Below are 127,501 nucleotides of genomic sequence, written 5' to 3' on the forward strand. Positions count from 1 at the left end.
CACATTTGCTGGCTGCTGGACTTTATTCTCTTCCTCTTCATTCAATAAATCTAACCTTAAAGTGAAAGAACAGTCAGGGGCTGCTGGCAGCAAAGGGACATGCGTGGGGAGGAGTGGAGCTGGCTTCAGACTGAGCTGAGCTGCAGCTGCCGAGGCCGCTTTGGGCACACGCGGGAATCAGCCGCCCTCCAGGGTGGCCAGACAGATGCCATGCCAAGAGAGGTGCAGCCTCTGCTCCCCTGGGCTGGACCCCCGGCGCAGGGCTCCCCTGGGCTGGCCAGAGCTTCGGTGGGGGAGAGAGGAGGAGAGCTGCGCGTGGGGGCAAAAGGCACCTGCGCCCACTGACGCTGGCGAGCGGGCACCACCTCTGGGCCACGCGTCTTTGCAGGCTGTGGCAGTGACCCTGCACACTTACCCCGTGGCAGGGTTGGACCCTGCACGAAAATCACCCTGGGACTCTGCCAGGATAACGCCACGTGTTTTCCCTTTGGCCTCAGCACTAGGCCTGCTGCATGGCACAGCTTGGTTTAAAGGTTAAAGCTGAGGACCAACATGGGATGGATGCACTAATGTCACACTTAAGCATAAGATCTTAGAAGGGAAAACATCTGCATCTGTTTCATGTGAGCTCAAGCCTTTGGTTTTCTCTCTACAAGTTTGTTCCAGTGCAAATGCTGACCAGGAATAGGAAAGAGAAACTGGATAAGTCAGGCAAGACAGACAGAGGAGGAAGTTCTGCTAAACACATGCTCCAGATGCTTCCAGCCATCATTTTTCCCTTATGTGCTTCATTTACAGGCAGATCTCAAGTAAGACACACTGGCACCACCTTCTACTCTTCTGAAGTCAAATGTGTCTTTTTTTCCCTTAGAGACAGTTCAGAGCATCTGTCCCTTTGACCACCATATGTAAGGGATGCCTTATAATAGTATATAACGTCTGTATCTATAAAACATAATATATGCCTATGTCTATCCTCCCTCCTCATTTTCTTCCCCTTTCTCTTGATTTTCCATGCACAACAGTTAACAGCACAAACAGCAAAGTGTTTCCCTTTTCAAGTTTGAGTAATGCAGAAAAGTAAGTTTAACAAACCAAAACGAAGGTCCAACTTGCCCAATATCCTGTTTCCCACAAAGAGAGAGGGAAGACGCGTGGAGAAAAGCACAAAACCAGGGTGAGCATGCAGCGATGCTTCCTGAGACCTTGCCCTCAACCTCCAACAACCTGCAGGTCAGAGACAGAGTGAGACCAAGATGCCAAGCACGCCCTTGGCAAAAAAAAAAAAAAATAATAAAATGAAGAGCAAGGAGACACAAGCAGGCTAGCAGTAGCAAAGCACGCTGTTCCCTTTTAAAGAGTTAAAAAAATTTAGAATTACCCTCCAAAACCGGTGTGGTTTAACTTCCGAAGCAGCAGGTTTCTCTAATATTTTAAAATAACTTTTCTCACTGCAGGTCTTCCTAGAGGCACAGCTGCCATGACTTCGGGTTCTCCATTCAGGCACCCCCAGCTTACCCGAGGGGGGCATCAGCAGGGCTGTGCCCCAGCCCCGAGACACCTGAAGCTCTGCTGCTTCTCAGCCCCGTCCCGCCCTGCCCCACGCACCTTCTTCCAGGGTCTCCTGTCACTTCTGTCCCCGCCACCCAGAAATGCCAAGAGCCCTCTGGCCCGTGGGAAGGGTTGCTAGAGAAAATATTGAATGTAAGGATGTTCTTCTGCTCAGTGGAGGGAGTTCACGAGTGCAAAAAAACCCAAATGTTCTCAGCTTGCTGCAAAATCATGAGGGCACTGAGGGGAGCGGAGGAGTCTTGCCTCCTGGACAGCGCCCGCTCCATTGCTGGATTTTGAAATGAATCAATATAGAAAACAAGTCCGACAGCCAGATGTCTGCTTTCATCTGGCTGCACTGGAACTGGAATAAAGCCCACAAAATCCCCACCAAAACACTTTCTTTGAAAGCTCTTTGTTAATGGCTTTCTAGCTGCAGGGAACGCAGGCAGCAAGAGTGGAAGCCTGATGATGCCATCTAAAGGCCGCTTGAATTTTCACCTTTCTAAGGCTGTGTTTGACTCAGACTCTCAACCACAATTTCAGAGTGTGAGCTTGTCTTTGCCCTCCATTTCTCATCAGGTTTTGTTTTGTTTGCTTATATGAGCTGATCAAACTTGACCGAAGCTTTCCATGCTGTGCACTGGTCCAAGTAAAAACTGCTGGGGTGTGTTTGCCCGTACTGCCAGCACCTGTGAGATGTAAAGCTCACGTAACCAAATACTTCCAAAGGACAAGGCTGTAGGAAAAGACAAGTTTCTCCCCGTGACATTCTGGCAATCTTTCCTCTCAGAAACCTAAACCGCTGCTGGCTTCGCAACTGAGATTAGAAATTGTGGCAAAGGGCTGAGCAATCTTTGCATCAGGGGTGGGCTTTCCACTGTGCCTCTAAGAGCCTGTGCAAGTTTGGCCAGTCTGCAAGTCTCTAAACACGGGAGTTTATACAGGCTCTGTAAAAGCATATATACAGCTAAAATGTCAGAAGCACCCACCTCCAGCCAGCGCCCTCCCAGCCTTCCTCGCTGGGCTGCTCGCGCTGTTTGGGCCATACGCACGGCAATGCCCAGAGACAGGCTGCGCTCCAGGCGCCTGCATGCACACTGCCAGGCAGCTTCTAATTAGTGCTTTTCAATGAGTCCTTCACCTCATTTAACATGCTGGATCCCTGAAAGAATAAACACCAACCCACGCAGCAACCCTGTGGGTGCGGGGATGCATTTCCCCACCAGTTTGCGGGAAGGGAGAGGAGGAACATCAGCGCTCACTTCAGAAGTTTCCATCAGACCCACGTGCCCAGCCTGGGACACAGTGGCCCTTTCTCCCTGTCCTTGGCTACTCAACAGTACATGTGAGAAGTTTCCACAGGGTAAAACTGAAAACAGTTCTGCAAAGTGGACATCTGGAAAATAGAAAACCCTCATCTACTGAGCAGCAGAGAAAACAGCAATGTGTGCGATGTGCTCAACAGCGTACAATAGCTCAATTGGCGAGGCAGGAAAATACTGGTCAAAATGGCCTATTACAGCCTCCAGCACAACATTCTGTCTCCTTGTAGCATCTCAAGTCTGATCTAAATAAAGTATACCTCTCTCTGCAATTTCTGCAAATCAAGCAACATCTGGTTTGCTGTGTAACACTCACCTACAGAACAGGCGAGAGTCTGTAAAAGCAGTGGAGACGTGACCACTCGGACCACAACACAGATTTCAGTATGGCCATACATAGACAAAAGCAGGGTAGAAAGATGCACAACTTCATAAATCCTTTGGTTTGCTTTATAAGGGTCTTGGGCGGTAGCTTGTGTGTAATTCCTCATAGCATACACCGCTGCTGCTTATCTGTATTACCCCTTCTTGGGTTAAGCATCCTAATGGTAATAATTACTTCCTATCAGGTCAACGATCCGTTCTGAAGCTTGTCCTTCCAAGGCCTCCTACTTCCCAAGACTTAAGCCTTAACATACGTTACGCCTGTTGTGAAAATCTACTTTATTTCCGTGCTTTGGCTTGCAGAATCTCAGATCCTTCTTGTAACACTGTAAGTGAAAGAGTAAGACGTAAGTGGAAATGAAGGGTCTGTTGCAGTTCGTAGACTCTTGGGAATAAAGAGAATTTGAAGAAGAAAACTACAGACGCACTTAGCTTCAGAGTGTAAGCTCCTCCGTGTTGATACAGTATCTACTTTCACGTTAGTGCAGCACTAAGCAGACTGTAGATGCTCTGGGAGACAAACAATCGTAGAGAGAGTTTTTTGAAACTTGGTGAAGATTTATTTAAAATGTTAAATCAAAATTATCCTCCCACATGGGGACCGAGTTCATGAAACTGTCACCAGACCTAGAGGGCTGGATTTTGACGTTCTTATAAACAGAAACAAAGCGCTGATTTGCGGAAGGACAATGAAAACAAACATTTGTCAAAGTCCTTAAGGACATTTCACGGAGTTGATACAGCTATGAAAACATAACACTACAACTTCTGCTGCCTTAGAGACTCTGAGGTATACCATATGCTGGCAGGGCATGACACTGATGTTTTCAAATAACTTTGCATTAAAAGCCTGCCCTACAAAAAATCCCTTTGTTTTCATTAATAAACCAACGACCAACAAAAAAAATGGTAATTTCCACAAGTTATTTCCCTGCTCTGTACTTACACAGCACTTAAACCACCCGAGTCCTCTGTCTCAGGCCGTCATACACAACCCCATGCTGCAGAGCAGAAGATACAGACCGGGAAGATGGGAAAGCATGCCTCGGGAGAGGAAAGCTGCAGCACGAACTCAACGAGGGCTCAAAAAAACTGCCTGACAATGCTGGTTTTTACCATGGGCCTGTCCTTTCTCATCTCTAGGATCTACGACAAAGAAAACAACTGTTCTCTAATAAGATCAGACTTTTCTTGCACAGCTTTCAGAACAAGCACAGGCAAGAAGCCATCTTCAGAATAAATTCTTGAGAAGCAATGTGCGTAATCAAAGCATCTTTTCTAAAAGTGAGAGATGTAAGAGCACTGTATACAAACAAAAGGCCGCTATACAAAATCCATCTATTTAAAATACTGTTTATTTGTGATTTAACATTAATTAGCATTACATCTATGAGCAATTGCAGATAACATTTATATATTTTCCACAGGACACAAGAGTTGGCTGGCTCATTCTTTATGCCAAAGCAAGTAAATAGAGGCATTAGCAAAAGGTGCAAATAGTTCACGGTTGCATTTTAAAAAATATTTATGCACATTGCATTCATTTAGATATATTTTTAAAAAAGTTATGAAAAGCGTAGTTCACAGGTTACTGTTTCTACATATGTTGTAATACAACACAAACAATGTAGAACACAAAAAACAAAGTAAGCAACTGAAAGTTTCCACTATGATTAAAAACACTGATTCCAGTATTTAGTGATAGCTAGAAAATTGTTTCCAGGATCCATTCCAACATTGCATTATCACACTTACACAGTCAAAGCTAACCAGCCCCCAAACATGCTATAATCAACATTTTTGCATGCCAAACCACTCTCCAGCCATATTTAACAATTATATATTGATAATATTTCAACCGGCAATTTGGGAATCACATGGATCTTTAAAATGTACTTCCTATCGCGATGACTGATTTACAGACAATTTGACACAGCGAAGAAAACCCTATGTTAATTTCTATGTTTAGTTTGTATTTACAATACAGTAAAAGTACTAAAATGACAATATCAGTAAAAATGAGTAAGTGACAGTACCAACCTTACCCATGGCACTAGGCTCTGATTTGCTCTGGGTTCATCCAAAGGACAACACAGATTCACGAGACCCTTTTACAATTCAAATGAAAGTGAAGAAAAACCCAAAGTGTTGCACTCTGTATGAATCCATACAAATTATTTAAAACGTCTAATATGGAAATGTCACTTTGCTGATTTAATAAAAATATCCCACAATCCATATCATATATGTAAAAAAAATAATCACCAAACTTTTACTTTCTTTGTCTCCTCCTGTTTTCTTACTATTTCACTTTCCCTTTTAACAGTTTTGTTTCCTTCATTTGGTTATGTTAAGAGATTATTTTTCTTCATTCATTAGCAATACCATGAGAGAAAAAAACACAACCCACAAGTAATTTTTAAACATGAATCCAGTTCAATTTTATATGCTTTTATCCTTTGATTTCTAAGTCCCTGGATTCCTGAATTATATTTAAGTATACTCTAAACCAAGCATTCTTAAATACACTCTACTATTAAATGCTTGGTTCACATGCTTATAATACCTTTATACTGAATGGTATACAAACATTTGAACATATAAAATCATCTTTTTGTTTTGCCAGTTAAACTAAATTATCAATGTTAAGTGTATAAAATCCCCCTTCTCGAAAAATAAGGGTTTTCCCTCCCCAACTGATAGAATAAAAAAGAAGTCTTCAAAAATTATATTTCACTAAAATGAAATATTTGGCAAAAAAGTTATTGAAGAATGGAATTCTTTAAACATTTTGTATAATTCCAAATAAACTTTCTCTTACACAGTTTTCCCCCTAATATTATGTGCCAGTGTATAATATTTCTATATGATCTAATCTTAAAAAAGATTTAAAGGTGTGCTGTTAATATATACCCACTCAAACAGGGGTGTGGAAACATAAAATATATGGTCGAAATCGCAATACAAAAATGTATGATCTGGTTACCGAATGAGACAGCAGTTTTAAAAAGTCATATGATTATTCAACAGTAACTTTAATAAAGACTTTAACTGTACTGAAAATTTTAAGGTCTGCAAAATACTGCAAGCAGAACTTGCTGCTGCATACTGTGATGGTATTTGATCTTGCTTGCTATGATGGCAATTGAGCACCTGCCAGTGTAGTTCTACAAGAAACTAATGAATGTTTCCAACCCTCACAGCAATTTTGGACACAGTTAAGTGAGAGGTGAATTAATTTTCAATTAAACATGAAAGCTTTTTTTTTTTTTTTTTTGTTCGTTTGGTTGGGTTTTTTTAAAGCAAAACCTCTTCCAGTTCCTTTTTGTTTAGGCTAAAAGTCCAGTTACCGCACACCCCTAACACTACGCTGTTAATGGTCAACTTAAACATTTAAAATGTGCAATGTCTCCTCATAACAGAACTGCACTTATGCTTCTACTTTCTCCTTCTTTTTGCTCTTTTTCAGGAAAGATGGGGTGCGGAATTTCTTCTTCTTCTTTGATGGGGATTTGGAAGGTGACCCTTCAGGAGACAGGGTCTCTTCTATCTTTTCAGAGCTTTTAATTGTAATCTCTACGCTCTCCACAGTACTAGTGGTTAACTGACTGACCCTCTTGGTGAGATCTTCTTCCACGTCATGTGCATCTTCCTTGCCATTCACCACCACAACTGGCAACTCCACAGATATTAGGTTGGCATTCTGGGTGTAGAGATCTTCATGATTTTCTGAAAGAACAGACCACTTTGAAATTATTTATATATGCTATCATGCAAAGAAAAAAGCACCGAAACAGTCTGCGGGTTTGGACTGTGAACCAAAGAATGAATCCTGAAGTGCTTAGATGTGTTTTTTTCCCCCCTCTTCATCTACACTCTTACTTTTGCAAGCAGACAATACTGTGCAAATGTTATTAAAGGAAAACGGGCTGAAGAAGCTCTTCCAGGTACATACACAGCTCAAGCTGTACACAGTATATACAAACACAGTCTACACAGCATACACATGTACAGTCTCAAGCACATTCAGAATTACGCTTTACTGCAAGAGACTAATTTGTGAAAATGCAGCTATTCCATACAGAAGTCTTTGGAGAACTAGCCTTTCAAAATGCCTTCTCAGACTTTGCTAGAAAAGTCTTAAACACTTTCAGTAAAATAAAAATACACTATCTATTTCCTCCACCTTATTAATATCTAAATTTCAGTATGCCCTGTGTTGTTCTTTGTGAGAATCAGGTGTTAGAAAACAATGGGAAACCAGTGTTCTGGACAGATTCCCACCCAGACCTGGTAAAAGAGGGCTCTTTTTGGCTCAGATGACTTCATGCAAGTGTAAGAATGCAGCAGAAGACTGGATGACTCAGATTATCAGAGTCATTGGCATTGTACAGAAATTGCATGGAATACCTTCTAATTTTTCTGGGACATTTTGCGGGGATTGAGTTTGTGACTGAATTTGTGACACAGATGAACCGTCATCTGAGAATAATTCCTGTTCAGCATCTGCAGGACAAGATTTGAATTAGTAGCCATGCACAAGTAAAAAATCAAGCAAGAATGTCAGTGCTAGTGCTACAAGATTTACAGCTCTGCTAGCATTGCGTTGCTCATGCTGACATCAGGAAATTACAATACACAGTAAACTCTATAGAATTAGGTATTTACACATTTTATCTGCTAACAGTCATTATATATTAGTTCTTTAATAGCAAGCATTAAAAAGGGTGGCAGGGTTGCATTCCAAGTCGCATGCCCCATGGTGGTATCTAGCCATGGATCACACAGTTTGCTGTTATGGTAAGCTATTATGCTATGCCCTGGATGTGATATATAGCAAAATTGTTCTATTACACATTAGTGAGGAAGAATGTACAGTAAGTGTTATTGGTGAAAAAAATACTAAAAAATCAACCCTGAATTAGTAATTCCCTGTGGAACAGCAGTATTGGAAGAAGATGTAAAAATACACGAGTCTTGCACATTGGGAGTATAGAAGAAAATTAAAGAGGCCAACAACAAACACCTCTGTAAACTTTTGCTCAGCTGGGCACAGACCTGAGCAAACTTTGATATCAGCTTTGAAGAGGAGGTTGGACTAAGATGACCTTCATGGGCTCTTTCAACACAAGTTATTCTAGGATTCTGACAAAAAGTCATTATAGTAAAGTGAGTTTTTGTCAACCCCGTTTCTGTGCAAACCTTCCATTGCTTTAATTTTAGCACAAACCAGGGTAAAAAAACCCTCCAACAAACAAACAAAAACAAACTAAATATTCTACTCTCTCAAAGAATGATTAGTTCTAAAGTAGTTGCCAACAGTACATGCTAATAATTAACATATATACGTTTTTAACAGTACATGTTTTCAAACTAAAAGTGAGATCATTATTAAAGTGTAACCCCCAACATTTAAAAATGCAACACTGACCTTCCAACCCTTGCTGCTTGCGCTCAATTGTTCTCTTGTACTCTTCCAGTTCCTTTTCTGTGAGATGGCTGAACGGGTTGGGTGGTGCCGGTGGCGCGTGCTCATCATCTTCAAATTGCATTGGCTGGAAAAGAGAAAACCACAACATTTAAGAGTTAAAAAAAAAAAAAAAGAAAAAGCAGCAAGCAAGACATACATGTTTAATGTCCAAAGTTTGGTGACACCAGGTTGGCAGGGAACACAGAAAACCACAGATGCATTCAGAGGAGAATTACCCCATTTAGAGGCATTCACATAGTGATGAATACTGACTACTGAGCTGTAAATCACCATCCTTTTGCAGCAGCACAATCATTATTTGAGAGGGTTTTTTTGTATCAAGGGGCAGCTTCAGAATACAGACCTGTCTCAAGAGCTTACACTTCAGGGACTAATACACTTCTCAGAGAAGTGAAAGTCCTTTAACAACAGGATTCAAAAATAAGGTTTCCTACGTTTTCTGCAAATGCCCAAGTTCTAGGAATTTCTTTTTGTAGGAAAGTAACTGTGCTCACGCTCCAGTTTAGGAATCTAACTGGAAGAGCCATAGGAGGGATGGATCTTACAACAACAAAATTAAAATAACTCTCATGTTGAAAGAAAACGTGTTTGGAAAATACCCTTTTTGCCTGAAATAAATAAGCAAATTCAGTGTTATCTCAAAAGAATACTGGAAACCAAAATGAGGAAATACGTGTACTATCCCATGGATGGCTGGAAACTCTTAGAACTACAGAATTCCAATTACAATTCATCACAGTTTGTTAGATAAAGTTATTAGGAATATCTGTATTGTTTGGAAGTAAGTATATTCTATTCAAGAAAAGATTAGCGTGGACAGGTAAGAAACAGGAAACCTCCCTCCCTCTCTCCCAAGAAGAATCTTGTTTCTAATGAAAGTTGCCTTCTACATGGTCACATCCCACCTCTTAAATTCAGTTATTTCTGGGCCTCAATGGTTTCCTTTAGTAGTGGCTCCACACATTGATGAAAAGATTATTTTTGGCACCATGCACTGCAAAGTTCATCCTCTCTAGCTTCAGTGATCTTAGACAGGGGTCCTACTCCATTAATACGAATGGCAGGCAAACTTACCACGCATATCTCCATTTAAAACTAACATTTTAAACCTCTGAAATGAAACATGAATAAAATGTATCACATGTCCAAAATCTGGCATTAACATAATCAGTTCTAACAAAGCATTTAAAAAGAAAATGGCCCAAACTGATGTTTGAAATACAGACAGCCAAATAACCCAAATATGTACATCAATTAATTATGTCCTACTCACCGGGCTCGGCTTTTTATCCACAACAATCCCAGCGAGCAGCTGAGACTGTGGTCCTGCTGTCTTTAGGTCATATCGGTTTTGCTCCCTTATCTATATAGAGAAAATAAACCAGATTAGAATCAGGTATTTATCTTTAACAGATCCTGTGCCCATCGGCTTTGCAAAGCCGGTAGCACAGGCAGTAGTGAATGGCTGGAGGATCAAGCTGTATGCTGCCGCACCTGAAAATTAAGAACTCTCTTTCTACCTCTGAGTACGCTGCATATGCTGTTCAGCCCTCTGAGTACTCCCAAATATCCACCCTCGTCCCAGCCCCTGACCTTCATGCAAGCCACTATTTAGAAATAAGCTTCAAGGAACAGTATGTCTCTGAACCGGTCCTCTCCAGCCCATAAATCATAGAATCATTTAGGCTGGAAAAGACCTTTGAGATCATCTAATTCAACTGTGAACCCAGGACTCCCAAGTCCATCACTAAACCATGCCTCTGAGCACCACGTCTACGCATGTTTTGGACACCTCCAGGGATGGTGATTCCACCAACCCCCTGGACAGCCTGTTCCAATGCTTGACCACCCTTTCTGTGAAGAAATTTCACCCAATATCCAATGACACGTGTTAAGCTAGTGGAGAGATCTCTGTGGTCACAAAGGTTGGTAAAGTTTTTCTTTCCGTGAATAGCTCACTATTTGCCACAAACCAACAGTCCTAGCTTCACATTGTCAGTGAGTAAGAGATTGACTGATCAGATATAAATACAAATAAAGATCATATAAAAAAATGTATACAGCAGAAAAATAAGAATAAACTGTCTAATAAGACAGCAACATGCATGGATCATTGTCTGGGACTTGTATTACTAATCTTTAAATGATTAGAAGGAGCCTTTCCAGTTCTAAGGAAGGGAGTTGCTCCTTTCTAACTCCAGTTCAGTCCCCACGGATGCTGATACAATGCTTTCCAAGAAAGAAAAAGAAAAAAAGTAATCAAACGGAAAGTGTCCTGAATATCTGTTAATACAGTTATACCTCGGGTGGAGTATTTGGTCAGTCTGATAGTCAGCGTCTTATGTGCTGGAAGGGAAAAGCAGTGAGATATTTGTGTTTACAGAGAGGTCCAACAATAATCTCTCTCTTTTTTTTTTTACTGCCACTAGGAAGTGGATTGGACCATAGAAACTCCAGCTTAATAAGGGCTAGGCAAATTAATACGAAACAGAGTGAGATTACAGCCCGAGATCGACTCATGCTGTAGATGACACACAGCAATTCAGTTCATCTTGACACCTAATTATCCACTAAAAATAATGCTAAATTGCAGAAACTACCACTTCTAATCTATCATTTCCACAGTTAATACTCATCCTTCATCAAACTACTGCATTCAAAATGTATATATATAGTGTACGTATCTACAGATTTCACATGTATCATACATTTAAATACATGGGGTTTAGTGAAAAATCACATACAATGTAAAAAACTTCTCAGCAAAATCAGAACATTTGAAAATGTTATGTTACTGCTGTATTGAATCATTACTTGAACATATAATTTTATTTGGAAATGTTACCATTTTAATTTCATTACACTTCTTTTACCTTATTTCTCTTTTCCAATACTTCATTTGGGTTTGTATTTAGAGGAACAAATTGGTTTGGATCTTCAATTTTGATTGGCGTTCCTCCACTAGTCTTGGAGGAGTCATCAGCTTTCATCCACTTAAAGGGAAAAAAACCAAAAAACAAAAAGCTAAAAATTCCAGCATGATGGAGAGGAACAATTCTCAGCGTTGCCCTACTGTTAAAGAAGAGATATAAGGAAAGGACTTTCTGACTTTATTGTCAATTCCACATGACACCCACAAAATAATCTGACTTCTTACAGGTTTGAGTGTTTGCCCAAGAGGATTTAAGTTGCCTTGAACATGTATCATCGAGACTACTTTTTTGTAAACACTGAAATACATTCCTGAGGAATGCAGTACCGTGTACTAATGAAGTTATATTTAGAAAGGATCACCCGTCCTAGTAACTCGCAGATACATCCACCAGCTCCAGATACTTTGTTCACCAACCAAAGCAACCAACTTTCACCGCTGCTAACCACACATTTTGTCTATAGGTTTTTTTTCTTTAAATCAGTTACTGAGGGTGTTTCTCCCAAATTAAGTTTCAAAACTCGCTAGCCTGCCAGCAGGAGGAGCTGATGCTTTTACAGTTGTACTATGCAACTGGGAGTAGCCTGATGGCAAATAGCATGCTTCTCTGCTCCTTAATCCCGCAAGAGCCACACTCCTCAGACTGGAAACACAGTGGAAGCTTCTTGGTGAGCTGAAGGAGGAGAAATCTCGGTCATCATTGTAACTAGTAGTATGAACAGACCCTTCAAAGTCTGTTTTCAGTAGGCTCACAAACAGTAAAGGGGCAGTTAGAGATGAATTAGAGATTGTGCCTCCCCCATCTAGAGAAGAGAACAACCACTGGGTGATTTAAAACCTCACTATGGTGGATAATTAATAGCACAAAAAGATGTAATAGAAAAACTTTTCCACTTCAGGAATCAGAAGAGCTAGTAACAAAAGGGAAATCATTGTTCAATTTTGTCACAAACACTTACTCTTCCAAACAGTTAACCCCCACTCCCCTTTCCCAGAGGCGGCCCTTAGGACTAAGGGCATTTGGTCTCCCCAGAGTCTCTTTGTCTGCTTTTATTTGGTTGATAAACTTACTTGCTATTCTTGTTAAAGATTTCTTCATACAAACTGTGCGTAATTTACTTTCAAGTAGTGCAAAAACTAAGTAACTGCCTAAAATATCTACCTACCGTAATCTTAGTCCTGGGACTGGTTTCCCCGTTCCAGGACTCCTCAGGCACATTAACTTTCAAGTATGTGTTTGGCGAGTTCAGCCATCTTGTCTTTTCCCTCTGTTGCCTCTGCGCCAGGAATTTCAGGGGGGAAAGCGGGACTGTATCATCTTCAAAGGAAAAGGCAGTCACAGTGGCTGGGATCTCAACGTCACTCTTATGTCTGGGTTTTTCTCTGACTAATGGTTGCCTATAGGCATAGCCAGTTCTGTATCCCTATGGAGGAGGGGAAAAAAAAATTTTTTTAAAATAAAAGTAATAGATAAAATCAGGAAAAGGTATCCAAAGAAGTCATGGGAGTTTTGTGCTGCCCTATACGCATTGAACAGGTCCACTGAGCTCTTCAGAGAATGGGCTAGTGTTGCTGTCCATCATTCATTCATACTGTTAACCGTCAAGAGACCCATTTAAAATACAGGACGGTAGCAGCTGGACAGGACCTCGCTCACCCTTCACCCTCCTGCCACCTTCCTTCAGTGTGTGAACACCAAATGACTCCCTGCCCAGGCTATGACCTAGGTAGGGTTCATGATGACGTTTATCTGTCTTGGGCAACGGCACAGCCTAGTTCACAACAGTCCCCCACTCCTCACTCTATTTGTACTGAAGGCTGTTGCATAATTCATTATGCAGAGAAACAGGCATTTCAAACAAATAATAAACTATAATCTTACCTCCTAATATTAGAGTTAATAACAAAATACAGAGGGAATCTGCCATGTCTATTTACTAGGTGGCGATTCAAATATGTTTTTACTGTTAAGTTACTATAAAGAGCAAATATGCTTGTGAGATGGGTCAGACAAAATTTAAGTTCAAGACATAAATTCTTACCAAGACAGAATACTACTGTCAGATACAGTGACTTAATAAAAACCAAACCAAGCAGAAGCAACTTCATATACAATAAAAATTATTCCACCTTAATTTGCAAACTCACAAAGAAACCACAAAAAATAATTTGCTTTGCAGAAGCTAATCCTACACTCAAAAGTTTACAGAGACTACGTGGTCAACACCATCAACATGCTCTCACCAGGTTGTCCAGCATCCGCATGAGCGCTTCAAATTCTTGCTCCCCAACTTTCCATTTTTGTTGTGAAGCCATATTAACTCCACCTCCTCCAGTTGCTGCCACAGCGTGTGTGGAAGGCTTGAACTTCTGCAGGTCCAGTAGTAGGAGATTGTCTATCCCACCTGCTCCAGCTAATGCATGAACCTAGAGACATCAATGAGCGTATTTCATTTGTGGAAAAGCTTTTGGATCGTTTCCTTTTCTGAATTCACAGGAGAAACATACTTAAACACCAGCTGCAGTTATTTCTCAGGCTAGTTTTCTACTGTGCAAAAATGTATTAAAATATATAGCAAGTGATTCTTATGGAAAGGATGACAGTATCTGCTAACAATTGCACTTCACAAGTAGACTCAAATACTAACTTTCAGAGTACCTTAGAAAGGTCTTTCTGCATCACAAGACTAAAAGTTTTCATTTTTATATCCATTTCAAAACAAGCGAGTGATCAAACTCAAACAGCAGGGCAACGGAGGAAAGGAGTGGGAGACTGCCATTTGCACCTCCAAATGCCTGCTTGGGAGGAAAGGATCACTGGAGAACAAGAAAGAGCAAAGTGAAGTTTCTGGGGATGGGCTTAAAGAGTTATGGAAGGTGAGGACACTTTCAGTGGTCTCTCTTCACAGGTTATAGATAACATCTAGATACCGAACTAGGTAGGCAGACAAAATGGAAACAACTGATTTTGGGTCTCAAGTTATTTTTAAATACAATACCCTCTACCATTGCTCCAAAGACCTTGTGTTTATTTGGTTTTCCAAAGCCTTGTTATCACAGGGAGAAGCTTCTTTTCTTGTCAAAACATTCAGCTTTGATAATGAGCTGGATGTTGAGAGATCTTAAGTCACACTTTCATACGCAGTGAGTACCACCGAATCTATTACCCACCAGATTCTCTGCATGAAGCTCACCTGCCCACAGCATGGAACAAAACCTGTATCCTTCAGAGTGTAACACCACCAATACTTATTCTAGGAAGAGTGATACAGTATTTGTGCTGTTCCTTCTATATTTTCCTGGTTATTCCAATTTCTCTGACTTTGACCTGGCATACGATTACTGGATTTCACAACCCCGGACGTTTTGTACTATGAGAGATCTTCCCATCTGGGATGTAATCTATAACTCTGCAGCATAAATGTTTGAAATGAAATAGAGATAAATTCTCTCTCACCTGTGTTTCACAAGCCAGTTGCACATTGAAAATATAGTGGAATGCTTCTTCCAGTGTCTCTCCTAATGCTACCACACCATGGTTTCTCAAGACTAATACCTAGTAAATGAAGACACTAATGTTAAATGGTAGAAACTGGCGCAGTACATGAAAATTGTTTATGAAGGGCGTGAATGAGGTTGAATACCTTGCAACTGGGTCCAAGAACTTTCTGAAGCTGAATTCTCTCTTCCTGTTCATCAAGAGATCCCTGGTAGTTGTAATAAGCAACATCTCCAAGAATCAGAGCTTCCTGTGATATGGGAAGGATGCCACACTTCATAGATGAAACCTGTTTCAAGAAAATGAAGTACTGATAACTAGGAAAAAAGTGAAACTCTTAAAACCCACATCTCAACCACCCAAACCTTAGTAGGATATAATTTGTATCTTTGTTAGAAGAGACACAAACTCTCCATAGTGGAAGCTTAGAAACAATACCTTTCTTTAATTCTTCCCTAGTGTAATTTGCAAGGGGGTGACAGAGCTGCTGCTATCCAACCTAGGGACAGATTCATTACAGGAAAAGACAAATTATCCCAACTAAGTTAATTTTATCCATGTTTAGTGCTCAGCATAAGCCTTCTTAATGGTTTTTCCTTCTTTCCCACATTTATAACTTCAAAAAGCTAGTATAAAAGAAGTTATTTTTTTTTGTCTGTAGTCAAGGAATGCATATATATGCATTTATATATAAAATAATATAAATGTATCTATTTATCTCATACTATGTTTTTCAAGTCTCCTTATATTTTGATCATTGTTATACAGACAATTTTAAACTTACTTACATGTTAGCCGTGACTTTTTAATAGCGAGGAAAATCCACATTGAACATAACTACTAATTAAGCCATTAAAATGGAGTTGCATAATGCAAATTATGATGTATACAGCATGTTAGATGGTCTAAGATGCTTTACATGAAGCCCGTGTAAACTATGTAATTTACAGTCTCCCCAGCCTGAGTAATATTGTACCTGAGCATCAGTTTATTCCTATCCATTTCACTGTGGTGGCCCAGTTCTCTTTCTCTGGGTATTTGATAACCTCTCACCTTTCTTTACCAGCGTAGAGTCAATTTTAAAAACAAAATTAAAACTGCCACAAGCAGTAATTCAGATTCAGAAGTGTGCTCTATGTTCATAAGGTAAATCTGTTTTGCTTTACTCTTCATGCTAGAAAGAAGACTTACAGCTGCTGTTGCAGGGGTATGTATGTGTATTACACATCTGACATCAGGGCGTGTGGAGTAGATGGCCACATGTGGGCTGAATCCTGCATTGTCAATACTTAGAGTTGTACTTCCCTGGTCAACTACATCTCCTAGGATGTTTACTTTGACCTGGAAAAGTCAAACAAAGGGACAATATTAAAAAAGTTTGCGACAACTGCCATTACCTGCAAACTACCTTCCCTTTCATACTCGGTACCAAATTTCCCCACCAGATATTTAGGGCTCAGAGCATGACAAAAAGGAGAGCAGCCGTGAATCTGTGCATCAATAAACCATTGTGCTGTCCAAGCCCTTGATAGCTGTTGGAAGTCCAGCCATGGAAGAAGTGAAGATAAGACACGGACACAACATATATTCCTTTTTGGTCTAGCTGACTTTTTCTTCTTTCTAACTTTCACAGATTAATTTTGTTAACATGTCCTACATTTTAAATATGAAGAAAATTCAGCCTCTGAGAAATTTCCAATAAGAAAATTAAATGCATACGGAATTTTCAATTTCATGGGAACATTAAAATAATAATTTCAGGATCAACAAAAAACAACAGCAGGGTCATATCAGGTCTTGTTCTCAGGTTTCTATTTTGGTTCTGTGATTGCTGGTGTAATGCTATCAGTCTCAGTCTGCTACCCCTTTTCAACTGGAGGTAGTTTCTTTACAGATACATACTGACACGAAGAACATATGGCAGGTTCTGCATCAAAAGATGCATGATTTAACAGCCACCATTGCCTAAATGCCAATCTGTAACTTCACCCAGCTCCTTTGTTGGGCCTGGGGAAGATTATTCAACTTTATTTCCCCACTTACAAAGGTAAGAGCTGATTCTACTAACACTACTCCTACAGAGTCATTTCGTATGTATTACCATATTGTCAGGTTATAAAAGGTTGCTGTTACACTGAGGCTATTTGATGAGCTTCATCAGACAGGAAAACAAAACGTTGCTGCTCCACATTGAAGCTGAAGACAAAGCAACAGAAAGCAAAGCTAAACCCCAAAAGAACTGCTGAAGACAAAGGATTCTAGTATCTAAATAGTTAATCAGCTTTTCATTTGGTGGGTAAACATTAAAACAGAAACAGCAGCATGATTATAGTTTAGAAGTCCATTTTAGCAGCCACAAAAGTCTTTTAGAAAACAGGTTGAGCCTTGCTGGTTATTACAGCAGGTGAATCACATACCAAATTAGAAGCTGAAGCTTCAGAAAAGGACAGACCTCTTGGAATGATTAGAATATGGTCATGTTCTTTGCTTACTCTTACCTGCAAAGGAGGAAGAAAATGGATTACTGATCTATTTTTAAATTTATATTATTCGGGGGGAAATTAATTTGAACGAACAGGCAAGGTTCCAAATAAAAATATTTCTTCTCTAAAATACTTACTGTGATATAGGCATTTGGCAAATGTGCCCACCCAAACAAGTCAGCCAATCTGTATAAACTGGCCAACTTGCAACGAGTAAGTTTTTCTCCTTTAACAAATGAGGAAGTATCTATCCCAGGTAGATCGTTGATGGGTGTAATCATTCCATGGCCTGAAAAACATGGACAGAAAAAGATGATGGCCAGTCAGACAATTAGATAACTTCTAGCTGTGCCATAATCTTGAAGCAGCGTATTTAAATTGTTAGCATAGCAGTACCTGCAATTATTAGGCTGGGACTAATTATTAGGCTGCACTGCTGGGATTTTAAAGGTCTGAAACCTCTGTTACTTTAAGACAGTAGGAACCATACCCCAAATTTAGGTCTTCATCTCTTTTTCAAACATGAGAGAGGTGAAATAAAGGTTTCCTTTGAAGTACCACTCAGATTTTGAGCTCTCTCTTGACTCACGATCCTATACAGGACTCTGCTTTAAGACATTGGCCACTAATGAAGGATTTTCACACATTACTTTGAAAATTACAGAAGAACACATTCCTGCTAGACTTCTGACATCGGTATAACTAATTTGAAGAGATGTCTCAGTCTTAGCACTTGAATTTAGTCTTAATGAAGAAACTGGGATTAGTGCAAGAGTTCTCAAATCCTTAGAAGATATCATCTCTTAACAGAGAAATCACAAAGATCAATTTTTCTTTGATTTGTGATGACACAAATATTCCCATCTCCCCTTCACAAATGCATGACAACCCTTTGAAAGCCTTTGCTTACAGGGAAAGTCACAACCAGAAGAGGTAATAGTTATTTTGGTTTTCAACAAAAAAAAAGTATGTACTTTGAGATCAGTCGCCCTGTTCTCATTCCTGGGCAAACATAGCACAGACAACAGCCGGACCCACAGTCTCACTAACCAACCAGAGACACAGAGATGAGGTTATTTGAGCTTTCTGTTGTTCTCTTCCACATCTTTTGTTAAATGAACTCTGAAGCACCATTTTGGGACCAATTCTCAAAAGACGCTGAATGCTGACAGCTGCCACTGTACTTCAGGCTTGTAAGCTCCCATATGATGTCCACCCACAGAACTTAAATCGACTTTAACGTTTCAGTGCTTCATGACTTGGAAAGAAGAACTTGGGCGTTAACTAAAAGATCCTAGCAACATCTTTATAACTAGAGTGCATACTACAAGCTGTTTTTAACTGTGGGAGCTGTTTGTGTAATGACTCAGTTTGTCAGGCTATTCTGTCCCCTTTTTTCTTTTCTTTTTTTTTTTTTTTTTTAAATAACACTTTATATGCAAGAGTAGAAAAATAAACAATCTAAATGGTTATGTATTTCACATCTCAGTTTATGCTCATGTTAAACTGTTAATAACAACAGGGCCCAGCATTTTGTTCCCCATCTCAGTTAAACTTTTATTAACAAATTCTAGAATAACTGAGTGTGAAAACTCCAAACAATTTGGGTATCATTGTACAAATCAGAGAATCTGAAAGAAGCCTAAAAAAGAAAGTTAAGGCTACCATCTGTACCACTTCACAGCTGAAGCAAGCTCTGACAGAACTTTTATTCAAAGTGAGAGGAGATCCTAGCATTGCTAAGCCCTGGTGATAATAAAAAAGGAAGAGAAAAAGTGCAATTATATGTTTAATTCACTTACTGAGTGAAGATGAGGAAAAACCTGCAAAAGAGCTTGCTGTAATGTATTCAGCAATCTGCTGTAACGCAAGCAGTCCAGTGGGGTTATTGCCCTTCTTCATTTGTTCTTGAATAAGGCATTCCAGATCTTCTCTAAAAGCCTGTAGAAACATTTGAAAATCATCAAGGAAACCTGGCTTTGATATAAATAAAATTATTATAGGTGGGGCTGTAGCTTTGCCTGTTATTAATGTTACATGAAACTTCCCCTTAGACCTTGTTTTTAGCTGCTTATAACTTTGCCAAACTTTAACCATCTGATCTAAACTTTGTATGCTAAGTGTTAGCAATTTGGGAGGTGGAAGGAAGGAATTTGATCACAGAGGGTTAACTATTTCCCAGAACAAGGGAAGATAAAATGTATTTTTGTAAATGATAACAAAAACCATTTTTATCAATAATTAAAGAGTTCTCCATATTTTGGAAGAGGTACTTGAAATTTGATCAGGATGTGTTGCTTTTAGTGCTGGATATTATTTAGTTCTGTAATCCCCCTGAAAGTCCATTCAAATTTGATAAAACTATAAACAACTGGAAAACTGGAGCTCATCCATGCTCAAATAGTATCACAGACATGCAAAAACTAGAAGGAATGCCAGGATGTCATCTCCTCTCTATTTCTTTCCTTCTCCCAAAGGGAAAAAACCTTCCCTTTTCTCCTGTATAAAATGACTGCATGCCCAAGAGGTAAACTCTTGCAGAATATATAATGAAAAAGGTTTTCACATATCAAATTTAATATACTATGCACTGTGGACAAAGCCTGTTTCTTCCAGATGACAGACAGATGAACCACTGCCCACAACAAATGCCTATCCTAGGACTACTTCAGTCTTGACATTTCTAGTAAATTCTGTTCCTTCACACTTTGCTTGTAGGTTATTTTTTCTAATTCTCTCATTATTTCTTGGCAGCATCTTCCAGCTTTTTTCTGAACCAGCAGTACGCAAAGCTGCACACAACATGAGCTGAGGTGTATTGCAAATGCTCTTGCTGGTTCATTCTGGAAAGACATTTGGTGTCTTTACCATGCAGCTGACACCTATTATAACTCCAGGCTATTCGCTGTATGTAATTGCTCCTTTCAGCTTGCCTTCCTTAGCAGAGCACTCGCTCTCAATTAAAAAAGAAAATGGTTCTGTATGGCAAATGTAATTTCTTCACTGAATTTTAATTCAGTCCTCCAAAACACCCACTTAATTGGGTAAAACCCACCAGTCTCATTACATAGTCTGTTCATCAACAGGGTTTGACTCTAAAAGAGAGAGTGCTGCCAGACTCCCCAAGAACATTCTCAAGACTCTACTTGACATGGCTTCTTAGTTGGACAGCCAAGCATCCATAACTACTCTTTAATTTCCAAGTTTTCAGACACCCATGCTCTTCCTTAGTGTAATTTTGTCAGAGTCGTGTATACCCGAGACATCCCAGAGTTCCACAAGTAAAGCCTCTAAAAACTCATGTGGGATGACTACACGGCAGTCTATTCCACTGATCTCTCTGCTTAGACCATCCCATGCGCGCAGCATCCGCCAAACAGCTGAACAGCCTCTTGCTAGCCTGAAGATACACAGGCAAAATCAGATTTTTCTGTTTAGTGGCTGCTGTAGGTAAAGATCTATGCAGCAGGGGAAAGGAGCGAATGGGGAATAGGAAAGAAGAAACAGGGAACCGAGTGAGGAAAGGAACCTAACTAGGACTGGGAGAAAAGGAGTGGGGGTATGGGAGGTGCATCAGCACTGGGAGCCTGTATGGGAAACTGATGGGAGGTAACTGCCAGAAAGGCAAACAAGGATTTGTGGAAAACAGCAAGTGGTTGGAGAAAACATCCGGACTTTCATCTTTTGTTTATCATTTTGACTGTGAAACCCACTCCCTTCAACCTGATTCTGCTCCAAGGATGGCCATCATCACCGTGACTCCATGTGTCCCAATGGCAATGGGGGTGCCAGCCTTAGTGACAAAATAACGAGCGCTGTCCCTAGCCTGGAACCCCAGTGTGGCCGCAGGCCCAGATTGCTGGAAGTCAGTCATGCAGAAGACATTTCTTTGCCCACCTTGTGCACAGACAATAATCTTTAAGCATACCACAGTCATCTTGTCCCCATGCCTCATTTGGCACACACTGGCCTCTAGTTCTCACTAGAAAATAAATTTAGTATTTTTCCCTCTTCTCATGGCTCAGCAGGTGGCCCTGTGTCTTTTGTGCACGCTACTCATACTCTCTTGAGATGACAATTATGATTTATCTGACAAGATTTTCTCTGGGCAGATAATTACTGTAAATCCAAGTGCTTCACAAGCATTAAGTTACTAATCCCTGAAACCTGCCTTTAAGGTGCAGCAGGGAGGTCAAGCTCAGATACTTCCACCAATTCAGGACATTCATTCAGAGATGCCCAGAGCCCCAGTTGCGGAGCACTGCACAGTAAGCAGCTTCTTACACACTCAGAGCACAACTCTCGGTGAAAATTCAAGTGCAGCACCGAGTGTTTACGGCGCTGCGGTACCGCTGGGCAACAAGGGGGATACACAGAAAATTGCAATCTGAAAAAACAGGGAACAGATGATTCAGCATCACCCATCAGCCCGGTTTGAATCCTTGAGGTTGGTCAGTACCTAAATCTGAGCATTTCTCACTACAACCAAAGTGGTTCTGAATGAAATTCAGATGTGCATGATTTATACAATCCCCTATAGAAGACATAAGTGTTTTTCACATAAAAAGCATTTTGGTGATCAAACAGCTCACAGTGCATAAAGAAAGGAGCCAAGGTCCAGCCCTTATGTTCTACCAACCTGCTTCCAAGTTCATCAACAAATACTAACAGTTATTTTCAAATTCTGTCATTCCAAGTTATTTGATAACTTCTCAAATATTCCTGAAAGAGGCTCCCTGCAAGAAAGCTCTGGTATTACACACTCTGCAAGGCTGAAATGCTCTTTCACTCTTGTTTACAATATGTATATAAGGAAACTGCATATTTGTAGTCTCCCGGGGGCTATGTGGAAGACAGAATTCACAAAATTCATGGAAGTATTTGCTTGGGAGGAGACTGAGAAGAACAGTTATCTGTATTATATTAAATCACTCTTTCTTTAATTCAACAAGGACTATAAAAAGGATCTGCAAAAACGTTCACAGTAAACTCTTATTAGTCATATTCAGACCTTTTTTTTTTTTTTAAACCTGTATGAGTAATGTTACTTTTCTAGCAGAAAAAAAGGTAGTGTGATGTATTTCAGGCAATTTTTTGACAAAGATTTTTTTGTTTCTTACCATATTTTTAATTCTGCTTTCTGATCATGCTATTTTCATTCTTCTGAGCTTAGTTTTGCTCTCTGATGTTAACAGTAGTATATTATACACTGCTGAGGCCACTACAAATGAGGATTTACTGTTGTATCAACAATTCTGTCAAACCAAACAAGCAGCTTTACTTAAAAATAATTTTAGAAAAAGCAGAAAATAGGCAAAAGCTGGGGCAAGTAGGACATATAGAGGTTTGGCACGAGCTGTAAAGCAGAGGTGAGGATAGGGATGAAGAGCATAAAATAAAGTACGCAATTTATCCACGTGTCAGTACACAACAATGTTTTCTAGCAGACTGCAGCCTTCAGTGTCATGCACATGACTCACGCACATTCCTCCATGGATATTTATGAATATTTCAAAACCTTTTGTTCACTGCTACAGACCTTTAAAACATGGATCTCTATGTCCTTGGATAACCATCCCACATGTGCCAACACAACCTTCCTCCATTTATGATAATTCCCGATGAGCCCATATGAAGGGCATCACCTTCTTCTGGACAACAATTTACCTTAAATATTAGCCATTAAATGAATAATATTTATTGAAGCTTTCACTGTAAAGCACTGATTTCTGTAAAACCACTACTGTGCAGGGCCCAGATTTTGGGTCCAACTCATTCAGCAGCAGGAATCTGCTCCTGAAAACCTAACCGGTTTTGTTTTGCTTTAATTCACCAGCCTGTAATAGATATATGGCATTACACTGCAACTGCCTGCAAACGACCAAGTAAAAGTCATGCTTGAGACATGTTTTCAAAAAGATGACCAACACTCAGCTCTGGCACAAAGCAGATACTTTTCAAGCAGAAAGATCACCAGTAATTTCAGATGTAGTATTTGACAAGAAAGTGCTGACAAAGAAAAAACTACTGTCAGATGAATGAAAAATGATGTTAATCAGCTGTATGCTCAGCATTGCTCCATAGAGAAATTTTCAGCTCTAGGATTTAAACAGCTTTTTGGGCACACATGGGTTTTGTTTGTTTTAAAACAGCAAAACTTCAGACGTAAGATGAGACAGTAACAGCAGTGACTTTTTACAGTGGTGTACTAAGTCCCAAAGCGAGAAACTCAGCATCTCAAGGCTGCTCAAGCTGCCTGTCAACAGTCACCCTGTCAACAGAGCTGCACCACTTCTGGACTTGGCCAACCTGCCTGTGCCTGCACAGCCAGCGAGGCTGCTGCCTGGATAACCCACCCAGCTGTAGGTGAGGATTGTTTCCTGTTTGCACAAACATCCTTCTGCCTTCAGTGAGCTCACCTCCCCAGCCAAGCACCAGTGTTCCACCTTGTTTGTGCTGGAACAGCACTTCAAGCATCCTGCAGAAAGTTTGCATAGAAAATAGCACCTAAGCTACCTCAGTGAATAGCCTGACCTCAGTACGCAGCAGGCTGCAAACTCCCCTTCCACCGCTGCCAGCTGAGGTTGTTCTCTTCGAAACTGCAGTGAGCTGAACTGCACTAAGTAAAGCAGGGGAAAACATGGTTTTGAATTTACACCATGAACCAAAGCACCCCCTGCACAGCCAAGCCTGGCAGCTGCTGACTTGATTGCCCTGAGCTGGCAGTGCGCAGCTGCCCTGCTTCCATCTCACCCACCTTCTGAATGCCACTCCACTACCTTGCACTGATACGAATTTCCCCACAACTCACCAGTAAAAATATGCAGGGCAGCTCAGCTTGATCCTAAAACAAGTGTTTCTAACACTCCAGACAGCTCTTTTACACAGCCTCACACAGTACTGCAGCTTGCAGAACAGAAACCGATTTTCTTGATAGAGTCATTAGTTACATGATTAGGTCAAGGTTTTTCTAACACCATAAAATTACTTCTCCAGAAATACTTGCAATCATCTTCCAAATACACATCAAACTCAAGCAGTTTAGATGCAAACATCTTTCAGCTTAGACCTGCAAGGGTTCTCTGAAACTCAAGCGTGAAGTTACAAGCCTCAGTTCTGACTCATTCACTTCATTTTCTTTCAGCAGGACAGCCTAAGTGTGAGCTGACAGCATAAACTGGGGCTTTTAAGAATCAAATCAACATTTGCATGTACCAGTTGACAACTGGTATTTTTCCGTCAACATAAGCAGAAAAAATAGAATAACCGACTTGCTAGAGTAACCTATTTTACATGTATACACATCTATATATGGCACAGAACAAAAACGTTGTTAGAAAATTTTAGTATTAATCTCTTCATCTTGGTAGGCAGCTCTCTGAGGAGGTTAAAAAGTATGCAGGCTCATAGGTATTTTGCCTATCTTTCTATGCTGTTTCTTGTTTATTGTCCATTGATTTCTCCATGTAGTCCTTATCCACTCAAAAGAAGTAGAAATAAGAATAGTAAGAAAAAAATTTCCCTGTAAATAGAGAAAACAATGGTATACAGGTTATCTACCAATATTCCATGCCATTGCAAACCTTCAAGAGGAGAAAGCATGTGCTTGCATCAGGATTAACTACAGTAAGGTCCAAACAGTTTGGTATGTCAGCCTGCAGGAAAGCTGGTAGAAAAGGTATGTGGGGTCCCTACATGTAAGGCAGCAACAGCACTGCTGTTTGACTAAAAGCAGCAGAATAATACAAGAAAACCCTTCACACATTTTCACTTTTTCCCATTTTTGATCACAGTTTATGTATCTTAAACGCATTTTTAAAAACACATCTACACATAAACGTGCCCACACAGAGTCTCTAAGCCAAATCACCACTGCTGAAGAAAACTTTTAAAACTTAACTGGTATTTTGTTCTGGAGAGCGAAGAGATGTCAGTTTTAACTCCTGTGCTGTAAACGTAGCTGTGGCTGCTGGCGGAGAGCAAGACCTTCACCAAAACAGCCGATACTGGTTCGTAACAGACTGTTTCAAGACTGGAGTTCAGATACAAACAACCGGTGCACTAAGTGGAAAAGGGTGGAGTCGGCCACAAAAAAAACCGCCAGCGAGTAAAGGCTGGTGGGGAGAAGATAAAACACAAAAAGCGTTTGTTAACACCACGGGGGAAAAAAACAACCCAGGGTGTGTGTAGGGAGAAGCTTTTGTGTTAAGATAGAAAGAAATGGGCTTAGTAATACATAGGGGGAATTAGGTAAAGTTATAATAATCTCTTCAGTTGCAGTGAAGCGCGTGGCTATCTGGGCTGGATGCAGCGACTCAATCAGCAGCAAGCAGGTCCCCACACTGAGCTCAGCCTGCGCTGGTTTTTCCGGCTCCTCTAACCTGGTACACACTAGCTTCCCTCCGTGAGCTGGTGTGTTTACTCCTGCGATAAACAGCCTAGAGATACCCTATGATTAAAGCAAAACCTGAAGCACTGAACTCCTTTGCAAAGCCTATCTTCAGCACACCCAGCTCCCCAAGTCCCAGTGCCAGCTGTCGTCCCACCCTCACAAAACTGCTGCCATGAATGGAGGGTCTGTGTCCCTCCCTCATGTTCTTGTGGAATAAAGTCATACTATGCATCTTTGCTAGATGTAATATAACTGCTGAAATTTAATCAAATTACGGTTTGTCAGGGGTCTAACAGATTTCCAAGCATAATTAACTTTTTCAGTAAGGGCAGGAGTAGGGAGGGTGGAAGCACATTTGGCGGTGATGCACCAGGACAGATGACAGGCAGAGGTCTTGCAGGGCGTTCTGGATGTATGTGCCTCTGCAGCCAGGGATGAAAGTTATCAGTCGTGACCTTCCAGGATTTTCCAGGCACTGTTAAAAGAGCGTACTAAACCAAAGGATTATTGAACAGCCAAACCCAACCAACCAAAAGCCTTAAAAAAAAAAAAGCCTTAAAAATGAATACAGCTAAATCACAGATTCACAGAACGATCAGGGTTGGAAGGGACCTCTGGAGATCATCTAGTCCACCCCCCTGCTAAAGCAGGTTCTCCCAGAGCAGGTTGCACAGGGTTGCATCCAGGCAGGTGTTGAATGTCTCCAGAGGAGACCCCACAGCCTCTCTGGGCAGCCTGGGCCAGTGCTCTGTCACCCTCAAGGTAAAGAAGTTCTTCCCCATGTTCAGCTGGAGCTGCCTGTGCTGCAGTTTGTGCCCGTTGCCCCTTGTCCTGTCGCTGGGCACCATTGAAAAGAGCCTGGCCCCGTCCTCTGACACTCGCCCGTAAGATATTTGTAGGCATGGGTAAGAGTTTCTCTCCACCCAGCCCTCCAGCCTGTCCAGATCTTGCTGAATGGCAGCACAGCTGCCTTCTCCCCGTTTTGTATCATCAGCAAACTTGCCAAAAGTATGCCTAGTCTGTTCATCCAGGACATTGATAACTGAGTTCACCAGGACTGGACCCAGTGCTGACCCCTGGGGAACACCACTGGCTACAGATCGCCAGCTGGACTCTGCACCGCTGGTCACAGCTCTGAGCTCTGCCATTCAGCCAGTTCTCAATCCACCTCACGGGCCTCATCTAGTCCACACTTCCTGAGTTTACACATGATGTTGTGGGAGACCATGTCAAAAACCTTGCTGATGTCAAGGTAGACAACGTCCACCAGTCTCCCCTTGTCTACCCAGCCAGTCGTTCATTCCATCACAGAAGGCTATCAGGTTGGTCAGGCATGATCTCCCCTTGGTATATCCATGCTGACTACTCCTGATAACCTTCTTTTCCTCCATGTGCTTTGAGATGACCTACAGCATGAGCTGTTCCATCACCTATCCAGGGATGGAGGGAAGGCTGACCAGCCTGTAGTTTCCTGGGTCCTCCTTCTTGCCTTTTGAAGACTGGAGTGACACTGGCTTTCTTTCAGTCCTCAGGCACCTCTCCTGTCCTCCATGACCTTCCAAAGATGATGGAGAGTGGCTTTGCAATAACATCTGCCATCTCCCTCAGCACTCGGGGGTGCATCCCATCGGAGCCCATGGATTTGTGGGTATTAGGTTTGCTTAAGTGATCTCTAACATGAACCTCCTTGACCAAGGGAAAGTCTTCCTTTCTCTAGACTTCTTCTCTTGCCTCCATGGCCTAGTAAACTGGAGGGCCAGCCTTGGCAGTGAAAACTGAAGCAAAGGTGGCATCCAAGTAACTCTGCCTTTTCTGTGTCCTTCGTCACCAGGGCACTCACCTCATTCAAGCAGCAGGCCTGCATTTTCCCTAGTCATCCTTTTCCTGCTAATGTACTTGAAGAAGCTATTCTTGTTGTTCTTGACCTCCCTTGCCAGATTTCATTCCAATCGGACCTTAGCCTTCCTTGTCACCTCCCTGCATGTTCTGATCCCATCCTTATATTCCTCTGAAGTGACCTGTCTCTTTTTCCACAACCTGTAATTTTCCTTTTTCTGTTTGAAATTTGCCAGAAGCTCCTTACTCGTCCATGCAGGTCTCCTGCCCCCTTGATTTCCTGCTCATGGGGATGCACCTGTCTTGAGCTTGTCCTTTCAGTCATTATTCATTATCTGTACTGCTCTCACCAGACAGATTTGATGCCTTCATTGGACAGAATTTACAAGACTAGTGAATGAAAGAAAAATGGTGGATTTTGTTACAATGCGTTGTATTTTAGATCACCTTATCACTTACCTAGGGAATTAATCCAGATCAGAGTGTTATTCACAATTAATAACTTCAAATACATATAGAATCATAGGAAAGTCATCAGGCAAAGAGGATGGATCTGAATGTTTAATGATCCGAGTAATCTAAAGGACACAGTACCAAAAGTACAACAGAATTTGTAGACACCTGCCAAGACAACAAAACCCCAAACCCAAGCAGTTAACAACCAGCAGAAAGATTAGAAATATGGATGAGACAGGGGGGCAAGGATTCATTTGAAAATTGTTGGCATTTATATCATGATTTTAACTAAATGGAAAGCACCAATATGGAAATGAGAGGAGTGCAAAGTAACTAATTTTTAATGTAACAAAGTGGGGAAAAACTCACAATTGCTCTTGTGGTGCAGATGGATATGAATTGACCGCACACTGTCACAGCTATAGAAATGGAAGTTAGGCAATAGGATTTCTTGGTTCCCTCTCAGAAATCTAGTGGATGGCCTTGATTTAAGACACCATTACCCTGAGCATAATTTCCTCCTCACTTAAAATGCTGAACTTGCCCAGGCCACCTGGTCTGCTCCAGGCTCAGCAGGGTATTGTCACGGCTCACAGGGGATCTTTAAGGGACGTTTTGTGGCATGTCTTAAATGACATGCCAAGTTGAGCTTATCTCCCCTGGTGAACGAAATGCTGCACAGTTTGTATGATGAAAGCATGCAATTAAATAAGCTATTGTGACGAGAGGAGAGTCAGGACTCCCCAGCAGGAAGATGGCAGAGAAGATCAAAGAAGGAGCTGCAGTGCGAGAGGCCTGCCCAGCAAGGAGGTCCCAGGGGATGTACAAAGTTGTGAGCCCTTTAAGACCAAAGGGTGATGCTCTTGAAAGATCCAAAAGGCTTTTGAACTTGTGGGGAAAGAGCAGCAGAAGCTGAAACATGGGAGGAACTGAAAAGACTTTGATATTTTAGAGAAAATAAATTGCCCCAAAAGTGAGCGGTGTTGCAAAGATACTGGATGTTCACTTGATACAAAATGAAGCAAGCTAGACAACTGCAGAAATTGGGGGAAAAAATAAATCAAACCATCCTTCATCCCTGTCCTGATGGTTTGAAAATAACACAGCCATGAAAAAAAAAATCATCATCAAGTGTGGGTGGGTTTGCTTGTTATTGAGGAGAAAATCCTGCCTGCTAAGGCAGACCTCTGAATAGACAAGTTGCTAAGCTGGACTGTTATCTCCCCACTTTTTTGGGCAAGACCAGCTAGCATGGGTAGGCAGGGGTGTGTGTACATGTACAAGGAAGGAAGGGAGGCACAGGAGAGAGGTACATTTTTAACCTCAGCATAAAAAGAACTGATTTTGCAATCTGGATGGCTAAACCTGAACCAATGCCCTCATGTTACAGTAGTGCCAAGCTAGAATTGCCCTGAACACCCTGCAGAACCATGAAGGATTGGTAGATGCTCTCTATATACAACATGAAATTAAAGCAGAGCATGATGAGATCCTGCCAGCAAAGTGCTCAACTTAAAACCAAACAAGCTCCAAGTAACCGTGTTTCATATGTAAAAACAGCAAGTGCACATTCAATGGGTCTCGACAAGCCACACAAAACTTTCACTGGTAAATTCAAAACATAAACTGGGCATTTAAACTCCAATAACCAAGGATTTTTATGTTTATATATTTCAACTGTTCAACTTATAATTAATACACAAATTTGAGTACTCCAACTTTTTCTTACATCAATAAAAATAATTAAATATATCTCATATAACAGTATATCTTATGTATAAGAACGCGTCCTCTCCCATTTCCACCCTGACCTGTGGCTCTTCTTCAAATACAGTGATGTAAAGTGGATGTAAGGTACTCCTCAATGCAGTTTAAGGAGTGATCCTAACTTCCTGTTGGGTTACACACACTGTCCTGTTAGCTAAAGACTGTAGTTAGTTTTCCTGCTGGTTAGACAATTCTTTCACATGGTCTCACTTCACTGGAAGCAGCATGCCACTGCTGCCTGCCCACAGAAACACCTGACGCCTTCCATGGCCTCTCTGGGAGGGCTGCAGGGCATTTCTCCCTTCAGTAAGTTCACAGAGCTCCTCAATGCTGAACTGAGACTGTTCAGTCTTCACACAGCATAACTATGCAACCATTGCTTCCAGCCCCCCCAGTGTTTTTGAAGCTTCCAGTTGCCATGGTAAAAGCACCAGAGAAATGCCAGAAGGAAATGAAGGCCAGGAGTACTTGTATACCATAACTGAAATAAGGGGTTTGATGATGCAGCAAACAAATGTTTACTCTTTGAAAGAGGTACTTACCCTGTGTTAGCAAACAATATATGACTGTTTAGCATATAAAAAGAAAAAACTTTTTAATTTCAAAGTTGGAAAATCTAAAAAAAAAACCCCATCTTTTCAAATTTCGGATATATTATAGGTCAATTATCTCAGACCCGATGTAAAGCAATAAAATTAGTCCACTTCACAGATGTAGTATTTTTTCTTTAAAAATAACAACACAGCACCCAAACCTTCTGAACTTGCAGAAAGTACTGTAATAAACTCAAATGGCTTTATCTCAAAGATTGGCCAGCAGTACCTCTGGATGCTATCGGTCTGTTCAGACCCAGCTGACATTAATTTCTTTCCACCTTTCTAACAGACATAGAACAACAAACACGTGGGTTCTCTCAGATTCTCCAGGCCATCAGATGCTCATGGGTTACATGCAGGATTCAGCAAACATAGAATTCACAGATAATGCCAGGACATTCTTTGTGGGCAGCAGTCATAAAATGCCTGTAATTTGTTTAAGATTTATTATGAACAGACTCTTAAGACATTAGCAAACGTCAGAGGTAATGGGAATAGCTTTTCGGTAGCTTTTAAATTATTTAATTTAGGAAAGGGAAATTGCACATCAGAGACAAGTAGTCAGACTGCACATCAATATGTGCATCAAACAGTACATCAGAGAGATTCAGCAGTTTGATGTCTGGAGATGTCTGGTCAGGGCTGTAGCCCTTACAGTAACATGCACTGTGCAAAATACACCACTGATCCTGAAATGTATTCTCTAATTTATTTTCTTGCTAAAGGACTTAGATTTTCCTACTTGAAAGAAAGAAAAAAGCTTGTTAATAAAACAGATGGAATCAGTATCTATGTTTCCTAGTATATGACAGTGATTAACCCTTTAGTTTTACACCATAACCTTTTGCTTGGAGAAAGTGCATGTTCAAACCAGCTCACCTCAAGTCCATACATGCTATTGCATTTTTAAGAAAGGTATTATCCTTCCTACATTCACCTCACATTTAATAATACTTGCTAGAAGATGAGTCAATAGCTGTTTCTCTGTTCTGAATGTATATATCAAGACTGGGTAAAGATATGAATGCATGTACCTAAGACTGGGTGAAGATTTACCAGCAAGCAAGCTCTTCTTTAAAATGTGTCTGATAACCTCTCTTCCTCTTCTTCTAAACACCTTCAAACTATTTCTTCCTTGTCGACTGGAATAAACCAGAGAAGCAACAAAGCTCTATGCAAACTTCTAATATGTAATTCTGCAGCTATAGAACAAAAACATTACACACAATTCTCGTTAATTCAATCCTGAACCTTTGTTACGCAGACTGGTAACAGGAAAAATGCTTTCCAGCCCTTTTGCGACAAATATTATATTCAGGAGGAGACAAGGTAATTGTTTTCAGTCCTGACTCTCAAAACATTATGGCACATCGCAGCTGGAACCTGGAAGAAATAATGCAGTTTCTATCCCCAAATCAGTTATGAAATTTGCTTGATGGACATTCAGTTACAGATACTGTATTAAAACTGCTTTTATTTCCTCACTTGAGAAATCATAACAGGGTTCCTGTGAATTTTTTACATCAAGAGACAATAAAAAGAGATACTTGAGGGGAAATAGTAGCTCAGACAACTCCCCTTTGTGCCTGATCGCACACTTGGCTCCCATGTTGTCGTTTCTCCCTGGCAGATGCTGAGAGCTGAGCAGGCGGCAGGTCCTGGCTTATTTGGACAACTGTTCCCTTACACAACAAAAACTTGCAACTTATTGGCAGCTCCAAACAGTCACTTCCCAAAAAGTGCTGGGCTCAGCTTCTCTTGTGGCAGGACACTAACAACAGCCCGGCAGCGCTTTGTCCCCCAACCTTCTGTTAAAGCAGTTACCCAAACTCAGGGGTTGCCCCTCTTCATCCCTCTTCCTAACATCTGCACTGCAGTGATACTGCATTTATTAAAAAAACCACAGAGGCTGTAGCAAAGGGAAATTCATTACATTTTGCAGACTTGGCAAAAGGTCCCCCAAAACGTTAAGGAAATAGTTACACTCATCAGATTCAATACCGCCATTGAAAGGACCAAGAAAATAACACATGTACAAGCCCAAACAAGAGCTCTCCAATTTATTTTTCTCTGTTAGGCTAAAGATCTGGTCTGTGCTGTGAGTCCTGGCTATTCATAACGTGAATATTTTAACAGGAAGAAGCAGATTCTGATCACATTTTATAATTGAGTGTTTAACATAAAATTATCGTGATTAAAGCATTATGCAATACCTCCCTTAAGAGTATTTTCTTTATAAAAGAGCTTGGCTGCAAAACCAAACTTGCACAAATTGACTTGAAAGTAATAAATTCCTTAGTCAACAGGTTCACATTATACTCAGAGCAACACACAGATCCAAGAGGCACTCCACGATAACACTTTAGCAAACAATCCTGTTATTCATGGATGACTATAACAGGGTGATTACTAGCAGCTGTTTGCAATCTCATTACATATGGAAAAGCTTCAAAAAAAATTACAGAAGCACCCCAACTTACAGAGGAACTGGAGAGAGAAGGATCTGTAAAGCTGCTTAACCCCTTCCCAGTCCCGTTATCCTTATTACATTATATTCCAACATCCTTAAAGGATCACCCTCCACCATCCTTACTCACTCCCCATGGCTTCAAAATACTCAAGACAACAGTATAACTTTCCAATGTATTAATCAGGTTAAACCAAAAGAATGCATATATTAAAATGTAACTTAAAACTAATGTCAGTGTGGTTCAATAGATTTAACAGTTTTATATGTAGCCTACACAAGTAGTGAACTTATACAATGAGTAGATGAGTGCTAATATGGCCAAGTACGGGTATGACTGCTTCCAAGGACATGAAAAGAACATAGCCTAGCTTTTAAACAAACTTAAGCCAATTATAAATGTTAATTAAAGCATTCCTGATGCAAATGATAGGTTAATATTCAAACTCAGAAAGCAGAACTCTGAGTAATGCCCTAATTTGTTCTTACTTGACCACTGACTCCTTCACTCTCTTCCCTACCCCTTATGTTTTAACTAAGTACCCTGCAGCCAGCCAGATCTTCTTGCAATACTGCAGTGAAGCCTAAGAATATAAAAGCATCAGGAGAAAAAACTAACAAAATAAAGGCTGCTTGTTTACAGACAAAACACCATGCAAACGAAATGTTGGATAATCTGTTTAGTGATTCTTCTCAGAAGATGGTCCAGAGATATTCTAACTAGGTGTAGTATGTATTTCTAAGTCTCAAAAAGTTAATCAGGAATCTCAGAAAATAATATTCTTTCATTCTCATCCCCCCCCTTAACCCCACTCACAGGGCTCTGCAGTATCTGAGTGACCCTCTTCCTTTGCTCCATCATATTGAAGTCCTGTCTCAGGTCAGGAGACATGTTTCTCTCCCGGATATACTCTGGGTCATTCTCATTGATGCGATCAAAGTACCGCTCTTTGTGAGGCATCGTGGCTGGGGGAGGAGTAGTGATCACCACCTGACTGGCATCAGTACTCATGCTTCAACACCGCGGATGGTAGGCTTCACCTGAAACAAGAAGAGGGAAGAATGATTAACAATTAAAAGGAGGGTGTTGAATATAACTTCCAAGTCTGGACACAAATAATGTTCTTTTTCATCCCTGCCGAACAACATCTAAAATGAAAAGAGAACAAGTGAATAATTATCATAATCAGAGGACTAAGGAAAAATTCTAGAAAAGTGTTTAAAAAACAGTAATGAATTCTCTAATCACGCATAACCATTTCTATTCAAGTTCAAATAAAACCCCAACAGCATACAATTAAGAAATATGACATCAGAAATGACTTACAACATTTTGTGACAAGCTTTCTTGTACCATTTCTCATTGCACGCATCACCCCCCCCCCCAAGGTTTTTATAGCCCTCCTTCCTGACATGTTAAAGCAAACACACCCCAGAAGATGGGGCCTCTGTTTAACATCTGTTCAGACCTCATCTCCCAACTTGAACGATGACATTCCTCAATTATAGCATTTCCAAAGCATCTTATAACCCCAGCTTAAAGACAAGACACCAAGCCGCTCAAAGATTGCCAAGGGATCTCTGCAGAGAGCTGTCTGGTGTCTGCACTTTCAGGAGACACTCAGAGAAACCAAGGGGACTACAGAAAAGGTTGTATGTTGGGCTGCATCCATGGCAAACAGCTGAGTTTTAGCTTTTCTCCTCTTGTGTGCAGTTGTATGCAAAGATTCTCACTGAAGCTCATTATACTAGGAGGGAAAAAAAACAAACCACCACCCTAAAAACCTCTTTCATGTCTTGGTCCAAAGCTACGCTTAAAATCTCATTAAAAAACCTGATAAGCATTTGTAAACACAAACAGAACTGGATCAAAAGCAAAGAAGCAGGCACCTGAATTTTCATGTAAAGAATCAGGCTCAGAAGCACACTCAAACACCATTCCTCAAGTGGGTACTGAAGAAGGATGTTTTCTCAGGTTTGAGGAACAAAGCGAAGCAAGATTTTTAGGAAGAGATAGTGTTATGCAAATATGTTTTAACATGCAAATATCTACATTCAATAATATATTTAATAGAAAAATATTTGCATGCAAATGTATTTGGCATGTAAATAATTCACATCTTCGGAGGAAAAAAAGCCAAACATGAAGGAACGAGAACTGTCGAGCATTATTAAAACAGCCTGGTTTGACATTATGGTATCAGTGGTATGTGCTCTGTGGCACAGTTCACCCATCCCTCATTTGGGTCAGCGCAGCTACTGTTTGGGGCATTCTGTGAACAGTGATGAGGAGCATCTGAACTCCTCCAACTATATCCTCACGTATTTGCCGGATGAAACATCTGGAAGCCCTGTTAAAACCAGCTGCAGCAGCCCAAGCAGCCAAAACCCTCATCCTGCCTGTGACAAGTCCTTCTGGTCCTTGTGCTGCACCTCTACTGCGCAGCCACACCACGAACAAGGCTAGCAGGAGGATGCAAATTGGTTTTCTGCCAATTTCCCACGCTGACACCCAAACAGCTTTGCTGGCACACTGTGAGGGAGGGCACAAGGATGAAATCCTGGGGCACTGCATCCCTGCCACCAAATATGAAACCCCAGGCAGAAAACAAGACAGACACCACTTACGGAGCTGGGAAAGCATTAGCAGGTAAGGTACAAGAAAACCATGTCTATGATTTTCTTGTATGTTACAGATTATGAGAAGATTTGGGACTGAGATGAAATACAGCTAACACCCTTCTAAAAGACAATCACTACAGGTTGTAATTCTTTTTGTCCTTTACACTTTTTTTTTTTTTTTTTTTTTTGAGGGATGAAACACCATCCAGGAGGGAACATTACCCAGGAGCACATACAGAGCTTCCAGGAGGTACCTGGTGAGCTGGACAAACACACCACATTCTGGCATGTTTAATTTGCATCCTGGAGATAAGCTCCATGAACTCTGATGGTATGGAGGCTGTGGAAGTGTACCAGTGAGTTTTGCATTTGCTGCTTGGGTGCAGTAGGCATTCATTCAGCATTAGCAAATGACTGACCACCGGGGGAAGCCTACTACGTGTGAACAATTTGGGGATGCTGAGGGGAAGACAAGGGGCTTGCTTCAAGGAAGTGAGGGTTTGGGAAAAATCTAGTAGGAGTATAACAGGAGCTTTAGTTTATCTAAAGAATGAACTATTGTCTTTTCCAGCTGGGAGCACTGAAGCAGAAGAATAAACTTCTTGGGGCAGTGTTTGGAGATATGATCACAGCTCAGCTTTCCTCTGGTCAGGTTAGAAGAGATACCCTTATAATTGTAACCATGTATTATGTCCGTTCCCCCCACCCCAAAAAATGCAGGGTTTAAGAAACAAAAGAAAAAAGCATCATGAGAAGACACAAGACCATGAGCTCACTCTTTCACTCTCCAAATGCCACAAGGTATGAAGAGCCTGAGACCACATCTCTAAACCTACACCGTTCTCCATCTGTATCATGGTAAATACTTCCATCTGAGTCAGAACAGACACTTCCAGCACCTGCTGGTAACTGAAAGCAGTCTAGAAATGCAGATGGCAAGAACCTTGCTTGAATTGGCAACCAGCTGTGACTCCTCTCTTCAGTTGCTTCTTCCCAGGAGTTGCCTTATCCAACTGTTTTTCCTAAAATGCTCCTGAATCCTGTTAACCCCAAGTGGCACACTGCACTGCTGATCCACTTGGTTGGTTCAACTGACTACATGCATGTCTGAACTTCAAAAACCTTTTATTGTTATTATTATAGGTTTACAGGACACAATTAGTTCAAGTCTGTTACTTTAGAATTAATTCTTACAGTGACAGAAAAACCCATTCATCTGTAAAGAGAAACAAATGTGGCTGGCAATACCCAAAATCCACAAAAGAGATTTTTCTAATTGCTTTGGACTTCATTTTTTCCTTTTTCCTTTCAGAGTGGTTTGTTACCTCTAGCCATTAAGATTACAACATTGAAGTCCTTATACTATAAAAATCCTCTCCGTTACTGAACATAATATGGGTATTGGGTCTAGTTGTTCCTATTAGGTCTGGTTCAATGCCTGCTCTGTTGGGCCCAGGCTGACTCTCATATAACCCCTACTGTTTGGCTGGAAAATTTTCAAACAAATCAGCCATTCTTTTATAATTTATCTGCATCTTGCACTGTTTTTTGGTGTGGTGGTGTTTGTTTTTTTTTGTTTTGTGTGGTTTGCCGTTCCCCCCCCCCCCCCCCCCCCCCCCGAGAACATTTGTTAAAAATGTGCTCAGCTTTTGGGGATCTAAAAATCTGTACCTCCTTCTCAGCACAGGACTGGTAATGACATGGATGTAAGCGTTTACAGAAAATCCAGATCTCAAAATCTATGAATTGTGATAAAGGACTCCCTCCCTCCCTCCCCTTTTTTTGGTGAGATTCTTTTGCCTAGAAGAAAAATCAGCTTTGCTGCAAGGCAACTTTTGGCTTCCACCCCTTCCAATGATGTTCATGAATTATACAAAGTGAGCTACCATCTTCCTGAGTGGTACTAGCTAATGCTTCTTAGGCACGCTATACTGCATAAGTGATTTCAGAGACTGAAATACAGGTGGAAGTGAGAGACTGTAAGCCCCTATAGCAACTAGACACTATATCTAGACTGGTCAGAAAGGATAAATATACACAGAGAAATCAAATCTAAACTAGGATCTGATTTTGTCCTGATAAGAGCCATCACTCTTGCTCAGCTGAGACACATGTTTTAGCTCACATTTTGGCCTAGCATGCATATGCTGTTAGACCAAAAAGAGATTCAAAGTATGCAGAAGAGCAGTTATCCCACCTATGGTTCAACTACTCCAATGTGGGGCAAAAGAAACTAAGAAGAGCAAGTCAGCACATAGAAGCTTTTCTTGTACAGAATCGCTATCTCTGCTGAAAATACTTTTAGGGACCTGTGAAACAAAGAGACTTTGTTACAGGGTAATTGCTTCCCCCTGTCTAGTTATGCCCTCCTGGTTCATGACGAACTGAACTCAAACTGCTACATAAGAAAACAGGTTGTGTCCTTCCATGCTTTGGTATCTTATAGAGCTGATGGGCTTGGCCTCCCTATTCTGTTCTGTACTTTATACCCTTAAGTGGGCTACAGCGGTTAAGTGGAACATTCCGCCTCTGTCAGGAGTCTGTGCAACTCTCTACTTAAAAATAAGCTTTATTTAACAAAAGCTTCCAATTTATTCCAGGAACTTGGAACTGTTAATTTTAGGCTGCAACTTTAAGTCCTGAGCATCCCCATTTGACATTTTGTAAAGTCTAAGTACCACGCTGTGCTGCTTTTGTTGGAATAACTGTTTTCAATGTCAAATCACAAAAGCAGCTCAAAAATAATAATGAGGTCAGAGAAACAAGGAGTACTGAAGGAAAAAAAAAGCACAAGAGACCAAATGCAAGAAAAATTTATCTTGCCAAAGAACACACTAGAAGGCACTGACTTGATATATCTTTTGTAACGTACAGACTGTATATAAAATAAATATCACCGTAAGAGAAAGACAGAGCAACAGAAAAGGGGTCAAATCATTAGATCACCTATCAACAAAGCATTAACCTACCTCTTATGCTGATTTTTTTTATGGCTGGTTTCAGACATCCCCTTTTTCTCTATGCAGTACAATCCATCTGTTTGAGAGTTTCCAGCACTGCAAATCAGCAGTGTGTGCGCCGCATCATTAACCAGTATGCCTGATTGCAGGTCTGAGCGCTCGAGCTAGACTATACCACATCTGAGCATTTCTTTTTTAAGGAACACATTGTGTTATTCTGCTTTTGCTATTTCTCGCCTGGTTGTTTTTAAGGAACAGTCTGCTCTTTCTTCCCCCCTCCAGTATCTTGTCTGCCAGGAGACTTGTTGGAAGCAAACTGGGTGTCTCTTGATCTCTGTTCCAGCCTCCCTATGAAACAGGCAGGTTCCTGTCTGAATCAAAGACTTGGCTTTAGCCAACATGTCAGCTACATAAGTTAGCTGGCAGAAAGAAACACGCTTAAGGAATATGAGGAAATGGTTAAGAGGGACAGAAAAATACGTAGCAGAATATAGACTGAGACACGGTCACCATTGCTATCTTCTGGCATTAGAAAGTCAACTGTTCACCCTCTCTCCTATACACTTTAGAGATGCCATGCAACTGAGCAATTGCATCTGTTCTAGGGAAAAAAATATATTTGGGTAAACACCTCAAAATTAAATTAATTTTTAAATTCTCCTGATCAGGACATCAAATACTATAAATATCTGACAACATGTTGACAGATTTTTATTTTTTTTGAAAACATTACAACAGGTTTGGGTTTCATTTATCTGTCTCACACACTGATAAGATGAGCAAGATGCATGTTCAGACATTAGCATTTTCTAAATGCAATTTGTGGAACTGAAAATACTTCTGCTACACTAGATAGGTAGCATTTCTTCAATGTTACATTGACCGATTTTACAAATACACAGTGATTCTGTACACTAGCACTCATGTTAGCCTGTTAAACCAGGACCTTACATTGACACAAGGCAGTATTTGCATTAAAAAATAAAGTAGTTGCACCTTCTCCCAGCCTTCCCAGCTTTCTCCTGGTATTACCTCTTCAGATTCACACCAGCAGATGTTTGTAAGGTGAGATGGTGGAATGGGTAGGATAAACTACTCTTTGGCTGGTTTTAAGTTCTTTTTTGGTTTTGGTTTATTTTGTTTGGGGTTTTTTTTGTTTTGTTGTGGTTTTGTTTTTAACTTTGGGTTTTTTTTTAAATGAATTTATTTTCAGCTGTGTCAGTTCCCCCAGCCAGTTAACTGCGTATCAACACAAATGTTTGTTCTGAAACAAAGACAATGATGATACGGGGGTGTCTAATACAGCTTCTTCCAGTAGCAGTGCGCCCATAAACAATTTGTCATATTACAGCCCAAACTGGTTACAAATCAAATATTCTAATCCAGCATGGCATATTTAATTTAAGTCCTTCTGCTTTTAAATAGAGTAAGCTAATAAAATAATCATCATATCCTTTCAGACACCACATGAAAGAGACTATGTGGCAGTAGAGTATTTTCTCCCAAGAAATAAGAACTTGAGTATATCTGAATCTTAGTTTTGTGTTTCTGTGTTAAATCTAAAGAATTATTTTTGCGCAATTATAGTCAACATAAATATTCAAGCTGCGCAACTCACACTTTACTCAGTGTAAAATGGAACTGAGCCAGCTACTCTTTACTATCAGAAAGCGAGGTAACATAGGAGGTTGCAGATAGCCACCCAGAATAGGAGGGCTATACCTTTAACTGAAGATGTAACATTTTTTTCCTCTGTTAAGGCAGGCTCCTTATAATGCGCCCAGCCTGTAGCAGGTGTAGTCTGCACCTCCACATTTGCAGGCCAGCCTGCCAACATTTTGCAGCACAAGCAGTGGGGGGAAAAAAACCTCAAGCCTAGAACGATGGTTTGATGCATCCAATATGCTCTACCACATGGCCATAAGTGCTATTTGCATGTGTTAAGTCTCATAAATGAGCTGGTATGCTTAACCCTCTAGACCCAAACCTACCTTAATCATTCACATTTTGGTATTCCTCACTGCAGCGTGACAGTTTTTAAATGATTGAGAGAACCCTTGATGAGCAAGTTATCCAGTTACCCTTTTCTGAGTGACAGTGTGATAAAAGACAAAACCAGACGCAAAAGGACAACCTCTAGAGTTCAGAGACAAGGCCCATCTTGCCCAGTATTGAACCCCCTGTGCTGAGGAGAGGCTGTACATAACTGGGCTCTTTCCATTGCTGTCCTTTGAGCAGTCAGCTGCATAGGGGCTTCCTTGCTTCACTCCATAAAATGATATTTTCTTGTTTTACAAGCAAATTGTTACAGTTGTGCAGAGAATAAGAACATTTTGAGATTATGCTGTTACTTACACAAAACATTCAGGTCAGAACAAACCCAGTCAACACAAACTGGTTACAGAGAAGTAACAGAGGAGGAATTCAGAGTTTGATGGTGAAATGATGCACCCAAGTACTCCTCCAGCACACCAGGAAGGGGTTGGCTGCACCACGAGAAAGCACTGAAATCTCAAAGTGGTGAAGGAAGATTCGTATCATGTGTATTATTCACTATGAATCCTCTTTTACTGCTGGACACAGTTTGCCACACCAATTATTTGTAACAGTATGACACAAGCAAATAAGAACTATTAATTTGCAACTTTAAAGAGACACAATAGACTGTGCCACTTAAACCTCGCTTTAAGAGAGGGAGGTCAGTCACCCACATATATCATGCAGGTTTCTTTTTTCCCTTTCCCTAACCTTGTTCCTTTAAAAAAAAAAAATCTCTCTTTTCCTCCTTTTATTTATTCATTATTTTTAATAACTACTTGGTTTACAGCTTCTTACCAGAACAGTTTTTACCAGAAACTCCATATAAAACTGAGTTATATTTTGCTCATAGATAAGTTTTATTTACATATGGAAGCATATGCGTATATTTTGAAAGAACATGAAATTGCACTTTGGACTGCTGATAGTTGGCATGTCTGCTTGGGTACACAGGGTAACTGGTCCTATGAAACAGTGTGGAATCCATTGAAAGAGACTATTTCTAAGGCAATTTTAAAAAATCACCTCCTTAAATAGAGTGAAAACAGCTAATACACTAAATTATTTGTTAAAATGTAAATAGTTTCTGTACTCACTAGACTTGAAAAGCTGTCAGTCTTACCTCACACCTGCTTCTCCTCTGGGTTTTTTTTCATCTTCTATGTTATACTGAAGTTCACAAAAAAGCAGAGTAAAAATGGGTTCTATGATGAGAATGTAAGATTCTCTTGGTTTAAGGTGTTTTTCTATAGCAGCATTAAATTAAAATTTTATGCACAGGATATGAGATCACTTGAAAATACTAAGGTTAAATAACCTACTTCTGTTCAAAGGCAAGACTGCTGACCGGGAGGGATATCCTCGCTGTAGCAGAAAGCCAAGGAGACATCCAGAGAAAAGAAAACCTCTCCCTATGGCATACACAGAAAGCTCCTCTCACAGAAAGCACAGGTGTGGTGAATGACAACAATGGAAATGAAGTTACTTCTCCCCCTGTAACATTTTTCTGCTCATTCCCACTTTGCTCCATGGTAAAAATTACCTGCCACTCACAGAAGACTCCCTCCTACCTATACTGCTCCAGAGGATTTGGTAAAGGACCAGAGCAACATTAATTACTACAGATTTTCAAGTTGCAAGCTTTCTGAAGCTGTATTCCCTTGAAGCATTTAGGACTTCTGCAAAAAAGGCTCTGAAAGCAGAAGACCTCTGGCAGAGGAGGCAGCCAGCACAGCAATGGCAGCAGAACTGCCGCTTTGGTGCGGCATTTGCTCGTGACCACCCTCAGCCAGCTCACGGGCAGCAGGAGTGCTCGACCTGCAAGAATTCAATCAACTCTCTGGAACTGGTTTCTTTTGGCAAATCCAAATGAAAAGAAAAGCATTGGCTCTTTCCCAATGCCACCTGGAAGTTTAGACATTACAAAGAATAAACTATACATCCAAATTTAACCAGTTTTAAAACTATATTAAGAACATATGTACTGCAATCATCTCTAAACAGTAGTTCTAGCTGATGAAAGCACATGAACATGTGTGTAACTCCAGCATGCCACAAGCCATGGGGACACGGGAAGATCCAGGCGCTCCTGAGCAGCTCCCAGCAGCGCAGCCCATGTCAGAGAACAGGCTCACGGGCCAGCACAGCCCTGATGGGCTCTGCCAGACTGGCAGGGCATCTCAGCTCTTGCTGATCCTGTTTTGTTACCCCTTTTTTACAGATGACATTTACCCACCCATGTCAAACCCGTTTGGATGCCTAGAACAAAAGTAATAACTATTATCAAATATTTACATATTTCAAGGAATCCATCAGTGATCTCGCCACTCACCGGGAGTTATTGTCCTGTATTTATCCGTTCCCGACACTAACCGACACCCTGTAGAGTTAGTATCAATAAGGGATACAAGTAAACTATAGTTGCAGAGCAAAAACCAGATCATTTGCCTTTGACTTTACTTGACTCAACAAACCCCTCAAAATAATACCAGGGAGCTTTAACCCCAAATGCGTATTTCAGTTTTATTATAAAACCAGAAACGAAGACATAAGACATACGGATCAGTTTTCAATAGGAATAACTGCTTTTTGCTTTTGGTTTTAAGGATTCTGATCAAGCGCAAACGCTGCAGCACCAAAGGAGCTTCAACTTTTGGTTCTCACCCTGCTCACATTCATGTTACAAAGGGACAGAGTAGATTACTAGTCGGGGGGGAGAGGGGGAGGACAGTATTTTGAATTCATCTAGTTTCAGAGATATCTGGGAACTTGGTAATGGAAAAGTAAGGTAGTTATTTTCCAAAATATTGCAACTTTAAGACAATGAAAATATATTTTATTTTTTTTTTAGGTTTATCTCTGCTTATCTACAAAATCAGTTGTGGCTAAGTTACCTAAAAATATTTCACAAGGCAGTAGACAAGAGAGGGCTAAATTAATAGATTACATTCTGTTAGTACTTATCCATATTAAACTGTGCAAGTATGCAAACACAGAACCCTCACTCATAGACAAGCAAAGGCTGAAAAATTTCCCTAAATCCTTTGAAAAAGATGAAACCTAGGATCCTCCAAAATAACAACTGAGAACTTATCTGTAAAAAACTGCACATAACTGAAAAACCTGATTGCAGTCAAAACCTTTCACATTTTGCAGCGCTTTTCCTCTCTCCCCCCTGCAATGCAAAGCCTCCAGCTTCCTCTGATGACTTTCTTCTTGGGCTGCCTCTGAACTGCACCCATGCTGGGGGAAAATTTCACTCTTTACACAGATCTACAGTTATGGAGCAGAAGAACCAAGTTTGCTATGTAAATAATTTAAAAAAAAAAATCCACTAATTCACACCAACCTGGAAAGCACCATTTGGAGTAATGAGGGCTACTCCCAGCAATCTGCAAGAGCCGTCCTCAGTCACTGGTATAATGGGTGACACTAGATAGCAGGGAAAGCTCTTATTGATCCCAGGGCACATCAAAAGCCTTCTTGATTTATGGCAGTTTGATTATCTTGAGAAATGTCATGGCCAAAGCAGCTGCCTCCTGCATTTTTCTGGAGGGTCAGAGGCTGTGACGGTGGGCAACCCAGATGATCGACACAAGGCAACTGCTAGATTTTAGGAATGTTTTACATGAACAACCAAACTCGTGTATGGCAGCACGCAGCCAAACCTTTTTATAGCCCAAACTCCTGGAGTTCCCCCTCTTCACATCAGATCCTGACCTTTACCACCACCGACAGCTCTGTGTAGACCCCATTTAAGACCACTGCCATGCATTGACCATCCTGAATTGCAGCTCAATGCCCTCCGTAACTCATAAGTGGGGAACTGGAAACCCAGCCAACAGCTAATCTCAGTAGGGACATTTGTAACTGGAGATTTGAAGAAAAGATGAAATTGTGCCAGGCCTTCGATCATAAAGTCTTCAGGACAAACTATCTTTATTTATATGACGCACCACACCCTGCACGGTTCCCCCCAGTTCATCTTGGGATCTCTGAATCACTCCACCATAAATTTTAAATAAGCAATAACACAAGTCACATTAATACACCAGTAGCAGCCTGATCATGTCAAAATAAATTGGCTAGCTTCTCAAAAAAGGAATTTTAACATTTTACTGAATTCTACATACATTCTCACATTAAACAGAAAACAACAGCATTTCAAAAAGTTGATTTATGGTGGTTATAGTAAAAAACTAAGAATGTTTTAGATAAAACCACAATTGCATATACTGATTTCACATATGAAGAACAGGCATAGTAGGAGCTTTATAGTTGTCTTAAGGTTTTTAACCGTAATTTAAAAATAGTAATTGTTGAGATCAATGAAAGTGTGAAACAAATTATGCCAGCCCAGCCCAGGCCTGACTGCAGCAGACACAGTGCCACTGATTGGCAGGGAGAAGCATGGAAAAAATACCTGGGCATCTCCAGAAAAAAGCTACACTTTTACTCTAGTAAATGCTCTAAAAAAGCAAGCTACAAATGGGGGTGTAGAGGGAAGGCTCTGTTAGTAAGACTTTAACAGCTTATATCAGCCATGGGATGGAAGAGGGGACAAAATCTGTAAATCACTAGTCCCAAATTATGCTGAGAGTGCCTTTTCTCACCTCATTGGGTCTCCATTACTGGAATTAGTTTTGTTTGAACATAGAGGAAAATCTTTCTCCTCCCTGGTCCATTTGCAAACATAAATGTTGACGTATATTAAAAAGTAACATGACAGAAGTTAACATGTGCAGAATTTGATTTGGGTTATGGTTGCATACCTAATATGTACAAAATTTTCATCTTTAGAGGACTTAAGCACACTTTATGCTACAGTTTTTCATGTTTTCCTGGCTGGCTTGAGGTGATCCTGCCCGTCCCAACTCACGCGTTTCAGCTCCCCACCTTTCAAAACGCCATCCCCTAGCTGTGCTAGCACACCTCTCCACAAAGCTAGGCTCTGACCTGGATACACAAAGGGACCAGGGTTACACACAGTCTGGGGGAAAAGGGAAGGGGAAAGTATGGAGCAGAGAAGGGCCACATGGACATTCGGGGGCAGCCAGGCCCTCTTCGAAAGCTCAAAAAGCAGCTACTTAATTAGCTATGTTAAAAGCATGTTGATTTGATTATCGCTCCTAGTGAAATCCCTAGAATTTACAGCGGTGCAGCAACATTTTTCCTGTTTCTCCACATTGCTAATATTGGCTTCAGCTTACTTGAAAATAATTAAAAAAAAAAACCCAACCAACTACCTAACTGGTAAATATACAGTTTCATATGCAGTCAAAGTTTTACCTATATAAATATGTATATCAATCTCAACAGACTTGGCCTGCATTTGACCTTTGCTCACCTCAGTCACCTTTTCCTCATGGTACTGGAAAGATAAATTAAATTTGGAGAGCTAAAGGTCTTCTACACCTTCAGGAATGGAAAATTACTCCACTGAATTTCAAGCAAGCCAGCAAGTCAGAGGGTCATTTTGGACTTAACCACAGCCCTGAACAGAGAAGCAGATGTGCCCAGAGCAGTAGCCAGCAAACCCCTGAACAAGTGGTGAAGATTTACTAACAAAAGCTTCGGTAGGACACACAGTGAGGGGTATGGTGAGTCAACAATAAGCACAGTAGAAAGACTAGTTTTTTAAAATTCAAAAGGAGAATATATAAATATTTCATAATTAGGTTATTATTATTTTCCAGTGCAAGCAAGCAATTATCTACTTTTATCCTGTATTTCTCCTTCTCCGTCATCACTCATAAGCACTGAAAGTCTGGATGAAATAGAAGACATACAACAAACTACTTCAGTATCACAGAGCATGGATACATCTTGGCATGCTACATGAAATCCTGGGGACTTGCAAACATCTGTGTTGTTTCTAAAATGCAAAATGAGCCTGACATTCAACACTTCTTGAGATTTAAATCATCCTCCCTTTTGTCCCAAGCAGTTGCATGAAGTGTGAATATTTTCATGTCTAAAGAGGAGCTAGTCCAATGTACTAGGGACAGAACTTCCTAGAAGCCAAGGTGGCACAAACACCATCCACCACAGACAGTTTCAGAAGACACTTACTTTCTACTAAAGCAGACAAAAGAAGAAAATCTTCTTCGTGGTTTCTCTTAGAGGAGAAACAAACTAGGCACCTGAATGAGTTGCAGTACCAGTGGACTCAAAGTCTAGCTGTAAAGACCTCAGTTATAATTCTGAGGACACATGTTGCCTTTGATCAGTAACACATACAGCATGGAAGACTCTCCCTCAAGTCCTTCCCCAAACAATTCTTCCAGTTGTGACTTAGATTTTTTATTTATAATTCCAATAATATTCTGAAGCCAACAAATACATTAACTTATCTGTCTCTTAGATAAAACTATCTCAATATAATGTATTATGACAGAAATTCATAAAATAACATAAAAGTTGTTTTAATTGAATTTCCAAAGCTCGTTTGTTAACCTGGCCTGAAAAACGTATTTGGCTGTTTGCAATTAAACCTACTTATGTCTATGTTAAATGCAAGTATCAGACATGCTACCCATGGGCCAGAGTTCAGACTCAGAGCGCAGAGAGATGTTGGGGCAAATTTTAATCTCCATTATATCCTTATGAATTAAAAGCAACCAAATTAAAAATCAGTTAACAATTGCTGTAAAAATTACATTGTGTTCTGAGCTTTGGTGATGCTTATTTTTGAATATTTAAATAACTCATGGAAATCATCTCGATAAGCATGGTATTTCAGTTTATACCATAGGAAAATTACTGATGACAAAAAAAAAAAATAATGTCTGAGGCTATACAGATTACATCTGTTTGAGGAGTGAAAGTAAATCACATCTTTTCTATGTCTTTCAGTTATCTTGTTCACTTATGTGTTGGACGTTTATTTTAAAAACATTTATAAAAATTTAACGCTGTTCAAGGAATTAAAGATCTCTGTATTAATGTAAGAACATGCCAAAAGATACCACAAAACTTCATTAATCAAGTGCTGAATAATAGGCGACTAGACGCCTGCCAAAGGCTGATTCATGACAGCTTCCACAGACAGGCTGTAATGCTGCGGAGGACACCACCAACCCAGGGCGGACACAGCTCTACGTTAGCCACAGTGGGGATGTGGATGAACTGCATCTTTTTTGGAAATAATTTCCTAATCCAAAAAAGAAAACAGGAATCTACAGGAGAAATCTGTTTTCTGGAGTCTGGTCTAAAAGGTTGCTGGAGGAGTAGTGGTGGATGCTGCTTTTAGAGTTGGGCAGTAAGTCGATAATTTATTTTTTTTTCCATTAAGATGTATTGTTCTAACTTGCTAATTTATTCCATTATTTTGGGCAGGGGGATAGCTAGATTTCTGGTTTGTTTGTTTGTGGTTGTTTTTTGGTTTTGGTTTTTTTTTGGTTTTTTTTTAATCTTGAGTGATGCTTCCAGTATGCACTGGAACAAGCACTTAAGATGCCATTCATGGGCTGCTGTGGTTTTTTTTTTTTGTTGTTGTTCTTTTTAATTCTCTGGCAAATTGCTATGGGATTTTGATTTCTGCCTGCATCATCAGTATTATGTTCCCTCTCTGTGACAAATTATCAAAACTGGTCAGAGTTTGTACTGCAAAGCAGTCAGGGAGAAGTGATGAAAAGCATACAAAGTTTTGTGCTATATGAACAGACCTTTTCTTGAGACTTCTGCCTTCAACTTCAGAAAGCTGGAACTCATAATGAAAAACACTCCTACCTGCTGCACATCTCCTGTCCCTCACAGAGTGCAATTACACAATTATGCTATATGAACCTGAAGATAGGTTTTTGTTATGTCTACCCTGTGTTCACTTTCATTTTATATTCAAAGTGTTGTTTGTAATCGGATGATACTGGACTAGAAGACTAAGATGGACGGAGCTATTCCAACTGATCTGTTTTGTTTTTTTTTTTAAGTTATTTTTAACATTAATGAGGCACTGGATACAAAGCTTTTAATAATTGTACATCTGATATCTAATAACAGAACATGAGCTAGAGAAAGATAAATATTTAAACAAACCCATCCCTTCCTGGCCCACCCTGGCATGGTGCAGCAGGTTATGGGCATGCCTAGCTGCCCAAAAGTGAGTCAACAGCTACCCTGAGCTAGTGGTACATTTCACCTTTTCATTCTGTATCAGAAACTATTTCCCCCAACAACAAGTACCCCAAGTCAGCTGTTCCATCCTTGTATGGGACATTCAAAAAGAGTAATTACTAAGTGCTTCTTCAGGACAACTGTGAATGCTTTCAAAACTATGTTGTTTGGAAACACAATGCCTCTAGGTTACTGGTCTCTATTAGACGGGAACATCTTATACACCTAAGAGATTTTATATACTGTTCGCAGCAAAGTATAAAACACTTCAAATCTGAGAATTTAATGGTTTTTGGTTCTGCAAATTTGATGACAAGTTTAGTTATGTACATTTATACTGGATTTTATTTTTTAGTTATTGTCCTATGATCAGATGGAACGATCAGCTTGTACCTCTCTTCAACCTCAGCATTAAAACCCTACACCTTTCTCTTCTAACCAGGTATCAACTTTTGTAATGCATAAGAGAGTTATTTGTAACCTTTGTACCAAGTTTGGCTTAAAGTAACCAACAGGTTCAAAAGTTAAGTGGCAGGCTTATACATGCTAATACATGCACAGCGTGATCAAGTAAGATCGCATTTCCATAGAGCAGCAGGTGAACAACAAGCAGGTACCTTGACCTCTTGCTGACATGCAGCATGCACCCAGTGCACATATGAGTGCAGAACTGAGTTCAGTCATTTAAAAAAAAAAAACTCCCATGATAATTAAGCTGAACCTATCAACAAGCATGATTTTGCAGACATGGACAGTCAAATGGGAACTTGGATAATCATACAGAAGAGACAATACTTCTCTTTCTTTTAATAATAAGTAACACTTGTGCCCACGGTGATAGTACTTCCTGAAACAAATAAAGCAAGACATGTTTTCAAATTTAAATTTGTAGTACAAATTTAAAACCAGCATGGACTCTCAAAGCATAGTAAAGACTAGCTGGCATTGAAACTGGTATCTATAAATAGCATAGGTTCATATTCCGAGAGGTGATGAGCATTCAAAATTCCCCAGATGCCAGTGAATGATGACCTGAAAGAGCTAGTTCTACCTGGGCAATAAAAGCACTCAACAGACCTGGGAATTGTACTAGTAAGGGCAGAAGAGCTTGAATTATTTTCTTTTGTCCCCTGTTCTTCCAATTGCATCCTTATCACTAACAAAAAGATAAATCAATTACCAATGATACAGATATATGGTTATGTATAAAAATATATAGCTGATATAGATCTAGATATATAGCAATATACAGACTGCTGAGATAAATCAATTCAAATCATGATATTGAAGTGATGTATGTTAAAAAAAAAGCCAAAACACAACAAACATTTTCATTGTTATTCTTGCAACTCATCTGACCTCCTCGGTACAACCATGACAAATGCTCAGTCAAAAAAAGCAGCCAAAACTAAAATCTGAACAAATTGTTACATAGGCTCAGAGTATTAGTTAAGAAATATAGCTGCTCTGAAACATTTAAAGAGAATACAAAAGGGCCTCTACAATAGTATAACCTTTGCCTCTGTCTGCTAGCATCACAGTTTACATGGTTTCCATGGAAACCCTCTGCAAACATATGAATGTGCTTGTTGCGTTAGATGTCGAACAGAAAATCCTTTGTGGCAACTCTGGAGGGCCATGGCCAGTGCCAACCTCCCAGCGGAATAATGCCCTTCACTATGCCTTGCCCAGCAGGCTCATGACATACTTGCTCACATGGCACAGCTGCTGCCATCGCTTGTTTTCCCTCAACTGATTAAAAAAACAAGTGTATATCATAATTATTAAATATTCTTTCCACATGGAGAGCCCATTTTGCCCCCATTAAAATAATGGCAAAGTCTCCAGTACTGGACCCTCAGCTGTAACCCAAGAGCTGCAGAGTGCGGGCACTGACTAGGAGGCTTCCAGCAGGCTTCCAGTTAGGCATTAGGGAATACATTTACATAATGAGTAGACAACTACCCAGAATGGGAATGCCACAATTCTTCATTATTACATATTTTGAGAAACACACCTTAAAAACCCCCACAAAATTCTCAGCATGCAACAGGTACCTCAGTCCAGAAAAGAAAACTAGTTTTCACCACCTTGTTTCTTACCATGGAAAGATCAACTGATTTACACGTAACTCAGGTACTGGATAAGCTCCTCCTCCAGCCACAGAGGCAGGAAAATTCTACCCAAGACAGTCTGAAATGTCATCAGGAGCGCTGGTTTCTTTTTTTGTTGTTAAGGGTATGTGTACAAGTGAAAGCTGAGGGACTAAAACACCTAGTTTCTGTTTTACAGTGGAGGAGTTACTGGCAAGCGCAACACTTGAAAGCTGTGTCCCATCTGACTTTCCTCAAAATGCATATCCACTCTGCACCTCTATGTATTTAACATCACTGAAATAAGAGTGCTTCTAATAAAAGTGCACCTTTAAGACTGATGGTACGCATAGCTGGAACATACCTTGTGTGTAGATTAAAGCATTCCCCTATATCATTATTCCTCTCAAACAATAAATTCTTAGTACAACAAGTTTCTCTAATTTCTGAGATATCAACAGCCTAATTTATCTAATTGCTTACAGATGTGCACAGTCTTGAGAAGGATAGCGGCTCCAAAGGCTGCCTTCAAGATAAAATCAGGTCTGCAGACGGCATGGGAGGTGAAAGCCTGCCTGTCCCGTTCCACGTAGAACTGGGGAAGGTGACAACCTTTTGCTTGTCTGGACACTTCACCTGTTCATTCAGCTGTTTCCAGCCACTCTTACATCATTTATTTTTGTCACTGTGAATGTAATAGTTTTGTCTTAAAAGCTGAAGAACAAAGGAAGACCAATTTTGTACCAGAAAGAAGAAAGCAAACAAACCGCTTTTACTTTGCCAACACCGCCTCTATCTTTTTTTCTTTCCCTTTCATACAGGCAGCCCCAAGGTGAAGACCTCCACAGTCCCCCATGGCCACCCTCACCTCACACACACCACCAGCCCAGGCCCCCGCACACCGGCCACCAGATTAGTCCTGAGGGTGGCCAACCCCTCCTTTTAGCCTCCCTCGCCTGCACAGCGAAGTAATGAGGGGGTCAGTCACTGCCCGCCTTGTTCCAATGCTCTAATAGCCTATTGTTCTCTTGGTGCCTCGGTGAGATAAACCGAAATCCAGCGTTTTCTGAGGGGAAGTGAATTCCCACCATTGGCCAAGGGCTCGGCTTCATGGGGGGGAGGCAGCCCACCCTGCTGCTCGGCAGGGAGATGGTGGGTTTGTTTTTGTTTGCAGGCGGTTTGCAGGAACATCTGCTCAGTGAAGCAGTAGCATGGCTCTTGCCTGCCACCACCCGCGGGCCTCTCCCCGTCGTGCAAAACCACGTTTATTCCCTCTGCATGTGGTTATCGCTACAAAGATACTACATGGATAGTGCCCCAGCCAAAATCTGGCTCCTACCTGATCAATGTTTGTGTTCTGTTCCCTGCCTTAAATTGTAGAAGGATCAAATATATAACGGTTGCTACCGAGATGCAGTAAGTTTCCAAGGAAAGAGGAGCCATGGCCCAGGCTTAGGGCAGAGCAGCCCGACAGTGGGGCTGAAGCACCCCCAGCATCACATCCACCAGGTTAAAGGTAATAATGTTTAAGTACTGGGATGGGAGAAAGGGCAAAACAGAAATTAATCCAACGATACACAAAATGATAAGATCAAGAAGTCACTCATTTTGTATTTTTACCACATCCTCTTGTCCAACAGAGGTGCACTGAACATCATTAACATCCCGCTAATGAGACATCCAACTGCCCAGAACACAGCAATAATGAACGTAAGCTCTGTTTCCACCAAATCTACCAGAAAGACTAGTAAGGGTCTGCTTTCCCACTGACAAGAGCACATGACTCCCATTAGCCTTAATAAAAGAAGAGTGCATTCAGTGGGAGAGAAATTTCCCAAGGTTGCATAACTGAACTGTGGCATGCTGAAGACACAGTATAGACTGCTAAGAGAAGCTGGCCATCCCAAAACTACAGTGACAGGCCAAATTCTTTCCTAATTTTCCCATTAATTTGTTGAACTTTTGTTGTAGTTAGGAATTCCTCACTTTTAGGCCAGTGAAAATACTCAGAACTTTTATGCCAAGACTATGAAAAAGCAGATCAGATAGTTGGATACTTCACTCCTATTTTTAGGCTGAAAAAATATAACTTCAGATATGCACTTTATCATAATGCATTGTCCCTGCATACTATTCTTGACTCCACAGTACATAAATTCTTACTTCTGTAACAATGCAAATTTGTTGACAGGATGATAGGTTAAAGTTTATCTTTCAGGCTGCTTCCCTTGCACCAGTCAGAAAAATCTAGTTATGTCAATTTATGTCCCTTTCAGTGTTCAGTGAGGCGAGGAAATGGAGTGGAGTGCCAGAATGTGGAAACAATGCAAAAAACTAACGCCAGAACTGAGTATCTGACTCCTATACTAAGCTCTGTATGCACTTTGGGATTAATACTGCATATCTCAAAACTGCATTTAAGAAAAACTTTAATTCCAGACATTAAAAGCACAATTAGCCTACTACAAGTTAGAAGCTTTTTCTTCATCTTTTATCCCTAGTTCAAGTTTATGTATTTTAAAACACTTGGGAGTTTTGCTTTTCTGAGGTGGGGGTGGATATCAGAAAATTGAATTTCACAGGCCATTTAAAAATACTTGGTCATGTGTTTATCATAAGAATCTATCTGATGTAATCTAAGGCATTCAATGCTATTATAGTATACATTAATTAAAGCTGCTTCATGCATTCTGCTATAGCTTTAAATGAGAACAGACTTCTCTATTATCTCTCACTACAATGACTAATACAGGACAATATCTGCTACGCTACTACTCATACATACGATAAAAGTCTATTAGCACACATACTCACAGAAGTTGAACTACTTTGATAAAATAAACTGAGATAGGGAACTATGGTGGAACAACTGCTTTTACTGTGCCACTGGTGCTGTGCTGCATTTTAGAGCCATGTGTTAAAATATATCTTCCAAATTAAATCAAGATTACCTACCTATTTATGCTCAGCTGTTAAAAAAAAAAAAAAAAGACCAAAACTCAAACAAAAATCCAAACCCAACCACAGAACAATACCAAACATATTTTATTTATTTTATTTCACAGAGTTAGAATTAAAAACTCAAAGGACAGTACAGCAAATCATGGTAAGGTACCACAGAATCAGCCCTGTGCCTGATGTGGCTGCACGCACTTTAGCTGCCAGCATATAGTCAAAACTCTGAGCCCTGTCCTACCAAAGCTTGACTTAAGTGGAATCAAAATCAGATCACATTTCCTAAAACCCCACCCCATAATATGCAGAACAACCGAGGCAAACAGAGTAACTGATTTATGGAACACACAGATACTAACTACACTGGAAAACCCCATTCAAACGCAGAAATCTTAACTCACCAGTCATGTCATGACACTGAGGATAAAAATCACGCAAGTCTCAAATAAAAGACAATCAAAATACAAGACAACTTTCTGCAGCATCCATCCCCAACCATTCTGTCAAATACACAACGTCAATAGCACAAAGCATCTTTATGACAAGAATAAAAGGCTCTTTAAATGCTCCTTTTATTTTTTATTGAATGAACCCACTCTTACACAAAGTTCATGCAACGATGTCTCGAGCTGTAGTACTGGCAAATCATGTATTTGATTAGTCAACTAAGGCTTCCAAGTCACATGCAGAACAATTTGAAATATTCATTAATTGCATGTTATTACTTCACATAGCAAGTGAGGTGGTTAAGACACTGAACTTACTAGTATATCGAGATATCTAGTTGTCAGGAAGATTAAAATCTTTTTGGCGTGTCACCATAACTGACCACACACTTTTCTGCTCCAAGTCACTGGTAAAACCCAAAGGGAGTTAAGAACCAAAGGCACAGACTCCTCCCAGCTACAGCATTAGCATTTTATGTGGTTGACTCTTCTCACAGAATTAGTACTTTTTACTACAGTGTTCCTCTTTTCAAGGAAGCACATTGCACCACACCTCCCAATTGTTTTAGAATGACATATATACAAAGACTATAGTTGAAAAAGATAGCATCAGATGTGGCGAGTCCAGAGAAATCTTGTCCTAAATATTTTTCAAGTTTACTAATGAGAAAAGGGTGGAGAAAGAAACCACAACTAAAAGATTCACAAACATAAACTCATTTACAGGTTTGCAAAGCAAATCATGGCACCAACCTGTCACGTAACCCATAGGAAAATGCAGCTGCAGACTCTGTGGATCAAGATATTCACTGCTGGATAAAATTAAATTGTTCCAGCTACTATATGAGTTCTTAAAAACTGGTTGGGTTTTTTTGCCACTTTTAATCTCTCAGTCAGACAGGCAGTAGATTAAAGTGATTTAAGTATAACAGGAAGCCAGAGCAGAAAGCAATCGGTTTCTAACTTTAACAACTTCTTGCACTATAGGCAATTAAAAGCCCTGTTCTCGTATGCTCTTTAGTGCCTTGACATGGACACAGTCGGTTACCCGTCATAAAATCAACTGCAGCTCTATCATTTCTTAAATATTTACTAGTAAGGTATGCCAGAGTACAAAACCCAGAACTGCATTCCTGATATTCAGACCCTTCTGTCAAAACACAAATTGACAAAAAGACCTTCTGATTAAAACACTCCAGAGTGCTTTTACACTTTGGTTTTAAAGTACAGATCTGCCTTTTTTTCCCCTCCCCCAAACACCACCCACTCTACCAAACAAATAGCTAATCCAATGTTGCACAGGAATTTTAATTGTTTCCATAACTTCTGCTACCTGCCAAAAAGGTACTTTGTGCGACATATACAGAACAGGGTGCCCGTGATATGTGTGTACTTAAAATATGAACATACATACACATGTATAACATATGACTTACGTAATAATTAACTTCTGGCTTGCTATAAAAACTAGAAGCCTTTCAAAGGGGCAGCCTTTATTTTTAAGTAATAGCCACAGTTTGAGCATACTGACTGTCTGGCTCAGATTTACAATCAAGTTACTACAGCTGAACTTCCTGCACGCCATGTGAGCCAGGCTTGGTCTGGTGTCTCCTTGAGCACTGTTAGCTATGACAGATGCAAGTTTGCAGCGGAAATCCCTTGCATGACAGGCTGAAAAACTAGGATGCACTCCTTTCTATTTGCTGTGAGTACCGTCACACGGATCTCTACAGCAATCTTTGCAAACAGTCTGGCTAATGTGGGTGCTATGACTGAAAGTCTGGCTCTTTTCAAGAGCTGTGTAACTTTTTATTTTGGGGGAGTTTTGTTTTTGGTTTTTTTTTTTTAGTGTGTTTGTTTTGTTGTTTTTTTTTTTTTAAATAAAAAAAATAAAGAAAAGATCTTGGTCTGTCAACCCTTCTTCACTCTACACAGTATTTCTTACCACAAATAATAGCCCTGGTTTCAGTGGGACCTTTGAAATACTCTTCTTGTGGTACAAGTATTTGCACAACATAAACTAGTAGGGACATTTTCAGCATATTTGTACAACTTCATTGATCTAGTTCTTATGACCAGGTCTTGAAACAACAAAAACTTTCTCTAATATTTGTTTAAATAAACAATACATTCTACATATCGGGTGTTTATAAACATGCAGTATGCAGTTACTATGTATCAGTAAAATCCCTAGGAGAGCTGTTGTTATTTTGGCAAAAAAAAGCTCATAGGTGTTCCACTGGGTAAATTGCATGGCAGTATAAACCTGCTAGTAGCATGCTAGTAGGGGAGGCCTAACAAGTCCATAAAACAAAAGTGCATTCAGAACAGTTTAATAAACAAGGGGAAAAATATCTGTGGGACTTACAGGGTGGAAGCTAACAAAAACTTATCTTCAACAACAGGTACTCCACATTTTTCCACTGATTTTACGACTAAACCCAGCATGATGTAGTTTCTGACACCATTAGCGCGCAGAATCTACTTTTGACAGCATTTTTTAATTTGTGATGAGTGGTTTGTTTTTGCATTGTTACGGGCTGGGTGAAGCCTCGAGGCAGACATGCAGTTCTGTTGATAACATGCGTATTTTCCAGCCTCGTGATAAATTTCCCATAACTGCCAGCCTGGAACACTACTTTCAGCAACTTGACTGTTTCACATTTGGCTAGAGCAGCATCAGTGCATTTGATATAACAACTCCAAGACTAATAGATGGAAGACTACCATATTCAGAACAGGTTACTTTCAATGCTTAACTTCAGACTCCTGTTTTCGACAATACTGACTGTTGCTTTCAGAAAGCCAAATCTCCCTCAACAGGTTTTTTCAAGCTGGAAATCCAAAGCCAGAAATTACTTTTGGAAGGTGCCGTTGGAATTTGAATACCAATGTCAACAGGTCTGGTTGTTACAGCTTCGGAGTGGTTTTACTTTTTATGCAAATCCTAACACGCATACATGTTGCAGTACTTTTACACCCCAACTACTGAGGTCTGTGCCATTTTCAAAACCTAAAAAACTTGCCTTTCACAGCTGCAAAGGAAATGACAAGAGAAGAAAAACACAGCCAGTGTATATCAGCAATTAATTCCATCTACAACTGCCCAGCTGTTTGTGCATGGAGGAACCAGCCTGTTTCCCCTCCGAGCTTTTGCCACTGAAAGCTGATACCGCGCTTTCAGGGACGTGGGCTGTTGGTAACGCGTTAGGAATGCGCGTGAGATCGCACGAAGCTGAAGCAGAAGAAATGAAATCCAGACCAGTACTGCATATCTGTGTTATGAGGATAAAGTTATCTGGGGCAGAGGGCGGCAGGAGGGGGGGCCAGGGATGAGGACCTGCCAACAAAGCCAGGCTCAGCATGCAGGACAGACATGATTGTCGCTTACTGGCAGAGGCAAGGTGGGACAGTGTCAGAAACCCATGGGTCTCTATCAGCTCTGCCACGATGTTTTTACGTTGGCTGGTGCCAAACAGGTACATTTGGGAGCACTTCACAAATGCTGTTTCTTTTACTCGGGATCAGCGCTTTTACAGTGAAGTTGCTAGACTTGGCTCCATCTGAACTAGCATAAGACTTCTAAGTAATTACTACTTATTGGTAAGTAACCTTACCAGTGTTTGCAGCCCTGAAGCTCCAGCGCTAATGGCAGAATTCAGCTTTTTAGTTTTCGCTATGAATAAAATCCCCACATGCCACTCTTGGGATTTCAGGAAAGACAGAGTATATGAGAGGAGGATGCTATTCAGTAACATCCACAAACCCTGCCCCACTAAGCACCTGGAAATTTCATCCCACTCTGGAATAAACTCACCAGGCTACATGCACAGCTCAACTTTTTCCTCTAACATATTTAAAAAACATGTATTTTTTTCCTCCCTTAACCCAAGCCAGCCCCCATTTTTCCAAGTTATCCATATAGATTCCTTTTTGCTGGGTAAAGCCACACACAAGAGTCTTCTAATATATGTTACCAGAATTTTTTTCTTCAGCTCCAACACATTTAAAAAAAGCTCCTTTGACCTTTAGTAAATCAAAACTGCTGTTGCTGGACCACTCAACCAGAGGCAACATCTCAAACTGCACAGGTGTTCAGAAGAGTAACACTAATAAAATATTTGCACCTGACAATTTTCAAGACCAGTACCTAAGGTAAGAAATAACTATCAAAGAGCTATTTCCTTTTACAAAAAAGCATGCTGAAGAATACCACCTTGCATATTTTGCTAAATAAATTTGGTCTGCTAAAACTGCTTGTGTCCCAGTGTGTGGAAAGAAAAACACTCTGCAGAAGTAAGACTGTGATATTGTATCCATGCAGTATTGAAACAAATGTGGGAACTGTATTCTTTCAGCAAACAAGATTAACAAAACATTTAAACAATACCTTTTTAAATATGGATCTCCAAAGTTTAGACCGATGCTTCCAAAGATTTGTATCATCTCTGAAATACCTACACAAGCACACCATGCTATCACTGGGAAAATGCAAAAACAGAGGACTTTCGGTAATTTACAGAGGACTTTTGGTAATTTACAGTTTCCCAAGGAAAGTAAATCTAAATCCTATGGTTGACTAGAAAGTATGAATTTGTATGAATGGCTTAAAACACTTTCTCTTTTTACTCCCTCAGAACCAACAACTCAATAATGGGTAAACAAAAGCAGATTAATTTTTTTTAAATCAGAAGTATAGCACACTTTAGACTGCAAGTAATCACACTATATTGTTGCCAGAGTATTTCCACTGCTGCTTAAAAGCAAGAACTGCACTCACCATTCTTCCCGTAATTTCACTTTTAGCTATTCAACACTGGGCAAATCCACTGAGGGATTTGTATTTGTCCTTGTATTGCTTGCTGTCTGCCGCAGCAAAATCTGACTTCCTCACATATTAGAAACATACACAGAAAGTTTCTGTATGTGATCAACCCAGCTTTACATGGGGGAAGAAGGTACAAGGGGAAGGAGGTGGAAATAAGTGCACACAGGAAGAGCTGCACTCATCAACACCAAGACCTCCATAGGCCAGCTCTCCAAGAACGTTAGTTCTTTTCACATGAAGTGCTGCAATACAAATACTATATATTACTTAATATTACTTATCATAAATACTGTGCAATACAAGGCAAAACTATACTTAAACAGCAAAACACAGAGAAGTTTTAAAACTAAAAATCCCAGAAGGATTAAAGACTTTATTAGACCTACTTCAATATATAAGATATTTCAGCAAACTGGGGGATGGTGACAGTGCCATAGCTGCCTTAAGAAATGACATAACTTATCAATAACTCCCTCCCCACCATACTTATTAGAATGAGTATTGTTTCTCAGGTTCAGTTTTCAGCAATATTTTGTTAGAAGGCTAAGAAAATACTGATAGATGTTAAACACAACAACAGAGTAAACTACACTGCATCAGTAAAACTCAGCTGAACACTACAAAGAGAAATCACTGAAATGAATCTTGCAGGTGCATGTATGCCAGCTGGCTAACTAAACACAACTGTCCACTGACTAGTCTCTTCTCTTTTTGCTTTTTCTTCTCCAAAGCAAAATTCTTTATTGTGCAGCAAACCTATCTAGGATCTTTACTTTTAAGTAAAGCATGGAAGATGTGTTCCAGAAATAAATGCCACAATTCTTCTGCTCTTAAGAGTTTACCATTTAAATTTAGGCACGATGCTTCAAGCTGGAGATAAATTTAAGTGACTACGGCTAAAATTCAGATGCAGAGAGGGCTCTGAGCCCGAGTACCACTTACATCCCAAAATAGATGTATGGGTGAGTAGTAGTGAGGTTTTAAGTGGTGCATGGCTCTCAGATTTGCTACACAGCAAAGAATTTAACATTAAAAGAATGCAAAAGGGACGTAGAAAATCCCTAGTGTTCACATTCACCTGTAACACGAGGAAGTTGCGTTTACTCATGCTGAGAAAGTGCCCGCATGAATGAACTGGCAATATGTATCATACATCGGAATAATTACTGAAGTATGGAAGGTGCTTGATAGTGCCTAGAAATACTTAAATTACATAATGATTAAGGATTAATAGCACCCTTTTGAACTTACTAGAGGAGTTCATACTTTTTGTTAAGTAATTCGAGTCACTTGGGATGATCTGTCTCTCCAGAATTTGACTCAGGAACAAAGTTGCTCAATGTCTAGAAGTTCCTGGTCTGAAAGGAAAATTCCTAGGTCCTGAAGTGATAGTTTTCATTTACCATTCATATTACATATGAACTACTTAAATTTAGTATCGTCATGTTCAACATTTGTATTCATGAATTCATTAGGTCCTAGAGTTTGATTCTTTTTGCCTAACTTTAGATATTTACATAACATTTAGATTTGTTGTCTAATTAAAATCTCTCTCTAGGATGAAGTGAGTTATTTTCTAGACTTCATTGGCAGCATTCATAGACTTACAGTGATTACAACAGAGGCACATAATTCACAAGCAGACATCCATATTGCAGACATCTCAAGTTATGCAAGATGCACGCTGCATGCAAGACCAAGGAAACACAAGACTAGATCACTTAGCTATTTTAAATACCAAGGGGGGGGAAAATGGCAAATGGTGCATTTAAGAACAAGAGCCTACTCATTAAATTCTTGCAATTCACACAGTATGACAGATAGTACATTTTTCTATGCATCTCACTAACTTCAGAGGCCATGGGGTCTTTTACATTGCTACAGTCAACAAGCCATATTACATACTAATTTTCTGCATTGCCTTACAACACAGTATAAAATGAGTATCTAGCAGTACCAAGCAAAAAACAAGATCTGGTAACAGTAGCATGAGTGTAGATTAAAATATGCTGTGAGAAAATGTCACCAGGCACAAACAAGCTTTCAGAATACCAAGTGCAGGAGCTGCTAACATAACAAATGTTAATGAAAATAAATGTTTGATTCCTTAAAAACATAAATAAAAAAGTGTCAACATGCAGGGAATAGAGCAGGAGAAAAGGTGAAAGGAGGAGGCATGAGGGAAACGGTAGATTTAGATTTTATTGGGTTTGTGATCAAAATACAAATCTACTTAATTAGGAAAATGTATATCCACAGAGACTACTATAAAGTGAAACATTTTAAGAGAAAATGGTGTTTAACAAGTTCCATAAAACATTTTTAAAACAACGATAATGCTTTCCCTTCTGCTCCCAGTAAATGCTTGAAGCTAATGTACATCTCGAAGACCACCTTCTGTATTTTGTTATTGCTGTCAAGAAAGAAAAATGAGCCAAAAATTTAGCAAATGCATTACACAACTCTCACTTCTGGACTAAAATCTTTACATTTCAATGTTAGCATGACATGTAAATAAGCAAAGTACTCCTTTATACTAGAAATCCTTTAACAGTTCATGTTGAAAGTTGAGTTAAAGCAACAAACCCCTCACATCCATCAGCCTGCTACAAGCGCCTTGCTATGCTCACTGCACTACAGAGTTCATTACAGCGAAACGTATTGAATGCGTTACACTAAAATGTATTTGGTAAAAGCTTATTTAAGCTCGACAGCTAGATGATAGGGGGTTGAATTGGCATGATTCATGGCAAACATGCAACACTAAGTTAAGGTGAAAATGAAAGGATTTTTGAAAGCTTTTTTGAATCACGCAAGCTTATCAGTACCCACCTACAAACATATGCTTTCTTCCATATGATACAACATATGCAAAATAACAGCGGTGCAAACTTGGTGTTTTATGCTTTAAAAAGAATAGCATAAATTTATCTTCCCAAAGCCTGAAGGACAGATTTGGTCAAAGAAAGAGTTTCCGTGGAAGTAACCTGACCTTTTTGGTAACCCTTCCTGATTTTATGATTCCTTGGTACAAAATTGGTATATAGCTGATATATTCCTGACGCAGGAAAAGGCCTTTTGGTTGGTCTAGTAAATGTGTTTCACTTTAAAGCTATATCACCATCATTAAGGTATTAAAATCTTTACAGAGATCAGCATTAAGGGGTTATCTTCCTCAGTTACTTATCTTCTCAAACATCCACAGGTCATCAACAACTTTATAGACAATTGGTGAAATGCAAGTTCTTCCTGCTCAGAATGATAAGTAGCTGAAAAAAAATCCTCACTGGGCACAGCCTTACTGCTTTGTGCAAGTGTTTACTCCTTCAAGGGAAGTGTCGTTGAAACAAGTGTATCAAACAGCTCTGTCTCTTAATCAGGTATTCTTCCCTTTTGCTGAGTAAGTGAAGTCTTAAAATGCCCACATTCTCTTTCAGTTCATGAATTCATACACTTATGATGAACTAGTAGGAAAAAAAGTGATGTTTAATTCCAATGCAAACTTTTTACGATGAAGAAACTTAAAACGTATTTGATCTACATCCAAAGTTAGACCGCACCCATCAAACCGTGCATGCACCCAACTTCCATGAAGCCACTATTAGTCCAAAGAATCTTTTTTCCTGAACCCTTGTATCTGATGTCAGGATGATGCTAAACCTTACTTATTTTGTATCCTCTTACCAAGACGTGCGTGTTATCAGGAATGTAAAAAAAAGTCACACGCTTCCAGTCTGACACATGCCAATCACATATGAAGACAGGAGAAAATTCAGACTTGGCAGATTTCACAAGCCTACTTTCTGACCACGCCGCATTCACTGCAAACTAAGCTTCACCTAAATCTTGTGGTCAGAACTTGATCAAAACTGAACATTCACATCTAAATTACATCACAGATTTTGAGTTCAGACAGGTCATTTAGTGCACTTGATGCAATACAGTTAATTTAAGTCCACTGTTTCTTATGATCCAATTATTTATTGACATTCATCTAATCTAACAAAAAAGTTACACTGCTGTATAGTATACTGTTTCTCATTATTAAGTAAGTATATTTTTCACAAAAGTATATGATTACAGAACAAATATTTTTTACTTTCTTTTAATTGCATTTGACACCACTGGCAGTTTCAATTCTGCAAGCTGAAGGAGAGGAAAAAGAAAGGACCCAATTAACTGCATCTCTCACCATAAGGCTAAAGACCATCTATTTGGAATGTACGTGTATACTTTCCTCAAATCATGGGATAAATTATATATGCCCACATGTTTACCAGTCCTGTGGTCTTTGTTCCTAATAAAGCATACCAACGTGCCTGTACAGACCTGCAGGTCTGTGGTACCCTGACTATTTCTGGAATGCTTTTAATATATTGAAATTGTGTTTGCCTGTTTTCCTGCCTCTGATCCTGTGGCAGTTTAAAGTAACAGATCACAGTTGCCAGATCAGTGTTGTCACATGCAGTTACCTTAAGATTTCTTGGGCAAATGTTATCTTTTTGATGTTATTTTTTTTGAGGTTGCAAAACCCTTTCCTACCAACATTTCAATTTGAGACCAATTCTCAAAATATCACCTACAAAGCAAAGTTCCTGCATTAAAATCTCTCAGGAAAGTCAACTTGGATACAAATAATTTAGCTTTCGTTCTGTGCCTTATCTTTGCCGAGCACTTTTACAGTTCAGTCATCTATCAGCTCTCCAGTCTGTCTGGCAGGACGTCCATTTCTGAGGTACTTGAAATGATTCAATTTAAATGATTTACTGTAGACTCTCATATCTTTAGCAAATTGTTTCTCAGAATATCTTTTGGCCAGACTTATTATACTTTAAAATTTAATTTGCAAGAGGAGCTGCTTTTTTTTTTCCGTTTTATTTTCTTTGGAGAAAACCTCGACTTTTGAAAGATTTCTCCTTGTTTCTAAGAGATTCCTTAACTCCGCTATAAAATCCTACTTAGCTCTTGAAAATAAAAAGCAACAACAACAACGAAGTTGGAAGTCTTTGATAGACAGTATATATTTTATCCAACTTCCAATTCACAGTCTTTAAAGAGCTGCTTTACTACCTGCAAGCTTCAACTTCCTTACAACAACCACCCTTACAACTAGCAAAGGCAGAAGACTGGCATGGGAGCTTGGGAGCTGCAGCGTTCAGTTCTCTGGCTCAGTGAACTTTCAGTTCAGTCACATAAACATACTTATGGAGAGCCAGGTAAGAACCAGCTCTGCTATCCCAGACCCCCTATTCCAACATACCAAAAGTGACATTGATGCTTTCTGAAGACACCGCCTTCTGCAAGCTTGAGACTCGTATCAACAGGCTTCTTCCTTGAAAACACTAATGAAATTATCTCCTTCTGTACCTTCATGGTAGCAGGTTACTGCTCCAAACATCAAGAATATTTGTTCTATGCATTATAACCAGGATTGGAACTCGTGAGTTACAGTATGTTTCATATTTTATTTTATTTTTTTAAGAAACATATTCAAAGACTGCAAACAAAGGATTTCATGGTAGTGGCATTAAATGGTAACATTTGGGGGCTTGACTGCTTTAGCTTATTAGAAGAATTAACTAAAGGTACAACCTATGTCAAGTATAAAAGGTCTATTGCCATCCTTACAGTTAAAGTAATCACCACTCACTAATTTGTGTAGCTGCACTAGTGTTCATCCAGAAGCATGGATAAATTGAACTTAAAATTTAAAGAACTAATTACAGGTTGCTCCAATTCCTTGAACAGACAAGCTTCAAATGGAACCATTTGACATGAAACCCTACATATCTCTACATCAAGGTGTAGAGACTTCACAACAGCAGCCGCTGTCAACCACTGAAAACAATTCCCAAATATGGATCATAAAGAAGACAGACTCGGCACTTACACTGTTAGCAATTTTTTTTACCCCCAATCCCTGCCCTTCAACCAAGCTCTCCCCAGTATAAAGATGATAACACAAATCACGTTTCCTAGCACTCCTAGCTGATAACCAGCAGAGACTGTAGAGTTGGGAGGTCTCAGTTAACAGCAGAAACCCTTTAGAAGGAACACAATTAAGACAGCGTCAGCTGCAAATAACTTGGCTGTGTTAGGTTAATATGATGTCAAGGTACACAACTAAGCCAAATCTTAAAACTAGCTGTATATTTAACTGATTTTTTTCCTATGAAGAGTCACTGATCATTAGCAGACAGAAAAAAACCTCATATTACTACAACTGAACTGTTAAGAAGTAAATCCAGCTTCAACGGAGGGGAAACAAAAAGCTGTGTGTTTATTAAACTGAGTTCTAAAATATCAACATTGCTAAGGAGGTCATCGTTACTGAGTGAAGTTCAATGACTGAAGGAGAAAAAAAAAAATTGTAAATCCACAAGCTGTTGTTGCAAGTCAGTCAGTATTGAGCAGGAGATTCAAGGCTTGTAACTACTTTGGAAAAAACACAGGTTTTAAAACATTTATTCTTCATTCACGCCACTCAGCTGATGAGTAAAGCCAAACCAGAACAGGTTGGATAAACACCCAATAATCTCCACTGTAAAGTTAAAGTGATAAGCTGATACACATCTAGGTACATTTTTATTTTTTTAATGCTTACAAAGATTCAGCACTTTTAAGCCATGAGGGACAGACTTACTCCTAAACTAAGAAGCAATTAAAAAATTTAAGTACAACGTGGTAGGGATAGGGTGACACATTTAAACCCATTTTGTTAATAGTTAGAATGCTAGCAAAATAGAATGATTTTTCCTTTTAGAAACAATATTGAATTTTAAGCTAGATCCGTTCTCTTGTAGTTATAAGCTTACTGATTTAAAATATGCCAGTCTGCAATTCTGAATCAGCATTTTCAGCTTTAATTCCAGCATCACATAAAGAGCTGAAAATCTGATCACCATGTCACAAGCTACTGATTAATTATATCAACTCTTTTTTTCAGCGCTGTTCTTCATTAATTCATAATTAACAGGATTTGGTAACACAATCTGTACTACTAACTTTTAACAGCCTGATCATGTCAACTGAAAAAGGACAAGTTTTTTAGTTGGTGAACTCCAGAGCTCCAGTGCTTCTCTCACATGCTCAGCAGCACCCACTCCCTACAGTTCCTGCTGGACATACCCACCAAGCTCCTCCAACCCCTGCTACAATCAGACACTTTACACAAATGCTGTCCTCTTCCTCCTCCTACCTCACATGACACCGCTTTATCACACAGACCAAGGAATTTGACATGATTAAGATACAGAAGCTTATCTGCTGCCAGCAAACTGTTTCCATGATAGGGGCATCGGAAAGGGAAAGGGAAAATGGCAGAAAGCAATCCAACACATTTTAACATGTTCCAGGCACTTGGGTCGAGGTGGGGGGAGGCAGCAACAGCAAGTCATTATTTTAATGTGATTAAAATAACGGCTTCAAAAGATATGCTGGCTGGAAAATTCTGAATGTCTTTTCCTTAAATCCGTAACAGACTTAACATCTACGGAAGTTCTGCACAAACCCAAGTATTAGCAGCACGCCTGAAGAAGCAGAATCGTTGCTTGAAGTGCCCTATTCAGATTTTTAAAGGCTGCATGATTTTGGATAAGCTCTCCTTACTACTATGGATCACTGAAGTAGCAGCAATTCTGAAAGTATCCTAGGGTAATGTTTTCCTGTTTTACTTTAAAAGCTTCCTCAGCTATTAAGCTCTCATCTTCCAGCTTTCCATCACAGCGAGAGAAGCAGTGCAAGTGCTCCAGCTTAATCTGCTCATGCCAAAGAAACTTTCGTTTTGGCTCTTTTGAGACAAGACAATCATCAGCCTAGTGCTGAGGATACAGAGAACCAGGTTCTACTTTGTAAGGGCAATCTACATTGAGAATTACACGTTTTTAAAATAATAATTAAGAACACAATCAGCCACGCAACACACACACATCTGTAATAAAGCAACAGGAGCAACACACAAAGCAAGTGCTTTTTCAGGAGAAAGGCAACAACTGTAGGAACGTTGAACAGGATCTCTGTTTGTCTTTTTTTTTTTTATATTCTCTTTGATTACTTTAGCTTGCACAATATGTTATCCCACATTGTATTTCATTTGTTTATGAGTATCTGGGCAGAGTTCCAGTGCTTTGATGCAACTGGTCACAGTGAACAGCTCAGTTCAGCATGAACACTACCACCAGCAGGGAAAGGTGGAGGAGATACAGCACCATTGTCACGTCCAGTACAGGACAAAGTCGAGACCAGCCAAGCAAACAGGAACTGAGTTCCATGAAGTCTCTTCACCTCAACAGGAAAGAAAAAGTCTGACAAATGGAGGACTCTAGAAAAATATAATAATTTTCATGATTAATGCAGTTATCTTTTTCTAATCTGCATGAGAAAAACGCAGAGTACAGATACAGTATGAAAAAATATTACTGTCTGCAACTACAAATATTTAGCAAGAAGATCAAAGTCAAAGACTCAGGCTTTTCTGCATTGAAACTTCTCATGCTAGGAACAAAAAAAGCTTCAAACCAATTCACAATAGAGAATAAGGTATCAGATAACATGATTTTATGAAACATGCATGAGCCCAACTGTATGTTTAATTTTGGTTTGTTATTAGACTGCAAGACCAACTTCTTTTGACAAGTATTTACTGGAAACAGGCATTTAAGGCAGAAATACACTTGTATCACATATTCTGCTTCATCATTCATGTAGGATTGTCTAGAATCAATGACATTTGAAGAGTCCCACCAGTGTGACTGAAGTGGCACCAAATAAAAGAACAAACTGACCAAAATAAGAAGAAAGTTTTCATAAGACAGACCATGGGGCTCAGAGAGGACAATAAAGTTACATATAACAGGAGGATTGCAGGCCTCTAGGATGCTGAAGTATGGTTCCACCAGGGCTGGTAACTGACAGATGACAGAGAATATAATCTATGTTTACATGAAATGCCATATATTCATGAGTAAACACTTATTAAACAGTTCCTCTTATCAAGCCTTGGAAGGGGTGTGCCTAAACAGATTTCAAGCCCATGTTTACCTCTCTTCCTCCATTTTCAAGCCAATGTTTACCCCAGTTCCTCCTTGCTGGATGGGAAAGGTGAGGGATGGTAGGAAAATGGAGACAAATATGTTGAAAGATACACTGGGGAGAAGGGGGGGGGAAAAAAGAAAAGAAAAAAAAAAGAGGAAAAAAAGGCACTCAAGAGCATGCTTAAAAGTCCCACAAACAACATCTAGCCTCTCTCTAGGCTTAGAAAATCCAGGGGCTGAAAAGCAACAAAACTACAGCAGCTTGTTTAGAAAAATGACCCTCAACAGGGCTACTACAGTCATCCTGCAAAATAGATATGCCCCCATAACACATGTGTGTGTTGGGACAGTAAGGACTGACACTAAGTAAGGTAGTTTGGGTCAACTTTGGTCAATTCTACATTGGTAATATGCAAAAATACTTCAGTAACCGTCCTACTCTGCCCTACCTTGACCTCTTTGTCAGTACTACATGCAAGGGGATTTTAAAAGTCTAATTTCTAGCAAAAAGAGTAAAGCTATCTGGGACATGGAATGTTTCATATCAGAGAAAGGCATTAAAAAAGCATTTAAAAAAAAATCAACTTTACAAACTTGCTGAATCTTAAAGTAGAGTTTTATGAGATAGTTTCAGAAAATGGCCCCAACAGGTCCCTTGAATGTTTTAACAGTTCAAAGTCTGAGCCCCCCCTCACACAAACCATGTGGGACAACAGAAGCTGAAGGGAACGCAGCCTGCCCAGCAGCAAAGAGTCAACACCGAATTTCATTTAACCTGGTGAAATGGTTGGGGGTAATGCAGCCAGCCTCTCTACATTTCAGGGAGAGCTTGGGGTTTTGTTTCTGTTTGGGGAGAAGGATGTTTGGGATTTTTTGGTGTGCTTTTTTTTTTTTTTAAGAAAAATCAATTCAGGTAATATATTTAAACACAGATTTAGATTAATCTTCAACCTTACTGTATTTTTGTACCATTTGCTTTTAGACTATTGCTTAGACAGAGGAGGAAATAAAAATGCAGTCATTTTACCATATTCTCCCGTTATAATGCATGCACCAGATTGGAGTTATTGAATAAGCTCATAAACCCCCAGGTTACATTCTTTTTCATCTGCAGCCTTGCCTTTCAAGTGAGCACTACTCTTATTAAAAGGACCAGAGACTGTCCTCAGGCATACCCTGTCTTTGAAGATGAAGCCCCAGCTACATTTTATGGAAAAGACCACTCAGGTCTTACCTTCACTAAACTGCACAGCGGGTTTAAACAATTACGCAAGACAGTGGACTTTGATTCCAGGCTCCTCTTACTCAGTCTCAAGTTTTAAAAATAATATTTTCTTTCTGCTAGGGCAGTCCTGAAATAAATGTTCCAAACAGTGATGATCCAAAGGCATTAAAGAAAAAGTTACAGCTTAAACAGCGTGACACAGATTATGAATAAAGAAACCCTTCCCATATGGAAAAGTTTTAGAAATTTGACATTTCTTTTCAATATGTGTTAATCAGAAAGACAGTAGTGAATTCTGACTGCTTCAGAAGAGAATCAAAATCTTGGGATATATTACACAAAAGAGCAATTGCAAAGAAGGAAGAACAATCTTATAGTTTCTTTTAAAACTTAACTATTAACAGTATTTTCTTAAATGGCTGGGAAAGTCTGCAGTTTGGAGCCAGCCACATGTTACTTATCAATGCTTCAAATGCAGGGTGAGTAAGAAAGGCCATGTCTGGTTCCTTTTGCAATAGGGGAAAATCTCTTTTGAAGTCTTTGAGGGACTGATGGGGGAGAAAGTGTCAGGAAAAGGGTATGACAGGTTTTGCACAGTGAGGGGCAAAAAAAGCCTGAAGTAAAATCTCTTGTCTAAACTGGGCAAAGAGATAGAAACCTCTCCTTCAGCACTGGAGTCGTCAGATAAAAAGTCTGAGACTCTTGTATCTTTTTTCCAGCGACACATGAATTCCTTTTTCTGCTTTTTGCCAGCTTCTCATCTTACCAAAAGCCTGCAGGAGAGGCCAGTCCAGCACCGAAGGGGACACAGCCATGCTGGGGCTCCATGTACAGTAGTCAGTTTCCCAAGATCCCAGGAAAACAACTTGTATTTTAAACACCCCAAGCATCACAAAAGACTTCAATTTAAAGGTGGAAGTTATCATCTGAATGATCTTAAAGCAAAATTTAAAGGATCACGAAATTATTCTGTTTCTTGAAACAAAAGGCATTCGATGAACATCACTGCCAATATCACTGTTTTGCTCTGGGACAGGATTTCTCTCCTGTATTTACTATTCTGCGCAAGTAACTAACCTAAAAAATTCCACATTGCCTGCAGCATAATCATAATTATCCATCGGCAGGTTAAGAAGTAGACACATTTCGTTTTTACCAGCACTGTAAGTTGCTCTGCCCTTCTAAATTCCCATACTGTTGAAAACGCCAATCAAAACCAAAACTCGTTATTTTTCTCATCAATCACAAAAATAAATGTTTGATATAACTAGTCTCCAAAAGCTGCATTAAAAGTAAAAATTTGAGAGGTTAATTCCATACCAACTGTATTCATAGCTGTAGCAAACTGCTTTTGCATGTATTGCATGAACAACCTACACAGCAGAAGACATGCAAACTCAGCGTTAACTCAACAGGGCAGAAAGCTCCAGTTCACTACCCTCATTGCCCACAAGTAACAGTTTCATGCACTCTTTGTGGAAGAAAGAAGCTCAGCGCTGTTCAATTTGAAGTGCACAGAAGTATGCAGTAAACTTTTATTAATAAAAGCCACCGTTTTTATATTTTGATAATGTGATAATGAATACTATCCCCTAGGATACATAATAATAAATACTATCCCCTGTGATACAGAAGTCTCTGAAAGAAAATTTCCTTTAGCATGTCTGACCAGGAGGTCTGGTACCTACAAACAGTAATCCTGTTGCAGTTTCTGAACTCTAATGGTGAAAATAAATATTTTTTGTACAACCCTCAACCCTGTTTTGTTACCAAAACAGGGCTCTGAATTGGTTAGTGTCAGGCTACAAATAGGAAACAAACTGAACATAAATAACGTGCTGAGGTCTGCTAATTACTGTGATGATTGTCAAAGCTGCTAGTACCAAATTCACTCATCTTTGATGGTACTTATCAGCTGGTCATTGTACCCAGTTGTACAAATAGGTAATATCCACCTCACTGTGGCTGGAACTTTCAGGACGACTCTATATCCACACACATAAGAAATTTCATTACATATTTAGAGTAAATATTATGCACTATTACTCAGACTTACACACACACACCAAAGCTATGTTACAGTTTCATCCCATGAAAGTATTTTGCACAACATTAATGAGATCAAAGTAATTGTGGATTTTTTTTGTCTGTGCTTTTTAGTAAAACCACTTTAAAGTGGCAGTTTGCTGATTCAGTTCCCCTCCTCCTCTTTAAAATCATTACACTAAACGACGAGCAACAGCACAGCCAAGAATTCAGACAGTAAAGTATTTTAACTACCTTGAATTTTTCCACAATTCTCCTTGCTCTAGTAATGTAGTTGACCTGTAAAACAGAAGAAAGAGATTACTGATTCCTGGTAGGCTTTTCAATATTACTAGAATATACTGTACACTTAAAACTTACAAAAGCATTAACACAACATTCAGTTTCTTGAAATCTTTTTCAGAATATTTAATGGAATTACATTTTACTTTGTTAATATCACACTTTTTTCATATACAAAAAAATCTCAAAGGGAAGTCTCACTTAAGAGCGCCTAGTTGGGAACCTCATCATTTTGCCTCATGCACACTGGGGTACAAATCATACGTAAAATCCAGTCTACCTACTGAATTTTTAAAATGGAGCATAACAGCCACAACCCACAGTTCCTCTTCTAGCCCAGCAGAAGCTGAACTCTAGAGCAGCTGCTATGCTGCTGAGCAGGCAGGCTCTGGTCCAGTGGGGAGCCAGGGAAAGGAACACAATACCTCTCTTTGAAGGTTGACAACTGCTGGTGAGCAAAGTTCATAAGGAAACAACCGCCTTGCTCTGACCCTTTCCCACCACTGAGCAGCTATGGGTTTTCCTCTTGCCTTCATCTTCTAACATGAAAGTAAAATGAATAAATAAAGTAGCAATTGTTCTATCGTCTTTTGTCTTCTCAGTCTCTGAGCACAAGTTGTCTTCTATCAAACTTGACAAATCTATTTCTATCATCTTCCCTTTTCCCTCAACCACTCCTCCAAGGAAAAGCAGTTATTCCCTGGGGGCCAGGGGCCAGACTCTTTGATTTCATACATGCATACAAAACATATGTTACATTTTCTTTTCTAAGATCTATACATTGCAAATTAGACATTTTATGCATTGTGAAAACACTAAGCTCAGCCTACCATCAGGCACAGGCAGTACTTCTCACCAACTTGTTAACCCATTTTTACTTATCACATTGTAACAGCCCCTTTCAACCATCACCAGCTTTTTCCCTTTTAATCTTTCATGACTACAATACAGTATCCTCAAGCATTACTGTTTAGGTCTTCTTGGTATGTACAAATATTTCACCAGTTTCAACAATTCAGCAAGCTGGCTATCCCATTCCCTATCACCGCTAAAAGCTGGATTATTCAATGTTCTGTATGAATTTCAGCAGTGAAGAATTGATTTCCAAAGAACTAATGTGCACAAAAAGCAGGCAAGTAGAAATACACAAAATTGCTGTAAGGCATTATTCTCACAAGATACTCTGAAGCAAAAAACAAAACTTCCAAGAGAACCATGGTTAAAATAAGATGTTGCATGTGTGCACAAATTGCCTATTTCCCTGAATTACTTTGTTACAGAAGCTCAGTTCCTTGCTCACTTGAAATATATATGTTGCCATAAACATGGCATTATTTTCAGCAAGTTTGTATTTAGGAATGAACAATGTACTAATACAGGTAAACAGCCATAGAACTATTTCATCTACTTTCAGATCTGACAAGAATACAGATTTAGGAGACAGAACTGGCTCTAGCCAGGTGCTCTGCATGGGGCTTGGGCATATTTGCTTATTTTGCTGTCCTGCCAACTGCTCCCTGGCAGAGCATACAAAGTGATGGCAGTGACTGGGGAAAGAGGAGGAAATGTATTGGCATCAAAAAGTCGTGTTAGATCAGGAGCCCTCCACAAAGTCAGGAATTTAAACACTTTAACGTGACTGTTTATTCTTGGCATGAGTACGATTTATTTTTCATCTACTTCACACTGTTAGAGATAAGGGAACGCTATTTCTATGCAAGTTCCCGATACATTATTTTAAGCCTAGCCAGCACCCGCAAGAAATCCCATCTTGCAGGCTAGCAGCTATTGTTTCTAGAAGGTATTGGTAGACCACTCTTAGACATGAAAATTCAATATTCTTTCCAATCTTGACAGCTCTGGGTACAATAGCACTGGTTGGCAGAATGTAGAGGCACCCACTTATTATGGCGTTTAACACTACTTTATTTCCCCCGGAGCTGTACAGCACCGCTAGCTCCCATAGGGACCAGGGTACCCCCAGGCAAGCTACGGCTACCTTGCTTGGCTGTGTCCCCATCTCTGGGCACTGGAGACCCTACAGCTCTCAGCAAAAGAAGGGAGTGGGGGAAAGACCTGAAGCCAAGAACTGTAACACTCCAAACATCATACAATTCTGAGAAGATTTTTTCCTGCCCTTTGTCACAAATGCTTTGCTACAACCCCTTTCTTCTTTACATCCCTTCTCACTAGTATCGCTCAACGCATTTTCACAAGCTCTTGCTCCCTCCCCAATTCAAAAATCTCATTGTCAAAGAAATCCCAACAAAAAAAACCTTGACAATTGTGAAACTGCTATGTTTGGTGCCATGACCTAATTCACTCTGCTTAATTCATCGGGGTCTTTTCATCCCATTCTATCCACCCCTTGAGTGTAAGCAAGAAACTCTGACCTAGGCAGTGGCCAGCAGTTGTCTTCACTACACTTAACATTGTTTAGGCCATACTTTTAGCTCTTATTTAGTAATTAAATGCATCTATGGCCAAAATAAAAATCATACATCCAGTAACAAAGGATGCAGATCATACCAATTCTGGGGAAAAAAATCTGAGAAGAAATAACAGTCGTGCAGTGAAGAACCAACTCAAAGGCAGATTAAGGAAAATATTAACTGGAAGACATTCTTGGATAAACAAATTAGGAAGAGAGATTGATTTTAACTGAAGACATGACAGCCGTAAGACAAATATTGAATATGAGCAGCTTCAAAAAAAAGGAATACATCTGAATAAATGTATGTCAGAAATCAGACATAGTATACAAATCCTAACATGATATTGAAAATGCAAGTACAAATTAAATGTTAAATGAGGGTTTCAGCCTGTAAGACAAAAGGATTTGTATTTCAGAGATAACATTTCTCTTCTTGAGTATTAAAGTGCCACTTGGTTATTTGAGAGCTAGCTCTCCCCCACTCAGAGAAGCAACATTTTAGAGCTGCATCCAGAAACTATGAGTAATCACGATGACAGACAGTCAAGGAACTGATGGGATATCCCAAAGAAACATGTCCTGGAATGAAAATATGATCATCTTCAACTACTCATACTATAATGACTGATCAAGCATGTATAAGGAAAATACACTTCTGGTTTGAATCCAGATCTTAAGCATAAAAAGTAAAGCCCTAGTAAATATTTAAGAGAATTTTAAGTTCCAAACTGAAGAGCTGGCAGCTAATATGTTGTTTTTTTTTTTAAACAAACAAAACCATCAAAAGATTGTGCAACTCTAAGAGTCCTTAAGGAAACAATTGGGAATTTTTCATAACGTGGTATTTCCTTATACCACTGACCACAGAAATGCAAACAGTTCCACCAAACAGAGATTTCTTCATTGGAAACAGCTGACAATCTAACCATGTTTCCATCTTTTCCACTCTCAGTGCTCAGCATACAAAATAGATGATATAATGGGATACAGAAGTGCCGTACCAGGGCCACAGGATATCTTTACTACAACTCAGCACCTGAAAGGCTTTACAAGAATATATTTCCTGAGGGAGAGAGAGCAAACTTATGTTTAATTAATCGAGCATCTTTGCCTAATATATTTTTCTGCTGAGATTTCTACTACTTTGTTGATTTCCCCAAAATGCTGTCAGGTTCCTTATCAACTAGAAACAGACCCCTAGCCTCAACCATAACTCGTATCAGTCACAAGACTCAGTTCTGCAACATTCCCTTCCTGACAGTAAGGCAGGTGATGCTAGTGAGGAGCACTGGCACAAAACCATGGGTTGTTACTCAACTTGTCAGGTGGAAAAAAAAAGGTAGTACTACTGGTAGTATAGCCTTCGTACCTTATACAATATACCCCATGTTAGTCTAAAGAATAGATCTCCTCATCAGTTTCTCCATTTGGGATTATTATTTGAGCAATGCCAACCAACACTGACTACCTCCAAAGCAAGCTGGAAATGTTGGTGTAATGTGATGGGCAATAGCACTCTTGGCACTCTCAGACTACCTTCACACCCTGCACGAGGAGACCAAGAATCAGAGATATCCCAAGGAAAAGGCAAGACAGGCCTTATAAAAGGGACTTCATTCTCTTGACAGCTAATTACCAAGTAACTATGATGGAGAAAGCAATTTACAATCTGTGCTGAGCTTCATGCTGTGAATACAAAAAAAAAAAAGAAATGAACATAAGCCATGGTAAAACCAGAGAGTATTGTCAGAATTCAGGAAGGCACCAGGAATGCTATAAGGTGCTAATCATAGGCACCCTGACAAACATCTGTCATTACAAATTTGCAACTCAATTAAGCCAAGATTTTAATCAGGGCTACAACTTTACTTAATTCTCTCCATTGCAGCTGAAGGAAAGCAAGGGGAATAAGTCATAAAAATAGAGCAAAACTGAAATGTGCTACAGAGAGACCAAATTGTTTTCAGAAGGAAAAAAACAAAACAAACAAAACCCATGAAAGACAAAGCTTTATGGAGTTAGTGTGCCAAACAAGTAAAGAATTTTGCATGGTAGAAAAGACAAATGTCTTAACTTCAGATAGAGACATTAAAAGACTTTGCCTGTGTGGAAGACTGTTTACAGTCTTATTACCCTGGTAGTCAAGGAAACCACTCTTAGAAGATTTCAAATTTTGGAGTTCCCCTTTTAGGACAGAACATGGAAAAATTCTCCACATTTGTCAAAAAAAGATAATGGGATACTGATCTGGTGTCCCACATGAGGATAAACAGGGCCACAAGGCTTTGACAGCACACTTGTCTCAATGGCACTGCAAAGGAAGAGGTCACCCCCATGACCAAAACGTGCCTATACTATGCTTTTAATCTTCTGAGGTAATAAATGATAAATCAGCCATTGCAAGTCTCCCATAATATTTTCACATACAAGACCATTTACCAGGAGTTAAATGGTTTTCAACTAAAGCCCTAATAGAATTAAATCTGGCCAGGGTCATCAAGGACAACAAGAAAAGCTTCTATAGGTGTGTTGGTGTAGATGCAGACCCTTTCTGGAAGGAAACAGGAGACCTGGTTACCCAGGACTTGGGGAAAGCGGAGGTAGTCAACAATTTTTTTTACCTCTGTCTTCACTGGCAAGTGCTCCAGCCACACCACCCACATCGCAGAAGGCAAAGGCAGGGACAGGGAGAATGAAGAGCTGCCCACTGTAGGAGGAGGTCAGGTTCAAGACCATCTAAGGAACCTAAAAGTGCACAAGTCCATGGGACCTGATGAGATGCATCTGCAGGTCCTGAGGGGAGTGGTGGATGAAGTGGCTGACCCACTATCCATCATATTTGACAAGTCACGGAAGTCCAGTGAAGCTCCCACTGACTGGAAACAGGGAAACACAACTTCATTTTTACCAAGGGAAAAAAGGAAAACACAGAGAACTACAGGCCAGTCAGTTTCACCTCTGTGCCTGATGAGTTCATGGAGCAGATTCTCCTGGAAACTATGCTAAGGCACATGGAAAATAAGGAGGTCATTCATGACAGCCAGCGTGGTTTAACTAACAGCAAATCATGCCTGACAAATTTGGTGGCCTTTTGTGACAGGGCTACAGCACTGGTGGATGAGGGAAGGGCAACTGACATCATCTACCTGGACTTGTGCAAACCATTTGACACTGTCCCACGCGACATTGTTGTCTCTAAACTGGAGACACACGGATTTGACAGATGGAGCACTCAGTGGATAAGGAATTGGGTAGATGACCACACTCAAAATGTTGCAGTCAACAGTTCAATGTTCAAGTACAGACCAGTGACAAGCAGCTTTCCTCAGGTATGGGTACCAGCACTGTTTAACATCTTTGTCAGTGACAGGGACACTAGGAATGAGTGCACCCTCAGCAAGCTCACCAACGACACCAAGCTGAGTAGTACAGTCAACATGCTGGAGGGAAGCAATGCCATCCAGAGGGACCTTGATAGGCTTGAGATGGGCCCATGCAAACCTCATGAAGTTCAACAAGGCCAAGCACAAGGTCCTGCACCTGGGTCAGGGCAATCAAAGCACAAATACAGGCTGGGCAGAAAATGGATTGAAAGCAACCCTGAGAAAGACTTGGGGCTGTTGGTGGACAAGAAGCTCAACACGACCTGGCAGCGTGCATTTGCAGCCCAGAAAGCCAACGGTATCCTGGGCTGCATCAAAAGAAGGGCGACCAGCAGGTCAAGGGAGGTGATTCTCCTCTTCTATTCAGCTCTCCTGAGACCCCACCTGGGGTACTGCATTCAGCTCTGGGGCCCTCAGCATCAGAAGGACATGGATGTGTTGGAGCAAGTCCAGAGGAGGTCACAAAGATGACCAGAGGGCTAGAGCTCCTCTCCTAGGAAGACAGGCTGAGAGAGTTGGGGTTGTTCAGCCTGGAGAAGCGAAAGCTCTGGGGAGACCTTATAGCAGCCTTCCAGCACCTTAAGGGGACCTACATGAAAGCTGGAGAGGGACTTTTTACAAGGGCCTGTAGAGACAGGACAAGGAGTAATGCCTTTAAACTGAAAGGGGGTAGATTTCGATTGGGTATTTAGGAAGAAATTCTTTACTGTGAGAGTGGTGAGGCAGTAAAATAGAACAGGTTGCCCAGAGCAGCTGTGGATGCCCCATCCCTGGCAGTGTTCAAGGCCAGGCTGGATGGGGTTTTGGGCAACCTGATCTAGTGGAAGGTGTCCCTGCCCATGGCAGGGGGGTTGGAACTAGACTATCTTTAAAGTCCCTTCTAACCCAAACCGTTCTATGATTCTGTGAGTTACTGAACAGGAAGCTAAACATTTCAAGATAGGCTTTATTTGAACTACTGCATCTTTATCTTTTCTTTCTAAGAGAGGTACACAAAACTCTCAAAGCACTGACCTTCCAAAGCACACTCTTGGTCTTGGAGAAATCTGCTTTTCTAAAGTTACAAACATATGAAGCCTCCCCTCCTTTTCAGAGGATACTGAAGATCTAAACATAAATTATACAAAGCAGCAGCTTGGTTTAATTACAAATAGTAAAGCAAAAATTTTCCCAATTATCTTAAGTAGATAAGAAAAAAACACATCAGCTGATATGCCAGTCTGTGCTGAGATTTAGAAGACTGCTCAAAACCTATCAGCATCCTAGAGAAAAACATACACCAAAATATTTTCAATTTAATCTTAGTGAGGATACTATAGAGAACTACCCAGACTCTGCAGGCTGTAAGGCAAGGCAGTAGTTAGAGCACACCACATATTTCCACAATTAGAACATAGTAATATCAAGCTATGCAAGAAATGATTTGCTAGTTTTCATTAACATGTACGGTTCATTTTTATTTTTTCCTACAGTTGTTGCACCAAGATGCATGTTCAGAATGGCAAGAAACTACTAAGCAGAGTCTATGTAACATTTATATTCAAGTTGAACTGGCACCACAATCAGTGGAAGCTTTTTTTTTTTTTAAGGAAGCAAAGATTAATTTTAGAGAAATGTTACAAATCAAAGCTATTGAAGAATATTTGAAAAGCTTTAATTACAGCTTCTGTCTGAACTAAATACATACGAAAATGAACATGCTCATTCACTATTACCATAGGGTTTACAGTTTATAACAACACCTGTTATTCCATTTTACTTTTGTCATCTGATAAATCCCACTACTGAAGGCTCAATGCTCAACAATCCAGTGTTGTGAAGAATATAGCTGCTGTCTGGTATCTACTCTAATTACTGTTTCTCAGCAAGTTTATAAGAGTAGTTTCAAGTGGGGTATTTTAAGTACTGCATTATTAATTTTTCATATAAATACAGTCCAAGCAGTGGGAAATGGCAGTTTCAGAATTCATCTGAATGGCCTTAAGGATCCAGATGCGTTCTGTACAGTTCTGCAACAGGCATCCCAACTGGCATCAGGAAAATAATTTCAGCATTACATACTTCTACTCCCTTTGCCTACTTAAAATGAAATCCCTACTGAGATCAGCATTAGTCAAGCTGTATTCATTCATATTTGTTAATATATTGCATCTCTTTCAGTGACAGGTACTTCAAGCCACACAAAATACAAACACTAACCATGGCTTCAAAAAGCCTGTCAAGGGGAGGTGAACAGTGGTCCTTTAACTTTCATCATGAAAAATGAAAAAGCGTATGTTAGAGCTATACACAATACATTTAAGCAAAATGATTTTCAAGCTATGTCCAAGGTTTGGGTAATTGTAAAGAAAAAATCCCACTTAGCATCTTCCTATTGCTGTTTAATGCCCCTGAACTTGCATCCTAATCTTTTTCCCTCTCTAGGTTTTTTGGGTTTTTTTTTTTTTTTTGGTTTGGGTTGTTGTTTTTTTTTTTTCACACTCCACATATATTCCAGTATTCAGACTCTTCAGATTTTAAATCTCTCCTGGAAGAAAATTATAAAAAGAATAATGTATCTTGCATTTCTTTTTTAAAAAGAGAAGGAAATGTAAAAGCCCGACATTACTCCTTTCTCACCTTTTGTTAGCACAGGTTTCCTGCTTTCTTCTTGTCCCCAAGATAAAATCTCCTTCTCATTTTCTACCAGTCTTTCAGGGTCAGCTCCAACTCATTAGCTTATTCTACAATCTCATTACTGTCATCAGATTTCACCTACTCAAATGACATACTCACTCCACTTCTTAAAAGTTGCTCTCAGTTTCTCACCAGAAACCATCCATGCCAACCAATCCTACCTAGCAGTTTGCAGGATCCCACCCTCAGCAACGCATACTCACCTAGAAATGCCAATACTGTTAACTGTTGTAAGAAATAAGAAATCCCACCCTCCACTCATTGCAGCTCCCTCCTTTAATACTTTGCTCCTACTTCTACATTCAATTTTCAGCACCATCCCCTGAACTTACAGCACTTCATCTTTGGCCTGCTCCCCCTTTTCCATTGCCATGTGATATGAGAGCTACCCATAAGCACTGCTTTGTCTAACCTCCTATAAATCATAAATATACCAGTTTACCACTAGGAAATGGCCCTGCATCTATCTAGCCTTTTAAATTCTCAATCTGACATCCACAAGAGAACATTTTTACATTTTTAATCACCTCATCCGCAATCAGAAGCAACTTCTTGGTGTTGTATGCAGACCATCCACCTCTTGCTCTGCCCAAGACACTCGCTACAGCATCAAAGCTTCAAGAACAGAATGGGCACTTCGGGGAGCAAGAGCTCTGCTCCCTTGGGCTCCATCACGCAGGTATGTGATACACCATTTTCATTAGACTTGCATGTGAAAAACACACTTAAACATTTGCAGTTATAGTGCTGTTACAGAGACAGTTGTCTGCCTAAGGATAAAAAGCAAGGCAAGTTTCACAGGGAATCTTTCCATCTTTTTCCACATGAGAATGTGCTAGATTTTATTGTTACTATACTACATTTCATTTCAAGGCATGTTTTTTTTGCAAACTGCCTTTGCCATTTCACTCCTAAAAAATGTCCATTCAGGATGTTTTTACTAAGAAGTGATGCTTGATAACTCGATGCTTCAACCACCTCTGCTGCCACCGATTACTTTCTAATCTCATCTTTTCCTTTACTACTATGTTGGGTTTATTTCTAAGCCATCAAATCTACATCACCTCTACACCTGCACTAGCACAGTTTTCTCTTTCAGCTATGAAGCCGAAGCATTACTCCCATTCTACTTCAGCAACATTACTTCTGAAGGTTTCCAGCAAGGTTACCATCATTCTTTCCGAGACTGCCCAAACTTGCTTCATACTGTGCCCCAAAACAAGAAGAGACGAATGGAAATAAAAATGAAGCCCTGCAGCTGAAGTTTTGAGGGGCTGGAGAGGATTTTCCCCACACTCCCAATTGTTATTGAGGCAATCAGCCCAGTCACATCGATGCACAGCACAACCTCTCATGAGCAATCTCTGTGCCCGATGACAAATAATCAATGTGTCACAACATAAACTTCAATTGTATGGTATTATTTTCTTCCAGTATCAATTCATGGATAAAGCCATAGCTAGATTCATGATGCCAGTCTTGCTGCAAAACTAATAATGGACAATAAACATACAGAACTTTAAATATTTTTCCTCATCTACGAAGTACCGAAACACTTATTTATTGAAACAAGCTGTATTTGGAAGATTGTGATTTGTTTACAAACTGACCAACTCCATTGGTTGAACTCCATTCAACAGATTATCAGTATTCTTCCTACTTTATTCTGATATTATAAACAGAAACATTGCCTCTTTGTATTCTTTATTGACTCTCATTAAATGCTCAGTGAAGACCCCAAACCTGAGAAAGAATAAAAACCAACTTTTTTTTTTAAAAAAAAACCCTCTGTACCTCACTTATTCACTTTTTACTTCTAACAAAGCTTAATTCATCCAACCTCCACCCTAACCCCTGGGAGCATCTTGTACTTTCCAGCATCTGGACTGTATTTACTTTACTAAGAAGAAAGTTAAATTTGCTCATGAACAAAGAAAATCCCCTTACTATCTTCCCGTCTTGTCTGCATAGTTATTTTTTAAATTCTTATTTTCTTAAAAACATTATTGTGCCCTCTGGGGAGCTCGCACAATCTTCCTTGTGAGTTCTATGGAGGTCACGCAACTTCTTCATTTACCATCTTCTAACATTGTCTTTTTATTATCCAAAAAAAAAAAAAAGGGGGGGGGGGAAGAGAAATTACTATTTTTCCCCTCTGTTTTAACCTTCTCTTCACAAAAGGCCTTACGGACAGCACAGAAGTTCACGTATGATGGATTAGGATAGTAGCCATTGTGCTGAGGTGTTTGTTTAGACAGTAAAAGTAACAGTTTTGCAAATGAAAAATGATTGCAGAACTAAGATCAGAAACAAATTTTATGAGGAACATAGACACGTGTTTACTTTTGAAGCTGTACCCATTTTGATTGTATCCCTCCCCCTGGTAGCTCATGCTAGTGCAGGACTGCTGCATCTCTGTCCCTCCACTTTTCATCAAAATATCTGTGTTGTGACCCCATTACCAACACTATGGATACAAACGTGCCAAGGAACACTTCCCAAAAAGGTGCAGACTGCAGAAGACAAGCAGCTACCTCAAACTGCTTTTTACTGTCGACCACATGTTCTTAAACCCCACCTACTTTTATTTGGTTTTATCTGAGCTGCTGTATAATGCTTCCCCTTTAGTGCATTTTATAACCCTATTTTTCAAGGCACACTATCGTTTTTGATCAAAAGTAGTGAACTATAGCTTATGACTAAACGCTATTTTTCAGCTTTGCTCTGCTCCACTTGACATGCACCAGAAATCTTCATCAAGTTTAAATGAAAGCCAGATTGGCCCCTTTGTTACAAAGAAAATTAATGAAAGCAATGAGCAATGCATGACATGCTAACTTTTTAATTAGGAATTGAAGGTTCCTGATGCTTTGTGATGCTTGACCCAAATGCCTGACTAATTTAAAATATTAATTTAGTTTAATGAGCTAATTTACTACCTGTGATAAGGGAAAAATGCCAGTGTAGAACTATACAGCAACATAAATTAGAAAACACATGCTAGAAGAAAAACACCTTTCTACAGGGATGATTGCCTGAAGAAAACTGCCTGCTGTTGTTTATTTTCAAGTTGAACCTCTGAATTTAATTCAAAGAAGTGACCCTTCAGAGGCATAATGATTTTTAATGTTTATGTCAAATATCTTCTGGTCTCTTCAGCAACTCTTCTCGAATATCAAGGAGTATAAGTTCAACTACAGATGTGCAGGAGGCTGCATACCACCACCACAGTAAATTCATTAGAGCAGGAAATACACAGTCGAGAGGTAACAATGAATTAAAAACATAATTGAACATGCCCATGTGAGAAGTCACTACTGAAGTGACTCACCCAAATACTACCATGTTTAAAATAATGAAAAATAGATAGTTAAAATTTTGCATAAAGCTCTGTGGCCACAAAAATGCTTGGACCAGCATAATTAAAGGGATAAAGCTGGGGCAGAAACACTTCCCTTGCCAACATTTACCTCTTCCATATCCGTGAAATGAGGGCTTAATGCAATATTAACAAAACCAAACATTCTGCTTCCCTGCATTTGTAGTTGCCAGTTTCTACACTGACTCAATACAATCCCTTCCCAGTTTTTCCCTCCTCACCTCCAAAATCCACAAAGGACCATCAGTATGAATGAACACAGTTTTCCATTAAAATTAGCTAAAGCATAGTGAAGATGCCACACTTCTCTGTTTTAGGGAAGTATTGCCAAGTTATTTATCAGAACAAAACCCTAGGAGATTTGTTACCAGTTGAGCAACACCTCCCACTAACAAGGACATTTTGCCCTCTTTATGTGCTTTGAAGCTGTTCAAATTTGCCCCAGACTATGTAATACTTTTTTCTTTTGCAAGTGAAGACATGGACAAAACACAGTTAGGCAAATAAACTTCCTTTTCTTGAGACACAAGCTGAATGTTTCACGCAAGCTACTTTTACTTTCAGCAGTGACAACTCCTTGCAACTTAATCAAAGGAATAGCAATCACAGCCTAGCAGGCTATGTTTTCTAGAGCACCCATGTTGGAAAATGATCAGTAAGAAAAGGTTCACTGCTGAGGAAAGAAGAATCTGCAGAGAAGGACCAATGTATTTGCACTTAGTGTGCATCAATTTGATTTTACGTGTTTCTAACAGAAAGAACATGAAGTGACTTGATTCTCAGTCTGCCTCTATGGTATCAGACTAGTTTCTAAGGAAACAAGGAGAATCCGAGGCAACAAGATTTCTGCATTTGTGCTGCTTCTGTAGCAAACACAGCATCGGCTGCAGAAGGTGCATGAAGCAAAATCCCTCCAAGCCAATTAAGGAATTGAATCTTGAGCATCCTGAACTAGCAATTTAACCAGCAACCTCACTGGTGAAGCACACCCATCTATTCAAGGAGGGAGAGCACAGAGGTGTGAGGAGGATGCACACCCACTCATCACCAGTACCAGTCTTCCTCTCTCAACAACAGTGCAGGAAGAAACACTAAAAATAAACTGTAATACAGTTGGCACTTAATATAATCTGCTTGTTCATGCATGCCGCAGTTCCTCTGTGACTTTTAAAAAGAAAATCTGACTGCCCACATCTTGTGGTATCTCTTTCAGAGGGAAAGCAAATTTTTAACTAGTGAGGCAGCAAGAATCTTCTTTCCAAGAACTCAAAGCAGACCAGGTAAAGGGTGCTGATTTTCAGGAGCTTCCACACGATGAACTCCAACTAGGTTTCCTTGCCACCATGAGCACTGGACTTTGGAGAGGCTCACCCCAAGCCTCCCTGCCAGTCAGGCTGGTGGCACAGGGCTGCTTTAGATGATGTCCTCGTCTGGTGCTGCACCCTATGTGCAAAGATTGCATTCAGGATGCAGACAGACCCAAGGACAGCTACATCAGGTAACTCCACACAGTTAGGTCCTCCAGGCCAAAATAATCAGAATTCTTTGGAGAATTTAAAACTTCAGAGGTACACGGTGCACTTCTGAAACTCTGAAATGAAACATTCCTTCTAGCAACCAGTCACATAACCCACTGCTTAGCAATGGAGGTTGCACGTGTGTATGTGTCTGCAAGCAAAACAAGTTGCATTATCCATCATCCTCACGACACAGCAAGACAGTTTCTCTCTGGGTATATATGTAATTTTAAAGAAAAAAGTTATCTTAAATTCACATTTCAAAATAAATCCAGTTTTCCTTTATGTTCATTAAAAACTGGACTGTGAATTGAAAATAAAGTTTTCCTAAAGCAGTTTCAATATGGGTGTTCAAGTGAGGCTAATTTAACTCTAAAGAGAACACTCCCCAGTTTGCATAGTCCTGTGTTGGTTTGGGCAGGGACAATTCTTTTTGCACTGCTGTCTACTTTTCAGAAGGAAAATGCCAATGCACCTCAAAAAAATCAGTGTTAAAAACCTACTTCCCAAAGTCTTTGCCTGAAGGGCAGCAGTCCAGAGATACAGCCCAGGGCTGAACCCCCCAATACATTACCACCAGGCCAGGATACTATTTCACTGCAGAAAGCACATCAATACCCATCTCTATCTATAAATCAGCGGAATCTATTTTAGGCACGAAAGCTTCAAAATAAATCCTTCTGACCAACCTCCCAAATTAATTATGCAAATGCTGTATGAAAGTGCACAGATCATTATTACTTCAATTATTAAACCCCTGCACAGATACTCTGAAAGGGAAAAAATAAACGTCTAGTCATACACATTGAATAATCCAGATAACAGCCTGTCACATGCATCACTCAATGCAAATCAGAATGATGGTTTTAGCTGTAAACACAATGTGGAAACATCAAATAACTATTTCATGTTTGGCAAGAACACACTTGTGTTTAAGATACCATTCTGTATTCAGTGGGTTATATATATTTTTAACTTTTCTTCCTGACAAGTTTCAAAGCCTTTCCTTACAAAACATACCCTGTAACATATTCCAATATAGGTGAATAATCATATTGCCCCTAACAGAAGAACACTGCTGCTTCCAGACTTGCTAAAAACACTAGAAGCAACAATACTTTGTTTACTCCATTATTGTCATTCAAGCAAAGCATGATTGCTTATATATTCAAAATGACCATATAGAAAGGCTGTACTCAAAAATTCCTGTGCTGAGGGGCACTCACCACTTCCAAGAAAGGAAGAAAGGCATACTTGCTGTGGGTAACTAACACCTGTCATGAAAATAAGTCCCCAAGACTCACTCCAGACATGTTTAGCAGGTAGGATTTTCTTCATTTCAAACTATGTCTTTCCAACACAGCAAGCAAACCATGCAGGCATTGAGAGACATGAAAGGAAGGGACAAAACTGAACAGGTAGAAGTAGATGAGAAGGCCCAGGTTAGACATGCTAGGGAAGCAGCAGGAACGATTGCCATCCTCTTCATGCCTGGTACTAGAGAAATTCCTTATACCCACTGTCCGTGCCATAAAGCCAAATTCCAGTATGTGTTAAAACACATTTCAAGACAATGTTATTAAGGGGAGATTAGGTTTTTAATGAAACAGTCCTACAACTCAAGAACTTTAGGCTATCAGTTGGAAAAGCACAAATTAAGAATTTCAGCTACTGTCATTGTGTAGCCACTACATCAGATATAAATGCAACAAGAATGTCTATCTGCTGTATGGCACAGCAGTTTTCGCTTCCCCCCCAGGCTTTGCTTTCTAAGACCTTTTGCTACTTACATGTAAAACACAAGATACTAAATTTCACGTTGAGATTATACTAGTTTTAAGGTATGAAGAAATTCTATAAAAATATCAATAAAGGAAAATAAATGCACAACTTCTTAAAGACACAGCTGGAATAGATTTAGGGGTCAGTCCAATGAAAGTACTGCTGCTGCACATTTTCGCCTGGTTGGATCACCACATTGAGACAAAGACAGATCCTGTCAGATATTGCTGCAATAGCTATAACAAAGTTTACTGATGAAATCCTTATTTGTCATTCACGATAGGGATTCCAGTTTTCCAAAGGGGAAAAGAAAAAAACCACCCAGGACCATTAAAACTATACACAAGTGTTACAGTCAGTTTACAGAAGATGCAAACAAGAACAAAACTCAAATTTACTTACATTCAGAAGACAAATACCTATATTGATTAATGCCTGGACCACGCAAAGCTTCAGAAGATTGCTCAATTATTTTAACTTATTTTGCCACCGAAAGAAAAAGCAAAATTCTTACATTCCGACTCTGGAAGAGAACTTCATTTCACAATACCAAGGTCAAGATTTCTCAAAAATAGAAGTTATCAGTGTATAAGCTTAACCTTTCTTTCCCCCCCAGAAATCAAGGCTTGTTTTCTTTTTTCTCAGTTGATATGGAACATTATTTGCAACTTCATCAAACTGACTCACTTCCGCAGGCTCCTCCAGCACACTTCTATCAAAGCCCTTTTGGGAGGCGATTATTTTTCCTCTTTCAAAACTGTAAGTTGAACGATACTCAAGTGCACAGTTAGAATAGTACTAGTGTGTATTATTGCTATGCAAAAAGGATGCTATTTAGTTTTATATGTTCCTCCCTCAAGAATGGAAGGAGGAGACGTCATTTGGTCTCAATTCCCCCTTCCCAGGTCTTGCAAAGCTAAATCAAACCATGCCATCTTCCTCCTCACCTCTCAGTAGTTGCCTTTCAAACATCCTCAGCTTTGGCTAAGGACATTTATTGTACACACTTCAATGCCTTCAAAAAAATTTCTTTAAAAAATGAGAAGAAACATATACTGATCAAACAGAGTGCTACAAAAAGTGGTGATTCAAGACTGCATAAGATATATATCAAAGATCAGCAGAATTAATACAAGTCCCGGTTTAAAATAAAATAGTACTGCAGAAGCATAAGATTTCCTGAGCATGTGCACTTCAGTAGATTTACACAAGCCCCTACTATCTTTGCAACTCATTTGCTTCCACTGCTAAAACTGCTAAACTCAAGAAAAAATAGTCACTTTTATATGCTGTTTCTACAACACTTCCACATTAAGAACTTGTGCATCAAATGCAGTTAGAAAGAGAGCAAAGCTAGGATAGAATTTGTATCTTCAATTTGAGTACAACTGTTGAATGTTTTAATGATTCAAGTCTAATATCGAGGTTTTACCTAAGGTTCTTTTATTTACTTTTTTATAGTAACATTTGCCTATTCAGATTGGGTTTGGAAATCAAGACATCACTTAACACACCATTCATATTCACCTCTCACTGTATACACAGCTATCTGCTCCTTCCTCATTTGCTTTTGTTGCTTGCTCTATTTCTGTTCAGCAAAATACACGTCTTTGTATCAAAACAACTGTAACTGCTTGATGAACACCTTAAAATTGCAAGTTGTAATACATAACATCTCATGAAGTTTCTCCTGAGATTGCATCAACCTACAGGCTTACTAGCAAAGTGCAGTTATGTTTCTCTTTTCCTGTTTTACCATCCCCCCTCCTCCTTTTTCAAGCAAGATTATTCTCATCCTTAGAAAGAGGAAGTCATTAAGTTCAAAATGTTTATGCTAAATGAAAACATACATATTGCCATCGCTGCTATTCACTGACTATTGGGTGGTCTCAATCTGAATCCGCCTTCTGATCAGGCAAATGCTTTCCTTGACGAAATTATCAAAACACACCCTCAGAGACCAAGGATTGGAAAGGTATGAACCATCAGCTATTATAATTACAGTTCAGGATTTTTATTTTTGTTTTTAAAAGACTTTAACATACTGAAAACAGATGTTTGGGATGTTTTTGTGGGTAAGTACTTAAATATTTTCCCCAAATTGTTTCAGAAATTGACTAGTGCTGTACATTTCTTGGGATGAGGTCAGCAATATGCATTAGTGCAGCACCTTTGTTGCAGTAATTAGCACGGGTTTTGTGCCAGAGTGTTTGAAAAGCGAAATTAATAGCCCACTGGCATCCTACACTGCTAACCTTCAGAGCACTGTCTGCAACTGCCTGTGATCAGTGTCTCCAACATGCCAACTTCTGGTCATACTGTTCTTATTCATAAACTCCTGAACCATTTCAAATTTCCTCTTAAATTTGATAAGCATTTAAAAAACCCCAACCATCTTCAGCTTAGTACTTTGATAATAATACATTAATGGGTGGTCCACAAGACCTTCCCATACACAGAACATCTGACTATAATGTTCCTTAGAATAAAAAATAAAATTAAAAAAAAATCCATCACTTCTGCTTTAAATTTATTGTCATACTAATCCCAATTTACTATGGCTTTCTTTTTGCAGATATAAATTAGATTCCAGGAGAAATTAAATTCCAGTCCATCAGCACAGATTTTCAATTGCTTTTTTTCAACACTGTCTGTCCTTAGTACAGGAAAATGTACTTCCTCCCAACCTCAAAGTTTTAATCATTGAATAATATTTGAAAGAAGTGAAGAACTCTCTTCTGAGAAGAGAGCTGCAAAACAGTTCCTCAGTAATCATGAGCACTTTCAGGAAACCTGAATGCTCCTCCAGCACGCCCACTTGCTTCCCGTGAACAACCAGCGTTCAGAATCATCTAGTGAGGTCTTCCAAAGTGCTGAGAACATGGTTTCTGTGCATTTTGATGTTCTATGAATCACCAAGAACAGAACATGAAGCCAAGAAACAGTAAAACATGTGTATGTACGAACAACAAGTAAGAGCTGCTAAGAGTAATATTAGACCTACCAAAATATATCCTGAACATATCAGGAAGACACCGACAGGAACTTGCACATTATGCCACTTCCACATGAGATTCTTTACTTTTGTTTGGACCCACAGATCAATATGAATGTCAGGAATTAATAAAGCTAGCAGTACAGATCACCCCTCCAGAGACCAGCCACATCTGTTCAGCAATGCCAAGCTGCCAGCTGGATAGAGTCCCAAAAGCCTTTAAAGGGTCATCATGCACAGCGAAAACTTGTACTGAGCTAAAAACCTTTTAGCCTAGCAACTAAAAAGGTAATAGGTATTCTGCTAATTACATTAATCACTTAAGTCATGTTTAGCTTTATTAATTAGGATGCCTAATTTTAAAAGGTGAAACAGCCACAGTATTTAAATTCCTGTTTTGCTCTGGTATTGCAACAAAGATCTATTATAAATCACTGCCATTCTCAGGACTAAATAAAAAAAAAGTTATGCTGCTAACAGATGAGCTAATGAGTTAACATTTGACAAGTCAAAGAAAGTATTACTTGTTGAATACTGCCTATTCTAAGCAACTTCAATGTATTAATAATCAATTAAAAAAAATTAAAGATGAAAGACACCCTGGATCTCAGAAGAGACCATTTAACCACACAAGGATATTTAAATCCAAGTACAAATTGTCAAAAAGTCCTTTCCTTGTGAACATTTGATCAGCGCCTGTTAAGGAAAGAAATAAACCCTAGACGTAAATGACATTTGCCTCCCTCCCCAGTATGTCGGTCACTAACGCACAAGGCCTTGCAGGGCATAAAATTGCCCATCGAGATTTTGACACAAGAAGCAATTTCTGAAATAACTGTCTGCTGGCCTACATGGAAACCGATCATTCCAAATATCTCAGAATGGAGGAGTACAGTTTCAACTGTACTGTTTCATCTAGAGGGTGTTTTCCACAGCTGCAGGTGGCCCAACTTTCATGTGGGAAAGACACGGCTGACACCTTTAAATAGGGCAGGCACATGCTGAAGAGATATGTTGTTCAGGATTACAACAGCTGAAACCCCACTGTGTAGCTCCCCCTGCTCTGAGGGAATCACAGCCTGATACTCTCTTTATTACAGGAAATCATGCCTCTGATGTTCACAAGGTATTTCCAATTCTTATCTTTCAGCTGTTTCCCAAGTTGAACCCAAAAGACTAATCCAGGCTGGACTTCTTCACAAGCCCCACAGACAGCTTGTTTTGTAAGCAAAAGCAGTCACTTGCAAGAGCATAACTACGATCAACCTGCTGAAATTGGTCTGAACAATTCACGTGAACAACTGGTGTGCAGCTTATTTTATTAAAAGCAAATAATTACTCTCAAATTTTACTCATAGCAGTGAGCTATGACCTATAGTACCAGGGGTTTGCTACCAGTCTTAAAAAGCACCATGTCCGTGAAGGTTTGTCGCTGTGCAGTACTGCTCTTTCTAACCCCATGCAACGCTTCAGTACTACCAGCGTTGCAGGGCCATTACAAGATGTGGGACACTACCAATGAAGGCCGCCTGGAATTATTAGCCACCATTCAATTAGCAATTCAGCTATTCATTTTATATCCCTTTAAGCAGGGCTTATTAACCACACTACACAGTAACGCGGACTGGCCATCTGGAAACACAGATGTCATCTGCTCACCTTTGTAATCTGTTGGAAGGTTTTTCAGATGAAGTCGTATTTCATCTTGTGGTGCTATATAAATAAACAAAGTATTATAAACAATAATTTTTATCTGACTGGGGTTATGTCATATGATTTGCTTTCTTTATGAAAGAAAACACATACATAAAGTGTAACCAGATGCTGTTGGCAGAGAATCGATTTAATACGGACTCATTTCTAAAAACATGATTACAGATGTGGCCTACATCTTGAACCCAATGTTTAGGGAAAAATTCTCTATGTCTAATCATTTCACTCGTCTTCTATATTTTCTCTAAGCCTCTTAACTCACAAAAAATGTTTCCTAGAACTAAAAAAGTTTACACCCTCCCCTTTCACACATCCACCATGAAAGTAATTCAAGCATACCCTTATCAAAGAAAAGCTGAACATGTATGTTACTGAGGAAACGCTGCTTTGTAGCGGCTCATTGCTATACCAGCTGTGAAAAGGCAACATTGCAGGTTAGAACTAAGTCTAGACTGAGCTTCTTTACTACAAACAATGCTTACCTGGGCCTGTACCTGACCTTGGAATTTGATTTTCAGAGAACAAAACCAGTTACTACAACTCTGCTCACAGGACTCGGGAAACTGAAGATTAGACAAGTTCATAGTTATATGAATAGAGAATCCAATGTTTAAGAAAAATTATCTCTATATATGCAATCATTTTACTATCACTCTCCATTCATGCTCATATGAAATAAAACTAAACCCCAAAATGGTTCATGGTTACCGAGGTTATTGCCTTGTTAATGTTTTTATCAAAGGAACTAAAATCTTGAAACTAGGTTAGGTAACTAACAGTGACATCACTTAAAATCAACAGTTGAAAGAAAACAATCCCCTTCCCCAAATTCTCCTTTGATGAAACCTTTGAAAAATAAAACTAAATAACTCTGAAAGAGTACATCACCACTTATGAGCACCTACATTTATTGGTAAAGCTTGGGTATTTGATTAATCTAGATTATCTTTTCCAAGCAAGGTGTTAAAAAGGTCATACGAAATGATGGAAAAGTTGAAGAATAAAAATCAAAACAGGGAAAAGTCCTATTTCACCTAGTGTCAGGTGATGTGAAGAGAGTTTCAATTTTAAAATCCTCTCACAACTAGCCAATTTCTAATCAGACACATAACTGTATTTGCTTCTGAAGTCAGGAAGATCAGACTATTAGATTTTTTCACTGTTTAAAATGTTCCAAGCAACCTTTAACAGGAACTTTAAACACCTGTCACATCTGAATTAAGCATAATTCTCAACAGGATTAAATATATATATACAAATATAGTTGTATAAACACTGTCTTTAGTGGTGGAATCAGATTGATTTGAGGTGCAGTTAGACTTAACTGCTTGCTCAGAAAGGAAACTTTGGTGAGGATGGACAAACAAGGCAATCTGTGCCTTGGCAAGCAAAGCACTTGTTTCTGCTCCATGAGGGAAAGGTTATTTCAGCAAGAGAGGCTGCTGGAGCATCCGAGTGTTGAGGCTCAGCTATGCTCTCACCCAAGTGTTTCCAGGTGTTTCAGTCAGGGTGGGCGATGCAGGTGGGCAGCTCTGCCCACATACAGTCTAGCTACACAGTACCTAAAAATTACTTCTAAAATTCAATTGCTATAGCCTCAATTAAAAAGAATAGGCCTGCTGGGTAGGTGCACTTACCTACTATTTGTAACAAAAGCCTTGCTAGCAAAGCTTTTTCTTCAAATATCAAAATATTCTCAAATAGGGGTTTCTTTTATTCGACTCATTCTGAAGCCTACCTATGTATGGGAGATAGGAGAAACAAACGAGGTTGTGTGTGCATTTGTTTGTTTTCTTAATAAGGAAGACAAATTGAACTGCTTGAGAACCCAAAACATACAGGTGGTTTCCAGACACATTAATAAATCTATGGCAAAACTTTCATTCATTTGGTAGGTGCCAACTATTTCACATAAAGGGTTTCACTGTCCCCAGAAAGGGTGAACATCAGCAGCTGTCACATCGGTATGGGATAAAATACATTTCAAGGAGAAAGATAACATACTGCAACATTTACACAGCTTGTATTAAAAGGTAATAATAATAATAATAATAATCATCATCATCATCATCTTGCAGCCCGAGTCCTTCCTGAAGTTAAGCCGATAGGCAGACGTGATATTTCACTATGACAGCAATCAAATAATGAGCTGAGAACCACAGAATTTTTATCTGGATGTTATTGGCATGGAGTTGAGAGGACCCACAGATCCAGGCCCCACCACACAAAGAATTTGTATGCAGGCATAATAACCTAAGTGTACTATTCCCTACTCGACTGGGGCACCTTAATTAGCCAGTCAAGCCTGAGCTGAGTTTGCCTTGTTTTAAGGCTTCCGGCATCCACAGAGATTTCTCCAAAAAGCAATTCAAAGCAGGAATGTGATTAAAGGGAAAGCCTCAGCTGGCTGAGCTGAGCGGTGTGAATACCTCCTGCCTTTCCACTTCCTTATGGACCAAGCCAAAGAAAGATGTTGTGGCTCAAAAGAAAGTCTCGGTAGCTGTGGAACCGAGTCCATAACAAATCCCCCCACCGCCACCCCAGGAGATGCTACAAGGAAATCACTGTATCTCACAACCAAGTTAGTTCTACTTTTCTGCTTTTATAACCCACCTGATCTATACTAAAATACACTAAAGAGAGCACTCTAGAAGTGGCACAGTTGCACAATTTTGGTCAAGTCTATGCCAATTCAGTTTACCACAAAGAGCAAACAACTAGAAGATCAGATCCTCTTACATTAAATACAGTCACTCAGACCTCTCAAGAAACTTAATTTCACACAGCTGCAAGATAAATAAATAATTTGAAGATGTCGACTGTAATCTTTCATGTTTTTCACACCGAGCTACACAACCTTGCAACCCTCAAAATCCACAGGCTCCTGTAGATGACTATGATTTTACAACTCAGCCATACTCACCTCGCCTCTGGTCAGAAATGGACATTGCAATAAGTTTCTGGACAGACAAATCCTACTTTTACAAATGCCTTAATAATTTAGGTACTTCAGGGCAAACTTTTTTCTTTCTTATGTAATACCCATTGCTGTAATCCACAGAAATATTTCCAAAAGTTTATCCTTGGGGCAATATGTAGTTTTACCCGTTCTGTCAGCTTTCTTTTCTCATCAAGCAGAATCCACATGCATATTATAGTTAAAAAAAAAAAAAAAAAAGACTACTAAAAATGCCATGTTAATTTGACTGTAATGAACAGTGCCAATACACTGCAAGTGCTAATCTCAAACTTTTTGCTCCATGAGGCAACCAGTTTTCATCTTCTGAATTGCCAGATTATTAGTAACTGTAAGGGCTTTCATTTTTACCAGAGAGAGGCTTCTAACATGGGTAGGAAGGACATAAGAATAGGAAAGGAGTTAAAGACATGCAGCTGAACCTGAATAAGAGAAAGAGCATTAGGAAAGTTTCTCCCAGTTTTCTATGGATAAAGTGGATAAGGTATGTTGAAGAGCATGTGCAGAAATAGATGGGGAGAGGAAAGCATTTTGTGTATTGGATACGATTCAGTTGTTGCACCCAGTTTCACCAACGTGCACTGACACAGAAGTTATTGAGAACAACAAGGGGTGAAAAATACCTCCAAAACATTCTAAAGGAATTAGAAGGCCATTAAAATGATGGCTACAGTTTTTACTTCAGCAGCTTTACTGTGGTATCTATTAGTTTGTAAATGTCAAAGCTAATACCATCTTTTTTCCTCCTCTGTCCTTGAGAGGTATCTGCAGAAAACTGCAGTACTGCACACTCTCTACCCTGAGAGACCAACATTCTGGCATAACAGAGGCAGTGAGAAACAGATTCAGCATCATTCCTCTTCTGGCAGCACTCAACATCAGAAAGAGAAAACCACGAGCACACTCTATGTTCATACTTCACACTGTATTTCTGGCTGAGAGGCACAATCATTTATTTATAGAACCTCTCAGCAAATTTGTTTGCATCCTGAAGCACATTTTAATAATTCTATCCCTATTTTAGCATATTATAATCACTAATATTTTATAGATGTGGCAGAAGACGAAAGATACCATTATCAGCTAGCAGACAATTGCAGCAAGTCTGAGGCAACAGCAACGAAGGTCAGGTACTCACCGTGCCAGAAAGCTGCACTGCTTCTCACTAAGCACAAGCTGAACACTTGGAACAAGGCTTCAGGAACCTCAGGCACAGCCAGGTCTATTATACTGGCTTCAGTTACAGTCCTTTCAGTGACTCTGGATGTCTCCTGTTGAATTTACTGCTGTAATGGCATTTGTGTCAAGGAGACTTCCTGAGTGAGCCAGAATTCAGGATAAATGCACGAAGATAGGATACAGAGATTAAAAGTACTGCCCAAGTTGTCTGCTATTGGTCTTTTCTTACTTCAGGCACTCAAGCTGCCTCAGTTTTAAACTCTGCTCAAAGCAAATGAACAAATGCCAGTAAAAAGTTTGATGGAAAACCCAACATCAGCCAAATCTGGCATTGTTTGTTTCACTTATATAGAACCATTATGTCCGGCCCTTGGATCCTCTTTATTATACCCTCATTTCCCCTGACTGAAGAAACCTCTGTAACAGAAAACCCTCAGGAGCCATAATTTAACAAAGACAGCATCCAAACTTTATACAATAGCCATATGAATGAAGCCAGTAATCTGGGTATGGTTAGAGTTTAAAAAAAAATATCCAATGGACAAAATTAAAAACTACATTTAATAATAAATCTTTTTATGAGTAAGCTTAATACTCTTCCTCTTGGCACAAGAATGTAATACTGTGTTCCTTGCCAAGGAACAAAAAGCAACAGAAAGCCCACACAGAACAAGAACCTTAAGAAATGGAGTAAACATCAGATACAGATAGTATTTTCAAAAAGTTTTACTTTTTTTTTTTTTTCATATGGCCTACATCTCATTAACCAAAACTTTTTAAGAATACCAGTGCTCAAAATGAGTCTTCAAAAAGACAGCAGAAGTCAGAGCCAAACCAGGGCTGGGTAAGACAAGACAATTGCATTGCAATTACTAACAAGCTCCTCCACATGCTTTACTATTAGGAGAAAGCAACAGCCTACACATGTGCAAGCATGGCACTCACACACAGAAAGACCCTGGGCTGATAGAGTATACATACAACTTTTTTCCTACAGAAATCAAATGGCTGAGAACCCAAAACTACCGAGTTTAGGTGGGGATGGTGTTTTCACGCAACCCAAGGCACCACTGTCTTGACGATGTGAACAAGAGCAGAAGTGCTGCTACTCCTGTTGGTGCATTTAAAAGGTGCCCAATAAACAAGCTGTCTCTGAAGCCATTGTGGCTAATGACATTTAAAATTGAGGGGCTCTGGTTTGGTTCATCTAACACTGAAATGCTACCAACAGAAAACAAGTTCACACTGGGGGCAATATGTGCAACTCTCAAAGTAATTTTCAAAAGCTCTTTCTGTTGAAGTCAGTATCAGGTCGTCCAACACGCTGACACAGCCAGAGCTGTTATTTTTAAACACAGCCATAGTCTATTTAACTAAAGCATCTTTACTCTGACTCAGCCAGTATTACTTTGATAAGACTCCTTAAGCATCTACGCTGAAGCCTGCATATCACATCAAACAATGAAAATATGAACTTTTGAAGAGGATGCTTCATCATAGCTAGGAAAAAAGGAAAAGAAAGAGGTCCAGGAAAAAGCTAGGAGGACCCAGCACTGAAGACCATGAAGACATGAAGTGCAGAACAGCTATACACACTGTGAATCTGTATCATTCACCACCTGCACAGACACTAACTGGAACAATTTCAGTCAACCTAAACAGCAAACAGCTTTCTGCTGTCGGAAACTCAGCATTACACTTCTAAAACAATTCTTCTGCAAAATCTGTGTATAGCAACACACGTCATTTAACTGATGAAAAACATGGATAGACAGAGAAGACAGGCAATACCATTTTCAAAGACATGTAAAAAGACTGCAAGTTAAACAACATTCTGGGAGGCAGGCTGAGCTGTACTAGACAACTCATTTGTATATGGTTTTCCTTAATGTAATCCTTACTTATATATATAAAGTTGTCTTGTAAACATATGTATAAGTTCATTACTAGAACCAAGTGCAACCACATCCTTTCCTCTCACCAAAGAAATAATTTGTTCTATACGTTCATGAACATACAGACACTGTGGTCTATCTAACGCAATGAAGTTCTCTTATGGCAATATTTAGCTGCCATTTCTTATGCATAACTATGAAATCAAACCAAAAAATAAGAAAAGAAGTGGTACATACACATTGTTCAGTAGTGAAAATCTTTTTATTTTAGAATACAAAATTTATATATGTGCATTTTGTATATATGTGTTATATATGTGCAGGTATACTGCAGGCTCTGGAGACAAGGGAAGGCTGTTAGAGAAAGCAACCCCAAGCACCCAACACCTTCATACCACCCAGGACTGTCACCCACTGGCAGCCTCATGGAGCTGGGATATGGGTGTGTGACGTGGGAGCCAAAGAGCAGCTCAGCCCAGCATGCTGAGACTCTTTTAATAAAAATAGTTTCAAAGTTTACACAGTTTCTCCAAAACATTGTGTTTATCCCAAAGAGTCTTGCTTTAAACAACTGTTCCCCCTCAGATTTTGAGGATACTGGGACAGTAGGGGGAACCTTGTAACCCAGTGGCTGCCACATTGTATCTCAAACCCTAGAGAAACAGCTTTCTCATTCTTACTTTCCTACAAACAAGTCCCCTTGCAGAAGGCTCAAGTAACAAACACCTTCCACTTGCATTTCTGAACTCCTGGTACTGCAGGTGGGATGCTGCAGAGCTGTCACCACTGAAGGATAAGGGACAGGAGGCAACCTGAAGCTCGACACTGACAGTCCCCCATCTCCCTATCCCCCTCTTTCCCCACAGGTTCTCACCAGTGCCTTCAACACCTCACACCCTCCCTAGTGCTCAGCCAAACCTGTCTTGAGCTAAGCCAAATTATTTAAGAGACTTAATGCAGAAAGGGTGGGGAGAGGAGGTATTCTGCTGCAATTCACAGTGACTTGCATAAGATCAGCAATCACCAGAGCTTAGACAAGAGAGTATGAGGCAGGGCCACATGGCCAGGAGGAAAGAGCAGGATATCCCCTTTAGCTTGGTTGCAACATACAACCCAAATATTTCAATCAGATGGAAATCAGAGTCCTAGAGAAGAGTGACTAAAGAGATTATTATATTTATTGGAACAGTGACATGCAGACTTCTTATTTGACTGGGTTCTTAAATAGGAATACAGGGCTTTAATTTGTTTCTTTTTGGGTTACTCTCTCCAGAACTAATTAAAACAGTTTAGGGAGGGTGGAATAACCTTGGAGGGAGTATACTACACTAAGCCATATGAGCCATAATAGCTTCCCCAGCACAAATATATGCTAGTACACATTCTTCAAGTTAACTAATAAACAGAAAAGTAATAAAAAAGAATTACTTACACTGTGCATTTGCACATTGTAACCAGTAATTCTGTAGCTTTAATTTCATCTTTGAACTAGCAGTTATTGACAAGAAATGGTGGCAGCAGTGTATATTACAGAAGGCGTAAACAAATGACCTTTATCTAACTTTAATAAAGTAATAAAGGACAGACTTCTTTAACTTTCTTCAAAGAGATTTTTATAGCTAACTACCAGCAGGGTGTGGACTGAAGCTAAAAACTTTGAAATAGGTCCCTGTGAAATCTGAAACCAAAATACAGCAAAGGTCACCTCTCTGTGAAGAACCGTCTTGTCTGTATGTATACTATAAGCAAAGCTCTGTTAGCTCAGCCTCAGTAATAATGTAATTCAATTTACCCCCTGGGAATAGCAACAACATCAAGTTTCTACTACAAAGATAAATTTACTGCACACAATACCTGTTACTATACATTTGCAGCATGTTTGATAGTAGCCAGACACCAGCATTACACGGTATACCTCAAGCTATTTTTTCTTGTTAAAGGCTATCCCAGGTTATAAACGTGACATTGTTATTCTCACTCCCACTATTAACTAATTCTTTTTAGTCAACGCTGCACATAGAGTCTTATGCAACATACTAGCCAATATTAATAGGAAAGGAAGAAATACATCGAATTTGGAAAATTTACTATTCCCCCTCCCCAAGGAGAAGTTTTCAACCCTTTTCACCAAGGAAACATAATTTTTCCAGTGGAGAGACAGGATCTCCTAACACAAGTATTGGGACAGTAAGACTACTATACTTTGTCCATCTTATGGGCTCCTGCGAAACAGTTCACAGACCCAAGCTTAGAGACAAGAGCCATATAGCAACTCAGGTTCTTGAAATAGTTGCCCATATGAACATTACTCTGCAGATACACAGGGACGAGCAGTCTACTCTTCCAGCTATAGGAAAAGGCCAGGCAGCTGAAGCTGCTGGCACTGGAACCACTGGGTGAGCCTGGGCTCCTGCTTGCCTTGCCTACAGAGCAGAGCGCTCCTACCTCCTGCATCTCAGAGCTCCCTTTTTCTCCGAGTTATGTCATGTGTATTTGCCAACTGAGGAGAACTTTGGCAATCTTCACGTCTAAGCAAGTATTTCACAAGGAGTAGGACTGAGATGTTGACTGCCCTTGCTGGAGGATGCTTCTTGGGTGTAGAAGACATCCCCATCTCCATTGGTCTCTTTGGGTTTATTGTGGAAGAGATGGTATCTTGATCCAGGCAACTGGAGACTTTCAGACAAGATATTTTAAAGGATACAGGATCCCACCTGGCAATAATTAAAAGTCACTCGATTTGATTAGAAGCACTGATATGCTATAAACCACTGGCATTAGGAATGGCAAGAAAAAGAACATTTTCTGCTGACCAGACAGCAAAAGTTTCCATTTTGAATGTTGCAGAGCTTGAAGCAGTCTGAAATCTAGCCCTTAACAAGGAGCTGTCTCAGGGCATGTAAAATTAGGGACACTACTGTTTAAATGCATCTAAGCTTGAGCAAATGCGCACAAAGAAGAGCATAACATGAACACAACAACCATTAAAAGAGGAAGTAGTATTTCAGTTTTCTCCCCAAGTGCTTGGCTCACAGGAAAACCTCTGATGTAAAAAGGGAACCCACACTGCCCCTCTGCCACCTAAGGGCAAATTATGCAGGCACCTATAAAAAAAACCCTCCTGATGTTTTACAGCTTAAACGCTTTATATAGTTAAACTGAGTTGTCTTGAGTTCACATGCTTTATGTTATTTGATATGTTTTAACTAAGACGCTACCTGGATTCATTCCAAGATATTTATTTTTTTTTAAACTAACCTGTTTTTGAGTACAGACTCACTCATGCTAGCACTACACAGATGTATTCAATCTCTTTGCATGCTGCAAAACTATTTAAACAAAGTTCAAAACAGAGTAAAAAAAGGAAAGGGTACCTGACTGCCAGACCACTGGGTCTGGTTTGGGGATTTTTTAAAATTTATTTTAGAAACCCACAAATTTCAATGCATTTGCAAGTTGTTCTGCGCATTTCTTACTTTTTGCCCAATACCAGACCCATGATTTTGATTGGGTTGATAAAGAACAAGCCAAACATATGAAGAGAGCTTTGCTAGTTACAGGCATACTTTGCTTTACAAAACATTGTACTAGCTATTAGAAAAATGAATTTGTGATACACACTTTAATTTCTCAGCTGCTCAGGATTAAATCTTTGCAATAAAAATATTTATGAAAATTTGACCGAGTGATCTACTTTGGACACTTTGTCTTGGAGGATGGAGTTTTTTGTTCCAAATCATGCAAACGCATGCTCTCAACTGTGTCACTCCAGTCCTTAAGCCATTTAACATAGAACATGCACGTGTCCCTTGAATGCCAAGTCAGCTACACGTCAAATAGCTCTGGATAGTCAACCCATAACAATCAGAACGTCACTAAGAAACCTAATTTGTATTCAGTGTTATGCCCATTGATGGGAATAGGAAAAGAAAAAAAAAATCAACACATACCCACAATTCTTTCACAACCTCAATTGAGAAAATCATACAACCCTTGGCCTGAAAATACAAAGTTTGCCCTAAGAGGCAACAGCTTCCATTTAGTAAATGAACTAAAGACCATGAATGTCTTTGCTTTCTGCTTTCTACCCTGACAGCTGGGTCAGAAAAAAATTTGAGTCACCAGAAAAGTTTTGCCTTTGCATACACTTTCAGAGAAATAGACATTTAAAGAAAGACAGCTGCTATTGAAAGCTAGAAATTGTACAGATTAACTGTGAAAACTACAATTACTCCTTAACTGGGTATTTAGTGCAATGCTTCATGTGCAATTAAGAACTGAAACAAGATGATGGGCTTGTTGTGGGCACTATCACAATTTAATCACCATAACAGAAATATCTATTTGACTAGTCATTTATTATGACAGTAATACTACCTCAGAAGGGCTAATGCTGTAGTCCATTAACACAGGGGTACCAGGCATTAATTTTATACACAGCCTCTTGCACCCTAAGTTTCAGCACCACCACAGAAATTCCAGATAATACAGCTGAAAACAATCATAAGAGAATACTTGATCTTACCCTCCACAGGCTACTATACCATGAAACTCCAAATAAAGTTTGTATGTTCTGAGAATGAAGGGTTTTTTTTGTTTGGTTTTGGTGGTTTTGGACACACAGCAAATACAGAAGGTTGTCTGGTGTGTAACAACAATTGGTATATTAAGAGGGCTGGTTCAAATTGTGTTTTACTCCTGCTTTAGCAGTGACCAGGAGCCTGGAGAAGTTGTTATGCAACACATTAGCACTCCTAAAAACAGCTGCATATCCAAGTCAGGAAAACAAAGGTACTTGTGAGGTCACTACTTCTGTGTCATTGTATTCTAGACAGAGCTGGATGCACTGCCTAGTATTGTCTGCTGTTTCCGTCCCAAAATCCTATTTTCAATTTCACCTAATTTTGAATGTGTTAGGCTGAAGGTTGCCTCTGCTAAGCGTCTGCTAGATCAGAAACATCTGCGACAAAACACTTCTACTCTTCTTGACACAAGGGCTCATAAGTATGTTTTCCAATGCCATAGTTTAATTTTCATTTTTATATCAAAGATATTTTCTTTGGAAAGCACTACCCAGCTTTCAAATACTCGACTTTATGGCCTTACTGATGCTCTTTATAAATACAGTTTTTTTGTATATAAATCCATAAAGACTAAAATGTTATATGGGTTGCTAAGGAAGTTCTGGAATACTGGATTATATGAAAAAAACAACTTATGTTAATATAAGTTGGCTGGGTTCAGAGAGATTGCTGATAATTTTCATTGATTTAGCAATCTGAATCAGACAACTTCAGTACCAAATAATTTCCCCAGCATTCTGTCAGGACTTCTACAGCTGCCAAAATAAGCATTTCTTCAACAAAAGCCAGTCCATGGTGGCGGGGCAGAGGGGAATATTTCCATTTTTTTTCCCCTTTCTTGTTTTTACTGTATTAGAAAAAGTAAAACAAGCTTTATCCAATAAGTAAGCTTTCTATTTTGCACTCTGTCATTAGAAGGACATGCACACAAACACTTGGTTAAGCAGTAAGCATCCTGCTTTCAGAACTGACATTTATTGTGCATCTGCAAACACAAGATGCAGATCCAACTGGCCTCTAAATTATGTTGCATTTAATGTAATAGCTATAGATGACATGCATAGGAATGCTTGTTTTCAACAAAAAAAAAGGCCACATCATGAAATAATTAAATACATGCAACAACAAAAAAAAGTTTGAGACCAATTGTTACAGGTATAGATAATGACAACAAGCACAGACTTTCAAAGCAATTCAATAGAATCCTCTTACTTTGACCAACACAGCAGATAGTTCAGCTCTTGGCTGAAGTGCCAGCTACCGTTAACACAAACACTGTGCTAGGTACTCATTCAGGGCAGTGCAGCAACAGTAAGAGCAGCAGTAAGCTGCCAACAACTCTACGGTATTCAGAATTGCCACATACTTTAGCTGAAGAAATAACTTCAGGAGGTTCCGACTGCACAAGGGAAAAAGGGATTTACCAGCTGCTAGGTGCTGCGGGTCAAGAAAACAGAATACGAAAAGCTACAAAGCAAGCTGGAGCTCTCACGCCAGTTTGCCATTTACTGATCTTCACCTCAGCCTGCTAACTGGCATGAAAACTAGCTACCGCATTGATGTCACTAGGATTTTAACACATTAAACAATACAAGGCAAGGAAAGAGTTTCTTCCTAGTCAAGACCAGAACAGTTTAAGAGACTGCAACAATGAATGAAGGCTGTTAAAATATTTCCTTAATTAGCACTTTGTAATAGCTGAGTGCATTCTTATTAAGCAGAACTGATATTACTATCATAAGACACATACTACATTTAACATGCTCCCAAAGTTGTAACTAAATAGATACCTACACCACATTTACCAAACTCTGAAGATCCAGGGAGGGGAAAACCAACCAGGAGCTATATCCTGTTTACACTGATGTTTGAAGCTATCAAGCCTTCTTTCACTAACTTTTCAATTAATCCGAAGAAAATTCTCAACTTTTTAGTAGTAAACCTTTTCCAGTTTACTGATGATTTTTACTTGACAATGCCCCATAGCCTAGATTAAGAACACGCCATAACTAAAGACACTTTCCTACCTAAACAAATGTATTATAATTGGTTTGTTTGTTTTAACTAATAATCCAGACCACAAATTATCCACAAAACAGCCATGTATTTGCAAGGGTATCTTTAAAAGAAATGTCTCAAAATCTCATTTGTGATGATGCACAATGACTTGTGTTATCTTGAATATGGAAAAGAAACAAAAGTGTTTCCCCATATGCCAAGTGACTCAAAGTTAATATAGAAAGCAGAGCAGACTGTGGCAAACAGATCTAACATTAACACACAATGAGTAACTTACTGCTTGTTCCCTAAGGGAAGTTTTATTCATCTTCATCTGCCAAAAAAATGCTACACAAAAGACAACTACCCTCCATGAACCCTACCAGAAGCCACACCACCATCTACTACCATCTCTCATATTGCAACCGGCATTTCAAAACATAACTTGCAGAAGAGACCATGATGTAACAGGAAGTAATGTTATTAAATACTATAGATTGCATTCTTTCAAGTCAATACCAAAACAATGACCAACCCAGTTTCTGAAACAGCAGCACTGCAAAAATTGATTTACAAGGGAAATAATAGCCAAAGGTTGCTATGGCTGCTAAAGTTACAGGACATTTTTTAAAGAAACAAAATTTTAATACAGTTTAAAAACAAAAGCTAGCAAAGGCAATTTTATGCACCAGCTCAAAGTCACACAAGTTATTTTCCTAAATTAATTTTTTTTTAAAAAAAACATCATCATCCCAACACCACCCAAAGCATGGCAAGGATGTTTGTTGCAGTTTTAACCAGCACCAATGATTTTAACAACAGAAAAACTAGCAGCCTTCTGCCTTCTTTCACTTCAATTTTTGATCTGTAAAACACTCCACTTACAAAAGGAAACAAACTAACATTAGCCTGTCTTAAAATATTTTTCATCTCTTACAGGTTAATAATATCTGCTGATTTTCATGGCAATAATGTCTTACGCCAAGTCACCTGGCCTGTAACAAGTTGAGCCTGAACAAAAGCAGGCAGCCCCTTATGCAATGTCACCTCTAACATCACATGCAACAGGGACAGTTCCAGCACAGTTACACTGAACCCAGCTCGGTTCATCTAGCCCTGTCAAACAACTGATGCATAACCAGCAAATGGTCAACAGCACAGAGCTGCAGTACATCTTGCTGACTGACAATGAAGCATTCCCATTCACCCAGACTGCTCAAGTCCACCCACAGTCTACTCCACAAGCAACGCAAAGTCTCTGGCAGGAGAAGCACCACCTGTACCTCCAAACAGAGGGCTAAATGGTCATGGTGGATATGACAGCCTCATTGCACCACCCTAAAATCACCACTTCCTTAAATAAAAATGTCAGCTGCCTCAATCCTCAGGCAAAAGTCAAGGATAATGACTGATTTAACCAAGAGACCATTAAATCCCCAGATATCCTAAAGCGTAGCAGCACTCCATCTATTGGTCAAGAATTAAGGACGTGCTTAATCATCATCATGCACTAACCTCAATCATTAAACACTCAGCCTCTAAACAGCCAACCCCTTCCTCCCTGCTTATGACTTCACATTCTGCCAGCAAAAACTAAATGCAAGTAATAATGTATCACTGAAAGTGTTAACATGAAAATTTCTATAAACTAAAACCGGTATACACTATTAATCACACAATTATCATGTTGTTTCATTAATGAGCACATGCACTCTTTACTCAAAGTAGCATTGAGAAGCTTGTCTGATAACGGCTGAAGAGCCCACAGCATTCCCAGGGTTCACACCTTCTTTCCCTGTAAGTACTGGATGCCACCAAGGAAGCTCGAATGAGGACTTCACATGCCATTTCCAGCCAGGCCACTTATGTGGCAGGGGGTGCAGACCAAAGAACTCCATGGTGTAAGCGACATGCCAGCAAACCCTGGCAAGGAGGCGAAAGGGAGCCTTTCACAGCAGATCTGCTGCCAAAGCAGCCACATGCAGAACTGCCCCAGCTCACGCTGCTCCCCTGCAAAGTCACCTCTTCCCAGCAGATCACACACAGATGCATGTCTGCCGCACCTGTGCTTTATTCCAGTCACCAGCAACTGGACCAGGAGGCAGGTGAGACAGCCTTGAAGCTGCTCCAGGCATGCCAAAGCCCTTTTTTAAAGGCTGAGGTCACAATCATCAGATCCATTCCTCCAGTACCAAAGCTGATTTAAGCAGCAACTTCTCCCACACAATTAGTAATTCAGCAACTTCATACATTCATACTTTTATAACCCTTGGCCAAGTATTTTTTTCCCAGATATTCATTGCCATTGAGTTTATCTATTTGTTTTAAAACTTAATTCCTCCACACAGTGGCACCATACAAGATGAGGCACAATCCTACATGTTTTTCCTCTGCCTGGTACCACACCACTTCCCTCCAGACATGAGTTGAGGACCCATGGATGAAAACAAGCAGATTCAGCCTCAACCTGCCCGTAACATAATGATGCTGAGAAGACAGAAACAGAAGCAACCCACCTCCGTGACCAGCTGCAGCAGTTGCTGCTTTTGAGGTGTGCTCTACCCTCCTTACAGAGCCAGTCCGAGGCTTCCTGTGAAAATCACATCGCTCGGCCGCGCAGACCCTGCCTGCTTGCCCTGAAGTCCAGGATGAACGCCGACTGATAAAGCCACTCCGAACTCCTAAATAAGCTTTTTAATACAAGATGAAAATCATCATGGGGCAAGACCAAAACCGAGGCACAAACTCCCGAAAGGCCCATCACAACCCTCGTTTCTTGCAGTCTAAAGTTCACGGCTGCGATTGTAAATTTCATCCTGGCTTAACAGAAACGCACAACGAAAATCATCCCGGGGCACTAACAAAAGACGGGGCGGCGGGACCGGCGGGACACCCCGAGGCAGCGGCGGTGGGTGCGCGGTGCCGGGACCGGAATGCGTGTCCCTGCGGGAAACCGCATTCCTGGGCTCCCCGCACCACTGCCGAGGTGGATCAAGGTGGAGCCCCGCGCGATGAAACACACAAAAAAGCCTAAAGAATGTAATTTTTTTCCAGAACTTTTCGGAGACTCACAGGGAGTTCGGAGCCTTGCGGAGGACCGAGGGCAATCCATAATTACAGTAATGACTTCCAAGGTTTTATTTGATTAGCAGAGTTTCCGAGAAGACGCGCATTATTTAAAGCCCTGTCCTTTGCAGCTCAGCGCCGAGGCAGAAAGACGGCACTGCAGCATCTCCCCCGGCCGGCGGGCTGGCGTATGCCCACGCACAAGTTCCCCCTTCGCCCTACGGCGGCCGCCGCACCCCTCCGCCGCCCCAGCCCGCTGCCAGCCGCGGCCCCGCGCTACCCCGCAGCCCCGAGGCGGCCGAGGGAACCGGGGGGAGCGCGCCAGGCCTCCCGCCGCCGCCCGCCCCCCCGCCCCCAGCGGTGGCAACGGTTCGGCCGCAGCCTCGCAGCGGCCGCTGCCGCCCGCGTTCAGGCGGGAAACGGACAGATCCGCCGCTCCTCTCCGCCGCACCGCGGGAGCGTTACCTCAGCGGGCCCGCGCCTTTGTGCTTCAGTCCATCCCTCTCCGCCGGGCGGCGGGAGCCCCAGCACCACCGCGGCGAGCGGGCGGGGAAAGGGGCGGCACACTATGTGGCAGGAAGGGACACCTGGGCTCCTCCCCCCGCGCCCGCCCGCCAGCCGCGGCTCACTATCTGGCAACGAGCGGGGGGCTCGCCCGCCGCCTCTCCCCGCCGCCCCTCGGCCAAGCTTGAGGCCGGGGGAGGGTGAGGAGGGCCGGCGGGCCGCCCTCCTTCACTCTCCCCCCAAACTTGGCCGAGGGGTGGCGGCACCACCGGCGTCCTCCGCCCTGGCCGCCCTCCATTGTTGTCCCCGGCCCAACTCTCCGCGCCTCGGCTGCGGCCGTACCTGCAGTGCGGGGCGGGCAACGTCGCCCGCCGCCGGCGGGGCATCCTCCGGGGGGCGGTTATCCCTGAGGGGCCATGGTGGGCGGGCTCTGGCCTGAGGAGACGGACCGCGTAACGCCCGGCGCACAGCTGAGCTGGTGGTGGGGGGGAATGAAATGAGGTGTATGTGGGAACAATGAAGAAAAAAACCCACCCCAAACCAAAAAAGGACCTGTTTTGGAATGAAATTCTGAGAGATTTACACGGTCCTTGGGCCCGAAAGGCAGCAGAAGGCTTCTCCAGATGGCTTGTGCTGCTGAGGAGAAGGCTCTTGCGCCATCCGTGGGGAGAAAGCCGCCCCGGGCTTAAAAAAGCTGCATGAAATGCAAAACTCATTTTGGCAATAGCTGTCCGGGGGTTTTTTTTTCTTTTTTTTTTTCTTTTTTTTTTTTTTTGGCTTTCTGTAATTGTTCTGCTTTGCAGCTGAAATCATCTCTGTCTTGGTTCCCCACCCAAAGTTACTGGTTTTTTGGTTTCAGGGCTGGTTTGCTTACATCTGGGTGGCTCTGACCAGCCGTTTGAAGTTACAGAAGCAGTGGGTGATAGTCGTCCTTTGCATGCAACGAAGCCTGTATTTTAGTCATATTTTTAATTATTTCTAAAACTCGGAAGTTGTCTAAAATATCCTTGTAAAGGGCTAAAAGTTCCCTTTGAACTCAGCAATATTGCTTAGAGGTGTAAAATTATTCACACGTTTAACTTCATTTAGGTTCGGGGACAAAACCTTTTAATTCTGTGTACTGCTTGCTTTTAAAGAGCCCCTTGGGGACTGTGATCACAGGGATATGAGCAGGACACAGGCAAGGGCAGGGTGAAGACACCATGTGCCTGGGACCCCCTTCTGATGGAGTCACTGAAGAGGCTTCAGCCCTGCTGCCACCACATCAGTACAGGAGCCACAAATCTGACAGAAAGGCAAGCAAGGCCAAGAGAGGTCCTTGCAGAAAAAAGTACTTGAGGCACCAAACCCTCCAGCCACAGGATATTTGATTTGGATAGAGAGAGGATGCAGAACACGTTTTAGCTTTGCAAATGTATACCCAGTGCTGACATGGCTCCACCTGACCAGACCAGCTCTATGGGAATCTGTAGTTACTGGCCACTAATAATGGGATGAGGTGGTACAGCATCTGCTGTCTAATACAAGACCTCTAACTATCTGGTGGGTGTAGGAAATTGAAACTTACCTTGGGCACAGGAAGAATATATACCTACATGCAGAGTGCGCTGTGAAGGTTGAAGCAATTGGCTTTCTCCAATTTGCATATTTATTCACTATAACACTCATGAAATTAGTAAGGCTGTTCCTTGCATGTTCATCCCCTCTTTTTCATTTCCTTTTGGAAAAAGTTAAAGCTGTATCATGTTTTAATAAATCTTTCAACCTGAAAAACCCAAGAAATAGCAAACTTTAGTTTGTGGTTTTGAACGCAAGGGTGATACTGCAATGGAATTGGTGGTTCAGGACTTGCCTCAACTTCTGCACTCTGGCCTAGACAACTGTTTAGCTAGAGATGGTGCTGGCACACAAGCAATTGGGTATGAACTCGCCACACACAAACTTCAGCTGGAAATTAGAGGAGAGTTGTTAACCATTAAAGCAATTAAATTCTACCTTTTTCAGGGAGGGTATTGGGAAAGGAAAAATCTCACTGCTTTTGAGATTGAGTTTATTAAAGTGGTTATACAATACATCGTCTGCAACCGTAGGGGACAGACTTGGTGTCTCAGGAGGTTGATCTGAGTGCTAAGGTGCTGCGTGACACTGATCACACACCTTGAGATTTGAATTTCAGAGGCAGCAGTCGCTTATCCCAGCAGATGCCTTTTGTGTTTATTGTAGGATGTTTTCTTTTCCTGGGCATGTGGATGAGTTTTACTTTAGTCCTGGAAAGATTATGGAGATGACATGTTCTCATGATTCATGCTATAAATGGATGACAAGCAGGATCAAGAAGAAACTTCCCTGCATGGCAGACACTTGTCCCATTTGTTCTGGAGGTTTTGTTCCCTCCTTTGAAACAGCTGCCAGGTGCTCCTGGAGAGTCACTGGTCTCGGCCAGTTCTAGTTAGGCAGGTCTCTGTGCTGCAGCTCCTGCAGATGATGCAGCAAATAGAGATCTCTGCCTGTGCTGCCTGCCTGCAGGTTCCTGTGGTGCCTGGGGGCTGCTGCATAGACATCCTTCTGTGGAGTAGGAGAGGTAACACCTAGAGCAGGGAGGACAGATAATAGCCCGGTCTGTTCTTTTGAGGCCAGACTGTAGCTTAGTATTAAAAAAACTCGCTTAATGAGTGAAACCAAACCCATAGTAAGCTATCACAGAATTGCATTTTTGGAGAGTGCGTCCTCAGATGTAATATCTGGCTCTGTTACTCTCTCTGGACCTCACAGAGTTGTTCCCTGTCTGCCATGTCAATAAAACCCTCACTCTGTACGTTTCCTGCTAAATACACTGCAAAAAATCCACACAACAGGTAAAGCATTTCCTTTTTGGGGACTCAGGCTGGCAGAAATACTCTGCCACTTTACATGGTACTGCAGCCTTTTCACCCTCTGTAAAGCCATGTGTCTAATCAGTGGACCTAGCTGAGCTACTCATTAGAAACTTGGCCAAACCACAAACATTTGTTTCCTTGCTTTATGCCAAACTCTGAGAAAGGAGGAGGGAGTGGCATGGAGCTCATGTTAATGAGTTCTTCATTCCCCACAGAGAGATAATCAGAGCACTGCTCAGAGATTCATCAACATTTTTTATTAGCACTTTAATGACCTACATGTTGGGGTTTTTTTTTAAGGAGTTACTTCAGCTAAGAGCTAGATAATTCCTCATGCAGCTGTGGTTTAGGAAGCAGCTCAGGGGACATGCATGCCAAATTACTTTAGCTCTAGTTTAAAAAATTATATATATCACAAGGTTTCCTGGGTGCCTCCTTTTTCAATCAAGGGCATTATGTCCTCAAACCGCCTCTTCTGGGTTATGGGGTGTGGGGGGGTGGTTTCTGCTGCAATCTTTGCAGCTTCGTGAGCTATACAGCAAAATGCCAAACACTTCTGGTACTGCATGTTCCCCGTGGACAAAGGACCATAACAGCTCCCTGACCCCAGTCACTCCAGGAGGCAGCCTCCCTCATGAGCGAGGAAAGACGCTTGCATGGTCCAGCACTGATTCTACAGACCACTTCAGCTTCAGCTGGCTGTATGAGGAACAAAGTTTCTAAATGCTGAGGGATGGAACCTCTTCCATGCTGCTGAAGACTGAATCCTTAACCAAGGGATTCCCCAGTGCCTGCTGAGGAGTCCCCAGCCCTGTGCATGTTGTGGGAGACCTTGCCGCAGCCATCTATACGTTATGGCAAGAGTGGATGGTGAGAGAGCACTCTCACAGGCTTGGCAAAGGCTGCTCAGAAATTACCCAAAGTTCGGTATTTGCAGCTCTGCTCTCGTAAGGAACCACCACGGTGGCAGTCAAGAATGGCAGCTACTCCAGAGTCCCTTTGGTTTAAAAGGGAGAGACCTGCTGGCCTTTTGCTGTCACTTAGGAGGGCTGTTGGATGGAAATTGCTGCACAGTCTCTTCCCATGCCTCCCCTGCTCCCCAGTGGCCAGATTTCCTTCTGGTCATCTGAAGAGAGCTGTGAGAATATGTACATTAAAGACAGGGATGTAGTCAAATGCTGCAGGATAACTGGGGTTATGAGAGTATTAAAAAGGAATACTATTTACTTTTTCCTGAATCGAGCTCCAAGTGTTTCCTGTCAGTACAATGGGACACAAATGTACAGGCCATTACGTTCACATTTCCTGCAAACTGTTGTCTCTTTCCTTCAAACACAGAGGACAGGAAAAGATGCTCTCTGCCCCCACTTGTGTTTCTCAACTGACTTTATCTCATTTGAAATGGATTTGAGACATTCAGCATTCGCTGTCTACAGTAGGTTGCCTCCCTTTTAATCCCAGTTGCCTTAGCCTGGGAGAGGTTGTAAATATAGAGGAATTCCTTTGAAATCAAAGAGAGCTTCACTGGGGTAACATCAGCATGAACGCAGGCCAAATGAGGTCCGTGGGGAATAAAATGCTAAGGCTAGGGAGGGGAAAAAACCAAGATTCACAGCACTGGTCCAGAAGAATAGTAGCTCACAGCATATAAAAACCCCATAGTTCTCATTTCCTCCTTATCCCTTCAGGACAGGAAAGAACATCCTGCTCTTCTAATATGAGCAAAATACAAGTTATTTTTGGAAGCTAAAACTCATGTTCAGAGCACATTTTAAAAAGACATCTCTAATCTGTGATTCTGATGATGCATTTGGAGCACAGCACATCCTTCTGCACCAAGAAACCCATGTTTGTCAGCTCAGCACCATCTACACTCAGGCAAAAGGTTTATGTTGGTTGAAAAACAAGGCGGGGATTCTTTGTCAGCACATTAACTATGACTCCAAGCTAAATTGCCATCTCTGATGGGGGGGGGGGTGCTGTCACCAGACGCACATCTGGTGGGAAGCCCAGTACCATTGCCTAGGGGAGAGGAGCATAGAAGTAAAGACTGTAAGTCATGGGCTGTGGGATGTGATGGTTGGTTCAGTAGCTCTGAAAAAGGCTTTCTGTACCTATCTTGGACTCCATGGTAAGCTTCCACTTTCTTCTTCATTATCCCAAGACAAATTGGACATAGGACAAAGCTAGAGTCACCCCCTGCCCTCAGTGGTGACGTGTCTTTGCACGCTGTGCTTGTGCTTCTAGCTCTGGACCCACAGAAGAGCATGTGGCATAATTTTCTGGACCAAAGTTTTGAAGTTTAGAGCATCACATCAAATTCAGGGCCTTTTGGGCAAACTGTTGCTTTTCGTATTTGATGGATCACTTGAAAGGACAGCACAGAGATGAAATCAGCCTCAAATTTGTTAATATACATAAACAATTTTAATTCACAAATAATATTTGATTTTGGATGTGCATAGGTAACTGTTACTTCCAAATGCCTTTTTGGAAGTAAATAATATCGAAGAATGTATGTTAGTGTAATCTCTAATGATAAGGATAAACAAATTGTAGAGGAGTTAATGATTTACCAATTCAAGATTAACAAACAGCTAGCATACTATAAAAAGAGTTCCACTTTCCCTTTAAAAACCATTCATAGAATGTAAGATTTTAGCTTTTCTCAGCATCAAGGGCCCCAAATACCTAAGCAGACTCTTGGGAATGACCTCATCTGTAGTTCTGAGTGTATTCCCAGGGATGTGTAGGAACGGCTGGATCAAGAGCCGCAGGGCAGAACCTTGCTTCCCCAGCGCGACAGGGCTCCCCAAAGAGCAGCACGGGCCAGCAGCGCCTACACAGAGCTCCTTGGCACTCGCCTGCAGCGTGCAAGCGTGTGCTCAGCACAATGTACTTCTGTCGCAGCAGCCGTTGAGAGCGCACTTAAAAAATCCATCCAGAGATATCCGTATGAAGTCAGTGGATTGCTCACATACTTATAGCACGGACTTCCCTGGCGGGACAAACTGTGTTCAGTGGTTTTGATGCTAAAGGACGTGAGATTGCTTCTGCTGACTGGCTCGGTTTGTTCTCAGACAGGAAGCGAAGAAGGGCAGTGGGACCGATGATCAGGTCTGTGCAAACAGACACTGGAAACTCAAAACAAATCAGTGGCAGAGGTATGTGGATAGTGTGCAAGAGAAAACCCTTTGCTTGTCTTTGCCCGGCAAATCCTGATAATTCTTCAGAATGTGTTTTAACCAGCTCCACATCTGCCTCTTTCCCTGCTGATGACTTACCCTAAATTGTAAAGTCAGTGGTTTTAACCGGGGTATCTGAACTCCCTGGGACTCTGCAGGGGAAAGATAAATGAATCTACACAGCAGACTTCAGTGTCACAGCCATTTTGCTAAGGGAGATAAGGAAACTGTGGGGGAGTAAAAGCAGAAATTCCATGTAACAACAGTAATGTGTAGTTCTACATACCATCACTTACATTCTAGAAAATAATACACAGATCCACTAAGTACAGTTCTGAATGTGTGTAAGTGTTATATGGCAGAAGCAGCAGCTCAAACTACTGTGCAGAAAACAGACCTTGGATTGTCTAAAGATAGATGGCAAAAAGCTATTAAACATCAATGGAGTTCCCTAGGCTTCACCAGAGTGGGAGACACATCGGTACAAATTGAGTCTTTGGCCCCCTGTAGCTCTGCAAATCATCAAAAAAGACATTAATGTCATTAGTAAAACCAGCAAATGTGCCTGTACTTATTACTTGTTTGTAATAAGATTTGGCTAGTGTATAATTAGCAGGCTGCAGAGGCCTTTTACAACCTCTGAGAACAGTCTCTCTGCCTCACTGAGGTTCACAGGAAAATTCCCTTTCTTTCCACGTAGTTACCACTTCCCCATCAGTTTCTACCCCTTCAGATGGACTGACATTAGCATATACAAACACGTCATATAAATCCATCTGTACTATTACATCTATACACATACACACACATCAGTTTGGTTTGATTATTTATTCTGCAAGGACAGTCTTTGATCAGGAATGCTTGTTTCCCAAGAGGCAATAACACTCTTCCGCCAAGTAGGGTACTGAATTATGTTGTGCATTTGCGGTACGTAGACACAGCTTTACCCATTAGCTGGCTTGAACACATCTCATTGTGTATGGTTGGTTGAGCTGGTTCTCTCTCCTTCTGCTGGGATACTTATTCTCAAGGCTTAGACATGGCTGTAGTGAGCTACTTAAGCATGTGCCTAACTAAGGATATGCACAGCCCAAGGGAGGCTGGAATGGGACACATCCTTGAGTAGCTGCTGAACTAGTGTCCTGATTTGGATCCCAGTGTCAAAAATATAAATTGGGTGACAGCAAATGGTACTGAACAAGATGGCAATTTGTGCCACCACCCCGCAGAAGGCTGGGGGGACTTTTACAACCTCCAAGTATAGGTATAGGCTTGGATGGTGCTGGATGGGAAAATGGCATACAAATGTTCAGCTGGCATTAAAACAGATGAGAATGGCAGTGTTGGCGTTGGCCCTCTGTCAAGCCAAACTGCCACTATGAATCCAGCATCCTGCCTGGCTTTTGGGTAGGAAACCAGCTCCAGACCTTGGAGCTCTGCTCTGTTTTTCTACAACTGGGGGGCTTTTCAAAGCTGTTGAACCTACACATGAGAACCGGCTGTTTCACTTCCTTTCCCAACACCAGAGGTGTAAAGAGGCCAGCACACAGCCAAGAAAAGGGGCCGTGAATCAGCTGGGAGTTTCTGAGCATCTGACTGGTACCCTTATTTGAATTGAGTGCTCCAGTGCTGGGGCTGGGGGCAGCTACTGCTGCTGGGGACCAGCTCTCAGGTTCCTTTACAGTGTCCTCTGTGCTCAGCTCAGTGATATGAATGCTTTGGGAAGCTGGCATGGAGGGACCCATTTTGTGATCTACCCTCTGTCACTTGCACCACTGCTGTGCCCCCCCTGCTCTGCAAAAGCTGCTCTTGATTTACAAAACGTGTAACTCAGACCTTGCCTCTCTGCCTTGTGAGTGGGTATTTGGGACGGTGACTTGCTGGGACTGTGGGAGTGGTTCTTCCCTGTCTCATGGATGAACAATACGGTCCCTTCACTTATGATGTTGTTATCAATGATTCAAGACGAGATAGCAAAAATACTTTCCACACTGTGTAACTAGCTTCCTCGCAGAGAGATCCAGCTGCAGATATGATACTCATGCTCTAGTGCTTTCAAGGATTATCAGTGTAATTTTGGATGCTAATGGAAAAATAACACTGAGTGTTAAAAAACTCCCTCAAACAACAGCTGTGATAAAATGGGATTGTAGTTCTGTCACTGCTGTGAACTTTGTGTATGAACATAGGCAGGTCTTCGGGAGAAAATATCAAGTTTTCATCCACACATATGAGAGTCCAAGTTTTCAGATGTCCTGATGGATGGTCTTTCAAATCCCGGTGCAGCAGGTGGTGTTGCCATAATTTATAACCTGTCCTCCACCTGGGTGTTCATTTTCGCAACCTTTGACTGAAGTGTCCTGAGCCACTGATTTCTCTAACTGGATCCCACACTTTGTGCTTCTGTTTTGAAGCCAGCTTTACTTCCAGAGTCCTTCTGGCTTGTGGGGAACTTTCATTCATCTCAAACAAAGTCAAACTGGTGATTCAAGACTAATGAACTGCTGTGAATACTCTGCTTTATCAGAGGAAATAGTTGGAGGCTGAAGTCTTGGTCCCTAACAAGTCTTTGCGAGGATATTAACATGTCTTGCCAAGACCTAGTAATTCCCTTGCAGCCAATGCAACATTCTTCAGAGGCCATAAGGCAAGACTGGAAAGGGGGATCATGTGCCTCAGCCCAAGCTGAATTAGCTACTTCAGAGAAACACCCCAAGCATATGACTTCTTTTCCAGACACAGATCTAAGGTAACAAAACACACCATATTTTGGTGAATCCATTCAAGATATCTACTGTGAAGAAGTCTCAAGTATGAAAGGGAGAAATAGATTTTCAAAAAGGAAATTAAAACTGCCCATACAATGCAATATTCTTAGGAAAACAAATAGCTCTGATGATCTGGGTTAAAAAAGGAATTGCAGAAGAGGATATTGCACAGCTATGACTAGATTTCGTTTGCCTGTTCTCCTCTGAGAAAGGTGTCAGGAGAAGAAAAACAGAAAAACGCTAAATGTATTCCCTGCAATGTAACTGATTATGCAAAATACTGTCATCCTGGGAGCTGCCTACAGTAGGTTAAACCTGGCTTTCAGGAGATGAACAGCGGGTTTTCAATTATGGCATTTGAGACCTCCGGAGGGGGGATTATGAGAAGCTAGTATAAGTCAGATGGCCCTTTTAAGACACACTTTTTATTCAGCAACAGGATGAGCCCTCAGACAGATACTCTTGCAAGCACTCAAGGCATGTACAGTAAAGGGCAGGACAAAGATCCCTTGAAAGAAGCTTCAGGAGTAGTGGTGCATGGTTTGGACTCGGGGTGGGGGGAGCAGTGCCTTGGATCCCAGGGTGTTACCATCGTTGTGCCCCTGCTGAAATGCTGTGTGGGTAGTGTGGGAGTAGCCTTGGTGCCTGCTAGTCGGGTTACCTCTGTGCCACACATTGTTGCTGGGCTATTTCTCCAGCCTGAAGGGCAACGGGAATTTTACTGGCAGCTTCAGTGAAAACAGGCCAGCAGGCAGTGCTTTGCATCTCCTACACTAAGGATCTTTACTTGTTCACCATTCATTGTTCTGACAGTTGTCTCATTTATTCACTTTTTACATCAAAATTCATTCCTCTAAAGCTTATGTTCAGCCTTAAGCTTCAGCATGTGCTAATAGTATTAATCATTCTGGAAATAGCTCAGTCTGCTATCAGTAGCTATCTTGATGACACACTGTCCCAGCTCCACATTGCTTCCCTGCTCTCTGGGGGTGGCTCTTGAGCAACTAAATAGGCGCACAGCACGGGAGAGGGGTAGGAGGCAGAAGAAAGCAGAGAGGGATGCCCTTGGGTTGTGCCTTCATGCTTTGGAGTGTGTGCCAAGGTGCACTTAGTTGCAGCGTGACTCAGCCATGGTTTCTTCTAGGGGGGTCTGAGCTTCCCCTATGCATCCCATCTGTCCAAAAGGAGACATCACACAACATGTTTGGGGTGGTAAAGATGGTCTAGAAACCTTTCAAGAAGAGTCCTACTGTCACAGGTGTCAAGGGCAGATGGGACCAGCAGAGAGGAGAGCCAGGTCTTGGAAATAGTCTAGGATCCTGCAGATCAAGTTAAGTGTTGGTGCTGCTGTGTGACCTGCCCATATGGTTTGGCCTTTTTATTAGCCAGACTTCTGTGGATGTGTCTCTTCAGAAAAAGGAAGGATATGGTGGAGGACTTTGAAACCTCCTCCTGGATATATTAAGAAGTAACACCATGTGTGGAATCACCAGCAGAGAAATTCAACTGAAGTCTAAAAATAGAATTTCCTTTTGCTTTCTTATTCAAAAAAATGCTAATGCCCATTTCTAGGATTCTCACATTTCTTTATCTAATGGACAGTTTTCAAATAAAAGCATGCTCTAGGGTAATGTTATGTTCCCTTCACAATTGCCTCTGCAGGTTTTCTCTTCTTCGTGATCATATAAAATCTCACAGCTAGCTATGGCAACTGTGGAAAAATGCCAGTAACAGTAGCAAGGTTGCAAGTAACACATTGCTAGCTTCTTTGAACATAATTTAGCTGCTGAAAAACAAATGATGGTTACAAGCATATGACCAGTCACCTGCCTGCTTCCCGGCCCATGGCTTAAGAACTTCAAATAAGTACAAAAATATTTCACAGTTAATTAAAAGCCTTACTTTTATGAAGGTCAATAAGGATGGCTCTGCCCATGATTGCACACAAAAAATTTCCAGTACAATTGGAAAATCACTTTTGATGTCTTAGTTTCCCATTTTTAAATAGTACAAAGTACTCGCAGATGTGACTTTTCCACAATCCACAGCATGTGTCAGGAGAACATATAGGGCATTTGGTGGTCTCAGGCATACTACTGTACTCTGCTGCTGTAGTGCAAGATGCGCATGATGAAATAGTCCTTGAATAGAAAAACGTGAGGTCATTTTTATCTATGGATAGGCCATGAAAATGTAAAATGCATGGGATGTACATAGCAGTGGAACAGAATACTGCTATGGTAATTGTTTAAGAAATATTATACTTCACTCACAAATCAATAGACAAGTCAACAAGTTCATCTGAGATTGTTGTGTATCTATTTGAGGCACTTCAGTAGTACTTGAATTTTGGTATCCTAGTATCCCATAGCACATGTCAAAATATTGTATTGGTAGTTGAAATTAATTTAATTACCTCACTTCTTTGGCACTGATCATCTATTTTGACACTACCATCCTTCAGGTAATGCCCTTGCTTCAACTCGGAGCATACTGTCAACATTAACAGTGAATCATAGTTAGGAGAGAATAATCAACTTGCAACCTCATCTTTTTTCCAGCTAACATTTTGCCATGAAGTATGTTTAAAAAGGCTGGAAATGAACATAAAATTGAAAGTTAAATGAGCTACTTCATGGCTTTTACTATAGCAGCAACAATACCTGTGTCACTAAGCAAATCTACTGAGAAAACTATTTTGCTGTCAACAGTGTTGGAAAAAAGCCAGAGGTCCTGTTCAAGTTACAACAGAAATGCTGAAGTTAAACAAATGTAAAAAAATTATAATTTTGTGATTTTTTTTTTTACTCCCTCCAAAAATGTGGCATATGTCTTGCATTACAGGCTAAGGCATCCTATTCAGCCACATTGCTTTTTAATCAAATGCTTTCCTTGACTTGTTGCTTGACATTAACCCACTGCTCCCCCTCTGGATCCTTTCCTCTGTCTCCGTGCTCCCCTCTCCCTTCTGCTGCTGCTGTGCTGTTCAAGTTAACATCAGTTCCAAAAGTTCCCTTTTAATCAGACCGAGACTGCTGGCATGAGCTGTCAGCAGTATTCATTTCTCTAGGCTCTTGCCTTATGTTGCATTGCCTTGGCAACAAGATTTAGGAGCAAGGCAACAGCCTTGAACTTGTCAGAGTCTGTTGCAACGCGCTGAGCATGTATTACTCTCTGGCACCTCAGGTTGCTATAACAACTACTAACAATAAAACTCATCTCCCAGCTTTAAATACAGGAAATTTTACAGTCTGTTTCCTGGCAGGGCTGCAGCAATATTATGTGAATCCTGGCTATGTTTGTTTTGCCGCCTTCTTCCTTTTCGCACATGATAGCAGCCTCCAGGGGTGAGGTGATGATACATGAGAAGGAGTCTGGCAATGGGCAGCACAGCCCGTGGCAGCAAGCGTGGACGCTGCTGGTGCCGGGAGTGGGGCTGGGCGAACAAAAGGCCGAGTGACCGCAGGGACAATGCTGGGCACAGAGCCCCAGCAGCAAACCCCAAACACTCCAGACTGCATGCTGTGCCCAGTGATGCTCAACACCTGCCCGCACCATGTTTTCAGCTGTGGCATTTTGATTTTTCCCCTGCTCCAGCAAAATACACCTTGCATGGGTGTCTGGGGTAGGAGCCTGCAGCCATCAGACAGGAAATTTGGGTCTCTGTCAGCACAAGTGTTTGCTCCCATTCTTGCAAATACGCAGTTGGCATTACTGATGGGAATAAAGGAGCAGTGCTAGTGTGGAGAGAGATGCAAGGGACCAATGACTCTTACAGAATCACAGAATATCTAAAGTTGGAAGGGACTCATAAGTCCAGCTCCCTGCTCCTCACAGAACTACCTAACACTAAATCATAGTCCTCCAGACATTCCTTGAACTCTGACAGGCTTGGTGCTGTGGGGATCCAGTGATCAACCACCCTTGGAGTGAAGAACCTTTTTCTAACCTCCAATCTGAACCCCCCCTGACGCAACTTCATTCCATTTCCTTGCATCCTATCGCTGGTCACCAGAGAGAGATCAGCACCTCTCCCTCCGCTGCCCACCTCCAGGAAGCTGTAGGATGCGATGAGGTCCCCTCTCAGCCCTCTCTTCTCTAAGCTGAACAAGACAAGTGACCTCAGCCACTCCTCCCAAGTCTTGCCCTTGAGGCCTTTCATAATCTTGGTTGCCTTCCTCTGCCCACACTCTAATAGTTGGATGTCCTTCTGTTGAGGCTCCCAAAATGGCACACATTGCTCGAGGAGGGGCCGCACCAGTGCAGTGCAGAGTGGGACAATCACGTCCCTCAACTGACTCTCTGTGTGCTTGATGCACCCAGGACACGGTTGGCCTTTTTGGCTGCCAGGGCAAATGTTGCCTTATGTTCAACTTGCCATCAACCCATGAGCCCAGATCTTTTTATGCAGGGATGCTCCCCAGCCTCTCCTTCCCCAGTCTGTATGTATAGCCAGGTTTACCCCACCCAGGTAGAGATGGGTGAACTCATGTACTCATCATATACATGTGCCCTGCTTGGCGCAGGTTGTCATGACACTAATGTCACAAATTAGGTCTGAGCCACTGGTGCTAGGTATTAAAAAACCCCAGCTCTTAGCAGAGACAAGGCTTTTAGTGCCAGAAGAGGCCTTTATGAGGAACATTTTCAGTCAATGGAAATGCAAGCTGAGGATGTAAATTGAGCCACTGCAGCATCAGGAATCATGGAAATTTCCCAGCAGCTCACCCACTGCCCTGTCACACCTTCTTCCTGTGGCTTCATTCATGAGGACAGTGCAAAGTACTCATCCTTTTCCTGTATGTCAACACCATGAGTATCTCGTGCAGACTTAACATCATTCTCACTTTTCCATAGCACCGGTCATATTTCTTCAAAGTGACAGAATTTATAACCCATGACTCAAACAATGGGAAGGCTTGTTTAAGAATAGCTCAGGATACAGCACATTGGAAGTATGGTGAGGAATGAAAACAGGAACAGAAAAGAAGTAGCATATTTTTCCTCCTTTATGACTGAAGCCCAGCTCCTGCAGCCAGGAAGCGCTGGTGGTGATACAGCACTTGGTGAGATGCAGGAGGAGGCTGAACTCTGTCTGAGCAAAGGTCTGTTTGTTTAGACGGATTTTAAAATGTAGAAATGGTGCTTTTTTTTTTTTTCCACAATTGCTGCCAGCTGAAGGACAGTGGTTGTGGGTGGCAGGAGTGGCTGGAAGTCTGGTCTCGTACTGCTTTCCAGTGACTGCCACCCTGTAGGGTCAGAGGCTGCAATACCTCAGGGACCCCAAGCACAGAGCACCACCTGGACCCACAGGTCTTTTAGAAATGACCCTAAAGAAGACCCATGTGGGCAACGACTTACTGCTGATGATAACAGAACTAGTGCATGGCAGAAAAGTTGCAGGCAAGGACCGTCCCTGGGTATTCACCGTCTTTCTACAGGGATCCTTTTAATTGCTTCATTTGCTTTTTCAGGCTCGTGCTTTCTCCTGCACAGAGTTTTGAGTAAACATTCCCCATACTGAGTTGCTAAGAGCCAAGCAGCTGACCTGACAGGGACACCCCAGCCCACAAACTTCTCTGGAGCTCCTCACATTCCATGTTTCATTTGGAGAAAAAAAACCAAACAAACAAACAACCCAGTTTTTTTGACTCCTAATCTAGAGTTTTGGTCTCACAGATAAGAACAAATAATGAAACATAACAAGCTTTTGTTTTAAGAAAAACAGCTCATCTGAAAAGCCCAGGGCTCAGTTCTGCAGTTAGATCTCAGGAGAGCTGTGTCCAAAGACCTGAAATAGCATGGACAGGGTCTCAGATGGTCCCAAACCTCTGACAGATACAGGCTACTGATCACTGTCTCTTGGGCATGGGAGTTAAAAAATGTGGCCAGGCACCGAACTAAAGCACCCAAACAGTCTCAGAGTTCAGTGTAACGTGCAGGGCATATGCCAGTGCCCAGGTTTGTGCCTGAGTACTGATCACAGCCCGGGACTGCTGCACAGCAACTGCAGGGCTTGCTCTCACAAGGCCAGTTACAGAACCTGGGCTACATCGTTAAGGTTTATGGTTTCTATGTGGGACACGTAGAGTGTTTAATCCCAACTTTTCCACTTGTCCCGTTATCTGAGACAGACAGTAACACAATACTTTGTGTCTGGACTCCTGCACCCACTGGAATAAACATCTGTTTCTTGTACTGTGATTCATTCAATATACTGCATGGCACGGGACACCAAATTATTTCAACACATTCAGGCTCAAGGGATTTTTCAGCAGGTGAGTGGGCCTCGCTCACAAAGGTGGCGACTTCGGGAGGGAGTTGGGCCTAGTAAAATGTAGCCCTTTACTATATATTTACAAATAAATTTCTACTATACTGAAAATGTTAATTAGAAACAAAATCCATGTCTGGTCCCTCGCTGGCAACCCCAGATGCCAGGCACTTGAGTTAGCATTGCCCAGAGGAGATGTGCCACTAACCCAAGTGCTGCCAGGAGCTTGCAGGAGGACTCCTGTTTGCCCCCTGAGCAGAGAGCGAGAGAAGCGGGATCTAGCAGCGTTACAGAAGGCAAAGACACCTGGCCTCATTAGTTTTATTGCCAGAGCAAATAAGGAAACCTTCTGCAATAAAAATGCTTCCCAAGTGTCAGGCCAAAATACAGGCAGGTCACTGCACCCTGTTAACTGTGGTGCTGTTGAAGACTTTGAGGAAGAATGGCATCATATGAGCTAAGTAAAAGCCTCTGTTGTGCAATAGGCATGATTTTCATATTTAAATATGGAATATATCCATAATTATATCCAATTCATCAGGATATACCTCCTTAGCAGCATGGAGTTTTACGCAAGCTGAACAAATGATCTCCTAAAGTACTTAACAGGGCACCAGTGACCACTGTGGCCTCTTTTGCATGCAATTAGATCTAGCTTTTCCCATTGTTTTTTCCTGCTAGAACAGACAAGGGAAAACTAAGAAGTTCTGGAAATGGCTATGAGTCTCACATTTCACTTGCAAATAGGCGAGTTCAGGTGAGCAGGGATGTGTGCACACTGTTTGGTGTTGAAGCAGAGCCAGGCAGAAAATTCAGCAAACATTTCATTTTTATCCTTGTTGTTAAAGGTTTGCAAGTGAAGTCCTAACATCTGGTATTTAACTGAAAAGAGCAGACGTGGAAATACTCAGATATCTACCTGGCCTGCTGCTGCCTCCCTTTCCTTTCCAAATGCAGCTGCTGGGAACCACCCAATCATGATCAACTTCCAGTGCTGGCTGGATAAATTGTCCTCCCAAGAAAAACTAAGATAAAATCTCTAGATAGACTTGTTTCTTCTCTCCCTGCTATCTTTTCCTCCAAACACACCATTTGTTGTTGCAGTTTCTAGTTTCACTGTTTCCAAACATACAAAATTTATTTTAAACATGATCCAAAAGGACTCGTGCCACATGTTTGAAACCTCCATTTAACTCAGCTGAGAGCTTAAAATACAAGCAATTCTCTGCTGAACTGTTTTCAGGCCCTTCCTTGCCTTGGCACATTACAAAGCTTCTGTTATGTACTACCAAAACATTGCCATTAATTGTTAGGTAATTTTCTAGGGTGGGATTAGGAAGAAAACCGGGCTTAAAAGTACTTGCTGTCTCCTGTGTGGACCCAAGCATGCCTCTGGGCTGGGAGGATGTGACCTTGCTGAGCCGGCACAGAGGCATGAATGCAACCAAACTCACTGCGGGGCTTTTGTGAGTAAAACCACTTGCACGTGATGGTCTGCAGGACAGCCCCTGCGAAACACAAATACAACTGGGTTAGTTATTGTCCAGGCAATCCCAGTGCTGTCACACGGACAGGAGGGGCTGTTTGGCCATGTGTGCAACCTTGTAAAAAACACATTTTGACCCGTGTTCACGGGGGTGGAAGTGACCTCCCCCCTCACCTCCAACCCTCTGTGGGTCTTGCTAAGATGTTTCCCAGCTTGGAAGTGGTGCTGAGGCTGCAGCACTGTGGGACGGTGGCAATGGGAGAGCCCAATGGTGTGGTGGCCCTGGCCCCTGCGCCGGGAAAGTGGGGCTTTCACCTGTCCAGTGTCCAGGAGATGTCCCAAGGCACTGGAAGGATGCCATGATCCAAAAGCCAGGCTTCGCATAAGCAGAGCTGTAGCATCCCCTGTCCTCAGTGAGAGCTGTGCAGATGCTCAGTCCCCTGCTACAAATCCCCATTTCCTATCGCTGCCTCCCACAGCATCCCGCACCTTGATTGCTGCTTTGAGGGAAAAGAGATGTGTCCCAGTCACAGACTAGTCACTGGGTCGGCCTCCGGCATCACAGTCTCACTAATGTGCCAAACATCTTCTGCCATGAAAAAGCTGTGGGCTTACTCAAAGTGGGCAGGGGTCATTTTGGGAGATTAGGTTGCAAAGCAAGTCTAAATTTCACAGGTGCCCGACAAGAGAAGGTGAATGAAATTAAAGTTACAACCACAATAAAGGTATCATGAGTATAGAGGGGTTGATAAGATAAAGGGAGTTCTTTTATGTCTTATTTCCTGGTCTTGATCACTTGATACAGATCAAGATTACAATGGAGTTAATGGCTCTGTCACTTGGTGAGGTTGGTCTCAGGCAATTTTCTTTGCAATGTATCATATCTTTCTCCCTCACCCCTCTCTTTTGTAATCCGATGCAAACACAGCATTATACGAACATAAAAGATAGCTCAATCAGGACAATTTAATTAAAAGCAAGTTACGTTGAAGCGTTTTCATAAACCACCTTTGCAACAGAATTTGCACCATTTTAGTCAGCATCAAACAGCCATTTAGAGAGGACAGTTTCATCTCTTCTAAACATTTCAGATTATATATCATAGACAGCACTGCCGGATAATCATTAAAATATTTTACATTATCTACATTGGCAAGTTCATTAGGGCCACTTCAAAGCTTCCCAGAGACCCAAAATGCCCAGGAAACAACCATCAGACATTTTTGGCTTAACCGGAAAGCTCATTCTGCTTTCTCTTATTTAACTTATTAGTCATGTATTATTCAAATGAAATAAATAGTGCTGCCTTGTGCACTCATCCGGCCAAAGCCTTTAGCAGCAATCAGCTGGCTCATTCAGCCCGGGCATCCATCAGCCTCCACATGGGCCACGTCTCAGCACCAGTCCCTCAATGCACTCCAGAACTCCCAGGGCTCATCCATGGGCTTAAATCTGGTCCTGCTGGGTCAGGCCCCTGGTGGTACTGGGATGCTCGCAGTGTTTAGGCCTAGGTCTCTGCAGACAGGCAGGACACCAGCCCATATGACACAGTATGTCTCCACCTGTGCAATGGCTGTTTACTGCAGAGGGCTTGTCACAAGCATATCAGGAGATATCTGCAAAATGCTTTCTGGCCTGAACACATGTTTTCTTACAAGACCATTCCTCTTCTGGAATGAAGTTCCTATGCAGAATACCCATCAGTTTGTCATTATTATTTCTATGAGGAAGGGGAGGAAATTTGTCTAAATTTTAGTGCTCAGTGAGTCAGAATCAGTTGGAAGTCACCTGTGGGTGCAGAAGCCTTCACAACATGGCTCTGCAATACCAGGCACTCAATAGCAACTAAGAAGCTCTTGCAGACATCAGTGTTTTCCCTTCTATTTTCTGCTTCCTTTAGCACATTTTTAGGAGATGGGAATGCAGATTTATTTTTTTTTTAACCTTTATTAAATCAAGATCTTGATCAGGAAGACAGAATGGGGACACATTTCGGTCACCAAACAACACAGTAAGGTGTTTCAAGTGGTAACTTAATTCCTTTTAAATTACACAGAGACATCAGTATGACATTGATAGTTGGTCTGTCCAAAGTGGTGCTTGTTATTTCTGTCCTGAGCTGGGACAAAAGGAGAGAAAGTTAATAAAATTCAATCCTCCTGATTTGCTCCCCTTCCACTCTGGGGTTGCAGAGTAGCTAGAGGCAGGACAGATCTGCTCTGATGCTGTAGCTGCTCTGTGGACTCTTCGGACTAGCTGTGGGCAGGCAGGATGGCACCTCCAGACTTGGAGGAATTAATGAGGCAAGTTTAATGGAGATTCTGAGCTTTCCCCTGCTCTGTCCTTCCCTTGGTATGCTGGACTGTGTGATCAGCCTGGTTATTTCATGCTGTGGACAGTCCCCAATTCACACTCCCACATAAGGAGATATATTTTCTATCCTCCCTGTATTTGATTGCCACTGCTCCCACAGTCTGTTAGCTAACCCAAACTAATTTAATAATGATTCACTGGCAAAAAATAATCAAACACTGGCACAGGCTATAAGATTACCTTGTGTTTAGCCACTGTCCTAAACTCAGCCAAACTGAAAGCTCTGCAGAGCAGGAAGGGAAGAGACTAGACACCCTTAGCTCTGTCCCTGGGAAGTGAGTGTGGAACATGTGGACCGTGCCAAGGGGGTGTTGGAGTCTCTTTCTCCCTTGGGTACACCGTGTACAAGCTGGGAAGCACAGGAGAGGAAAAGGCATCCCCACAGTGCAGCACTACTTGGTGAGCTGGAAAGGCACGTGACAAACATTTGAAATGTTTCCGACTGATCCATCCCCCTTCCCTGGGCCGGCACAGAGCTCCGGCAGGTGCAGCTCTCCACAACCCTCTATTAAAAGCCACAGCCAAATGCAAAATCTAACCCTGAATTATTATTATGAGTCAGAGGAGGCTGAAAGGACCTTTTCACAGCCCTGATTGGATTCAGCTGTAGAGTTTGCCATTGGCAAATGATCTCCATG

General features: G+C 40.8%; 1 protein-coding gene across 5 annotated transcripts; it reads right to left on the reverse strand.

The window, feature by feature from the left end:
* Nucleotides 1–4,597: 4,597 nt before the first annotated feature.
* Nucleotides 4,598–108,262, reverse strand: ADD3 (adducin 3). Of its 5 annotated transcripts, none has more exons than XM_056351482.1 (16): nt 108,244–108,262; nt 71,773–71,817; nt 33,997–34,220; nt 19,468–19,606; nt 17,803–17,954; nt 17,600–17,680; nt 16,374–16,523; nt 15,328–15,471; nt 15,141–15,239; nt 13,928–14,110; nt 12,850–13,107; nt 11,625–11,744; nt 10,025–10,114; nt 8,692–8,815; nt 7,671–7,766; nt 4,598–6,989 (listed from the first exon to the last, which is right to left on the reverse strand). In XM_056351482.1, exons 3-16 carry the CDS (start codon nt 34,189–34,191, stop codon nt 6,691–6,693), a joined length of 2,130 nt encoding a protein of 709 aa, XP_056207457.1. In that variant the 5' UTR covers nt 34,192–34,220; nt 71,773–71,817; nt 108,244–108,262; the 3' UTR covers nt 4,598–6,690. The 5 variants fall into 5 exon arrangements, with proteins under 5 accessions (XP_056207457.1, XP_056207455.1, XP_056207459.1 ...); XM_056351480.1 differs by lacking the exon at nt 108,244–108,262 and adding an exon at nt 107,863–108,000; XM_056351484.1 differs by lacking the exons at nt 7,671–7,766; nt 108,244–108,262 and adding an exon at nt 107,863–107,999.
* Nucleotides 108,263–127,501: the final 19,239 nt, after the last annotated feature.

The sequence above is a fragment of the Falco biarmicus genome, chromosome 9 (assembly GCF_023638135.1).
Source record: "Falco biarmicus isolate bFalBia1 chromosome 9, bFalBia1.pri, whole genome shotgun sequence".
In the NCBI taxonomy this organism is placed as follows: Eukaryota; Metazoa; Chordata; class Aves; order Falconiformes; family Falconidae; genus Falco; species Falco biarmicus.

Excerpts from the sequence above, each read along its gene's own strand:
- ADD3 (XM_056351482.1), bottom strand. The coding sequence starts at position 34,191 with ATGAGTACTGATGCCAGTCAGGTGGTGATCACTACTCCTCCCCCAGCC. Across the intron at positions 11,745-12,849 it reads GTCCCAGGACTAAGATTACG|TGGATGAAAGCTGATGACTC; the intron begins GTAGGTAGATAT and ends TTTCCCTTTAAG. Across the intron at positions 6,990-7,670 it reads TGTCCCAGAAAAATTAGAAG|AAAATCATGAAGATCTCTAC; the intron begins GTATTCCATGCA and ends CTGTTCTTTCAG.